We start from the raw sequence: 144,179 nt of genomic DNA on the forward strand, positions 1-144,179 counted from the left end.
GGCTGGCAATGGGGCCGGCTCCGCAAACAGCCGTTCAAGGATCACATGGGGAATAGCAGAATCCCTGTGTATCCACGTATGTAGATGAGCCGCCTGTGCAACTCTGTAATATCTTTCCATGTCCGGTGCCCCCAGTCCTCCCATCTCATAAGGGAGCATTAGAGTTTTCCACTATACTCTGGGCTGTTTACCACCCCAGGCAAGTTTAACAAGCACTTGAGTCAGGCTTTTGAAAAAGGCCTTGGAGAGAACTACTGGGATATTATTGAATAAGAACAGAAACCGCGGTAATACTACCATCTTCATGATGGCAATCCTACCCATTAATGACAAGGGTAACTTGCACCATGCGTCCACGTCGTCGACCAACTTCGTAAAAGCCACCCCGTAATTTTCTCGTATTAAAACATCCGGGTCCGTATGGAGCTGAATCCCCAGGTATCTGACCGGTTCTGTTGTCCATTGCAACGGGTACTCCATATCAAATTGTAGTGTCACTGGTGTTAATGGGAACGCGACTGATTTGGTCCAGTTTACTTTCAGTCCTGAAAGAGCTCCAAATCTTACAACGTCTCTGAGCACGGAGGAAAGGTTCGTTTCCGGGTCACGGACATATAACAGTGTGTCGTCTGCATATGTAGAGATACTGATCCGGTATGTTGGAAAGTTGATCCCCTCGTGCCTATGGTACTCCCTAATTGCGCAGGCCAATGGTTCCGCGACCAGCGCATACAGTAAGGGCAAGAGTGGGCAAACCTGCCTAGTACCTCTACTGATTTCGAAAGCGTCTGTGACACTATCGCCCAGGCGCAGTCTTGCCGTGAGTTTGTAGTATAAAGCTCCTATCATCTGCAAAAAGGGTTCCCCCAGCCCCAGTTTACGAAGTACCCTCAGCATGAAGGGCCACTCCACCGAGTCGAAGGCCTTCTCCATATCAAGGAAAATCGCTATTGCTTTGTTTTCCTGGCGTACATGTTGCATTGTCCCTAGCACCGTGGGGATATTATAAGTGAGGTTTCTGGCAGGTATGAATCCTGCTTGTTCCGGAGCAACCACTTCTGGGATGAGTAACGCCAGACGCGTGGCCAGTACTTTTGCATACAATTTAGCATCTACGTTCAGCAGTGATAGCGGTCTGTAGGAACCACACAAATTAGCAGGTTTCCCAGGTTTCAGAATCGTGATAAGAAGAGCCTCCCTCATAGATCTAGGCATACTACCCTCTGCACAGATGTCGTCAAATAGAGTAGATAGATGTGGGACTAGCTTATCTTTAAAGGCTTTGTAAAAGCCCACCGTCAACCCATCCGCTCCTGGTGCGCTACCAGAGCGCATCCCTTCTAGCGCCTTCATAATCTCATCTTGGTGTATGGGCATCATCAAGAATTCTCTTTGGGAATTGAACAATAGCGGCATTTTAATGTAGCTCAGATACTCATCTATTTCCTCCTCCACTTGAGCAGATCTGGACTTATATAGTCCAGAATAGTAGTCTCGAAACTCCTCAAGTATTTCTGGTACCCCTGTGAGTACTTCCCCCGTTGACGCCATCAGCTCATCCACCACCAGAGGCCGTCTTTCATTCCGCATTATTCTAGCCAGCAGTGAGCTGGGCCATTCCCCCTCACCATAGGTGCGCGCAGTGGCGTATTTGCCCAAGTGTTGAACTTCCCTGTCTGCCTCCTCATTATATTCAGAAATTAGTACTTTAATTTGCTCTGCAGAGTCTGTATTGGGGTTACCCTGCTGTTGTCTTTCTAGGGCTGACAATTGTGTTTCAAGATGTTTCAGTCTTTGCCTTATAGCTTTGAGCACACCTGAGTGTTTAGACATTGCTATACCACGGATGTATACTTTAAATGTGTCCCAAACTGTTTGAAAACTATCGACTGTACCCACATTAGTTTAAAAGAAAATGTCTATATGTTCTGCCAGTTCTCCTCTGAATACTTCATCCAGTAACGAGTAAGGAGGAAAGCGCCATGTAAATGGGGGGATTCTTTTTACCCGTGTTTCCAATACCAGTAGCAGGGGGAGTGGTCTGAAAGGGTGCGTGGCAGTATCATGCAGTCCCTAATACTTTTGACAGTAGCTTGAGATGCCAGCCAGTAGTCTATTCTTGTATGGATGTCATGGTAAGCAGAGTAGTGTGTATATCCGCCCTTCGTGGGTTTCCTCTGTCTCCAGACATCCACCAAGTCCAATTTAACAAGCTCCGATTTAATTTGCAAAGCTGCGGCTGCTGGCCGCCGTGTTGGCCCCGCTGACCTGTCCACATCCGGGTCAAATACTAGATTAAAATCGCCCCCCCATCAAATTCTAGAGCAAATGTAAGGTCTACAATGCATCGCCAGCTCTTCGTAAAACTCTGGGGAGTCGTAGTTGGGGCCATAAACGTTAACCAAATAAGGTCATGTCCCTTACATACACACCTTGCTATCAAGTACCGGCCTTCTGAGTCCACTTTTAGCGTTGTCAGTTGTAACTTTGACCTAGGATTGACCCATACAATCACCCCTCTGGAATGTGTAGTAAACCCTGCAGCCACACTATTTCCCCTCAGACCCCTAGCTGAGAGCATCTTGCTTGTTATTGGGAGGTGAGTCGCCTGGATAAGTGCTAAATCAATGTGGTGTCTGTGTAGGTAAGATATAACTTTCCTAAGCTTGCAGTAATCATTAAGACCTCTCACATTCCAAGTCAACGCCCTCAGAGTTTCAAGAGCTCTTTCATCATGCATACGACTGCGATCAGCCATCTGTAAAGGGAGCCAAGATGATCATCCAAAGTGATTGCCCAACCCTGGGTGCCGCTCTTCCATGTGCGTCAGTCAACTGAGCTGCAGTTTGAGAATTAGAACTGAGTAGGATTTTGTCCGGTGTAATAAACAACTTCCTTTTCCCCGAAATAGACCACCCACCCCACCCCAAACTTCCCCTCCCACAGCCGACCTCCCCCAACCTGGCCTGGCAGCGCCCTGTCTCCCCCCCCCGCCCGCTCCTCGCTGGAACCAACTTGAACAACCCCTAAACTGGCCTCCATAGGAACCGTTATAGCCAAAAGCGCTAGGGCAGAGGTCGCCAGCACAAATATACAACAGTACATCAGCCTTACATTTCTCACCTTTGCCCCAGCTCTATCATCCTCTAAGTGTCCATTAACGTGAGGTTTAAATCAATACAGAATGGAGTCTCTAAGGGCCTCGCCCTTCGCTACCCCCCCTCCTAAGGCACACATATCATTAGCAATGTTCAATTACCATATGCGTCAGTTTATATGCTAAAACCATGTCCGCATATAGTCTGTTAACTGGTCCTGTCTGCTATCGGGAACATTTATATTGAAAAGATCTCACCCATCCATAGTGCCGCTTTTCCATCGCAGGCCCCTCCGCTTCCATAGATCGGCATTTATCTACTTCCAAAGTTCACTTCAAGACGAGTCCCAGTAGCAACAACTTGGTCCATTTTCCAGCAGGTCAAACAATATGCAGCACTGAGTATCGCCCATCAAGTTATTCCTGTTCGTCCAGTAGGCTGTGCTCACCTTGCTCCTCATTTTGACCTCTGGGGCTACTTCTCTGCTCCTTGGACCACACCTTTAAAGATTTCTGAAGTTCTCTTGGGTCCGTGAAAAAGTGTGAGTGACCTTGTTTATTTATCCGCAATTTCGCTGGGTACAACATAGCATAGTCCAAACCTAGTTCCCGGAGTTGCTTCTTGTATGGGGCGAAGTGTCACCTCTCCTCCTGCACTTTCGCGGTGAAGTCAGGGTACAAAGAAACATCCATGCCTTCGAATTGTAGAGTCCCTTTGTCTCTTGCAACCCTCAGCGCCGTATCTCGATCCCTGTAGTTCAATAGCTTCGCTATGATCGGTCTCGGAGGTGCGCCCATGCGCGGTCGAGGTCCCAACGTGCGATGTGCTCTTTCCACTATAAACATCGGTGAGAATACATCTTCTCCCAATAGAGTAGTCAAGAGTTTCTCTACGAAGAGTTCCATCTTCCCAGTTTGCGTCGTCTCCGCTATCCCCGTAATGCGGATGTTCGAGCACCTCCAGCGGGCCTGCAAATCCTCAGACTTGTCTTGTATAACTTGGAGTAGCCTAGTGAACTGCTTGCGGTCTTTATCCCATTCAGACTGTGCTTCTTCCACTTCCGTGATCCGTCTCTCGGACATGTCAAGTCGCTCCGTGTGTTTGTCCACCCGCTCGGACATGCGATCCATTCGGTACGTGAGGGCGTCTATCTTCAAGCCAATAGACGCCATGCTATCTTGTAACCCTTTCTCCATGGTCACCAGCATGTCCTTTATATCCGCATACAGTGAGCCCTCTTGGCCTCTGCTTGTCGGGGATGGCTCAGATACTTGTGTTTCCGGTGGCTTAGATCGACGCTGGTTGAAAGCCAACTTGGTCTGGGTTTTGTCGTTCTTGCCCATGGTGATATGACAGCGTCCAAGTCGATCTGCCTCCCAGCACGCGCACAGCGACTGATTTTACAACAGTGCTTCAGCCACCAAGACCACTTAGTTGGCTTCCATGTCGCAACGTGGCTCCCTCGCACCCCTACTCTCCGGGGCGAGCCACCAAGGAATGTGTCTCTCACCAATCTGGCTCACCATATAACCTGATGTATCCCAATGAGCACCGTGTCGTATCTCACGCTTGTAGAGGCCTTGATCCTGTCCCTTTCTCCAGTTGCCGCCGCAGAAGTGGTGTCCAGGCCAGTTGAAAGGTGTTCCGTCGTGGTATCGTCTGGGAGTAGACTGTCGCAAATTGATACCACACGCTCAGCTCTGTGTGTTCGCAGCTTCACAGTATTCAATCCCGTGCAGCCATATGGCAAGTCCTCCCCGTGGTCTTCTCCAGCCCCTGTGTACAGCAAAATCCTCCGCATCTCAGCGCCGTTCGATGTTTCTCTCCCACTCTGGGCAGCGGCTTGCATGGTCTCCCCCTCGCCTAGCGCCGTCTCTCTTGCCACAGAGCAACCTCAAGTCCCGTCACCGCTCCGTCAGGCACGGGTCCGCAACTCTCCGGCCAGCCGCACGCAGTGTTACGTACAGCGGCTCGCAGCCTAGGCGAGTCCGCGGATCAAGGCCTGGTCTGACAGTGATCTTACGAGAGTCTCGGCTGCTCCGTACCTCGTCGATTTTCAGCGGGACGCCTGGCAGATGTTCCCTTCCGCCTTCGGAGCGTGTGCCTACACTTCAGGGGTATGCTTCCTCCGTTAATTCAGGATATTTAGCAGGATTTTGGTGATAATAGAGCGGAGCTCGGCTCCTACGCTTCCTTCATCGGGGCTGGCTAGCTCCGCACCCCCCCAAAGATCCATTTACAATAGAGCAGGCAGAATTTATTGTAATGCCACATTGTAATGGTTTGAAATATGTCTTAGTAATTGTCTGTCTGTACTCCAAATGGATAGAAACATTTCCCACAAGGAGAACAGATAGCCTTACACTTGCCAATTTGAAAATGAGGGACTTGATTCTTACATTTGCCCTCGCAACTTCTATTAAGACTGATTGTGGCACACCTTTCAAGAATGAAGAAATACAGATAATCTTCACAGCTTTTAGGATCAATCAGTGATTTCTCTGTAGTTCTGACCACAATCCTCAGGCTTAGTGGAGCATAAAAAAGACACTCTAAATAATAAACTGGTAAATGTTTGTGCTCCAAGTGGTCTGAAGTGGCTCAATACTCCTCCTCTTGCTTTGATGAAGCTGGGAAGTACTCCTGACCGGAAAACAGGTTTATCTCTAAACAAAATATTAATGGGCAGAGCAATGAGACTTGCCTATCTTCCTTCAGCTACATTAATTTCAATAACTGTTTACATTGTTCTGAGTTACTCAAAGGGCTGGCTGATATCCTGCAATCTGTCTCTCATCAGATGAATGTGGCAACAGGAGATTACAAAGATACACCCTGCCTAGACTGAGTGCTGGAGATTGGGTGGTAATTGGTAAGTGTATTTGTAGGGGTTGTCTCAACAAAAGATAGAGAGCCTTTTAATGTGATTATGACATAAAATAGTGCTGCAAAGTGCTCAGGTGTTCCCCAATAGGTCCATGCTGCTCACATGAAGAGAGTGGGAGTAGCTGAAGCAGTGGATGAAGTAAATGAGGAGAGTGCACTGTCTGCTCAAAATTTAGCTCAAAGTCAGGTCCAAGTTCGCAGAGTGAATCCAGGGGAGGGGGGGTGAAGATTTTCTGGAACTGGTGTAGATAAAGTGAAAAAACAAGTGCAAAATGTTCAGGTGAGCGAATGTTCAGATGAAGAACCTGAAACCCCTGAAGTCCACTAATTTCACCACCCATTTAATAGCCCAGTAAACATGTCTCATGCCTGCCATTGCAGCGTGTGTTTTAAACTGCCATTTCGACTTGACTAAATATACCTGTTGCCAGGCCCAAACCATCCTTTTTAATACATATAAGTCACCTCTGAACAACCCAGAAGACAAGGTGCAGTGTATTTAAAACATTGGAAATGTTCTTTCAAGTTTTGCATTTTTACTACTGCAAGGTCTGCCTCTCCCATAGGATGATATTGGAGCTACTACATTACATTTAATAAGCTTGTAACTTCCAATTGGGAGAGTTTGGTGGCTAAAGAACTGCAATTTAATTTAAAGGCTTCTTTAATGGTAACGTCCGATTTTTTGTCGCAATCATGAAAATCCCACTTTTAGAAAATTGGCTTTTTCTTGTCCCTACGATTTGGTGCCTGCAGCTTGTTCCTGGATCACATGGCTAGGTGTAGATAGCAGTTGGGCCTTATGGGCTCGATTCACAGAACTAACTTAAGACAAAATCCTAAACTTACTACCATTTTCGTATTCACAGAAGGCACTTACTCATTTTGGTATTCACAGAAGACACTTACTCATTTCGGTATTCACAGAAGTTAGGAGTCCTAACTTTAGGACTCCTAAATGCCTTCTGTGAACACCGAAAGTCTTAAAATTAGGATTTTTCTCAGTTTAGTAGTAGTAAAGTTAGGAGTCTTAACTTTAGGTGTATGCTCGCCCTCTATCAAACCAAGGGTCATATTATCAAGAAAGGACGATACATTATCGCCGCTTTTATTGGCAGTAAACTGCCGCTAAAGCGGTGATAATGGGCTTGATAATATTCCCTTGTGAATTCCCATTGAAGACCAGGTTAACACCAGAACCTGGGCTTCTATGGGAATTCACAAGGGCATATTATCAAGCCCATTATTGCCGCTTTAGCAGCAGTTCCCTGCCAATAAAAGCGGCGATAATGTATCGCCCTTTCTTGATAATATGGCCCTAAGTTTTTAGAGGGCGAGGACTGGTCAATGATGAAGCATGACACCAGGTGATGTGTGAGACCAGTCTTTCACTTTTTGTGAGATGCCTGCACTCACAAGATAACACTGTAGCACTATAGCACTTAGGTCATCACACTAGGAGTGGCTCTTTTTGTGTTAAACATTATAGTTTGGAGGCTGCCTACTCCTAGCACCCCATGCCTCTAGTTCCCTTCCCCAGGTCCTCCCTGGGGTTTTGTGGTTAAACATTCAATTAACTAATGCCTGATTAATAAAGGGAAATAATGGGGTTATATTTATTATTTAAGAATATTCAGAGGGAGGAAGTTGTTAAAGTGTTTTTATATGTGCATCTTTGGGTAGCAAATTACTTGTGCAAATTAGTGATTTTAATGATGCACATGGTCGTAACAAATGAACTAATGTAAATGCACTTAAAGCACTTTCATAAGGTTGGTTAGAAGTGTGATTAATATTGTCATATAGGCACATTTTCATGCAAGACTCCATCACAATAGAATGGATTAAGTTTCTGATGTTCTGCTCATCTTGCTCCTGTTCATTCCCGCTCCTCCGAATCAGAGATCTGATGAGAGTTTTCTCTCCTTGCAGTTTCTGCGTAGCGTCCTGTGCTCTGACCTAAAGGGCGATTGTATTAGAAAGCTTGTATTGCAAATTAAACTTTCCATTATATACCTGATGCATCCTTTTGAAGGATTTCCACTTGAAGTTCTGATTTGGCATGCAGAAGAACTAAAGGTCAGATGTCTGTGGATAATTGTTTGCGATTACCAAATAGCACATTTCTGCGATTCGGTATTTGGTAATAACAAACACCAATGTTCAAATGTGTCTTTGACACATTTTGCGATTCCCAGTGGGTTGAAAATAGACCTACCTCATTAATATTCATGAGATAGGTCTTGGTTTGCTACTCATTAAGAATCGCAAAAATCACAGGGATCGTTGCCTGCTAGTGTCAACAGACCTCCGTGTCTGTGATTGCTTTTCAATAAAGCAATGGTTTTGTTTTTTAAATGCATCCTGTTTTCCTTAAAGGAAAATGGGATGCTTTCAAAAAGAAAAATGCCTGCTCTTAAAAAAAGTTTTTACAGACATTCACAAAGGGAAAGGCGATATGTGTGACCAACAACAATGTTTGCAAATGAGTTGCCACCTTCTTGAAATAAATGGTATAATGTGAATGTTTTGCTACCACATTTCAGTCGCAAAACATCCACACATGCCACTGCAATTGGGTATTTAGAAGGGAAGCCCCAATCATGCCCCAACCTAATCTAATACTGAATCGTAAACACAATTTGCAATTCGGTAATAGTTTACTGAATCGCAAATTTGTACATAGAATACGTTTTTTTCCTTCACAAACAGCCCGAATCTGCTAATCGAGCCATTTTACGAACGAAAAAAAGCTTTGCACATCTGGCCCATATTTCTATGGGCTATTGATTGACAATTTTTCATATTATATTGTACGCCTCCAGAGTGCAGTTGCTGAGGAAGCTAGAGTAAGATTGAAGATTTTTCTTATCTTAAAAATGTGTTAGTGTTAAGAAGTTTTAATTATTACGAAGCTGCTTTATATTTTCAAATGTGACCTAACCATGATCATACCATGCTGAATCTGCAGTTTTTATAACTGTTATGCATCATTTGTGTAAAAAACCCTCTGGTTTTGAAGGTTTGGGGGACATTTTTCATTTTCCTTCTGAGACTTCTTCTAATTCGTTTGAAACTTTCTCTTTCTCGCTCAGGATATTTTCAGTACTCTTTATGAGTTTGACACTTAGAATCTGGAGGATTTTATTTGTTTAAATAGGGACTTTACTATGATTTTATGATTTTGTGTTCTATATCTTAGCCTTTCATGGCACGCTATGCATTTTCTGTTTATATTAACAATTCTGCAATACATCCTTATTCTTCATTTTGATCTAGAACTCAGTTAGTAACAAGTCCCAGTTTCTATTTTAAATTCTACTCTGCTAAATGATTGCTTTATTGATGGGGAGAGTAGTCTCTTGCCTGTCATTAATGAGAATTCTCGGTGCCAAACTGCCAAAGGCAATTTTGGGGTACATAAAATATTGAGATTCAGCGTATTATTGAGATGTAGCCCCCACACAATTTATAGCAACCATTCATTATTCATTTTGTCAATCTACAAATATGCCCTCTAACTCTGGTATTGTTCCTGTCTTCAAAAAAAGGCAATAGTTGTGACCCTAAAAGCTATCCTCCCATATCACTGAATGATTCATAAGTCTAGAATACTTATGGCTAGGATCAGTGAGTGGGCTAACATTAACAATGTCAATGTAGGTGGCCAATATAGGATTCTCATAGTGGTAGACACTGTCAAACAATGCCTAAATGTACATCAGGTAATATGTAAATTTATCAATGTTCTGGGTGGTTCTCTGCATCTTACTTGATGAACCTTACATTAGCATTTAACAAGGTCAGCAGGACAATTCTTTGGACAGTGCTTGAATCCATGAGGGTAGAAACACCTATTATTGGTTTTCTGAAGAAGCTACACGTAGAATTTGAACAAATATAAGTCCCATGTTATTGTTAGTAATTATGTCCGACTGCTTAAGCAGTAATTATATCACTAAATTCCAATAGCTCTGGTATATACAAAGTAATTGTACTCAAATGGGTCTAACAGGTATATCTGACTGTTCAGTTAAATGTGGTCACGTTTACAAATCTGGAAGTATTTCTAAACAACAGGGCTACCTTTAGAGAAGAGGCAGAATTTAAAAAATCGACTATTTCTGATCTGTTATCATCTACCGACTGCAAATTGTTATGGGATGCAGAATTGTCTCATTTATATATTAAATGTCCCTGAATCTAACCTTTTTTCCAAAGACAAAGTCAGTGTGATGCATTATTGCTTTCTGAACTGATTCTACAAATTCTTTCGACTTTTGCCTAACTGATAACCAAACTGAACAGACTTTGATGCAATTTATGTTTTTGTTATGCTTTTAGGCTTCTGAGGAATACAGGGCCATATGTATCAACATTCCGTTTTGCGATTTCTAAATAGCGATTTTTAAGGAATCGCTATTTAGAAATCGCAAAATGGTATGTATGTAGAAATCAGCTTCTTTTTAGCGATTTTCTAAAATTCCTTAATTGCGATTACCAAATTGCTAATCGCAATTAAGGGATAATTTCCCATTCATTTCTATGGGCCAGGAGGCCCATAGGAATGAAGGGGAAATTTGCTAATCACAATTTGCTAATCGCAAATTGTGAATATTTTCAAGGGTGGAGGGGTGTCCAAAGGACACCCTGTTGCACCCCTGAAATCGGCATGGGTGCACATGTGGCGCACATATATGCCCTAAGGGCATGTATGTGCGTCACATGGCACTTGTAAAAATATGCATTTTGAAAGGAATTCGCAACTTACCACCAACTAGAAGTTGGTGGTAATTTGCGATTCCTTAAGGCCAATTTGCTAATTTTTTTGGCTTCTTACATTGCATTTAAGGAATCGCAAAATTTGCGATTCCTTAAATGCAATCGCAAGATAAGGAATCGCTATTTTGCGATTCCTTATTTTTCAAGCAGATTTGCTTGATGCATCCCATTAGTCCAAATTGCATTCGCAAACGTTTGCGAATGCAATTTGGCTTGATACATTTGGGGCCATTCTGTGAATTTCGGCGTGTGCGAATGCAATTTGGACTAATGGTATACATCAAGCAAAACTGCTTAAAAAATAAGGAATTGCAAAATAGCGATTCCTTATCTTGCGATTGCATTTAAGGAATCGCAAATTTTGCGATTACTTAAATGCAATGTAAGAAGCCAAAAAAATTAGCAAATTGGCCTTAAGGAATCGCAAATTACCACCAACTTCTAGTTGGTGGTAAGTTGCGAATTCCTTTCAAAATGCATATTTTTACAATTTTCTAAGTGCCATGTGACGCACATACATGCCCTTAGGGCATGTATGTGCGCCACATGTGCACCCATGCCGATTTCAGGAGTGCAACAGGGTGTGCTTTGGACACCCCTGCACCCTTGAAAATATTCACAATTTGCGATTAGCAAATTGCGATTAGCAAATTGCGATTAGCAAATTTCCCCTTCATTCCTATGGGCCTCCTGGCCCATAGAAATGAATGGGAAATTATTCCTTAATTGCGATTAGCAATTTGCTAATCGCAATTAAGGAATTTTAAGAAATCGCTGAAAAGAAGCTGATTTCTAGATACATACCATTTTGCGATTTCTAATTAGCGATTCCTTAAAAATTGCTATTTAAAAATCGCAAAAAGGACTGTTGATACATATGGCCCATGGCCCCATATCTTCGACCATTATTTCGCAAATTGCACTTTTCTAATTGTAAAGCTTCTTTTTTTATATTTGCAAATGCTTTCCACACCTGTATCTATTTTTTTACTTAGTGTGAAAGGGGATGGTAATGGGTGTTTGCTGTGGGTGTTCCACTGCAACACCCATTGATTTTGACGCTGCTCCATATTTACAAGGGCAGCGTAAATATGTGGCAGTGCCAAAATTAGGACCATGGGAAACCTGGTCTTACCTTGGCGCAGGGAGGAGAAATGTTTAATTTCTCCTCATGTTTGCTGTTTTCATGTGTGCTTCGTTGTACAGCACCCATGGAAACTGCCAAATGCCAATGATTATTTATGTGCAGGAAGGTGTCCCTACCTCCAAATAAACAATCATTTTTAACAAATAACACTTTGCAACTTCTCTGTGTGCTGCATTAAGCAGCCCACATTGAACTTACCAAACGCCATTTAAAGATTATCTATGTGCAGGACGGGGCACATTCCTGCACATAGACAATCACTCCCCGCAATGCAGGCACCCTTGAACCATAGTGTAAGGGTGCCTGCATTTGCACTAGGCAGTTACATTTAGCACCAGCGCGGGGGGAAACGCAGAGCTGCACCATATTCTTGTAAATAGGGTGCAGACCTGCGTTTCTAAAGTGACGGAGTATGTTGTTGGCCTTCTAGGCTTAACGACGAGCTCTGCCACTTTCTTTGTAAATATGCCCCTGTTCCTTGTGTCTTCATTGTAGGCTGTATTTGTAGGGCTATTTGAAAACTGAATACATTATTACAAGAATGCTTGAACTAATCTTAATCACTGGTTATTAATCGTTACCCAAAGCAGCATTACTGAGATGTGCACTACGGGGTTCCACACACAGATAAACAAGAATTCTTAGAATTGGCAAAGTTGCAGACTCACTATGGCCAATAGTGAAGAAGCTGCCCTGTCTTCTGTGTCCCTTAGGTCAGTACATAGCATTTGACTAGACAGTTCTGATATGGGTGTCAGCTATCACTCAAACGCCCACCAAAAAATGTTTCATTAGCCAATCTTACAATCAATATCTCTTAGTCGTTAGTGTTACCTGCTTGTTGCATGCGCTTGGATCTTTGATCATCGGTATGCAGCTGTTATGCACTGTGAGTGAGCCGATACACTCATGGTCACAGGGCCTCTACACAATGTTTTCACCTCCTTCTCTCTACATCGGTTGATGAAGGTTGTAGCAGCTTAACAAAGGCACTGTGGACACAAGCTCCAGTGCTTACAGCAAGGAATCCTTTGCCTCCTAGCTTATTAGCTGAGGTGAGGTCCTCAGCTATTGTGAAGGCAGAGTCAGCCCAAGTCTCTCTTTTTCAGTGGAGGTTTTAGCAGCAGGCACTCAGATGACTCATGTGTGATGAACATGGCCCTCAGTTGGGTAAGACTATGTTGAATCTGGATACAATCCCTTGGTAACGCCGCTTCTTTGGAGCTGCTCCTCTTCCAGACTAGGCAGCTGGGTTTATTCTCCTTGGCAGACAGCTCCTGCCAGAAGGCTACCAGGTCCCATGCAGACTGACTGCCTGTCCAACAAGACATGCAGCTTTTAGATGATGCCTCCAACTTCAGGGAGACTGGATGTCATCTATACAATCCCTGGATCACAGCATCTCTTTGAAAACTTTATGGAACACATCAGCCATTGATTAGTAAAACAGCTTGAAACTGGAAGAAAATGGCAAGGTTTTGGTCCCACTTCTATACATAGTTTACAGACAGGGGATGTGGATCCACTATCTACAGATAAGGAAAGGCTTTAGGCTGATTCCTTATTATCATTTCCTACAGGGTCAAGTCAAGTCAGAGACTCTTGTGTAGAGTACAAATCATCGCTAGGTCTCATGGCGCTTGCAGAGGCTCCGGCAGCCTAGACCAGGTCCTGATTACATAATTATTGGTCAAACAGCCAGGTCTTCAGTTCTTTACGAAAACCCTGGTGGTCTGCCATAGAACGGAGGTGGGATGGTAGCTTGTTCCAAAGGTTGGGAGCAAGGAAGGAAAACGATCGACCTCCACTACATGACATACGGACACGAAAGGGCATGAGCAAAGATTTTGCATGAGATCTTAATGTTCTGCTAGGCTGATACTTTTTACGTTTTTTCACTAGATAGCCTGGACCAGTACCATATATACTTTTATGGGTGAGGCAGAAGATTTTGAAATGACCTCTCTTCCTAACTGGAAGCCAGTGAAGAGACCACAGACTTGGGGCCGAGGGAGATCTAGATGGAAGATTTAAGAACAATCTATCTGCCATATTTTGCAAAACTTGCAATTTGGAGAAGAGGTCTTCGTTTAGGGAAGCCAATAAGGCATTCCCATAATCCATACGGCTCACAATTAAACATTGGATCAGTGGCTTCCTGGCTTTGATGGGTAGCCATTTAAAAAATGTACGCAGCTTCCTCAAAAGCCCATTACAAGTGCCCAGCACAATATTAACATGATTTTTCATCGATAACTTGTTATCAATTGTTATTCCAAAGTTGGAGACTACTGCATAGTCCTTGGCCCTGCCAAACAGAATGATCTTGGTTTTACTGCCATTCAGTTGCAGTTTGTTTATGCCCATCCAGTTATGGATATGAGTCAAGCAGTTCTTAAACCAGACCATTGTGTCAGCAGGGTAGGGACCAAAAGTGATGAACAGCTGAGTGTCATCGGCATATGAGACGGCCTCAAACCCGTATGACCTGATAATCCTGGCCAAGGGAGTTACATAAAGATTAAAAAGCATCGGGCTCAGGATGGAACCCTGAGGAACTCCGATGCTTACTGGTCTGCCATAAGCTACCATGGTATCTATATGTACAGTAGTGGATCGGTCTTTTAAATAGTTTTTAAACCAGCCCAGAGCTTTCCCTCGGACTCCCATCTCCCAGAGCCGTTGTTCTAAAATGTCATGGGAGATGGTGTTGAAAGCAGCGGACAGGTCCAGAAGAACCAGCATAGCTGATTATCCTTTTTCTAGAGCTAACTGGATGTTATCCACAATCTTTACTACTGCCATTTCGGTACTGTGTGCTGCCCGAATTCCTGATTGTGAAGAATCAAGTAATCCATGACTTTCTAGATGGATGGTAAAGTGTTTGTTTACCAAGGATTTGAGCACCTTCCCGAAAAAAGGCAATAGCGAGATGGGACGTTAATTACCTGGCTCACTAGGATCTAAAGATGGCTTTTTAAAGATAGGCCTAACTTGGGCTGCTTTCCATCTTTTGGGCACCATTGCTTGATCTAGAGACATGTTAAAGATCTCTCTTAACTTTGTTATCAGCAGAGGTGCAAGTTGCATACAAAAACGGAGAGATATGGAATCTGCAGGGGAGCCAGATTTAATCTTAGTGATGGCTTCTAATACATGGTCACAAGGGTAGTCAATTCTTTGTGTAAGGTGATGACTTTATATTAGAAATTGGTGTTTAGTTAAGGGGAGTGAGAACCCACCTCATATAGTAATCACAGTCCTTGTCAGGGTGAACAACTCAAGTTACCAAATAAACCTGCGCTTAACCCTCTGGTACCTTGGCACAAAGCAGACAAGCTTAACTTAGAAGCAAATTGTAAAATATGTATGCAGTGTTCAAACAGTAATAGATTGAAAACATAACACAAGAAAAATCCCAAACCAATTTAGAAAACTAGAGAATATTTTACCAAATACAATGACACCAAAATGACAAAAATCCAAAAAGTAGAACCAGAGATTTGATTTTTTCAAAGCTTAACTACTTTTTAAAATGAGAAAAAGTACAAAGCGGCCAACCGTGGGTAGCCGGTTGTGTTAGACTAGGTCAACGTCAAAGGTTAGTCTGATCATGATAGAGCGTCGGTCAGATACAGGGACCATGTTCACCCAAATGAAAAGTTTAACTGCTGACGTAGAAACTTTTATGGAGAGAAAGTGATCATCTTCAAGTTATTGGTGGGGAAAGCTGAAAACTGTATCTGAAGCAGGTGTTGACTCTCAACGATAGTTATTTGCAGAAGAGTGAAGTCCCAGTGCAGTCATTGATGAAGGTAGGAAAAGCTCTGACCAGATAAAGTCTGAAGTCCATGCCCAGAAGGGTCCTGGCATCGATTGACGTCGGTCCTGATGAAGCCCTCCACATTTTAAAAAACTTTTATGGAAGTCAAATATCCTTCAGCGGTCAAACCAGCAAGTTGAGGCTGACCAGTGATTCGATGGCTGTGGCTTTGACGGCGATCCCTGCCTCCATTGATTCTCCAGGCAGAAAGTTGGCAATAAAATTGTATGTCCCTCTTCTTGCAGGGGACGGGAGGACTACACTCTAGCACCATCCAAGAGTCCAGGTCCTTGGGAGCACCATTTCTCCAACAGAAGCCAGCAGCAGGGTCCATAGTAGGTCCAGCTGGAAATGGTCAGATGGGCAGTTGCAGAAAGAGGGGGTTCTGGAAACCTGTTGTGTTCCATTAGCTCAAACAGGAGGTCAGCCAACTTGACCCTTGGGGTCACTTATGAGGTCTTGGGCTCAAGGCATGCAGGTCCAGTCTTCCGTAAGGGCCTTCAGACAGCAGATCAGTGCTTCTGATCCTACGCAGGTCCAGGAGTGTTCTAATGAGGCCTCTGTGATCCGCTTTTACACCCAGTACCAGCCTTTGGGCGGAGGAAAAGCCTTTGTCATATCCTAAACCAGTTCTGGTCAGTTCCTCTACTCCCACTGGGTTTGGAGCCAACCTCACAAGAGAGGCTAAAGTGAGGCAGCCCTAGGTGTCAGCTTCATCTCCCAATGACACGTTAGGTATCTTTTGAAGCTCAGAAAGGGGCTGAGCACAGCCCCCAGGCTATCCTGTCAAGCGAGGAGGCCCCCTCCCTGCACCCACAGTCATATGCCCACTGTCTGGGATCAATACACATCTCACCACAGGGGAGACATCGGGTGCCAGATGACAGCTGGACACTGATAGAAAAACCTTTTGGTTTTAGGTAGGAACATGACAATTTTCTAAAAGTGTCATTTCCAAAGTAGTAGTCAAGTCAAAAAATCTTTATTCAACCAATTTACTGGCCATAAAAGGCACAACAAATAGGTACAGAATTCACCATCAATAACATACGAGACAATAAATCAGGATGTGCATTCATTACAATTTTAAAACCTAAAATCACATCAAAGAGGCTATCTTTTTGCAATATGGCTAATTTACAAATCATAACATTTTCTGTGTTTCATAGCTGCAATAACATAACTAAGTACAGCAGGACACATATCTGGTGTAGCTACGGATTGTAAATATTCTAGACCCTCTTTGTGTGAACTAAAATGCCTAGGCAAAAGAGCTGGACAGAAAAACTAAGCTTTTAATGAATGGTACAGCGTGTAAAACAGCATATAATGTGCAGTAGATTGGGTGGAGGAAGCATCACATGGTCATTTATGAGAAAAAGTGACCCAGGAGCCAGCTGGGGGAAGGCAACTAAGTAATGAATCATATCTAGTCTCAACCTTGTCAGATAAATCTGTGCTGCAAATTACCAAACCAGATTAGATAAGGTTCAGTGCCAGGAGTGTTAAAAACGTGCACATAATTCATAATTAAACGTGAGTTAAGAGACTTTTCCATTTTGGTCTCTTCTCTTATGAGGCGAAGATCTCCTAAACTCTCCCCATAGTCTAGGTGCCTATTTCACCAGGGGAATTAAAAAGAACAATCAAACCTAGGTTATAAAAAACTTTTTTAACAAAGACCAGCCAAGGGATAGCATTCCTATTGTCAAGATTCAGACAATCCATCAGAAATTTCCTAGAAAAGCCAGCCCGAGGAGTGCTCCATAATTTTACCCACAGCAATAATGGAGCTAAACCAATAAAATCTTCAAAAACTCAAATTTCCAGTTCTGCATGTGTAATAAAACTAGAGGTGGAGTTGGATAAAGCTAGATGTCTTCATAAGAACTTATTTTTGCTATGTGTACCTTTCTAGAAGCTGTATAGCCCCCAAAAAGCACCAATGGGTAGACACTTGCTTCCAGCATTTTTGCAAACCTAAATCTCACTTCACAGACTGTTCCTATATTTTACATTCTCTGATTGATAAAGTATTCATAATACCCATTTGCATTGATCAAAAGGCCTAAATAATTGAAAGACAATACTTTTTCTATTGGGGTCCCTCCAATTTTAAAATGTTTTCACTTCGTACATTTGGGGTAACAAATCATAATAAATGATTTTTGATGATTTACCTTAATATTTAGTTAACTCATAAATTCATTAAAACTGTCTAAAAGAATTTGGAGGCCGTTTGCTCTTAGCCCTAAAAGAACTGCATCATCCGCATACAAAAGTACCAGAACTCCACAAGAACCGATTTGTGGAATGTCTTTACTGCAGGTCCCTAAAAATGTGTTGAGGGTATTAATATAAAATAAAAATGAGAAAGGGGCCAGGATACATCCTTGCCTCACTCCTCAGCTCACCCTTATAGGTTGTGTGCAATCCCCAGACTGCATACAATGCACTTTAAGGTTTTGGCCCTAATGCAAAAGCTTAATAAGTTCCGGCAAGTTGGGGTCCACTCCCACCAGTTCCATTAAATACCACAATCTCTTCCTATCAACAAAGTCAAAGGCACAGGAGAGGTCCATCAATGCCATGTGGAGGGTAACTCTCCTGGCCTTAGACTTACCTGCACCAAATTAGATATAGATTAGGAATCTGCTCTACTGTTCCTAGATCCGGGTGAAAGCCATATTGGAAAGGTGAAAAAAAGTAAGTAGTCTCTACCAATTCCTCCAATTTTTCTAAAATGACCCAAACAAGTATCTTAGTTGTACAGTTTATTGAAGAGATTGGATGGTAGCAAGCAGGCAGATTTTGAAAACCCCTTTTAAAAATTGGTATAATTATAGCCTCTCTCCAGGACTCTATTAGATTCCCCTTAACTGCTGCTGTCAGGACATTTGTCAAAAGGGGAGCCCAAAAATCAATATTGCATTTAAAAAGATCAATAGGTGCCCCATCAGGGCCTGAAGCCTTACCACTAGCTATGACCGGAATGGCTATAGTAACAGAGAGAAGACTTGAAAGATCAACCAACCAGTCCTCTTTTATCATTAAGGGAGTGTCAGGCCTAAGACATTTTCAAGGCCAATCCTCTCTTAATCCAGATTAAAAATTTGGGAGAAATGATTGATCTAGTCCTCTTCTAAAATATGACACTGAATCCCATTTGGAGAGTTTTCTGTAAAGAAGGGCTGATTAATAACTTCCCAGAATAACCAGGATTCTTACAATTTGGCCGCTTATTTAAAATCCTCTCAAGTCTTGGTTCTAATGTCATGCCTTCTCTTTTCTACGATTTGCTTACAATTTTTTCTAAATGCTCTAATATCATCAAGATTTCGTGGACTATTGTTGGTGGCTTGTTTTAAAACCCTAAAAGCTGCTGTGCAATCAGGAGTGAACCAGGAATTGGGAGGACGTTCCCTCATTGGCTTATTTATGGTCATCTCAGAGGCCACAAATTCACAAGTTAAAAATAAAAAAAACTCCAAGATCCTCACTGGAGCTATATTTGGTGGAAGACAACAGATGATGTTGTTAAAAGGCATGCTAATTAGGTTGCCAAACAACTTTTCTGGATCGATATTCCTCTACTTTATTGGCACACCTTTGTTTACCGAATGGCTGACAGGTATATTATTGATTGCAGACGTCCTTCTTGAAGGCTAAACTCAAAACATAAGGAAATAGGGTTGTGATCACTAAACGGAAGTGACACACATACTGCAAAAGACGTTGTGCAATAGCAGCAGTTAAAAGCACAAAGTCTAAAGTACTCCCCCTGCCTCTCTACGTATAAACGTTGGATGACATACATTATAAGGAGGGCAAAAGTCTGAGGCAAAATCAAACTATGGGTTAGGATTATCTAATTTAAGAATTTACCATAAAGTGAATGTTTAAAATGATTTAAAACGTCTCCCAAGAGTTTTGAGAATCCACAAATACGGCTCTCACTGTGAAGGCATTTAGTAATATTAAAATCCCCTAACAATATAATTACGCTGTCACCATTTCCCTATCTGTTCACAGACTCTAACAATAACCTCCCTAATTCAAGAACAATCTCTACTAGTTGCACGGTGAAAAAGTTGAAATAAAAATGTACTACAACCACATTAAACAGATGTTTCACTTGCATTTTCACAACTTGATAGTGCGGACTTGATGTTATTTCTTTCACTGTTAAATTCTTAATAGAGCATGAAACAAAGATGACTAAGCCCCCCTTCCCTCTCCCAGCAGATGAAGGAATAGCCTGAGAACAATATGATTTGTATTCATCGATAGTTATGGGGTCAACGGTCCAAGTTTCTTGACAGCAAACGATTTCATAGTTTTGGATATATATCAACTAATCTTCATATTTAAGTTTGTTCCGAGACCCTGCAATGTTCCAAGAAAGGAGCTGGAAACCACGCGCCCACTCAACAGCTGACTTTTCTCTATTCAATATATATGCTGGTATAGCTACAAAAAGGGAGATAATGACTATATCCTGTTTGGTTAATTCCCTTCACTTCACTATTCTGGTTTGGGTGTTAATCCTTTTCTTTGAGCCTAGATAACAGTTCAAATCGGTTGGGGTGGACAAAGTTTACCAAAGGGGCCTGATTTTGTAGGGGTCTATATATTCAGTTACGCTGACTATTAGGAGCATAACAAGGCAGAGGTGGATAGAAGAATCCTATTGGACACAACCATATGTTGGGCTAACGGAATTCAAGCGTGACAACAAAAATCGTACACACTCTGGGTCCCTCAAACTTAAGACAATACAATCACCCTTAGTTGATTTCACGGTAGTCCCAACCCCTTTTACTCTCTGAGCCATGATTATTTTTTCAGTAACAGCAGGGTTACAATCTACATTCCTTCACCAGTAAGCAGCCTCATTAATAAGACTTTGACAGGACTCCTGGATACCTTCGGCTATAAAGGGGACTCTCACTAAAACCTTTGCATATGGGTACATTCCAGTGGTAAACGCAAAATGCCAGATGCACCTAGGAACACTCGCAAACTCCTGAGGCGGAAAGCCGGGAGATAGGCTTCTCATTTTTAAAATTGTGTATATTTGTAACACTGTGTCACTTGAGCACCCTCTGATTTTAAAGTTGGACTCACCTGGCCCCACGAACGCCAAAAACTAACGAAGCGCCATTGCCGGCGTGACGATTGGCCACGCCCCCTTGGAGGCCACGCCCCCTCCCGCCCTTCAGGTATTTAAGCGCTGACTGCAAGCGCCGCCTGCCAGAACACTCGCAAACTCCTGAGGCGGAAAGCCGGGAGATAGGCTTCTCATTTTTAAAATTGTGTATATTTGTAATACTGTGTCACTTGAGCACCCTCTGATTTTAAAGTTGGACTCACCTGGCCCCACGAACGCCAAAAACTAACGAAGCGCCATTGCCGGCGTGACGATTGGCCACGCCCCCTTGGAGGCCACGCCCCCTCCCGCCCTTCAGGTATTTAAGCGCTGACTGCAAGCGCCGCCTGCCAGAACACTCGCAAACTCCTGAGGCGGAAAGCCGGGAGATAGGCTTCTCATTTTTAAAATTGTGTATATTTGTAACACTGTGTCACTTGAGCACCCTCTGATTTTAAAGTTGGACTCACCTGGCCCCACGAACGCCAAAAACTAACGAAGCGCCATTGCCGGCGTGACGATTGGCCACGCCCCCTTGGAGGCCACGCCCCCTCCCGCCCTTCAGGTATTTAAGCGCTGACTGCAAGCGCCGCCTGCCAGAACACTCGCAAACTCCTGAGGCGGAAAGCCGGGAGATAGGCTTCTCATTTTTAAAATTGTGTATATTTGTAACACTGTGTCACTTGAGCACCCTCTGATTTTAAAGTTGGACTCACCTGGCCCCACGAACGCCAAAAACTAACGAAGCGCCATTGCCGGCGTGACGATTGGCCACGCCCCCTTGGAGGCCACGCCCCCTCCCGCCCTTCAGGTATTTAAGCGCTGACTGCAAGCGCCGCCTGCCAGAACACTCGCAAACTCCTGAGGCGGAAAGCCGGGAGATAGGCTTCTCATTTTTAAAATTGTGTATATTTGTAACACTGTGTCACTTGAGCACCCTCTGATTTTAAAGTTGGACTCACCTGGCCCCACGAACGCCAAAAACTAACGAAGCGCCATTGCCGGCGTGATGATTGGCCACGCCCCCTTGGAGGCCACGCCCCCTCCCGCCCTTTTCGCCCCATAAAAATATGTGTCCACACCGTACGCGCAGCGGACGGGCGCAGCGGGCGCGCCTAAGGCAAGCCCGTCTGGGCCCGTCCGGGCCCAAACGGTCTTAGGCCCAGACACTATGCCCGACTCACATAAGCGCATAACCTATACCCAAGATACGCTTCGAGTTTGGTGCACGAATAAACATCCTGATTGTATGTACATCCTCAAGGAAGACACCCCTTTCACGAGCTGCACCCTCTGCAATCCGGCAAAGGAAACGGAACGCGGCCACGCACTTCGATTCGGCCTTCTGAACTGCAGATCCCTTGTAAAACATGCCCATGAAATAAATCTCCTCGTCCAGAATTCCAGGCTGGACGTACTGTTTTTGACAGAGACATGGATGACAGCAAATAGTGACTCTGACATGGTTAATGCAGTTCCACCAGGTTACCAAATTTGCTCTCTGAACAGACCGGTTGGCAGAGGCGGCGGGCTAGCCATACTCTATAAAGACCTTATCACTTGCAGAATTGAAAAGGGAAATGTCCAAGACTGTGAAAACTGCAACTTCACTTTCCAGATCTCGCCAACAGTCTCGCTGTCGGGACTATTAGTGTACCGACCGCCAGGCCCGCTAGGGGAATTCGCTGGCACCTTAATGGATCATGTCATACTAAAAACAATCACTGCATCCAATTTCCTACTCCTAGGGGATCTTAATCTGCATTTCCTGGACCCTGCGGATAATACCGCAGCAAACTTACTAGAAGATCTTACATCAGTCGATCTTCATCTCCTGAACTCAAAAGCCACCCATGAGAAGGGCCAGCTCTTGGACCCGATTTTCACTAATATCAGGACCTTCAAAACCCAAGACCCAACCCCCCTCCCATGGACGGACCACCTACTGGTCCCCATGTACTGGGACCTCCAAACCACCCCGGCCCTAAAACACAAAACCAGGACACTCGGGAGACGGTGGCACAAGCTGATACCAGAGGAGTGGGAAGCGAAGTTAAGAGAATCCACCGCACCTCTCTCCTCGGATCCCAACACGGCGGATAGAGAATTTAACGGCTGGCTCACCCACTCCCTAGACAGTCTTGTCCCGCCAACCAGCACCCTTAAACACATCAAAAGGATCAATCCAGCCCCATGGTACACACCTCTTCTGAACGCACTAAGGAAGGAGTGCAAAAGGACAGAACGTATCTGGAGGAAAGACAAGTCTGCGAAGGAGAAAGACGCTTATCAGCTATCCCTGAAAGCATACAAACTAGCACTTCATAACGCCAAAAGGGCCTTCTATGAGGATAAAATAAAGAACTCCTCCTGCTCAGCCAAGGAGACCTTCCTTATCCTTAAAGAGCTCCTCCATGTCCCTGACCCCCCTCAAAAACCTATGGACCCCAAAGCAGCAGAAGAAAAATGCGTCAATCTAGCTACCTTCTTTGACGAAAAAATTTAAAAAATCCTGGTCTCTCTCCCTGCTGCTAAACCTGACACCTCTGGGAACACTAAGGATCTACAACCCCCACAGAGGAATTCCCCCGCGAAACCCGATACACCCCAGCTAGCGCTACTTGGCCCGGTTTCCATAGAGGAAGTCGCAGTATCCTTTACGTCAATCAAGAGTGGCGCCCCCAGCGACCGAGTACCCATAAGATTTCTCAAAGACATCGCCCATTCCATTGTGCCCCCGCTGACCGCCCTTATTAACACCTCTTTAGCCCAAGGCGAAGTCCCTATGAGTTGGAAGGAGGCGGTCGTGAAAGGGCTTCTTAAGAAACCATCACTAGACCCAGAGAACCTCTCTAACTATAGACCTATCTCTCTCCTCCCCTGGATAGGCAAGGTCGCAGAGAAACTTGTAAATAAAAAGCTGTCTCATTTCCTGGAATCCAACCGTCTCCTCAAGAACTCTCAGACGGGTTTTCGACCAGGCCAGGGCACTGACACCGCGCTCCTCGCGGCAGTGGAGAAGACCAGAGAAATTCTCGATTCAGGAGGATCAGTGGCAGTGGTCCTCCTGGATCTGAGCGCGGCCTTCGACACTGTCAGCCACCAGGTCCTAACCCAACGCCTAGAAAACATCGGAGTGAAAGACACAGCACTGAAATGGCTCGCGTCCTTTCTTCACCAACGCTCTTTCCAAGTCTGGGAAGGTGAAAGCCGCTCCTCCTCCATCCCCCTCCGGTGTGGTGTGCCACAGGGCTCTTCATTAAGCCCCACGTTGTTTAACGTGTATATGGCCCCACTGGAGGAGTTGGTCTCCCCTTTTGGAGTCACCATCGTCAGCTATGCTGACGACACTCAGCTGGTAGTAACTCTATCTCACCCCAAGCTAGAGCCTTCCAATCTCCATGACTGCCTCTCCAATATCCATCAATGGATGAGCGACTCCGACCTGAAATTAAATGGGTCAAAAACGGAGATTCTTCTCCTAGGGCATAAAACACAGAATCTTCCATCAAACATCTGGCCTATCTGTATGGGTGAACCCCCTGCCCCTAAGATGGAAGTTAAGAGTTTGGGAGTATGGTTAGAGAAAGATCTCACCTTTAGAACGCAGGCAAGGAAAACGGCGGGCACTTGCTACGGCCTACTTAGATCATACAGAAAGGTGCTTTCCCTACTCCCTTTCCAGTCCCGGCTACTACTGATCCAAGGTCTAGTTGTGTCCAGGCTGGACTACAGCAACGCCATTTACTTAGGAGCCCCGGAAGCCACTCTCCAAATATTACAGAAAACCCAGAATGCCGCTGCCCGGCTGCTCACGAATACCCCAGCCAGAACTTCAGCCAAACCCGCACTGAAAAAACTACACTGGTTACCGATCAGGGAAAGAGTCATATTCAAGGCCCTGTGCCTGGCTCACAAAGTACTGCACAACGTAGGTCCACCAATCCTAAGCAACTGGATCACACCCTACAAACCTACCAGAGCGCTTCGATCGGACCATGAAAACCTTATTGTGGTCCCCAGGGTGAAAAAGGCCCGCACAGGAGGCCGCCGCTTCTCGGTCCACACAGCGCAACAATGGAACGCGCTCCCCTTGAAACTCAGATCAGAACCCAACCTCCTGCGCTTCAGGAAATCTCTTAAAACCCTCCTTTTCCCTTAATTCACCCTCTCTCCCGCACTTCCTTCCTTCAGGGCCACGAGGTTCAGCGCTGGGATACCCGTTGGGTGACTACGCGCTCTATAAAAACCTAAAATAAATAAAATAACTGATGCTTAGAGGCAGGCTGCTGACAAATAGATACGTTCGGAACCCCTGGTGCGGGAATATCAGGAACAACCTATGTAAAGCCTAACAGGGGTCTCGTCCCTTCAGTCTGAGACCTTTCTTTACTGATGAACCTAACAGAGCCAAAGTTAGAACCATGACCTTGGGAAGTTTGTCCAACGACAGTATGAGATAAACCTGAAGCTCAAGCTTCAGTTGCCAATTGGTAAGCTACGACATGGGTAACTATGTTCCCTTGTATCTCTTGTGGGGTGTTTGTTTGATGCTCTTTTTTGGCAATTTCCACTAGGGATAAGAGCTGTTCTTCGATCTTCCCCAAATGCGACAATATTGATTTTAGGGTATTTAACAGGAGATTCATTAATCTAGGGTAGAATTCCTCCAAGAGGAAGTGAATCCTATCTTCTCCCGGACAATTGGTTAGAGAGTTTCCCTCCTGTTCTTGGCTTTGTGTATGATTTTGAGTAGCCAAGCGTCGCTTTTTTGGAGATTGTTGCCGGCTCCGCTCCTTTACTTTTTTCTCTTTTAGTTTTTAAACTTTCAACCTTACCTTCATTTTACACTATAACTTGATGATGGCTGACAGGCCGGTTACAAACAATTATAGGAGAACGTGGAACTACTGATTGTATTGTCTACTGCCCTCTGCCCCTCTCATTGTCAATCCTGTATCCGTGTGGCGAGGTGGGGGTGAGGAGAGAGACAATCTATGTTCAGCCAGTTCTATTTCCTTACTTAAGGCGCCAACAGCCCATTGTAAGAAACCGTCAAGGTTTGTACCCCTAACCGGAGGCCCTGGATTACTCCTGCGTTTCGCCATTCCCACATGTTTTTCAGGCCAGCACCAAAGGTTAGGCAAAAATGCTGAGAATAGTATTCGTTTCGCCACCCCCCCGCCCCCATTCCCAGGAAAACTACAGTAAAAATTTAACAGTACTTTAAATTCAGAGTCCTTTTAATGTCCTTCATATGATAAAACCAAGGCATTTGGGCAAGGTCCAGCTTCAGTCACCCACAGAGAGGCGCTTTGCCCAGACGCGGTCCGGGCATGCCCATGTGCAACCCATGTTTGACACAGGCTTTGCCCAGACGCAGTCCGGGCATGCCTATGTGCGTCCCATGCTGCTGGAGTGTTGCAGTGCCTTTACAGCCTCAGGTAGGCTGTTTCTGCCTCTCCGTGCTGCTAGAATGGTGGGGTACCGAGTCCCACCCCAGCTAGCCAACAGGAAACCAGGCAGCGCAGCAAACAGGTCTCGGACGGCCCTGAGTAGATGTCCTAAATAGTAATATACAAATCTTTAATTGGATTTTAAATTAGTCTTACAATGAGTCATGAACATTTTTCCTAGAAATTCATAAACTGAATATAACACATATTAAATTAAATACTGTAAATTAGTGCTATTGCATCACTTTTGTGATGCAGCGGCATCGTAAACAATGCGCATTTACAACATGACACATCTATGGAGATGCGTCACGTTGTAAAGCCCTACATCACATTATACCTGTGTCAGGTATAATGTATGCAGGGTGGGTGTTCTGACGCAAAAAAGCCTCGTAAAAATGACATAGTGAAATCTACAAGATTTCAATGAGTCACTTTTACGATGCCACTGCATCAAAACCTTACGCCTGCTTACAGCAGGCGTAAGGAGTGAAGCAGCGTAATAGAAATAGGCAGTCCGAAGCATTGCTGGAGTAGCGTCGTGCTTGCGACACAACTCCAGCAATGCGTTGCCTTCATGTCCATCTTTGTACCACGGTGCGCCACATTGTAAACTCAATGCATCCATGGTGGAGCAAGGTTTTTTTTACGTGACACAAATTACCTGACTCATCTCTGCTAATATGCAGAGATGTGTCAGTTCTTGTAAATCTGCCCCTAAATGTAATACTTTTTAAATACCATGTGCCCTGCCCTATGGCCTTTTAAGGCCAACCATAAGGGTGTCATATGCATTAAAAAAAGGAGGTTTAGGCTTGGTAAAAGGTTTAGTCGTGAAATTATATTGACTCATTTTGTAATTGATTGGGGAAGAGTTGCCTGGTTGAATGCTTTGGAGTTTGTTTGTACTGCGTTACAAGCAGATGAAAAGCATTACTTTGCTGTATTCATGGTAAGACTTACAATAGAGATCATTAAGCCTACTCCGTCACTCAAGACTGAGCAATGCTTACATGACATGAGTACGAAGGAACTTATTTTACCAAGACTAGGTCTGACCCCTATAAAATGTCTAAATAGGTTTAGGATTGTGGGGTGAAGCCCCATTGTCATGAATCATGTCAGTTCACTTTAACCTGTGGGTAGCTAGGCAACATGCATAGGTATATGTAGTTTGAACAATATTTACATCATGTGCATTTTAGGCCAAAGAAGGGACTAGTGCCAGTTGGCAACCAGTTGTATCTCCCCCTTCTGTGTAACCCAACGGAGATTCCAAGCCCTTCCAAAGCATAGCTAACTCACCCATCAAGCCCAATGAGCTTCTGAGACATCAATCTGCCCTCTTGCATTCTTATGGCGTGCCCACCATACACTGCCGACCCACCCCAAATTCTAACACCCTCCATAACACAACTGCCATCCCAGCCTTTGCTTCATGCAATAATGGTATCGGCACCTCTCTATTTGAATATATCAAAAGCCTCATGAGAGAGTGATCCTGAGTGGGAGTGAGTATTTGTATAGAACGTCTGGGGCAGTCAGCTCCAGACAAACTGCTTGTCTGGAGCTGGCTCGCCCAGACATTCTACAGAATACTCCCACTTGGGATTATTGGGGCTTGCATGAAGCGTGCACGATATGCTATTGCTGACTAATCTACGACTAGTATTAGGAGGAACAGTTCTGCACGAATCGCAATCGTGGTGCCTTGGGAGGATACCATATCTTGGCATCAGTGCCTTTTACAGGCACAGTTAAGTTACTTTTTACGGTTTGGAGTTTTACACCTGTAATGAGGACTGACTCCAGAGGACGTTTGAATATGTTAGCCTTGATGAATTCATAGGGACACTCTCCCCAAACGACAAAACACGTGTCGGCTCAAGTTGTGAGGTAGTTTAGCATTAAAGAAAAAGCCAGAAACAAACCCACAAGTCAAGGAAAGAAGTCTTCTCTATTCGTCATACTGTATGCTGTAAATGAATTTGTTGATATTGAATGTGTGTGCCTCTTGAGGTTAATCATTTTTGCTCAATCCTCTGATTGTAATTGGGGGAGAAGGGTGTATCTCCACATCATTAGAGAGCACCGCAGGTGAAAATCCCTTTTGAATAAAACTAAATGTGATGGTTCTATGAGTCCCTTAGACCTAACAAACACCCATTCGTATGCATTAATAAATACCCTTCAAATTAAAAAAAAATCATCTTTACAGTGGAGTCGGGTCAGGAATGATTATAAAGGTTTTCAGTGCTCATGACGAGATACTATTTTGCCTACTGGTGAGTTCCCGTACACTAAAAAGTAAATTTCTATATCATTATGTAACAGTCTAGGACCCCCGCTAGGTGGCGACCTAGGACTGCTGGCTTAATTGACATTTATGAATGCTGGCCCTGAATTTGATTTCCCCATATGTAATGTTGTCAGGGTGCAGTTTGAAACCCCATAAATGAAGTGTATGGAATGTGGATTGAATCCAACACAATAGATTTTTTGGGGTGGGAGGTTGGTTGCCTCACAATGGTGTTTTTTTTTGGTGGCATCCGTTTCACCAATAATGAAATTGTTTAGGGGCTGAGCACGTTTCATAAAATATATGGTCATTAGGCAGGGCTTGGCCAGAAGGTGTGACACCATATGTTATCATGAACTAGGACCTTAACAATCAGTGGAAGTTGGACATCTGTCAGGGCACAGATCACCTATCACGATTGTGTTTGATTGGAATAGGTGTGTCCTTCTATTGCTGCATAGTCATGTGTGTTTGTCCAGGTACTGTTTTCAAAACATCGTGTGTACATTTCGTGGTGTCCAATTAGAGCATTGGCCATACTGTGCCTCCTCTCTGTCCATCACACCACTAAGAGTGCCGATTTCTGAGACTCAAGTCTGCCAGGGTGACTGAAGTATCACTAAAATCTACCTCAGCCACAAAAAATGCTGCAGTAAGAGGCCTCTTGAAAACACAACTGAAGAACAGCCCGGCTGAAGTGATTGTTCACGTTGAATCCACATCTGGAATTCAGAGTGTCTGCCCTTGTACCTGGCTTCCTAAAGGTGATTCTCTTGACTGCTTAGTTGTTAAAATCAACCTATAGAATGACGAGTTTTCAAGATGGCTGCCTAATGTGAGGCTCTATGCTACGTCAGAGATGCTGCTTCATTTTTCTGCGTTTTTTCCCCAATTTACTCAGTGAAAATGGGATTCCTGATAAGGGGAACACCTGGTGACTCACAGGATGCCACTAAACACCATTTAAAGGGCTGCAGCTTCATGTGACATCGTACTTCTTCTGATACCTTTCTCCGACCACCATTTTGGATCTTCCTGGCAGGAACTTTCTGCATATCTCTCTTGCTACTTTTTCACTACTATTCACTTTCTGGCTTTGATAGACTTACTTTCGTCACTCTCTGAGGCTTTGGGTCTGCTACACCTATATAAACAGGACATACTATATAAGTACCCACTGTTCCTTTTTCTCAGAAGAGCTTTTATCATTCTCTTTGAATCACATTTCAACTCACTTTGCCTTGGGCGTTTCCTCAGTTACATGGGCAGAAGTAAACAATTGTTGCATTCAAGTGCAAAACGCTCTCCTTGCATACCTATATTTCAAACTTCTACTTCTAATCCCCTGGTGGATTCTCTACATATTCCTGCAACAATGGCTCACTCAAACTCTTTCAAGGCAGTTTCTTCACCCATTGCTCCACCTAAACTGCAGTAGCCTTCTCCTGCAAACAGATGTCTTAAGCAGAACCGTCCTTCTCCACCGAAGACTATCCTTCATGTATACTTGGATATTATCCTGGAGGAGATAAGGGCACTTCGACCATTTGTAGAGGAAACTAATACTCGCTTACAAGATATGGACACCAAATGGTCATCACTTGACTCCAGAATTTCCATTGTAGAGCAACAAGTTGGTGAAGTGCAAGCCACTTCTACAAAAAAATCATCCTTGGAGAAAGACATCCTGCTTGTCAAGACCTTCAATTATTTATTTCTATAAATAGTCTTACCAGATCTTGCACGGGAACAGAGAAGCTCGGAAACAAGATGCTAGTTCCCTAATCCCTCTTAGCAATGACCAAAGGTCTGTTATACAGAACCTCAGAACATTACCTCAAGGGACGGGGGATTGGATAAAATAATAAACAAAGAAGAGACTGGTCCAGTTCTGGCTCCTTCTGTCTGCTTCTTGAACACGTTCTCTGTTCTTTTCACAGGAACCTGGAAATTAACATATTCATATAGCTATAACATTACAATATTCTTCTTCCTGCTTCTCTAATTTACTGGGAACTTGTATCTCACCTACCTAGGCTTAACTGGACTTGTGCCTCTCTTCTGTATAGTTGTTTTTAGCTTCTTCTCTTCCTGCTAGTTGTAACTAATATTTTAAAACAAACAATAGTTAATAACTAAACTCTTCTCTAGTTCTACCCTTGAATTTTGGTTTTAAAGTAAGTGCACTTACTTCACTAACTAAAATGTTGTTTTAATTGGATTCTGTTGATTACTTGAAAATGCGCTTTTCTAGTTGATTGTCAAACTCCCTATTTATGCTTTTCTTCTTTTATATATTACAGGTGGATCTTCAGCTTCCTAAGTGCTACTCCAGGTAAGTATGTACATATGCTTAAGGGTTTTCTATATACTAAAGAAATACTGACTATAACTCTGCTCCTATTCACTAGGACGAACTTTAACTAAGCCTTTAACAGTTCTGGAAATTAATCTTCTTAACCTCGAGTTAAGACAGTTGACTGTTTCTTGAAGGCAAAAATAGAAACGAAAACGCCACACTTAGCTCAACAAGTTCTTTGCCTCTTTGCTCAGTTGACTTGGGGCTCCTCTCCTCGTCGAGATGACTGCTCGCTCTGTCGTGTTGTATTTTTTCCCAGCTCACGAAGAATTCAGACAGGCTAAATTATCTATCTCAGGCGAGCGTTGACTTAAATAAACACTAGCGCAACCGCGCTCTGTTTATTTTCCGAGACTTCTCAGGTGACAAAAAATACACGCGCTGGAAATACGCACCGTGTATTTACCCTAAACTACGAAGAGTGTCAAGTTTTTAACCTTTGAATGGGAATTACACTTCGAAATTACTCTGACTAACTTTCCCTAGACTGACTCGGCCAACGAACTCGGTGAAGTGCGCTGTTGAAAGGGGGCACGCGCTTCACCTGAGTTCCGTTCAGCTGTGAGCCGGCAGACTAGAACGCCCACTTACACAGTGACTTGGGGCGAACCAGCGGCCAACTTGCTTCTCCATAGGCCAACCCGGGCTGACCAGGTCTTGGTTCTTCTGACATCAGGAACGGCTGGAGGTGGGGGAATAACGCTACAGGTAGCTGATGCTAGGGTCCTGACAGTACCCCCCAACAAGGCAGATTCCTCCTCTCTGGGCTTGGTGGGAAATCTCTGGTGGAATGACTTTACTAATCTAGGAGCATGGACATCCTCACTCAACTCCCAAGATCGTTCCTCTGGACCATAACCCTTCCAGTCTACCAGATAGTACAATTTACCTCTAGATCTCTTGGAATCCAAAATTTCTTTTACCTCAAACTCAGGTCCTGTCTCTAACTGGATTGGTTTTGGAGGTGCTTGAACTCTCAGTTCCGTAGAGGCCTTCTTTAATAAGGAGACATGGAAGATGGGATGAATCCGTAATTTAGTGGGTAATTTTAAACGATAGCTGACTGGGTTAATCTTTCCTTCCACTAAATATGGACCAATAAATCGAGGTTGGAATTTTCGGTTTCCTTTTAGCCTTAAGTTTTTTGTACTTAACCAAACTCGATCTCCTATTGCTAAAGATGGCCCTTCTCTTCTTTTACGGTCTGCATAATTCTTGTACTTTTCTTTAGCTGTTTTAAGGTTATCACCTGCTCTTTGTTGTATTTGACGCAAATGTGAAACTACCTCCTTAACTGCTGGAACAGATATCTCAGTTTGTCGAATGGTTGCATTCGGATGCCTGCCATAGTTTAGATAGAAAGGAGAATAACCTGTTGAACTACTTTTGGCATTATTGTGAGCGAATTCAGCAGACCACAAGTAATCTGACCAATCGCCCTCCTCTTTTAACAAAAGCAACCTTAAATATTGTTCTAATTCTTGGTTGACCCTCTCAGTTTGCCCATCTGTTTCTGGGTGATAACTAGTGGAATATCTAACCTCAGTACCTAACCCTTCCATAAAGGCCTTCCAGAAATGTGACACAAATTGTACCCCTCTGTCTGAGATTACAATCTTGGGTATTCCATGTATTTTAACAATCTGAGAACTGAAATGGGCGGCTAACTGTTTGGCTGTTCGTATCCCCTTTAATGCTGTAAAATGAGCCATTTTAGTAAATGAATCTACAACTACAAGAACAGTATCAAATCCCTGACTGTTGGGTAGGTCAGTGATGAGATCAAGGGTCACAGTGTGCCATGGATAAGGAGGTGTAGGTAAGGGCTGTAATAGACCCTTTGGGGCCTGCCGTTCCGACTTTCCCTGAGCGCAAATCTCACAGGACTTGACATACTTCTCTATATCTGAGGACATTCCGGGCCACCAATAATGTCTCTTAATCAAATCTTCGGTCTTGGTTTCTCCTTTATGTCCAGCTAGTCTGTCATCATGACATTCACGTATTACTTGCAACTGCAACTCAGAAGTTGGAACATACAGGGCATCTTGGTAATAGGGTAGCTGTTCTATGATTCTCCGATCTGAATCCTTCTGTACCCAAGCTTGCATTTCTTCCAAACTCATAACTTCAGAAATGTTTCTTTCCAAACCTATGGAGGTCGTTGCCCCAATGATCCTAGCACTTGGAATAATTGATTGATTCTCGATGAGGGTTTTCTGAGCTTCTGTGCCAATTCGTGATAAAGCATCCGCTTTCCCATTTTGAGCTCCAGGGCGATACGTGATTACAAAATCATAGTCTGCAAAGTATAAGGACCATCTCAATTGTCTAGGAGTAAGCGTTCTAGCAGTATTTAAAAACTTGAGGTTATGATGATCAGTGAACACTGTTACTTGATGTTGCGCTCCCATCAAATAGTGTCTCCATTTTTTAAAGGCATCCTTGATAGCCAATAACTCCTTTTCTGTGATGGTGTAGTTGATTTCTGCTGGGGTCAGTTTCCTGGAGCGATAAGCTACTGGATGTAGTTGTCCAGTGCTCTTGTGTCGCTGAGACAACACTCCTCCCACCGCTTGGTCTGAAGCATCCGTTTCGACATAAAAGGGTTCAGTAGGATCAGCGTGCAACAAGACTGGAGCTGTAGTGAAATCCTTCTTTAGGGACTGAAATGCTTCCTCAGACTCCTTTAACCACTCGAACTTGGTTCCTTTCTTTAATAATTTGGTGAGAGGTAGAATCTTTCTAGAGAACTCATGGATAAACCTCCGATAGAAATTGGCAAATCCTATAAAACTCTGAACTTCCTTTACACTCTTTGGAGATTCCCAAGTCGTAACTGCTTCTACTTTTCATCAGTCCATTAATATTCCCGTAGGTGAAATGACAAAACCCAAGAATTCTACCTGTGAAACATCGAAAGCGCATTTCTCCAGTTTCACAAATAGCTTATTTTCTTTTAGTTTCTTCAAGACTCCCTTCACTTGCTCGTGATGTTTCGAGACATCGGATGAGTAGATTAAAATATCATCAATGTACACAATCGCGCACTGATCGATAAAGTCTTTCAAGATGTCGTTTATGAAGTGCTGAAATGCAGCTGGTGCATTGCACAGTCCGTAGGGCATTACCTGATACTCGAAGAGGCCAAATCTAGTCCGAAAGGCAGTCTTCCACTCATCACCTTTGCGCATTCGAACTAAATGATAGGCCCCCCTTAAATCCAACTTGGTATAAACCTGGGCTCCTTTTACCTGATCTAGGAGTACCGAAATCAAGGGTAGAGGATACCGGTTTTTCTTGGTAATTTTGTTAATTGCTCTGTAGTCGATGCATGTTCTCAGATCTCCTTCCTTCTTCGGTACGAAAAATAACGGAGATGAGGCAGGAGACTGAGATGATCGGATAAAGCCGTTAGCCAGATATTTATCCAAGTACTCCTTCAAGTGACTATTCTCCTTTTCCGTCAATGCGTAGACTCGGCTACATGGTAGGTTCGACCCTGGCTCTAACTCAATTTTGCAATCGTAGCCTCGATGTGGGGGTAATTGTTCAGCTTCCACTTCATCAAACACCTCCTTGAATTCACGATATATTTCTGGTACTTCTTGGTTATCTATCACACACATGGTATGCCCTGTAGCACACAGAGATAAAGCTGGATTACCCTCTAAATCTTTCTCTTTGGCTCCGAAACAATTTTCATGACAATAATTTGAGTCCATCACAATTGTTCTTGAACTCCAATCGATCGTGAGATTATGTTCTGTAAGCCATGGCAAGCCAAGAATTAATTGAAACTGAGGAGCATCAATCAAATTGAACTGAATCTTCTCCTTATGACCATCACTGGAGATCAGTTGGATTACCTCGGTATGACTCACAATTGGTCCCGATGAGAGATTTGTTCCATCAACCGCACAAACGGGTTCGCTCTTTATTTTCTTAATAGCTTGGATACCAACTCTGGCCGCGAACCTTAAATCGCAGAAGTTACCCGTGGCTCCAGAGTCAATCATGACCGAAACTTCCGTTAATGTCGTTTTTCTGAATCTCGCTTCCATGGATAAATTCAAATGCGGAGCAGCCGATTGTAATGTGTTCGCAATTTGGTGTTCTTTTGGAGTTTCTTCTGTGATCGCATCCACCTGTTCAACTCCTCCAACCAGTGGTGCTGCTAGTTTTCCTTCGGCTTGAAGGTATTCTTCGGTTTCTTGGTACAGTTTCGAACAAAATGCCCACTTAATCCACAGTACAGACATAGATTACTGGCTCTTCTCTTGTCCTTTTCTTCCTTTGACAAAGGCCCCCTTATTGTTCCAATTTGCATAGGTTCAATTCCGGATTGAGCATCTGAATTTCTTGTGCCCTCAGACCTTGCTCTATCAAACCTGGGTGCTATTGTCCTATAATCTTTTTTCTTTTCTCCTCTTCTTTCTCCTTGACGAAAATCTATTTCCAAGACTAAGTCTATTAGAGCCGAGATTTCCGTGGGACGATTTGGAATTTGAGCCAAGGTATCTTTTAATTAGTCTCTGAGACCACGGTAAAATACTGCTGCCTTTTTACTTTCTAGCCAGTCTGTTTCCACCACCAACTTATTAAATTGAGCCAAATAGCCAATTAAATCTCGGTTCCCATGCCGTAGATCCAGCAACTCGTTATCGACCACCTGAGATATTCTGCGTCTGTCAAAAATCCGAAGAAATTCTTGTTTGAATCCCTCAAAATTTCTCAATATTGGATTGTTCCGGGTGACTAAGGGCATGGACCATGAAGCTGCATCTCCGCTTAGATAAGAGAGTATGAAAGCCACTTTAGACTGCGCGTCTGGGAATATGGAAGGGCGGCACATGAAATGTAGGGAGCATTGGGACAGAAATATCTGGGCCTTTTGTGGATCTCCATTAAATCTTTCTGGGGCTGCTAATGGAATTACAGGAGATAAGGAATGTATCACTTGTGTGGTTGTTCTATTAGTGGTTTCTAGTGTTGGATTCATTGCCTCCCTTTCTAAGCTACTTGGTTGTCTTAGTCTCTGCGCCAACTCTGCAGTTTCCTTCCTAGCACAGATTACCTCTTGTCTAAGATTTAGATTTTCTTCCCTGACTGCTCCCAATTCCTTTTGTATGGCATCTAAAATTGTTCCTAATGATTGTACATCAATTCCTTCCGCCATCTCTGCTCAGGTGCAAATGCAACTTGGGCACTTCACTCTGTCAAGACCTTCAATTATTTATTTCTATAAATAGTCTTACCAGATCTTGCACGGGAACAGAGAAGCTCGGAAACAAGATGCTAGTTCCCTAATCCCTCTTAGCAATGACCAAAGGTCTTTTATACAGAACCTCAGAACATTACCTCAAGGGACGGGGGATTGGATAAAATAATAAACAAAGAAGAGACTGGTCCAGGTCTGGCTCCTTCTGTCTGCTTCTTGAACACGTTCTCTGTTCTTTTCACAGGAACCTGGAAATTAACATATTCATATAGCTATAACATTACAATATTCTTCTTCCTGCTTCTCTAATTTACTGGGAACTTGTATCTCACCCACCTAGGCTTAACTGGACTTGTGCCTCTCTTCTGTATAGTTGTTTTTAGCTTCTTCTCTTCCTGCTAGTTGTAACTAATATTTTAAAACAAACAATAGTTAATAACTAATCTCTTCTCTAGTTCTACCCTTGAATTTTGGTTTTAAAGTAAGTGCACTTACTTCACTAACTGGAAGAATGTTGTTTTAATTGGATTCTGTTGATTACTTGAAAATGTGCTTTTCTAGTTGATTGTCAAACTCCTTATTTATGCTTTTCTTCTTTTATATATTACAGGTGGATCTTCAGCTTCCTCCGTGCTACTCCAGGTAAGTAAGTACATATGCTTAAGGGTTTTCTATATACTAAAGAAATACTGACTATAACTCTGCTCCTATTCACTAGGACGAACTTTAACTAAGCCTTTAACAGTTCTGGAAATTAATCTTCTTAACCTCGAGTTAAGACAGTTGACTGTTTCTTGAATGCAAAAATAGAAACGAAAACGCCACACTTAGCTCAACAAGTTATTTGCCTCTTTGCTCAGTTGACATGGGGCTCCTCTCCTCGTCGAGATGACTGCTCGCTCTGTTGTGTTGTATTTTTTCCCAGCTCACAAAGAATTCAGACAGGCTAAATTATCTATCTCAGGCGAGCGCTGACTTAAATAAACACTAGCGCAACCGCGCTCTGTTTATTTTCCGAGACTTCTCAGGTGACAAAAAATACACGCGCTGGAAATACGCACCGTGTATTTACCCTAAACTACGAAGAGTGTCAAGTTTTTAACCTTTGAACGGGAATTACACTTCGAAATTACTCTGACTAACTTTCCCTAGACTGACTCGGCCAACGAACTCGGTGAAGTGCGCAGTTGAAAGGGGGCACGCGCTTCACCTGAGTTCCGTTCAGCTGTGAGCCGGCAGACTAGAACGCCCACTTACACAGTGACTTGGGGCGAACCAGCGGCCAACTTGCTTCTCCATAGGCCAACCCGGGCTGACCAGGTCTTGGTTCTTCTGACATCAGGAACGGCTGGAGGTGGGGGAATAACGCTACAGGTAGCTGATGCTAGGGTCCTGACAGTACCCCCCAACAAGGCAGATTCCTCCTCTCTGGGCTTGGTGGGAAATCTCTGGTGGAATGACTTTACTAATCTAGGAGCATGGACATCCTCACTCAACTCCCAAGATCGTTCCTCTGGACCATAACCCTTCCAGTCTACCAGATAGTACAATTTACCTCTAGATCTCTTGGAATCCAAAATTTCTTTTACCTCAAACTCAGGTCCTGTCTCTAACTGGATTGGTTTTGGAGGTGCTTGAACTCTCAGTTCCGTAGAGGCCTTCTTTATTAAGGAGACATGGAGGATGGGATGAATCCGTAATTTAGTGGGTAATTTTAAACGATAGCTGACTGGGTTAATCTTTCCTTCCACTAAATATGGACCAATAAATCGAGGTTGGAATTTCGGTTTCCTTTTAGCCTTAAGTTTTTTGTACTTAACCAAACTCGATCTCCTATTGCTAAAGATGGCCCTTCTCTTCTTTTACGGTCTGCATAATTCTTGTACTTTTCTTTAGCTGTTTTAAGGTTATCACCTGCTCTTTGTTGTATTTGACGCAAATGTGAAACTACCTCCTTAACTGCTGGAACAGATATCTCAGTTTGTCGAATGGTTGCATTCGGATGCCTGCCATAGTTTAGATAGAAAGGAGAATAACCTGTTGAACTACTTTTGGCATTATTGTGAGCGAATTCAGCAGACCACAAGTAATCTGACCAATCGCCCTCCTCTTTTAACAAAAGCAACCTTAAATATTGTTCTAATTCTTGGTTGACCCTCTCAGTTTGCCCATCTGTTTCTGGGTGATAACTAGTGGAATATCTAACCTCAGTACCTAACCCTTCCATAAAGGCCTTCCAGAAATGTGACACAAATTGTACCCCTCTGTCTGAGATTACAATCTTGGGTATTCCATGTATTTTAACAATCTGAGAACTGAAATGGGCGGCTAACTGTTTGGCTGTTCGTATCCCCTTTAATGCTGTAAAATGAGCCATTTTAGTAAATGAATCTACAACTACAAGAACAGTATCAAATCCCTGACTGTTGGGTAGGTCAGTGATGAGATCAAGGGTCACAGTGTGCCATGGATAAGGAGGTGTAGGTAAGGGCTGTAATAGACCCTTTGGGGCCTGCCGTTCCGACTTTCCCTGAGCGCAAATCTCACAGGACTTGACATACTTCTCTATATCTGAGGACATTCCGGGCCACCAATAATGTCTCTTAATCAAATCTTCGGTCTTGGTTTCTCCTTTATGTCCAGCTAGTCTGTCATCATGACATTCACGTATTACTTGCAACTGCAACTCAGAAGTTGGAACATACAGGGCATCTTGGTAATAGGGTAGCTGTTCTATGATTCTCCGATCTGAATCCTTCTGTACCCAAGCTTGCATTTCTTCCAAACTCATAACTTCAGAAATGTTTCTTTCCAAACCTATGGAGGTCGTTGCCCCAATGATCCTAGCACTTGGAATAATTGATTGATTCTCGATGAGGGTTTTCTGAGCTTCTGTGCCAATTTGTGATAAAGCATCCGCTTTCCCATTTTGAGCTCCAGGGCGATACGTGATTACAAAATCATAGTCTGCAAAGTATAAGGACCATCTCAATTGTCTAGGAGTAAGCGTTCTAGCAGTATTTAAAAACTTGAGGTTATGATGATCAGTGAACACTGTTACTTGATGTTGCGCTCCCATCAAATAGTGTCTCCATTTTTTAAAGGCATCCTTGATAGCCAATAACTCCTTTTCTGTGATGGTGTAGTTGATTTCTGCTGGGGTCAGTTTCCTGGAGCGATAAGCTACTGGATGTAGTTGTCCAGTGCTCTTGTGTCGCTGAGACAACACTCCTCCCACCGCTTGGTCTGAAGCATCCGTTTCGACATAAAAGGGTTCAGTAGGATCAGCGTGCAACAAGACTGGAGCTGTAGTGAAATCCTTCTTTAGGGACTGAAATGCTTCCTCAGACTCCTTTAACCACTCGAACTTGGTTCCTTTCTTTAATAATTTGGTGAGAGGTAGAATCTTTCTAGAGAACTCATGGATAAACCTCCGATAGAAATTGGCAAATCCTATAAAACTCTGAACTTCATTTACACTCTTTGGAGATTCCCAAGTCGTAACTGCTTCTACTTTTCATCAGTCCATTAATATTCCCGTAGGTGAAATGACAAAACCCAAGAATTCTACCTGTGAAACATCGAAAGCGCATTTCTCCAGTTTCACAAATAGCTTATTTTCTTTTAGTTTCTTCAAGACTCCCTTCACTTGCTCGTGATGTTTCGAGACATCGGATGAGTAGATTAAAATATCATCAATGTACACAATCGCGCACTGATCGATAAAGTCTTTCAAGATGTCGTTTATGAAGTGCTGAAATGCAGCTGGTGCATTGCACAGTCCGTAGGGCATCACCTGGTACTCGAAGAGGCCAAATCTAGTCCGAAAGGCAGTCTTCCACTCATCACCTTTGCGCATTCGAACTAAATGATAGGCCCCCCTTAAATCCAACTTGGTATAAACCTGGGCTCCTTTTACCTGATCTAGGAGTACCGAAATCAAGGGTAGAGGATACCGGTTTTTCTTGGTAATTTTGTTAATTGCTCTGTAGTCGATGCATGTTCTCAGATCTCCTTCCTTCTTCGGTACGAAAAATAACGGAGACGAGACGGGAGACTGAGATGATCGGATAAAGCCGTTAGCCAGATATTTATCCAAGTACTCCTTCAAGTGACTATTCTCCTTTTCCGTCAATGCGTAGACTCGGCTACATGGTAGGTTCGACCCTGGCTCTAACTCAATTTTGCAATCGTAGCCTCGATGTGGGGGTAATTGTTCAGCTTCCACTTCATCAAACACCTCCTTGAATTCACGATATATTTCTGGTACTTCTTGGTTATCTATCACACACATGGTATGCCCTGTAGCACACAGAGATAAAGCTGGATTACCCTCTAAATCTTTCTCTTTGGCTCCGAAACAATTTTCATGACAATAATTTGAGTCCATCACAATTGTTCTTGAACTCCAATCGATCGTGAGATTATGTTCTGTAAGCCATGGCAAGCCAAGAATTAATTGAAACTGAGGAGCATCAATCAAATTGAACTGAATCTTCTCCTTATGACCATCACTGGAGATCAGTTGGATTACCTCGGTATGACTCACAATTGGTCCCGATGAGAGATTTGTTCCATCAACCGCACAAACGGGTTCGCTCTTTATTTTCTTAATAGCTTGGATACCAACTCTGGCCGCGAACCTTAAATCGCAGAAGTTACCCGTGGCTCCAGAGTCAATCATGACCGAAACTTCCGTTAATGTCGTTTTTCTGAATCTCGCTTCCATGGATAAATTCAAATGCGGAGCAGCCGATTGTAATGTGTTCACAATTTGGTGTTCTTTTGGAGTTTCTTCTGTGATCGCATCCACCTGTTCAACTCCTCCAACAAGTGGTGCTGCTAGTTTTCCTTCGGCTTGAAGGTATTCTTCGGTTTCTTGGTACAGTTTCGAACAAAATGCCCACTTAATCCACAGTACAGACATAGATTACTGGCTCTTCTCTTGTCCTTTTCTTCCTTTGACAAAGGCCCCCTTATTGTTCCAATTTGCATAGGTTCAATTCCGGATTGAGCATCTGAATTTCTTGTGCCCTCAGACCTTGCTCTATCAAACCTGGGTGCTATTGTCCTATAATCTTTTTTCTATTCTCCTCTTCTTTCTCCTTGACGAAAATCTATTTCCAAGACTAAGTCTATTAGAGCCGAGATTTCCGTGGGACGATTTGGAATTTGAGCCAAGGTATCTTTTAATTAGTCTCTGAGACCACGGTAAAATACTGCTGCCCTTTTACTTTCTGGCCAGTCTGTTTCCACCACCAACTTATTAAATTGAGCCAAATAGCCAATTAAATCTCGGTTCCCTTGCCGTAGATCCAGCAACTCGTTATCGACCACCTGAGATATTCTGCGTCTGTCAAAAATCCGAAGAAATTCTTGTTTGAATCCCTCAAAATTTCTCAATATTGGATCGTTCCGGGTGACTAAGGGCATGGACCATGAAGCTGCATCTCCGCTTAGATAAGAGAGTATGAAAGCCACTTTAGACTGCGCGTCTGGGAATATGGAAGGGCGGCACATGAAATGTAGGGAGCATTGGGACAGAAATATCTGGGCCTTTTGTGGATCTCCATTAAATCTTTCTGGGGCTGCTAATGGAATTACAGGAGATAAGGAATGTATCACTTGTGTGGTTGTTCTATTAGTGGTTTCTAGTGTTGGATTCATTGCCTCCCTTTCTAAGCTACTTGGTTGTCTTAGTCTCTGCGCCAACTCTGCAGTTTCCTTCCTAGCACAGATTACCTCTTGTCTAAGATTTAGATTTTCTTCCCTGACTGCTCCCAATTCCTTTTGTATGGCATCTAAAATTGTTCCTAATGATTGTACATCAATTCCTTCCGCCATCTCTGCTCAGGTGCAAATGCAACTTGGGCACTTCACTCTGTCAAGACCTTCAATTATTTATTTCTATAAATAGTCTTACCAGATCTTGCACGGGAACAGAGAAGCTCGGAAACAAGATGCTAGTTCCCTAATCCCTCTTAGCAATGACCAAAGGTCTTTTATACAGAACCTCAGAACATTACCTCAAGGGACGGGGGATTGGATAAAATAATAAACAAAGAAGAGACTGGTCCAGGTCTGGCTCCTTCTGTCTGCTTCTTGAACACGTTCTCTGTTCTTTTCACAGGAACCTGGAAATTAACATATTCATATAGCTATAACATTACAATATTCTTCTTCCTGCTTCTCTAATTTACTGGGAACTTGTATCTCACCCACCTAGGCTTAACTGGACTTGTGCCTCTCTTCTGTATAGTTGTTTTTAGCTTCTTCTCTTCCTGCTAGTTGTAACTAATATTTTAAAACAAACAATAGTTAATAACTAATCTCTTCTCTAGTTCTACCCTTGAATTTTGGTTTTAAAGTAAGTGCACGTACTTCACTAACTGGAAGAATGTTGTTTTAATTGGATTCTGTTGATTACTTGAAAATGTGCTTTTCTAGTTGATTGTCAAACTCCTTATTTATGCTTTTCTTCTTTTATATATTACAGGTGGATCTTCAGCTTCCTCCGTGCTACTCCAGGTAAGTATGTACATATGCTTAAGGGTTTTCTATATACTAAAGAAATACTGACTATAACTCTGCTCCTATTCACTAGGACGAACTTTAACTAAGCCTTTAACAGTTCTGGAAATTAATCTTCTTAACCTCGAGTTAAGACAGTTGACTGTTTCTTGAATGCAAAAATAGAAACGAAGACGCCACACTTAGCTCAACAAGTTATTTGCCTCTTTGCTCAGTTGACTTGGGGCTCCTCTCCTCGTCGAGATGACTGCTCGCTCTGTCGTGTTGTATTTTTTCCCAGCTCACGAAGAATTCAGACAGGCTAAATTATCTATCTCAGGCGAGCGCTGACTTAAATAAACACTAGCGCAACCGCGCTCTGTTTATTTTCCGAGACTTCTCAGGTGACAAAAAATACACGCGCTGGAAATCCGCGACGTGTATTTACCCTAAACTACGAAGAGTGTCAAGTTTTTAACCTTTGAACGGGAATTACACTTCGAAATTACTCTGACTAACTTTCCCTAGACTGACTCGGCCAACGAACTCGGTGAAGTGCGCAGTTGAAAGGGGGCACGCGCTTCACCTGAGTTCCGTTCAGCTGTGAGCCGGCAGACTAGAACGCCCACTTACACAGTGACTTGGGGCGAACCAGCGGCCAACTTGCTTCTCCATAGGCCAACCCGGGCTGACCAGGTCTTGGTTCTTCTGACATCAGGAACGGCTGGAGGTGGGGGAATAACGCTACAGGTAGCTGATGCTAGGGTCCTGACACTGCTCTTAAAAAAAGTCTGCCGAAGACCTTGAAAATAGGACTAGATGAAACAACCTTTGTTTATATGGTCTTTCAGAGGGCATTGAAGGAGGTGACCCAGTGTCCTTCTTCTCTTCTTTTCTTCCGAAACTTCTGAATTAACCAACATCAACAGCTCTGGATATTCAAAGAGCACATAGACTAGGCCCTCGCCTATCTTCTTCCTCAGCACCCTTGAAACCTCGTGGGGTGATGCTCTTATTTTTGCAGTTCACTAATCTTCTCCAAGTTCTGAATGCTGCAAAAATTAAAAAACAGTTATCCCGGCCGGAGCCAAATTGCTTTTATCCCAGGATGTGTCTACAGTGACTGCCAAGAGATGGAAAGAATTCCTTGAGCTTCATCCAGCCGTACCCTCTATGGACGCTCGTTATGGTTTGTTCCATCCTTTTCAAAATCTCACATCCACTTTTGAAGAACCTGCAGTCCTTCGGATATTCATTAACTCTCACTCTGTGGCTTCCATGGAAATTGCTGGCCCTCCCTCTAAGACTTTATTTCTTGTGGTCACTTTTATCTCATTCTTAACCATTACCTGTTTACTTCCTTTACAGGTTGCCATTCGTTGATGTTTTCCTACTAAATCACTTATTTTGTATCTATTACTATTATAGTTTATTGAATAGGTTTCATTCTCCCGTTTGTTTGTCTGGCTTCCTGATGTGGTGTGTTTTCCCTCCACTGGTCGTGCTGTCTTTAGTGTCAGTCACCTGTCCTTTTTTCCATTTTGTGCTCCCCGAAAGGTATGTATCGCAGTCGACAATTTGTTTTGACATGTACTGTCCTCTCTCTTCTCTGTCTTTCTCTCCCTCTCCACTTTTCTTGTTTTGCCTTTCTTTTATGTTTCTTATGGTTCTTAGCCCTTTCTTTCCGTTATTCTTGCTTTGTCTACTACTTCTCTTATACTCCTTCACTATTGTAAGCTCTATTGTTCCATACTTACGTTATCTTCTTCCATTCAGAGTTGTTTCATGGAATGTAAAAGGTTTTATTAGTCCTATAAAGATGCAGAGAATTATCTCACATTTATCCTCCTATAATCCAGTTTTGGTTTTATTACAAGAAACTCATTTGTCAGACAGTGAGACTCTTAAGCTTAAATGCAAATGGGTTGGTTCTGTTCTTATTTCTCCTACAATTACAAAGAAAAATGGTGTTATTATCTTATGCCATAAAAAGTTTAAATGCTCTGTTACTTAACAAGAAATAGACACGGATGGTAAATGGATTTTGGTCAAATTAATAAAAAATGTTTAACTGTCTTCAATATATATGGTCCGACCCAACCAGATTATAACTTCTGGCCTACTATTACAAATAAATGCATCAAACATAAAGATTAATTTTTTATCCTTGGTGGCGACGGTAACCAGGTCATGGACCCCTTTATTGACCGTAAATCCCAAGTACGTTTTATCCCTCACTAAACCCACAAACAATTTCATAGTACAACTACGCAGACACACCTCGTAGATCCCTGGAGAGTATGCAACCCAGGTCAAACAGAATTTTCCTTTTTCTCTCCGACTCATGGTTCCCTAACTCACTTAGATTACATCTTTATATCCAAACCTTTAGCTCAAGATCTCATTTCTTCTTCGATTGAATACATTTTGATCTCAGATCATGCTCTGGTGATTGCTGATTTTGACTTGCTCCGTTCGCAGCCCAAATCCTCTAGATGGAGATTTAACAATTTCATTTTACAAGATCCAGCTTTTTCCTCTTCCTTCACTTCCTTTGCGGAAGAAATATTTTCTTAAAATTTTCTTTTAATGAGGATTTTGCAGAAGCTTGTTCGTGCGAAATTGGAGATTAACAAGATTTCTACTGACAATGCTTCTTCTAATCGACTACGTACCACTGCCCGTTATTATGGGGGTCGTAACAAGGTTGGATCACTCTTATCTAAAGTCCAGGAAAGAAAGAGTCCTGATAAACTCTATCCAGTCAGCAGATGGACAACATCTTTTCAAGGATCAGGACTTTCTACATGAATTTACAACTTTTCATTAAAAACATATACTCCAGAAGCACCTCTTATTGAGTCTTATCTTAGTAGTATTCCTTCCCCTTCATCCACAGATCTGGACTTCATTACCCTAGAATCTGACATACCACTCCAGGAGATTAATAGCTCTCTAAATTCACTAAATAAAAATAAATTCCCTGGTCCGGATGGTTTTTCGGAAGAATTTTACTTGCATTTTTCAAAACTCTTACTCCCTAAACTCCTTAATCTCTTTCAACATTTCTGCAATATCGGTGAGGCGAGCAGTACTTTTCTGGGAGCCTCTATTTGCCTCATTCATAAAGAAGGTGAAGATCCTAAGTTCTGAAAAAATTACCGTCCTATATCTTTGACAAATGTAGATTATAAAATGTTTTCTAAATTATTAGCATTACGTCTTGAATCATTCTTACCCCATCTAATTGGTCCAGAACAGTGTGGTTTTGTCAAAGGCAGATTAACTTCTGATGATTATTTTTTAATGTTTTGAATGAAGCACCCACTTTATCCTACTCCCTAGCTGCTGTATCTATTAATGCAGAAAAAGTTTTTGATAGAGTTGACTGTTCGTTTTTATTTAAGGCACTTAATTGGCATGGTTTTGGACCTAAATTCATTTCCCTGGTTTCATTACTCTATTCGACTCCTATGGTCTCTATTATTGTTAATGGTCTTTTTTCAAAACATTTTTCACTTCATTGCGGTGTCCAACAAGGTTGCCCCTTATCTCCTCTTCTTTTTATTTGATCTCTCGAACCCTTTCTGACTCACATTCGTCATAACTCTTTCTATCTCTGGATTTTGATATGTAGACCATCACTTGAAACTTTCTGCATATGCAAATGATATTCTACTCTTTATATCAAACCCAGAAATTTCTATTCCCCTTTTATTACAAGAATTTTCAGATTTTTCAGCGGTATCTAGTTATAAGATCAACTCTGACCAAACGGAAATTCTTCCTATAACCACATTTTGCCTCAAGCATCACTTTGTCCCAACTGGATTTCATTGGAATAACTCTAAATTAAATACTCATGTTTATGGTTTACTAATTCCATTTTGGATTTGGTTAAAATAAACATGAAACGTTGGTATCATGGCCGCCATGCGGGAGCTCCCCACTGTAGCTCCAGGGCTGGGGATCCCGCTTTGGTGAAAATCCCTGCTCATGCCTGCCATCCACTCTTCATCTCGACAGAAAGATATAAAGAAGAGTGGCGGCACTGCAACAAACCCTGCTTCATCCGCTAAAAGGAAAGATTTTGCCCGGAATTCTCACCTGATGACTTGCTCTGCTGAGTCACCTCCCTGAAACATCCCTAGCCCCAAGAGGATTTCGGAGTCTCCCGGGGCTTGGTGATGGGGTCTCAGAGTCCCTTTACAGCCCTGGTTTGGTGAGTCTCCTTGCTGCCGAGCATAGCATGCGAGCCTGCATTGATTTTCAAGTGATCCATCACCCACCACTTCCCCCTGCCGCTGGCTGAACCCTGCTCCTGTTGAGCCCCCCGCACTCCGCAGCTGCTGAGACCGCTTTCTAAGCAGAATGCGGAATGGCTCCAGTCCTGTGGGGCAGGCTTGTGGGGCGGAACATCATGTTGGTGCCTCCTTAAGGATCTGCGCTTCAAGTCGGGGTCTGGAACCGGCCCCCACTCTGCTCTGCTTTTGCCCAGGTCTTTGCAGCTCGGTCCCGGGATTGTCGCGTTGGGGGTGGGTGCTGCCCGCCGGCCTCAGCTGATGATGTCTGGACCATGGAGGGGAGAGCCTGCAGTGGGGTAAAGCGACACACTGGTGCTCAGCCGATGTTTTGCTGGTTGACTACAAGACTACGGCAGAAAGAGCCGGAAAAGCGACACATTTGTGGGGGTCAATATCCTTTATTTGGTCTATTGCTGCGTGCGGTAACTTCTCCATCTCATTATACTGTGAGTGTGCCCATTTCCCGTTGCATAACTTCATTTAGCCCTGAACTCTAAATCAGCAGAGTCTATAAAAGTTGTTGGAAATTTAAATGCTCACTTTAAAAATGACCGCCGCACTGGAGTTCCCCCATTGAAGCTCCGTGGGTTGGCATCACTCGTTATGAAAATCCCAGATCCCAACTGGGGTTCACCTCTCCCAAAATGGTAGCCTACATGGCAGCTACATAGTGCTATTCAAATGGTACACCGTGCTTTGAAGTAACATATTCATCGGGCAACTGATCAGGGTGGTGGCAGCACCTTGCTACATCGTTTGGAAAGGCGAGCAGACTGCGAGAGATTCTCTTCTGCTCACTCGCTCTCTGTAGTATTACTGCAATAGCTTTTTTATACATTTTACAAACAATTGATTTAATAATTGTGTTGTGTGTTGATTAACTAATTGTACCGTTTTAAAATCTTTGCGCGCTGCTACCCGGTCTCCCTGTGCCCCGTTCCACCGCGTCTTGTTGGTGCCGATTGCTGTGGAGGGCCAGGTCGGGCGCCATCTTTGGTGAGTCCCAGACCCCTGCTGGACACGAGTTAGCGGTCCAGCTGGGGGAGGGGCTTGGGCCTTAAATAGAATCTGATTCCGGGGGCCTGGGCGACTGATCAGGGTGGTGGCAGCACCTTGCTACATCGTTTGGAAAGGCGAGCAGACCGCGAGAGATTCTCTTCTGCTCACTCGCTCTCCGTAGTATTACTGCAATAGCTTTTTTAAACATTTTACAAACAATTGATTTAATAATTGTGTTGTGTGTTGATTAACTAATTGTACCGTTTTAAAATCTTTGTGCGCTGCTACCCGGTCTCCCTGTGCCCCGTTCCACCGCGGCTTGTTGGTGCCGATTGCTGTGGAGGGCCAGGTCGGGCGCCATCTTTGGTGAGTCCCGGACCCCTGCTGGACTCGAGTTAGCGGTCCAGCTGGGGGAGGGGCTTGGGCCTTAAATAGAATCTGATTCCGAGGGCCTGGGCAACTGATCAGGGTGGTGGCAGCACCTTGCTACATCGTTTGGAAAGGCGAGCAGACTGCGAGAGATTCTCTTCTGCTCATTCGCTCTCCGTAGTATTACTGCAATAGCTTTTTTAAACATTTTACAAACAATTGATTTAATAATTGTGTTGTGTGTTGATTAACAAATTGCACCGTTTTAAAATCTTTGCGCGCTGCTACCCGGTCTCCCTGTGCCCCGTTCCACCGCAGCTTGTTGGTGCCGATTGCTGTGGAGGGCCAGGTCGGGCCCCATCTTTGGTGAGTCCCGGACCCCTGCTGGACTCGAGTTAGCGGTCCAGCTGGGGGAGGGGCTTGGGCCTTAAATAGAATCTGATTCCGGGGGCCTGGGCGACAGGTCAGGGTGGTGGCAGCACCTCGCTACATCGTTTGGAAAGGCGAGTAGACTGCGAGAGATTCTCTTCTGCTCACTCGCTCTCCGTAGTATTACTGCAATAGCTTTTTTAAACATTTTACAAACAATTGATTTAATAATTGTGTTGTGTGTTGATTAACTAATTGAACAGTTTTAAAATCTGTGCGTGCTGCTACCCGGTCTCCCTGTGCCCCGTTCCACCGCGGCTTGTTGGTGCCGATTGCTGTGGAGGGCCAGGTCGGGCGCCATCTTGGATGAGTCCCGGACCCCTGCTGGACTCGAGTTAGCGGTCCAGCTGGGGGAGCGGCTTGGGCCTTAAATAGCGTTGCACTTTAGAACGCGCAGCAGGAGCGCCAAAGGAGGGCCCGTCTGTGCCCGTCCGTGCTCCGGACGGGCCCAGGGCCAGCCATTCTACCCGGTATCTTCCCTGTAGGAGTGTGGCAGGTAGGGTCAGTTATTCTTGCAGTGACCTATTGAAGCTTAATTCGGCAGCTGGAGAGGGTCTCTGTACGCGGGCGGGGCGGGACTGCACTGCCGGGAAGTGTACAAACGGTGGTTTTGTTCCCCAGCCTAATCTACCCATACGATTAGGCAGTGGATCAGGCCGTACCGCGATTAAGGCAGGGTTAATTAATGCTAGATCCATGGTAAAACACGCGGGTGACATCTTCGAAACACTCGCCGACGGGCAGCTAGAGCTCCTCTTCATCACGGAGACGTGGCTTACTAACACCTGTGCTCCGATCATGGAACTCGCTGTGCCTAGAGGTTTTAAGATTGCTAGAGTTGACCGCATTACAGGCAGAGGGGGCGGGCTATCAGTAAGTTATAGGGAGAGGTGGCACTTCTCCACTGAGCAGTCCGATGAAATGACTGATGGAGAAGTACTCCATTTCTCTCTCACTATTAATCCCCACTTTACCCTGAGAGGATCACTGATTTATAGGCCTCCAGGTTATGCTAGCCGCTTTATTAATGTGTTGGAGGAGTGTATAGTGCCACGGGCACTGAGCTTTCCGAAATTTCTTCTGGTTGGTGACCTCAATATTCATATGGATGTCTCCGACTCTACTGAGGCCCGCCGCCTGGGGGAAATTTTCGATTTGGCTCAACTTAAACAGTGGGTGGATTCCCCGACCCATGATGGGGGTCACCTTCTGGACCTAGTTTGCTCTAACTTTCCCATCAAGGCACCAAGTTCAGAAAGAGTGACGTGGTCCGATCACAAGCTTATCAGGTTCTCCTGGGAGGTGGAGGACGCAGGCAGAACGGCCTACGCCCCGCCCATAAGCCACCCTCAGAAGATCAATCTGGCTGCGTTCGGCCAAGCCCTATCTAGAGCCCGCCCGACACTTTCCCCTGAGGTAGGCGAGGCGGTTAGTGGCTTTAATGGGTGGGTGAAGCAGGCGGCTGATGCCTCTACGAAACATAACACCTTGTTAAGGCTCCGCCGCACCCCTTCTCAACCCTGGTTCTCCCCCGAATTGAGGGTGCTGAAACTGGGGTGTAAAAAGTTGGAGCGAGCGTGGAGACAGGAGTATAGTTCGGAGACAAAGGCCGCCCTGCGCACAGCCCAAAAGGACTATTATACAGCTATTAAGACAGCAAAAGGCAGTTACTATGCAGGGAAAATCGCCAGAGCGGAAAATAACAGTAGAGAGATCTTCTCTATTGTAAAAAGCTTTCTATCCGCTGTTGCTGACACAGCCACAATCCCTTCCTCCACTCAATGGTGTGAGGAATTGTCTGTCTTTTTCATTAATAAAATAGCAAAGATTCAGAAAGACCTGCTCTCTGGGCTGCCAGAAGCCCGCACAGCGCCAGGTTCCCCCCTATGCTTTGTCATTGTGGCACCCAGCAGTTCACAGACTTTTCTGCGGCTGCTGAATGCGATATATTGACACTTCTTCAGTCCCTAAAATCTGGCTCGCCCTCAGACCCCTGCCCTGCTCGGGTACTTTCAGTAGTAGCCAGTATTGTATGCAGTGAGGTTACCCAGATTGTGAATCTCTCTTTATCCTCAGCAACTGTTCCTGCAGGCTGGAAGCAGGCAAAGCTTCTGCCGCTCTTAAAAAAACCAGGGCTGGTTGCTGCTGTTCCAGGGAATTACCATCCTATATCCCTTCTGCCGGCATTGGTAAAAATCTGTGAGAAAGTGGCTTTTCGCCAACTCGAGAACTTTGTTGAGACCTCCAACGCCCTGCATCCAGCTCAATCGGGATTCAGGGCGGCCTACAGCACTGAGACAGCTCTGGTTGAAATGGCGGAGGCAATCCGGGAGTGTTTGGACGGTGGCGGCAGAGCGGTACTGATTCTTCTGGACCTCTCTGCCGCGTTTGATACCGTTCCTTATGAGCTCCTCCTCGCCAGGCTGTCTGCGATCAGCATCGGTGGCTGTGCCTTGGCCTGGTTAACATCGTTCCTATCAGACAGGACGCAACAGGTCTGGATACCGCCCCATGCCTCAGAGCCCAAGCCACTTCTCACTGGGGTCCCCCAGGGCTCCACTCTTAGTCCCCTACTGTTCAATGTTTACATCGCTCCCCTGGTTTACCTGGCGGAACAGTACGGGGGTAAGATAATTGGATATGCCGATGACTCTCAATTGCTGTTTACCTGGCCGGACGATCATCTGGATACTACGGCAGTCCAGCTCTGTCTGTCCTCAGTCTTTCGCTGGTTGACTATGGCCCAGCTGAAATGCAATGAGGACAAATCTGAGGTCCTCTTCTATGGCTCTTTTCCCTCCAGTTTTAAAGATTCGCTGTGGCCTCCGAACATTTCCAGCCATAAGGTGATGGGCGGCCCCGCAAAAAGTCTTGGGATATGGTTTGGGGAGGATCTAAGATTTGAAGACCATATAAAGAAATTATCAGGGACTTGCTTTGCTACCCTGAGAGCACTGCGAAGATTCTTCCCATTGCTCCCCAGAGAAGCAAAAGAGACTGTTGCCCGGGCTCTCATTTTATCGAGACTGGATTACGCGAACGCTCTATTCAGCGGTATCCCTGCTTATTTGGTCAAACGCTTACAGGTCATCCAGAATGCCGCTGTCCGCCTCCTGTTTAATGTTCCGAGATGGAAGAGCGTTCGCTCCCACATGTGCAGCCTTCATTGGCTGCCAGTGGCACAGCGCATTCTATTCAAATACCTAGTGCTCTCCTTCAGAGCAACTCACGATCAAGGGCCATCTTACTTGAAGAAACGGTTTATCTTTTATGCCCCTTCACGTGCCCTTAGATCGTCCTCCCTGTTTAAAATGACTCTTCCTCGCTTTAAGCGGACTAGATTAGGGGGACAGTCTATAGCCGTGGTGGCTGCCAGGGCGTGGAATGCCCTTCCCCTTCACCTGCGCTCCATTCAGTGCGTGGGTCAGTTTAAGAAGAGTCTGAAAACTCATCTGTTTACCGGTGCGGCATAAGCTGGTCCTCTCGTTGTCTTTCTCTGTCTCTCTCCACCGCGCCAGGATACTCCCAAGTAATAGAGCGCGCTATAAAATGGTTTATACATACATACATACATATACAACTCATAAATGGCGGGTCTGCCAATTGTGATTTTCATCCTTCATTAATTCGCTAGTGTACCCAACAGCTAAGTATCTGGCCCCAAGGCTCGTGAAATAAGCAAAGCAAGAATAATATTGAGGTATCAGCGCCCTCTTCTGGCCATTTTCATACATCTGCCAGACAAACAATCCTAATCCAAGATAACTGTAATTAAGCCTCCTGCTTTCTCCCCGCCCATAACTTTATCAGGATACTACTCCCAGTTAAGCTACATGAAGGCATTTGTGATAGAAAGAATGTATTTTTCATTTTTATTGAACTGTTCCTCAGAATCATTATGTGAGAAGGTGGCTCTATATATACTGGACAATAAGGCAGTACAGTGTGTATAGAGTCCACAAACCCCAAAGGTTTAACAGAGGTTAAAGTCAGAACTGACCTTACTCTCTAAAGTGGTAGCTTGGCCGAGCAGTAAGGCAATACCAGAGGATAGTGTAAAGCATTTGATGTACACACTCAGTCAGCAAAAGGTTTCACACACTTAAGAACTGAACTCCAGGCCAATTGTTATTATATCCTCGGATATAGTTGTTTTATTTTTTGAACCGACAGTTATAAAAATATACTTTTCGAGATACGAGTACTCTCATGTAAATACTTTGCAGAGGAGCAATAAGTTTGTACACACAATAATTACAGGATAGCTAATAAGCAATACAGTTCTGAAACACACTCTAGCATTGAGCTCAATGGGTTTTTCATAGGAAAGTACAGTTGAATAATTTATGGATTACTTTGGTAGTTCCAGGTCTAGGTCTTAGATTCAGTCCTGGGGTCTAAACTGAAACCAGATTAGCAAAAACGATTTAGTTACTGTGTTGGATTTTCCTGCATATAAAGTTGTTTTAAAAGTTCATACTTAGAAACTTTTCAAGATGATTCTGACAATGTTATCCAATGGGAGGAAACTCAGGTTACAGATAAAGTATGAACGCGTTACTTTTGTAACCCAGGACTAGTCTCCTAGGGCCAGCACTGGGGGCTTAACTCAAAACAGGTAGGTAATTGCGTTTCAGTATTTCGTACAATTTTTTACACTTAGAAGAAATGTCATAGAAGTGCAGACAATGGGTTCCTATGGAGAAAAATACAGATTACTAGTAAACCCGCTAGGGATTACTTTGGTGGTTCAGTACTGGGCTGAAAGGTACAGTACTGGCTTCTCTCCTGATCACAGGTGAGTATTTTCAAATTCGGACTTTGGCTGATTTTATAGTAATATTTCCAGTTTTCAAAACTTCACACTTTGAACATGCTGGAGTCAAAATGGGTCAATGTTATCCAATGGCAGGTAAGTGAATTACCGACCTCCAGGTGAGTACTTGGTTGGTGAAGGTAAGGGTCTGGGCACAGACTCAGGGGTCCCCCAGGATCAGGTAGGTACAGTAAGTACACCCTCAGCGGCACAGGGGCGGCCGGGTGCAGAGGTAGTTAGGCCCAATGTTAGTCAATGAGGGGCAGGGGGCCTTCGGTTGGTGGCGGCTGGCTGGCAGGCCACGCGGCTGTGGGAGCTGGGCTCCTGGCCACTTGCTCAGGGCAAGGGGGAAGTAGATTAGGACGGAGAGGTCACAGCCAGCGGCACTCGGGCGGCTGAGTGCAGGGTGCTTTTGAGCCGTCGGGCGCTCAATGTTATCCAATGAGGATTTTGACAAAGGAACAAAGGCTGCAGGCTCGGGGACGGTGACTCTCCGGGGGCAACCAGCACTTCGAGAGGTAAGTTGAGATCTTGGAGCACAGGTAGGTACCCCAAAGGGAGGCACAGGGGGCCATGGAGCACCGGGTAGAGGGGTGTCTTTAGGGATTGGAAAAGCTTACACTCGGCTGGTCGCTGTTGGGGTGGCCCCTGGTTCTGAGTCTGCAGGCGTCAGCTGGTTCATCGAGGAGGGTCTTTGGGCACTGACCTTTGGGTCCCAGTCGCCGGGGGGACGTCCTCGTGGTCTTGGTTTGGGTTGGCCCGGCCCAGGCTCGGCTGGTGCAGAGTGGGCTGGTACGGAGCTTCCTGGTGGGCACCAGGTGGTTTGTTGCAGCAGAGCCTCTGCTGATGGGAGTCCCAATCTTCGAGAGGGTCAAGGGAGGCAGGTCCACTGGGGGTCCCAAGGTTGCTGTCCGCGGAGGTCACCGGGATTAGGCAGGAGCAGTTTCCAGAATCAACAGGCCGGTAGGGCTGTTGCCAAGTCAGTTGTTGTTGTCCTGTTGTTAGCAGCTGCCTGCCGGGTCTTCTTCTTCTTGATCTTCTTTCTTCTTGTTGGTATCGGGATCTAAGGAAGGAAGGTTCAGGGAGCTGCTAAATACTAAATTTAGGGGTGTTACAGGTAGGGCAAGGGCAAGGACCAATGGGTCCCTGTCCTGGGGAGAGTACACCCCCCTAGCCTGCTCCTCTCCTGTTGGAGGGGGGCAGGAGCCTAGCTGGGATTGGGCAGGACTCCCCATCTACAAGATGGCCGGGGTCTGGGGTCGTGCTTCACCTCGCCTCCTCCACCTGAGGGGTGGAGTTGGCACAGGTTGGCACACCCCCCTTCCTGACATAGTTTTTCCCACACAAGTGGGGGTAGGTCTGGTGGGGGGCTGGTCGCTGGGTACAGCAAATGGTTTGGAGAAGCTCTCAGAGGCGGTATGCCTTTGAAGCTTCCCCCTGTCCATCCTGGGGAAGGAGACATAGTACCTCGCCCAGTATGTGCTTTGTTTCAGACCCAGGAGAGCGGGGGGATCTCCACCCAGGGGTCCAGCAACAAGTCTGCTGTGTGACAGCCTCTGCAGCCACTCAGCCCAGATGTGGATTTTCGGTTCGGGCTTTTGGAGTGCATCTAAGATGCCATCTCGTGCATTTTACATTAAATCCCACACTGGCATCAGTGCGGGTTTAATGTGCTGAGAAGTTTGATACCAAACTTGTCAGTCTTCAGTGAAGCCATTATGGTGCTGTGGAGTTCGTAAATGACAAACTCCCAGCACCATATACTCTGAAATGGCAAAACTGCACTTACAGTGCCCAGGAATGGCCCTGGGTACTGTAGGGGCACAGGGCTCATGCACCTGGGTCCTCACCTCTGGCATAGAGCACCCAGCTAGAGGGGTGACTGAAGTATGCCAGGGCAGTGGGTTCTGTGGGCATGGCACACAGGGATGTGTGTAAAATGAGCCCTAGGGAACCAAGGACTATGCTACGCACAGCTTTCAGGCAAAAATGCCTACAAATCTTAAACACGTTTTATAAACAAACATTTATTCATATGTTTATAAAATGTGTTTAAGATTTGTAGGCATTTTTGCCTGAAAGCTGTGCGTAGCATAGTCCTTGGTTCCCTAGGGCTCCTTTTACACATTATACATAGGGGATGTGGTACCCCTTCCCAATGCTCCGCACACACATACTTTGATAACATTTACTAATTATATTCTTCACAATCAGATAAAACCAGTTTACTATAGGTGTGCAGACCCACCCACATTTCACACAGGGATGTGTGCCACGTCGACTCTTGCTTTAGTTCTGTACTTAGGCACTCAGCCTGCAAAGGCAGTGTGTGGGTGCCAGAGTACAGGGTCCCTGAGGGTGGCACAATAAGTGCTGCAGCCCTCAGAGGTCTTCTCTGGTCACCATGCCCTGGGTTCCTAGGGTACCATTTACTAGGGGCTGACAGGTGGCCAGAGATATAATACACAAAGGAGCTAAGAGGGAGAAACGGGTACTCAACTGAATTCAATAACAAAAAATCCCTGTACCCTGGACGTTGGTTAGCATTCATCTAATAGGCATGAAAATATAATTAGTTGGAAGAAATACTGTTTAAGTCCAACATCACCCCCTCTATATTTGTGGTTAGGTGTATCTTCACTAATGCCTGACCGTCCACATCAAAACATTGTTTCTGAACTGCAAATGGGAGATTCCGAGCAGAGTTTAACTCGACACAACCAATGATGTCTGCCCCACTGAGAAAGTACATCCACCCACACTTAATTAATAAACAAACAAAAAAATGTGTGGTGAAAAGAAAGGTACCTCACTGGCAAACAACCCTCGGGGAACTTGGCAGATGTTACCAATTCTTTGCCCCTTTCTCATCATCGGTCGCCATTCCTTTTTAAAGAGAAAACAGTGTCCAAAACAAAATAGTGCAAAGAGATAGGTGCTGAACAAGAAGCAATCGCTCCTTGATGTGACAAACAAAGTGATTAAAATCAACAGCCACACCAATTGTACAACTTTATTACTAAATCTGGTGTGTGCTGGTGAAGTAAAAAGGCTGGTAGCTTACTGTCGCATACCACTACCTGTAACCGACATGTTTCACTGCCTTGTGTATTTTATGGCAGATTCATCAGGGTTCACCAATCGGTCACCGCACCAGTGTTGGACATCTTTATTTTGGAAACTGTCGAGTTGAAGAAAAAAGCCCCAATTAAAAATTACTCCCGGAGATTCATCCTCGCATTCATCATATCTTTACAAGTGGTAGCAAATGAAAAAATGAAAAAATGCGTCATTACCCTCAACCAGCCGCGTCCTCTCATACCAGCTGGCCAGGGGAATCTCAGCCCTAATGTAGATTGTTGTATCAATATGAAAGTAATTAAACCTTAATCAAACACATGCTTATGTTGATTGATTATGAACGAGCTGACAAACAACGACATTATCCATTGATGTTCAATTCGCCCATCACCCAGGTGGCCAGAGATGCCAATTGGGTGTTTTGTTTCAGCATAGCTTTTCTTTGTAGGGAAGGAACACAGGCCATGGGTACCTGGTTGGCAGGGACCCAGGGCACACTCAGTCAAAGTACATCAGCAGTTCAGAAAAAAGTGGGGGCATACCAAGGCAAGAAAGATGGCACTTTCTCTCACATTATATCAATAGTAATTGTGTGCATCTTGATAGCCCTCTATTATCTGTGCTGATACTCCCTGTCCTACGTGAGATTAAAACTTAAATGTCCTGTTCCCTACGAGTTACCTTAGCGTTAGTCGCCAGCATTTTAGTTGCACGTAATTGTAATCTGTAACTGGTATTGTGTAATTATATCTATGTTTATTGCAAATGCTGCTCTCCCTGCTGCCAGACAATCTGTATTTGATGGTGTAGAGATATTAGAAACATTTAACCTAATTTGCTACGTGCTCCCAAATCGATCTACCTTATTTGGTGGCTTTTTACCTTAACCGTTTCTTTTTTAGCTGCGTGAAAATCTGTATTTTAGCTGGAAATTTTCCAAGATATATTTTACTTTATGCGCTATGTACTCTCAAAATTATCTACCTCACTGTGGTACTTTTATATTTAATATGGTTCCTTACCCGTTGCCAGACAAACTGTAATTTCCAAATTGATCTTCCTCACTGTGATGCTTTTTATTTCAAATGCTTCCTTGCCCGCTCATAGGCTAGCTGTATTGTTAACCTATTTATGCTATGTGCACCCAAAGTAATTTATCTCATTTTGATGTTTTGGTTTTTTGCCTGCTGCTAGACTATCTGTATTCTGAACATAATATGCTATGTGCACCCAAAGTTATCTACCTCTTTTTTTATATTTTTATATTTCGAACATTTATTAGCCTGCTGCTAGTATATCTGCATTTTATTTGGAATTGTGACTAGATGTTTTTAACCCATTACACTACATCTCCCAAACCGTTCTACCGCATCTTGATTTTAATTGCCTTGAATGGTTATCCGCTCTATCACCCTAATTAACTCCATACTATTCACCTCTGTCCCACGGACCGGACCCCTAACTTCCCGTGGGAAAAAGATCATTGTGATCCTGCACATCTCCCTGGTCTCCTCGCCATCTTAATCTCTCTCCACTTGCTCAGGCCTACTCTCCCACTCGCCGGTTATAGCAGGGACTCCCCAAGCTGCTCTTACTATTCTTCATTTCTCCCCCTTCCTCACTCCCCCTCATCTCCCCACGTCCTAGCCATGCCATCACCCCCACACCCCTCTCTCCTCCTGACCCTACACTCTCTAGACATGGCCCCAACTCATGGAACATCCTATAACCTTTCAAAAAATGACAAAAAAAACTTCAAGCATAAATTACTTACTCGTCACCCAGAAACCTTAATAGTCAATACCTATCTTATTCTCAGCTCTCCCATTAAATCAAATTACATTTTCTTTACCAAACGGCCCTCCAAATGGAAAAGCACTTTCCTCCGCCAACTTCAAATCTCTAAGTCCACTAACATTTCATATAGTTTCAAACTGTCTACCTCCCCATCCCCAAACTTTCCCAGTGAAATTGACATTTCCATCTTCAAAACTGGCGACATCATCATACAAGCCTCAGACCAACACCTCTCCCTCTTTAAGAAACACTTTAGCACCTTGACACACCAACTGTCACCTTCTCCAAACACCACCCAGACCAAATGACCCGACAACCTCACCCGGTCCCCTCCCCCACTAGATCTCTCCTTCCCTCCCCTAAACACCAACCCAGTACAGACTGTCTTGCCTACTCTCCCTCTCAACCATGACCAACCTTCACCTGCACTCCCAACTGCAAACCCTGGATCCCCCCACACACTAGACGTCCTCCCAAGACAAGAACGAAACCCACTGCCTCCCCCACACCCCTACAACCAAACCCCCACCTACTCTTCTAACACAGACGCTTACCAACATCGAGCAAAGTCTCTCCATTTTGACCTCTGAACTTTCTCGGTTCAGAAAGGACTACAACTCCCTCAAATCCCTTGTCCTCCCCATCTACAAGGACCTACCCTGTTCCTGTGCCTAAGGCATGCACCTACCCAATAACTGGAGAACTCCACCCTCCAGTGACTGAGCTCGTAGGCCTCTAGGCTCTTCACACTGTGAGCGACTTATCTTCTTCTGAGCTCAGGGACCTCTGTAGTGCCTACCTTCCTAATCTGTCGGATACTGACCTTCCCCCTCAACATGCCAATATTCACGTGATCACGGGTATCAACAGAATCCCATCCGTACGCCCTTCCCCCCGACCCCTTGTTCAACTCACCACCATCCAATGCAATCCTACATCAGACAGCCCAAATCCCTTCTCCTGCAAGCTAGTAAACTACCTCTCGGTGGTCCGACATGCAACTGAATTATCCGAAACTATACTCAGCGAAGACATTGACATCGCCTTACTGACAGAAACTTGGTTCAAGGACCACTCAGCAGCTTTTCTGGACCTAATCATCCCTCCCGGTTTCTCTATCCTCAGGAGTGATAGGCCAGTTAAAAAAGGTGGCGGTCTAGCCATAATATATAAAAACGTCCTTAATCTCTCGCTGCTAAAAGACTCAGACCACCAAACCTTTGAATACCTTGGTGCTAAACTCTTGATACAGGGCGCCCCCCCATCCGACTGTACAAAATCTACCACCCGCCAGGTGAACCGCCTCTCTTTGCCGAAGAACTGTCTGACTTCATCTCACTATCCTCTCTTTCAAACTCCAAAAACCTCTTTCTAGGAGATTTTAACATCCACTGGAGCAATGCAGAGGATCCCATAGTCATGCGCCTCAATAACCTCCTAGAGATTAATGATCTCAAACAACTATGTCAACATCCAACTCACATGAAAGGAGCAACTCTTGATGCCATCATTTCTGACAACGACCTCACGTCCCTTTCCAGCATCACCCCCACTGACTGGTCGGACCATCACCTCATTCTTTTTAAGATCGTAACTAATCCCGCTCCCCCAACAAAAATCTCCAAACCATTAAAATGGACCAGAAACCTTAGTCAAATTCCCCCACACGTACTTGAATCTGAACTTCAAGCCCAACTCCTGCTCACCCCTCTCTCCCACAATGCCAATGAGCTCACTGAGCATTTTAACAAGACAGTCAATGAGGTGCTGGATCACTTAGCCCCTCCCAAAGTAAAAAAACAAAGAAACATCCCATCTAAATCTTGGTTCAACTCCGATCTGAAATATGAAAGACGTTCTCTTAGACAGACTGAGAGAACATGGAGGCAACACCACTCTCCCTCCCATCTCCTCAGATCAGCAAGATCGAAATACAAGAGACACATCTTCAAGGAAAAGGCTAGTTTTTTTCGATCACAACTTAATCGTGCCAAAAATAGGCCCAGAGAACTGTTCAATATTGTTAGAAAACAAACATCATCTGCCACCCAGAGCTGATTGCCTACTCAGAGAGATGCGCAGAAATTGCCAACTTCTTCTGTGAGAAAATCACCAAATTCGAGCAATCTTTCCTCACTCTCCCTGCCTCGCCTTCCCTTCAACCTGCCAATGACATTTTCCAGCCCTCCCACCCATGTCGACCCCGCCCCTTCATCCCAGCACTCAAACACATAGTCCTGTCTCTACCTCTCCTGATTCCCCCCCCCCCATCTTACAGCTGAAAAATAATGCCTCCTGACAACATTTCCATCCTGTTACTGAACAGGAAGTCCTCAGCATCATCTCCAAACTGAAGCCTTATTCGCACTCCAAAGATCCTCTCCCCTCCAACCTCGTCCATGACCTCAAACACATCATCGCCCCTTACTGGACATCAATCATTCACTCATCCTTTGCCACGGAGCGTGTCCCTGACTCTCTCCAGCTCGGTCAAATCACTTCTATCCTCAAAAACCCATCTGCTGACCCGAATGACCCTAACAACTTTCGCGCCAATTCGAACCTCCCACTGCTATCTAAAGTACTGGAAAAATGCGCTCTCCGACAACTCGACAATCACATCTACAATTTCCACCTCCTTGACCCATTGCAACCCGGTTTAAGATAAGGATGTAGCACGGAAACAGCCATGCTCAAGATTGTCGACGACCTCCACCGGTTCCTTGACAATGGGGAGTCATGCCTTCTCATTCTCCTTGACCTCTCCGCTGCCTTCGATACAGTTAACCACACCTCTCTACTTAACTCACTCGAAACCCGTTTCTGCATCAACGGTCTAGCCCTCAAATGGTTCTCCTCCTTTCTCCAACCCAGAACACAACAAATCAAAATCAAGGACTGCCTCTCCAATCCCCGCCGGTCTCCCTAGGCGTACCCTAGGGCTCTATTCTCTCTCCCTCCCACTTCAACTTCTTTATGGAACCGCTTACCCTCATTCTGAACCAAGCAGGAATTAACTACCATCTCTACGTGGATGACACCCAACTGTACTACAAGATCAAATCCCACTCTGATATTATTCACCTTAACAATGCCCTGAGTATTACAATCACCTCAAACTTTTAGCCCTAATAAAACCGAAATCATTCTCTTCTCACCCAAAGCAAAAAGCTCCCCATCCAAGGCTGGCTCTCTGACCTCAATGCCCTGAACTGCTCGCTCTCCTTATATAACTCAGCAAAATCACTTGGCTTAAATATCAATAACAAACACATTCTTAACAACCACATTAAGAATGCGGCAAAAGAGCTCTCTGCACTCTCCGGCATCTTAGAAAACTCAATCCCTTCATTCCTTCTGACGACTTTAAATGTTCAATTCCTAATCCTCTCCAAAATAGACTATGGGAATACTATCCTCACTGGAATCCCCAAAACACACCTTGCCCCCCTCAGATCTGTGCTCAACTCTGCCGCCAGGCTAATCAAAGAATGCAAACGCTTCGACCACATCACCCCAGCCCTCAAGGCTCTAAACTGGCTACCCGTTGAGGGAAGATCTGCATTCACAACTGCCTGCATTACACACAAAGCCCTCCGCCAACAAACCCCGCTATATCTCTCCGACAAACTTGAAAAAGCGGGCTGCTCCCGGCAGAAGCTCAAATCCCGCTCTTTCTCCGGAAATGCCCCGATCATCTGGAATGCCCTCCCCAGAGACCTGCGCTGCAACCCCTCATACCACAGCTTTAAAGAAGACTTCAAATTCCACCATCTCTCCAAATACTAAGGGTCTGTAATCGCTGCATTCAACCCTTTATTCATCCCCATCATTTGTTCCCCCTGATAGTCTTTTTCTGTCCGACTCTTCTCCTCTCTCTCTCCTAGACTATCTCTCCACTCGAATGCTACCCTTCCTCTTTTTAACCCTCACCTCTAGTTCCTCCTTAACCTCCCCCAAACCCGTCACTCCCTTCTCCTCTCTTTTGCTCCCTCCCACCCTATTTCACTCCATTTTTTCTGCGCTTCCTCACCTAACAGCCCCGATTCCTCACTTTCCCCCTTTCCTAATGTGAGCTGTGCTGCATGTTTCAGACAATGGATATATGGTCAGCCCTATCCCATTTAACTGCATAAATTAAAGCCTTGTGCCGGGTAAAGGACCCTTCTTTAGTTCCCTTGTCTTTTTTTATTGTTTCTGTGCTAATCGTCGGCCGTGTCATTTTTGTTTTACTCATGGCCATAACTGTTAGCCTATTTGCTTATTTAAGAAGTGTTTCTAATGTGTAATGTCTGTATATTTTTTGACCCTGCTGAATCTACTGTACCGACTGGAAACTTAATGCTCATGTAAAGTGCACTGCTACCCCCGGGTCTTGCAGCGCTAAATAAAACTTTTCAAATAAATAAATGTTTCCAAGCAACTCTCCTCTGGGAATCTTCTATTTCTTTCTTGGTAGGGACGCCTTGTTCTATCAAGATGATGGTCACTCCTATCATGTTATATATTATATTATTTCAATGATCCCAGTTCACATTTCTTCCACGTATTTAAAAATGATTTGACTCCCTCCTTTCCAAATTTCTTTGGTACAATAAATAATCCAGAATCTCTGGATCTCAACTTAGAAAACTAAAAACTACTGGAGGTGTGAACTTTCCAAACTTTAGGTTGCGTCATTAAACATTTTGTCTTAAACAAGATACTTACTAGCTCCCTACAGGTGTCTCCTCTTTCACCCCTTTATGAGTTTGCATTGAACACTGCTTATGTTCCCCTTTCTCTATCCCAGAGATTCTCGCATTTACAGCTAAAAAAAAATCACATCTTTTCCGCTATTTAAACATACTTGCTCACTGTTACAGAAACACATTTTTGCGTTATCCTCTTTGGCATAATCATATTCTCGTCATTAACAATAGACCTTTGTCTTGGTGTTCTTGGAGAACTAAAGGTATTATCTGGGTTCAGGACATGTTTGATGGCATTTCCCCTTGTTCTTTTACCCAATTCCAAGCTACTTTTAAATGTCCCCGCTCATTTTTACATAAATTCTCGCTGCTCATAGGAGTAATTTTCGAAGTTCTTAATTCCCTTCCGCTTGAGGATTCCTTGTATACACATGACCCACTTCTTAGAATTTTGTCCGTATCCCCAAAAGCCTCCCTGATTTATGAATTCTTTAATTCTGCTGATCCGGAGCGGCCTAAAACTAAGTTCGAACTCGCATGGGAAACGGATTTAGGTTGTGAATGGAGCACAGATTTTTTATTTTTATTTTTAAAAGACCTTTATTAAAGATAATTGCAGGATCAGAAACACAGTGTAAGCCTACAACCCCTCGGGCCGGCCGCTTCAGTTATACGTTTCCTCCAGCATTGTTCGTTAGTACACAGCCTTAAGGCCGACAACCCTGGGGTCCGGCGGCGTATCATACCATTTTGACATATGTTACATTCTGTGTCTCGTTTGACAATTTTCAGGTCTATCATTTTTTCATTTTTGTATCATGAACCATAACTTGCAACTGAGGTCAAGATGAACAATCACACATATCGACAAATACTATGCCTGCGTCTACCCACTGGTTAGATCCATATGTATACCGTGATGTGGCTATGAGGTACGCCTTAGTTATGGTGTATCCCTGTTTCCCTCTCCTAGGCTACGCCTCCACCCCATCTCCCCTAGTCTCCCTCCTCTTCTTCATCTGAGCTGATACTATCATCTTCCGGTAAGGGATCACACAACTCCCCCCTGTATATATTCCATGCGGACCATACTTTGTTCCATTTACGGGGGCAGGCCCTAAGCACATATACTGGCCTCTCCGTGAACATTAGTAAGTCCATGTTTCTGCTCAATACCGATACCGTGGGCATGTCCGACGCGCCCCATTTCTGTGCAATGTCTCTTTTGGCCACCATGATAGCCAAAGTGGCCCATATGCGCCCATATCTAGACAAGTCGGTCGGGTCCCAAATATTTAACAGACATTTACGTGGTTCTGGGAGTAGGGAGACCTGAAGTGTTTGTGAAATAGTGCGCATCACTTGTCGCCAATACTCCACTATGTGTGGGCAGTCCCAAAGTGTATGGAATAGTGTACCTTCCTCCCCGCAGCCACGAAGACAAAATGGGTGCGGTGCTCTGTGTAACCTATGGAGCAGGTGTCTGGTGTAATAAATGCGGTGTAGGATTTTCAGTTGTACCAATCTAAATTTCGCCGAGATGCCCACTTCCTTCGGGGACGCCAACGCCTCATTCCACTCTGTGTCATCGATATCACCAATGTCCCCTACCCATTTCTCCCGCAGTGTCAGTGTGGGGTCCGTTAGATTATTAAGTAGTTTCTTGTATGTGAGGGAAGTTGCACCCTGCTGCATGTAATCAGTAAGTGGTCTGTCCTCTAGTGGCGAGGAATCCGGGACATCGGTGTCGGCTGGTATCGCCTGTAGTAATGCGTGCCTGATTTGTACGTATCTATAAGTTTCGCTCGGACCCAAACCATATTGTTGCTGGAGTCGGGTGAAAGGGATCACAGTGTCTTTCTCCCACAAATCCCCCACAGTGGAGATACCTATGCTATCCCACTGTGCAAACCCCTTACTGTGTCGCAAGAGTCCTAGTGCTTTTGTGTCCCAGAGAGGGGTGAGTTTAGTGATCTTCCCCTTCCATCCCAACTTCGCCTGTGCCGTGTGCCATAAAGTGGTTGTGTGTCTTGTGGGTATTATCAATTTTGGTACCTGGTGTCTATTGTAGAGCGCTGATAGCATGTAGTCTGTTCCTAGCTGCGCCCAGTCTGCCCTGTATGCTGGGTCGTCCCTCGATACGTGTATCCACTGGTTCACAATTTTGAGTTGCGCAGCCCAGTAGTACAACTGTAGGTTTGGTAAGGCAATTCCCCTCTCCTACCAGCTTCTGGTCAACTTGATATGAGCAATGCGTGCCGGGCGATTACTCCACAGCAAGTTTGAGACCAATGCTGTGACCTGCTAGAAGTAGCGCGGTGCGATCGGATAAGGTGTATTTTCCAGGGCATATAGGAATCTCGGAAGCGCCATCATTTTGTAGAGGGCCCGCGCCTGAGGAGGGTCAGTGGTAGGGCCGCCCAGTGTTTCACGTCTGCACGGAGACGTTCCAATGGAGGCTTCAGATTTTTGTCGAAGAAATCTGAAGCGTTATCGGTGATATGGATGTCGAGATACTTAAAGGAACCCGATGTTAGCGTAAGCGGGAACTCCGCTGCGAGAATGGGGTTCGGCCCCTTCAAGATATGGATCACCGATTTCGACCAGTTCAACGTATAACCCGACATCTTCCCATGTGTGTCACAGAGTGTAAGAAGCGCCGGGATTCCCCTTTCGGGATCTGTTAAATAAATTAGCATATCGTCAGCGTAGAGTGACACACGGTCCTCCCATCCCTCCTTCCAACTGATGCCTCTTAGCAATGGTGTCACCCTGATCAGCGTTGCCAGCGGCTCCAACACTAGGGCAAAGAGCAAGGGGGACAGGGGGCAGCCCTGCCAGCGGGAATGCATGCGTGATGTGGCCATTAGCGGTGACCTGAGCGACTGGGTTAGTGTACAGGAGTTGGACCCAAGCAATATATTTAGGGCCAAAGCCCATAGGGTCTAAGACTGCAAACAGGTATTCCCACTCCACCAGGTCAAATGCCATCTTGGCATCCAAGGAAAGGATTACCGCCGCCTCTGATAAGGAGGGGGCTCGGGCCATTATCCTGTGTACCCGTCTGAGATTAAGGGCTGTGCTCCGGTGGGGCATGAAGCCCGACTGATCCGGATGGATCAGCAGTTGCAGGTGGTTCATCAGTCGAATAGCCAGCAGTTTTGCTAGAATTTGCGTTTCGTGTTGAGAAGGGATGTAGGGCGATATGAGGCGCATTCCGCCGGTGGCTTGTCGGGTTTCGGTATAGCCACGATCGTCGCGGTGCGTTGGTCTAGTGGGAGTTCCGCTGTTGCCAAGCTCTCTACGTACATCTCTAGCAGGGGTTTACCAAGTGTATCGGACATGAGTTTATACCATTCTATGGGAATCTCATTAGTGCGTTCCCGGATTGGATCGCGTGGATCGCTCGCTGTATTTCTTCCACTGTCAGATCTGCCTCAAGTTCATGGACGGCCTCCGGCGGAAGCGTTGGGAGGTTTATGTGAGTTAGGGAGGCTATTGCTGCTCGTGCCGTGATCTCCCGTTCTGGAGTATATACTGCCTGAAAGTGGCCCGCTAGGGTGTGCACTACGTCTTCAGGGTATGATTGTAGCTGTCTCTCACGGGTATAGAGGTGTTGTATTCCTCTGTTGCTCCCTCCCCTTTTGTCCAGCCACGCCAGCATTTTCCCTGCCTTGTCTCCAATGTCGTAGATTCTATGAGCTGTGTTCGAGATACTGTCTATTACTTGTGACTTGAGGTGGCTCTGATATTGCTGCTGGCGCAGTTTCAGAGTGTGTGGAGAGTCCGCCGTGGGATCGGACATGTGTGCCGTGTTTGCCGCGTGAAGCGCCAATTCCAGCCCCAAGAGCTCCTGCCGATAAGCTTGTTTGTGTCCCGAGATGGACGCGATCGCTCGTCCCCGTAGGACCGCCTTGTAGGCCTCCCATAGGATCGAGGGAGAGGATACAGATGTCGTATTTTCGGCAAAGTAATATTTGGTTGCCGCCTTAAGGTCTTTCTTTATCAGGGGACCGTCAGATAATTGGGGTATATGGGATATATCCTCGCGCGTGTCTTCTCCCTAATGGAGAGGGTCAGTACCACTGGAGAGTGATCCGAAATTCCCCTGGGTAGCATTTCTATGGAGTCTATGTCGCTCATTCCATTACCTAGCAGCAGAAAGTAATCTATGCGGGACAGACTATTGTGCACCGGCGAGTGATAGGTGTATTGTGTCGCTGTGGGGTGCTCGTGGCGCCAGACATCCGCCAGACCCATTTCCTCCTTGAAGCCTGGGAAAGTAGAGGGGCCCGGCATGCGAGTCCTCACGGGAAACGTGTCCAGCGCCGGGTCAACAATGGCATTGAAGTCCCCCCCCTATGATTGTGTCCCCCGTCGGGAGACTCAGTAGGAACTCCCCTAGTGCTGGCAGCGCTATGGATTGGAGTGCCGGAGGAATATGGACGGAGACCATATTCAGGAGCCTACCCTCCCATTGCCCATGGACTGCCGCAAAACGGCCTTGGTCGTCTATTTTATGTTGCAAAATGATGAAGGAGGAGGTGTTTTTTACTAAGATACCCGTCCCCCGTGATCGCGAGGTGAATTCCGAGTGTGCCGCCATTTTATAGCCTCGTCTATCTAGTGCCCGACATGCTGTTCCCGTGAGGTGTGTCTCCTGTAGTAGCACCAGTGTAGCTCTCTAGGAGCACATATGTTTGGAGCAAAATATGGACTAGATCCTTAGAAATCTCTAGATCTGCATCCACCACTCAATCTATGTTTTTTCTATACCATAGACTATTTTTTCCATTTCTAATTTCACACACTCTAATAATAAGACCGGCTGGTCCTGTGACCACCCTTTGGCTGATCTGTGCCACCTCCTGTTTTCATGCTCCCACGTCGCTTCTTTTTGGTTACAAGTTTTGTCTTGAATCTTGATTATTTTTAATGTACATATTCCTTTATCAAACACTCTTCTCTTTACGGGAGGTCAATCAGAGTCACTTGGGTTGGTGTCGTATGAGCAAGGGTTGTTTGACCCCATGTTAGATTTAGCTTTTCAACTGATTACACTAAATTGGAAATGCTCACACAAGCTCTCAGTCAAGTCTTGGTGGAACTCTGTATGTTATTATCGAAGGTTGGATATTGCTTTTGCCTCCTATTGTAATCCACATGTAAATAGAGACCTTTTTTGGTTACCACTATCTATTTATTTAAATAAGATCTCCTTTTCTCAGGTCTCTCGTAATAGTTCTGTAAACTTCCAGCCTCCATGATTTTCTACTTCTTTGCCTTTTTTTTCTTTAGTAGCTTTTTGCATTGTATATCTGAAAATGTGTTAACTGTATTCCTTTTTTGTTCTAATGAGTATTTATTGCTATTTGATACTTAAATACAGAGTATATTTTATCTCTTCCTCTTTTCTTTCCGTCCCTCCCTTTTCCTCTGTAAACCCTAAAATGTAAACAGCTTTCTGCGATGTTATATGGCATACTTTTATTTCACATGTTGGTTATTCTCAAATATTGTTACATTTTTGCCCTGTGTTTTATGATGATTAATTTGTCAATAAAGCTTATCAAACCTTTTAAAAAATCAACCAATAGTAGCACTTGTACTTTACAACAAGTGATAAGATTTATTCATCTTTTTCGATATTTGTATGGCATTTTTTTAAAGAATATTTTGTCATGTTATTTTCTGCTATAAGTTGCACACAGGCAGAAACCATCACACTTTGAATTTATTCGCTCTCCAATCTCGTGGGGAATCGAATTGAAAATGCATGCAGGCTCCACTATACAGACTTGCTTTATTTAGAAAATATATACTGAAAAATTATTGCCAAACAGCTAGAAAATCAGTGCTTTTCCCAGAATAGCAGATGGCACACAATCATATTTTAAGCATTGTGCAATTTGCTGCTAGAAATTGTGACAACCATCATTTTACTGTTTGTGAGACCACTTTAAGTGCGTCACTTCCGACCTGGTTTGCACAGATGCCCTGCTATTTCAAACCGACATTTACACCGACGGACTAGAACAAAAAGTAATTTTTTCCAATGGTCGGTGAGCCCAAATATGTCTTTTCATTCTTGCTCGGCCCTTTGAAAAAAATACAACTAGTGCCGTTTTGCCTAGTTTCAGTGCAAATTACATCTGATTCTTGTGTGGTCTACTTTATCAAAGGGGCAGTCAAATAAATGTATTCGGAAGTGAAATCCATTAGCCATCTGCATTCATCTCATTACAGTTTACAGTTCATCATCACCTATTGTACAAAGATATTGTAAGCTTCCCATAATTGCCAAACGTCACATACTACAGAGGGAAAAGCGTTTTCTAAGTTCTGCTTATAAGTTCTATATATGAAAGAAATCCCTTTTAATGGGCTTCCTGTTGGCTGAGCATAGCCTTATAATCATGTGAGGCTTTCTGAATCGACATTTCAGAAGTGCTCTAGTGAATTAAATTAGAACATCAAAGAATGAGCAGCGTGATCTCAAAGGCATATCGTGTTAGCACTTAAAAACATTTCTTTTGTCTAAAATGTATATGAAAAAAATAGAACTAAAGCCAGTCCACGTAAATACTTTCCAAGTGGACACATATTATGTCGTTTACTCCTGAAAGTTGCTTGGTGATTTAATATTTCCAACTACGGACACCCAAGTAGATTGGAGCTTAAAATAAGCATTAAAAAAAGCATAAAAAACCAGTTAAATTATTGTGGATGCATGAAAATTAGGACAATAACAAAAAAAAAGTGATAGCACCAAGCTAAATTGCTTATATGGAAACAGGCAGAGAAGTACGCCACTTAATCTACCGGTTGAGAAGGGTACAATATTTTTATTAACAGTATGAGACAATGGACCGGATACACTAACACTAGTGTTTTTGAGTAACAAATAGCACATTTTTGCGAATCGCTATTTGGTAATTGTAAACACTAATGTACTAAAGTTTGTTTTACACTTTTTGTGATTCCCACTGGGTCACAAATAGACATACTTCATTAACATCATGAGCATTAAAGAGTTAGGTCTCAGTTTGCAAGCCATTGGGAATCACAAAAATCACAGAGATGGTAGCTTGCTGGGGTCAGCAAACCACCATATCTGTGACTGCTTTTACATAAAGAGGAAATCAGAGGAGAATGAATCACAGATACAGTTTTCTTTTGTTTGATCTGTTTATTGAGTTTTGGCATATATGAAACATGAGTCTTAGGCACAGGTATATTAGTGTATACTAAAAAGGTTCAAAATTAACGTAAGTCCAATGAAAAATCAATTTGAATAAAGTTTGCAGAAGAGTCTTTTCTTGTTTCTTTAATTCAAACAACGTAGAAAATCGACCAGCACAAAACAACCAGACAACATGTGTTTCGTCAAGAAGGATACTTCCATGACTTCTTCAGGGCCTAGGGCCCGTGATAGTTTAAAACCGGCTAGAAAGTGACGTGCGGAATACTCTGCAGCATATAAATTGTAAAAGGTCATCTGCATTCTTGGTGAACGGAGCAGTGTACTTGAAATACCGGTGATGAATTCCAACCCCGCAGGTCTGACCCGCAAGGTTGTAGTGTAGTTCCTATATTCCCAATAGGCTCTGCGCATTGGAATAATATAAACAGCAGCGTAGACGTAGGACTGAGATCGACTAGGTCTCTACTGACTATATTAGACTTAATTAGTTTTGCCAGCTAGCTCAGAGGTCACTAGAAACTTTCTCGAATAAACAAGGAGGAGTTTAACTTCCCTGGATAGACAAGAAGGGATTAGCTTCTGACAACCATAAACATGACAACTTTGCTCCCTCAGAATAAAGAGTGTGTCTCTAGAGTCGTGCGAAAACAATAGACAACTATTTTACTCAGTCAATCGTGCGTACTTAGTTTCACCAGAGTGCAGAGAAATAGAGAGACGGGCGTTTTCAATAAAAGGTGTTATTTATTGAGCAGTCTTCTTTCTCATGCAAGAGAAGTGAATTGCCACAATTGCAATACTTATCATAAAGTAAAGTGCGTACAGTAAAAGGAGTATTATGAAATAATACTGTAAAAGCATTGATATGGTTTCTTAGCCATATGATACTTTAAAATGGATAAAATATATACATACATAAATACATTGACTAACGTACTCAACAGGTGCTTCTAATCTACGCCTACCCCAGTGTACCTGACCTAAGCCTAATACGTGGGGAGGAGTAAGTAAGTAGCAGTTTAAGTTAAGTTGGTTTTTGCCAAGGAATCTGAATCAAGAATTCTCTTAAGGGTTTAGTCAGCTCAGTACCTGGGTAATAGAAAGCAGGAGGTCTGGTATCTCTCTCTCAGGACTCGATATCCCAGCAACCAGCATGGGTGGCTGGAAACACCGGAGCTGGATTTTCTCGGCTGGAGAAAAAGACAGCGTCTTCCTCAGTGCGTCAAAAGGGAGGGGCGGCGTCCGTGGGCTCTCGCATCAGCTGGGCTCTCGGGCAAGTAGGTAGCCGCTCTGCTCCAAACCACCATGTGTTTGCTTAAGGCAGCGTTGGTATATTTATACCTGAAAGGTGCCGGGTTTGACGTAAGGTTGGACATAAGACGTCACTAAGAACTAACAGTTCTTTCTGGACTCCAGGAGTTCTTGTTCAAATCAAAACAAAAGCAGGGGGATTTCCCGGGCTGCTGGAGGCTTGTTTTTTTTTAAGAACGCATTGTACTTTCTAGGGGTCTAGGGGAGTAGCCTTGCCGTATTTGAACTGCATGGGCTAATACTAAATATGGATATGATTCTTATGCCTTTATAAGGATATTGTTTGTTATAGCCATATTAGGGCATAAATAGGGAATATCGAATTAGGGTCCTAGATAGAAATACAACACCTACTCCACGATATAATGTCCATTATTACCAAAACTAAGCAATAGTAAACATATAATGCTGCATGTGTGTTTTCCAACCCACCCCAAAATACATAAATCGCATTTGAAATGGTATATGGTGAATACACGAAAATGAGTATTGGTACTGTACGCTTTTCAAGCAGTGCTATCATTCAGTTAAGGTGCATATATATATGGTAGTGTAAGACAGACGTCCAACACGCATTCTTCTCCGCATAGCATACATCGAAGCACAGGTAAGATGCAATTTTGCCAGATTGGTGTGAATGAAAGAAACCAGGTCATAGTATAAGGAAATTATAGCTAGCGAAGATAGCAATGGAACTCATTGATAACAGTACCTCCCTAAACAGAGTTGATATATCTACAATTATATAAAGAGCACCCTAATATAAATCATGTCTATATAGAAAAATTCTTCTTATGATAATATTTAATTATTTTTGTATACTTCATGAGTTGTTTAAATATAACAAACATTCAATTGTACATATAGAATTTAAGGATAAACATTTAAAAAAAGATTTAATTAAATTAAGCAGCCAACATAGGTATATACAAATCCAAATGATAGACGAAACGTTGATTCAGGCAGTGCGGCAGATGTCTACAACGCGCGTTTCGGCATACACGCCTTCATCAGGTAGCCGTCTATTGCTAAAATGTGAGGACCACTTTGATAGGGTCTCGAGCAAATATGGACTTCAATTTAAGGGACGATTTCGGATTATTGGAGATGATCTCCTGGATATAAAATATACCGATCCAATAAAGTTTTCTATCAAATATGCCATCCGTCGAAGAGGAGGCCAACCGACCGGTTTAGTGCCGACCCAGCAGAGAAATGTCTCCTGGTATTAAAAATAACAATCAGATGCGGTTTCTTGTCGGAAATGCCGTCTATAAGGGATGAGACCAACCAACCAGTAACTCAAAATCCGAGCGGAGCGGAGAATATCTCCTGAAGGGTGGATAGTTTTGATCCAAAAACGCCCCTCATTAGGATGTCGCCGGCGGGGAGTAAGCTCTGATGTGAGTGATACGAACCAGGTCATATTCAGATCTCTTAGCCAGGCTAATCCAAGGACTTTAGTTATGCATTCCCGGTAGCGTATTGCTAGGATCGTTTCTTCCATCGTTGCTGGAGTCTTGTCTGCAGCTTGGCTTGCCATATCGGAGCAGAAGGATCAAAAATAAAATTCCTGCCACGAGTCCCAAAAGTAGAGGTAGGCCGCCAAAGACAGAATGGACAAAATTCGGAAAGATGCCTAGAACTGTTTCAAAGGGTGTTAACGATCCCGAAAAAATTGTCTTAAATACATGTGCAATGCCACTGGTATCTGACATGTTTAAGATTTTGCTTAACATTTGCTGCGAAATGCACGGGGCAATTTGTTGATAATAGGGAATGTATCTCTGCTGCTGTCCTTGCAACTTGCAGATCATAAGTCTCTTTGGATACAATACTTGCATACAGCAAGTGACCATGGAACTAACGCTCACAAGATAGGCTTTTCCTGGCACCATGCCGCAACAGCTGTGGTCATTTATTAGAACGTAACTGCCGTTGGAAAGCTGTCTGAAAAATGGCTCTATCTGAGTCATAGGAGTGCCGTGCAGGTGACATGAAAGGTTATTTGAAGACCCTTCGCAGGCTCCATGTAAGTTAATACCTTGACACAGGAGTGTACCACTTAGTGATTTTTTATAATTATTACCACTAAGAAAAACCTCTTTTTTCTTTTCACTATAGCATTTGTGTGTATAAGGTAATTTCCATGTTGACTTGATGTATCCTTTACCCAACCTTTCATACAGGCCTGCTGGTATATACTCCTGGCAATATTTAAACTGGAAAGTTGTTATCGGAATTGTAATAATTCCGTGTATTATCCATTCAATGACAGGTCTTTCTGACATTGTCAATGGTAATCTCTCAAGTTTTTCAATGCTCAGAATCGTATAGTCTGCTCCTTTTTGTGCCAAACTGATTTGTTTATCAGTAAGGTTAAAGATAGAAAATAATGACGTTGTGTTGATTAAACGCCATGGCACGTAGCCTGAACGCAGAATTTGCAACGTTGAGCCTAGCTGTACAATAGAACGTAATTGGGACTGACCATGTTGTAACATCAGTAAGTCTTGCTCTATTATATCAATAGCAGATGATACAATGCTGTCCAGTGAATATATTCTGGAGGACAGAGTCGTTAACCCATTGTCCACTCCAGAAAGTGATTTTTCCAAATGAGTACGATCAATTTCTCGTATTTTATCAGCTGTTTCAATTTGTGTTACTTTCCAAGCCTCGTTGTAAGCAGCGTATATACCGGCGTATATGAAACGTTTTTGAAGCTGGTTGCGTGGTCCCAGTATGAAATCACGCAAGTCAGCACCGTCTTTAAGTAAAGTCAAGTGTTGCTTAATTTCAGCCAGTGTGGATTTCTGTAGCCACTCAAGGCATAGTTTCCCTACACTGTATGTTGTAACTGTCCCTGGATGTTGTCTCTGGGAGTATCTTGGGTCTGGCCTGGTCATTTTGAACCCCTGTGTTTTGTTCAGGAATCTATCTTGACAGTTATTTGTGTCTCTGGGCCAGATCAACCATTTTTTCCAATCAGGTTGTGTTCTGTTTTGGTATAAAATATGGGATACGTCTATCTCCACGTCTGTAGTGCTATTACTATCAGGTATCGGATTCGGAATAGACGGTTTATTTAAGTCTTTAATCTTGCCAGGCCAAGACAGGTTGTTTGTTGAATGGTGTCATTCAAGAATATTAATTGTTCTGGGATCATGCAGGCTCTAAATAATGCTTCTAAACCTTGGACCTGCCATTCTTTTGTACCCCAGATGGTTTTTGTTTCAATGTTGTTTTTCCAAAATTCAAAACCAAATGTAGTCATTTTTTCATAAAATGTTTCAGAATAAATCAATTTAGTATTTGTCAACATTGTTTTCATTCCTGTCTTATTTAACATTTTAAAATAAAACGTTTCTGCATCACTTGTGTCAAAACCTGAGAAGTATGCGAATTTCTCGTAAAATGTTTTCGAGCTGCTTTTAGGCGGAGTTGCACAATGTTCCCATTGGTTATAACTAAAAACATTTCTAGGCTGTGCAGATTTATGCAAATAGTGATGACCAAAGTGAATATAGCAGTACATTTCTTCATAATTTGATGAACCTTGTAAATAATCATGTTCTGTAAATTTTGCTGACATTACTAAATCTGACATCATATTATTAATATTTTCAAAGTCCCAATCATCAGAGAAAGTTGTGGTTTAACAAAGTCACTTAATGAAACTTTAAACTGGTGTGGATATTTCAAGAGCTCAATCGGGCCATAAATTTCATAATCCGTTGCAGTTCTGTCAATTGTTGGAATTGCGTCCGGATTTTCATTTGCTTTTTGATTTTTATTTGTTTCACTAGCATAGTCTGAGGCTACATCGTTGTAGACAGGTGTTTCTTGACGAACTGTTGCAATTTGGGTTTCAGGATGCACAATTTCCATGGCTTTGTTGCATAGTCCTTTTTTATTCACTGCAGGTTTATCAAATGTGATTAGTCTCTCAGTTTGAACTGTTGTAATTCTATCTAGGACCCTAAATTCGATAGTCCTGATTTATGCCCTTATGTGGTTATAATAAATAATATCCCTATAAAGGCATAGGAATCATATCGATATTTAGTCATAGCCCATGCTGTCCAAATTAAGCAAGGCTACTTTCCCAGGCTCCTAGAAACTACAACGAGTTCTGTAAACAAACCAAACCTCCAGCAACCTTTGAATTCCCCATTGCTTTTGTTTTGATTTTGTCCTAGAACTCCTGTGAGCACTCTAAGAACGGCCAGTTCTTAGTGACATCTTTATTGACGTCTTATGTCCAACCTTACGTCAAACCCGGCACCTTTCAGGTATAAATATACCAACGTTGCCTTAAGCAAACACACGGTGGTGGTTTTGGAGCAGAGCAGCTATCTACTTGCCCGAGAGCCCAGCTGATGCGAGAGCCCACGGACGCTGCCCCTCCCTTTTGTTGCACTGAGAGAGACGCTGTCTTTTCTCCAGCCGAGAAATCCAGCTCCGGTGTTTCCAGATACCTTCGCGGGTTACTGGGATATCGAGTCCTGAGAGAGAGATACAAGACCTCTAATACCCAGGTACGGAGCTGACTAAAACCTTAGAGAGAATTCTTGATTCTGATTCTCGGCAAAACCAACTTAACTTAAACTGCTACTTACTTACTCCTTCCCACGTATTAGGCTTAGGTCAGGTACACCGGGGTAGGCGTATTTAGAGGCACCAGTTGAGTACGTTAGTCAATGTATATAAGTATGTATATATTTTATCTATTTTAAAGTATCTTATGGCTAAGAAACCATATCAATGCTTTTACAGTATTATTTCTTAATCCTCCTTTTACTGTACGCACTTTACTTTAATATGAGTATTGCAATTGTGGCAATTCATTTCTCTTGCATGAGAAAGAAGACTGCTCAATAAATAACAACCTTTTATTGAAAACGCCCGTCTCTCTTTTCTCTGCACTCTGGTGAAACTAAGTATGCACACTTGACTGAGTGAAATAGCTGTCTATTGTTTTCACACGGCTCTAGAGATACACTCTTATTCTGAGGGAGCAAAGTTGTCATGTTATATGGTTGTCAGAAGCTAATCCCTTCTTGTCTATCCAGGGAGGTTAAACTCCTCCTCGTTTATTCGAGAAAGTTTCTAGTGACCTCTGAGCTAGCTGGCAAAACTTAAGTCTAATATAGTCAGCAGAGACCTAGTCGACCTCAGTCCTACGTCTACATTGCTGAATATATTATTCCAATGTGCAGAGCCTATTGGGAATATAGGAACTACACTACACGGCGCCCAACGTTTGGTAAGGCGATAAATCTAACGCAAGACGTTAGAGTAACTCAGTCGTGCTTTTTCACACAGAACCCTTTTCCCGTAAATACTCCAAAAGACGTCTGGAGTGGGTAAAAGGTTAAAATCCGCCGGAACTTAGTAGGAAGAGATTCCTATGTAAAGTTTTTGGTTTAGTCAACGTTGAAGGATACAGTGTTCCAAAATATTGTGCACCTAATCTTTGTTTCCTTGAAACTTGATCTGCAACAAAAACCTTTCTGTCAGTAAAAAATGTCAGAAAGTGAAGACGAAAGGGAGGCAGCTAGAATAGCAGCTCAACTCCTAGCGGATGACACAAGTCTCAGAGAAAATGACCCGAATGTTATACTCATTCCGGTCAACATAAGAAAAACTATAACTCTTAAACTTATAAAAAACAGACTGACATCACGAGGTGGTATAGTCATATTCGTGATAGAGGCCCATGAATATCGGCAGACAGAGGTATTCGATTCATGGATAAACTTTCCAGCAGCAAACGCTGTCACACACGAGTTCCACTATTACAAAATAGAGGAACCTTCCGAAGAGTACACCCCTTTCGAGGAGGTGGAAATCCCACTAAATTACCAAGAGCACCTGCTCTGGTTTAATGGCGCCCTAAAACATAACAATCACATCACAAGGCTCGGTCCACTAGGTAGACCAGGAGCAACGTGGCCGGTTCTAGCCAGCTACACACCAAATCCTGACATTGGAAAAATGTCAAGTGAAGAACTTTTAGTTAAAATAAAAGAATTAACACAGGCACATAGACAATTAGTCCAATATGTAATGCGGACTTCAACAGTCCAACCAGCTATTAGCATTCCACAGCAGACCCCTCATCAGGGGAACACAAACAAAATTACACCACAGAACAGACTAACATGTCTTGGTAAAGTACCCGCAAAACGGGAACAAATTCCATTCTGGTTAGCACAAAAAATCACTCAAATAGAGGCAGTATTTCCAGATACTACACCTACTGAGAAACACAGAATTCTGACTATCTGTCTTCCAATGGGGATCGCACCACATGTGGAGGACTGTGACACTTGGGGCACAGTCTTTGCTTCCATTTACACAAAAACACATGGTGTTCCGTCCATGGCGGTAATACCAGATGTACTAAGACAGATTCAAAATGAATACGGTCCAGAACCTGCTTTAACTCTGGGTATGAAACTACTGAAAGACTTCAAGCAGGTCTCGGCTATATTATTAGCCAACATAAAAGGAGAAGCAGCATCTGTGGCGATCCGCTAGAAATTGAAAGAAACAGATATAGCAGAACAGCCATTTGAACTTGCCAGAATCATAGAAAAATCCTATGAAGAACTAGGTAGAGATAGTTTGGGTGGGAAACCAGTAAAACCCCAACTAACGGAAAATCCTGAAAAAATAGTTATTAAAAATAATCTAAACACTCCGAAAAAGAACTGGGATGGAAATAAACAATCCACTCCCAAAGAAAAAATATTCCAGTCCAGAGGAAGGTCTCCTCGACGGAGAGAAAGATCTCCGGACCAAGGACACAAGTCTCCCCAGAGGGAGCCCTCTGAGAAAAGATACAACCTTAGAAATAGGGATAATTTGAAAAAACCTGATAGATATCAAGATATTGATACACGTCCCTCTCGAACTTTTCAGACTTCCTCGCAGAAATCGGAAAGAAGAGAACGGTCAGAACACAGGGAAGAGCACGTCAAGTCCAAAGACAAGGAACCTGCTAATCTAAATAAAAAAGTTACAATTTCCAAGAAAGAAGGTAGCCAGTATTAAAATAATTATACATGCCGAGGATTCTGAGGACACAACTGAAAAATGGAGAGTGGGCCCAGACAATGCTAGACAGCGCAGCAGAAGTGACAATAGCTCGCAAGATCTTGATGAATCTTCTGGAGATAGTGGACACAAATGAATACATTCAGGTGGAAACTGCAGATACCAGAGTTAGCAAACCTCATAAAATATACGAGATAACTTTACGTATAGAGGGAGATAAGACCAGGAAAATAGGAGGTCTCTTTTGGGATAATCTATCGAAAGGCTATGACATCCTTTTAGCTGAGAAAGACTGGCCACCAAAGTTTGTCAGGGAGTGCCCTCATGGCGAAGAAATGATTATGCCTGCCTTCCCAAATCATATTCCAATTCATAAAAAATATACATATGCAAGAAAATGGGCAGTAGCCCAAGCCCCTGCGTTATACAAGAATCATGTAGGATGGGATGAGGACTCTCCTCCTCAAAAAAACCAGTTAAAATGTCAACCCACTGCACAAAGGCAGTACCCAATTAAACAAAAAGCTAAAAAGCAAGTCAGGGAGATCTTAGATCAACTTGAATACCAGGGGGTGATTGAAACATGCACCTCTCAAATGAACAATCCTTTGTTTCCTGTCTCCAAGACAGATGATTCATATCGTCTAGTTTTGGACTACAGACACCTTAACTCATGTTGCAAGACATTTGCAGTACAAAACTCACACAGTGCAGCACTAATGAATAACATCGTGCGCAAAAAGTACAAAACGACATTAGACATCTCTAATGGATTCTTTTGTCAAAACATTGCACCTGAAAGCAGGTATTTGACCGCTTTCTCAATAATGGGGTCACAGTAAAATTTCTGTCGACTCCCACAGGGATTCAAGAATAGCCCAGGATTATTCTCAGCAAGGGTAACAGAGTTACTACAAATATATGATGATGAGGCATTATCTTATGTCGATGACATCTATCTCACAGATGATGACCTGGAGACTCACTTGAAAAGAGTAAACACCATAATACTTGGGTTTGCAGCTGAGGGTTACAAATTCAACTTTAAAAAGTCACGAATTGCCCATCTAACAGTCCTGTTTTTAGGATATGAATTATCGAGTGAAGGCAAAAGCCTAGCGGACAATTTCTTAGAGAATTGCGCTGTACACCAAGCACCAAAAACGCTGAAAAACATACAATCAATACTAGGTTTCCTGAATTTCGGAAGAACATACATTCTAAATTATGCAGAGAGGGTTAAACCTCTCTATGAATTAATAAAACCTGATTTTAAACCAATCAATTGGACTCAAAAACACACAGAAATTTTAAGATCATTGCAAGCAGACATGTTAGCTAAAACAAAATTACAAACACGCGAAAACATATGCAACCTTGTAATCCGAGTCATCCCAGGAAGATGCGGATTCACGTACCTGACTTCTAATGAGGGAGAAACGGTACCAATAGCATACAAATCACACTTGTACACACAAGCTGAAAAAACATTCAGTATTACAGAAAACATTGTAAACGCGGTTCAAACTGCTGTAGCAAAAGAAAGAGCCCAAGCACAAGGCAAAAGAATAACTGTTTTAACAGCAGAATCAGCCTTTGAGGCATTAACAAGCCCACGCAATTCGACTAACGTGGCATTAGATCCAAAATGGATCGAATGGGTAAATTCTCTTGCTGCAGAAGACGTAAAATACTACTTTGACCCGAATATGAAAAAACTAGAAAATCTAGAATATGAAGAAGAATATCCTCTGCCAATCGTCATTCTGCCTCTCGAAAAATACAAATGTGTAATCTACATGGACAGATTTGCACAACACTACGATGTAGAGAAAAAATCCTACAACGCAGCGTGCGCGATTGTTAAAGGTCGCTGGCGCTTGGGTAAATTCAGACCGTTAATTACCAAAACTGAATCACTCAGAAACTGTTCAACTCAGCGAGCTGAAATAAGATCTTTAAAGATGGTGCTTGAAAATGCTGATCGCGAATTCCCCACACTAATAGTGTGCGATTCGCATTACTGCGTCAAATCTTACAATAATGACTTGCAGAACTGGGTTAAAAACGGTTTCAAAGATGACACAGGTGCCACAATAAAGCATAAAAAGCTTTGGGAACAGGTAGTTCTTTTGCAGAAGGAACTACAAAAGACTCACATGATCCATACACTGAGTCATCAGCGTGATGGCGTTCACACTGCAGGGAATTCATTGGCTAACACAGCCACAGCGGAAGCAACTAACCCGGCTTCCGTAGCCACAAAAAAGCGTTCAGAAAAATACATAGACGGAGAAACCATGCTGGCGGTAAAAACGTCTTTACAAGGCAACTGTGCAGCATTACCTCTGAACTATCCACTCAATTATACATACGTAATATATGCAAACTCCGCTCCTTTTGCTCGAATCCCTGGAGTGGGGGATAGAGTGATTCCAAACACGAACAGGAGAGTCTTGTTAATAGCAGACGCACACATGGGTGAAGGTCTAGGGCACCGAGAGATCTTGACATCTCTGAAAGAATTACAATCAGAATACTGGTGGCCGGGGATGAGCCTGCACAACTACAAATTTGCAATGGGCTGTCAAAACTGCAACAGAGATCGCAGTGGCGAACCAGCTGGAGTAATGCCAGGACCCTTCTTTTAGAAAGCATAAGGCTATCTATACGCAGAAATCCAAAAGGAGAAATGCGTCCCATTTATGTTTAAGACCAGATTCACTTAAAATGTAGACACCAGCGCTCGGCTGACGCCAGAACTGTTATAAAAGATTTGCGAGTCCATATCGGCACATACGCAATTGGCATGCTACATTCTGACCAGGGTCCTGCTTTTAGCTCTCGAGCTTTTAAGGAGGCCATGACCAGCATGGGCATTGCGGTACTCTTGTCCCTCCCATCCTGAGGGAAATGGGATTGTGGAAAGAAAAAAACGGGACAAAAAGCAGTCTATAACGGCGAGGGTATTAGGTTCGGGTGATGGGTGGGTCCAACATTTAACAAGAGTCCAACGTAGTCTTAATAATCTGCCAAGACATTCTCTGAAAGGTTTCAGTCCGTACTAACTATTGTTCGGGACTAGAATGCATATTCAGGACTTAGATAGTCAGACTTCAGTGGTAGAAGAAAAATGCTCTGATATCAAAGATCGTTTGGCTATTTTACAGGACTTAAATGAAACAAGAAAAGGCCTGAGCAACATAAAGTTAAAACAGCAGCCAACAGCCACTGAAGATAAACCACCTGTCCCAGCAAGGCCTGCCTGGATTCCAAAGATTGGGGATCTGGTCAGAGAGAAGATCGCGGTAAAGAAGGAATTTGGGCCTTCTTACAGAAAAGCAGTACCTGTCTTAGCTATCAGCGGAACAAGATCAGTTGTACTACCGCCCCTTGCTGGTAAAAAGGAGAACCGAGTTGTATCCATCGACCCGGTAAAACCACAATCATGTGGCCAATAATAAGTAGTAGGCCCAGTGGACTCCCAAGAAGTAGCAGAGTACCAAAACTTGCTACAATACAAGAGGTTCAAACTGAGAGACTAATCACAGTTTATAAACCTGCAGTGAATAAAAAAGGACTATGCAACAATGCCATGGAACTTGTGCCTCTTGAAACCCAAATTGCAACAGTTCGTCAAGAAACACCTGTCTACAACGATGTAGCCTCAGACTATGCTAGTGAAACAAAGAAAAATCCAAAAGCAAATGAAAATTCGGAAGCAATTCCAACAATTGACAGAACTGCATCTGGCTACTTCATCAATTTCGATAACTTTTGTGAAGATCCAAGCGAACCTGAAGAAACGCCAGCAATAAAAACTTTTAAAGACAAAGTAACAGAACTCTTTCATCAACTCAAAGAAACCTATCTGATTTCTCCATGGATTGAATTTTGGATTGTGTTAGGTGTACTTTTCCTCCTGCTTTGGTTCATCATGGTTCTTTGTTTAGGAAAATTCATTGAAGGAAAATACAGTACAATGGACACAGCAAGTCAGAACATCAACTTGGTCCTAAAGCCTCACAAGTCATCTCACATCGAGAAAAGAGAACTATCATCAGTGAATGTCACAGCCAATCCAATACCCGGTGGGGTAGCATGGGACAAAACGGATTACGAAATCTATGGACCGGTTGAGCTCTTGAAATATCCACATCAGTTAAAGATTTCATTAAGTGACTTTGTAAAACCTAGTACATTCTCTGATGATTGGGACTTTGAAAGTATTAATGATATGATGTCAGATTTAGTAATGTCAGCAAAATTTACAGAACATGATTACTTACAGGGTTCATCGAATTATGAAGAAATGTATTGTTATAATCACTTTGCACATCACTACTTGCATAAATCTGCTCAGCCTAGAAATGTTTTTAATTATAATCAATGGGAACATTGTGCAACTCCACCTAAAAGCAATTCGAAAACATTTTACGAGAAATTCCCATACATCTCAGGGTTTAACACAAGTGATGCAGAAACGTTTTATTTCAAAATGTTAAATAAGACAGGAATGAAAACGATGCTGACAAATACTAAATTGATTTATTCAGAAACATTTTATGAAAAAATTATTACATTTGGTTTTGATTTCTGGAAAAATAACATTGTAACAAAAGCCATCTGGGGTACAAAAGAATGGCAGGTCCAAAGCCTAGAAGCATTATTTAGAGCCTGCATGATGCCAGAACAAATAATATTCTTGAATGATACAATTCAACAGACAACCTGTCTTGGCCTAGCCAAATTTAAAGACTTAAACAAACCGTCTATTCCAATGCCCATGCCAGATAGTAATGGCACTACTGATGTGGAGATAGGCGTATCCTATATTTTTAACCAAAACAGAACACATCCTGATTGGAAAAAATGGTTGATCTGGCCCACAGACACAAATACCTGTCAAGATAGATTCCTGAACAAAATACAGGGGTTAAAAATGACCAGGCCAGACCCTAGATACTCCCAGAGACAACATCCAGGGATAGTTACAACATACAGTGTAGGGAAACTCTGCCTCGAATGGCTGCAGAAATCCACACTGGCTGAAATTAAGCAACACTTGACTCTACTTAAAGACGGTGCTGACTTGCGTGATTTCATAATGGGACCACGCAAACAGCGTCAAAAAACGTTTCATAGCGGCCGGTATATACGCTGCATACAACGAAGCTTGGAAAGTGATGCACATTAAAACAGCAGAAAAAATACGAGAAATTGATCGTATTAATTTGGAAAAATCATTTTCTGTTGTGGACAATGGGTTAATGACTCTGTCCTCCAGAATATATTCACTGGACAGTATTGTATCATCTGCTATTGATATAATAGAGCAGGACTTACTAATATTACAACACGGTCAGTCCCAATTACGTTCTATTGTACAGCTTGGCTGGACATTGCAAAATCTGCATTCAGGCTACGTGCCCTGGCGTTTAATCAACACAACGTCATTATTCTCTATCTTTAACCTTACTGATACACAAATCAGTTTGGCACAAAAAGGAGCAGACTATACGATTCTGAGCATTGAAAAACTTGAGGGATTACCATTGACAATGTCAGAAAGACCTGTCATTGAATGGATAATACATGGAATAATCACAATTCCGATAACAACTTTCCAATTTAAATACTGCCAAGAGTATATACCAGCAGGCCAGTATGAAAGGTTGGGTAAAGGGTACACTAAGTCATCATGGAAATTACCATATACACACACATGTTACAGTGAAAAGAAACAGAATGTATTTCTTAGTGGAAAGAATTGTAACCAATCGCTAAGCGGTATATTTCTGTGTCAAGGTATTGACCTGCATGGGGCCTGTGAGGGGACTTCAAATAACCTTTCATGTCACCAGCACGGCACACCTGCAAAACAAATAGAACCATTCTTTAGACGGCTTTCTAACAGGAGTTATATTCTAATAGTGGACCACAGCTGTTTTGGCATGGTGCCAGGAAAAGCCTATCTCGTGAGCGTGAGTTCCATGGTCACTTGCTGTATGAAAGTATTGTATCCAAACAGCTCTCCAGATATGGAGGCAACAATTTGGCCTTCTTTAAATATCTCTTCTATTCGAATTGATACTTTAAGCAGAATAAAGTCTGTCCTTTTACAGACAACTGTGCCCTTAACATCATCAAAAGAAACGTATGATCTGCAAGTTGCAAGGACAACGGCAGAGATACATAGCCTTTTATCAACAAATTGCCCCATGCATTTTGTAGAAATGCTAAGCCAAATTCTAAATATGTCTGATACCAGTGGTATTCCACATATATTTAAGACAATTTTTTCGGGACTGTTAACACCCTTCGAAACAGTTCTGGGCATTTTTCCTAATTTTGTCCATTCTGTCTTTGGCGGCCTACCACTTCTGTTGGGACTCGTAGCAGGCATTTTATTTTTTATCCTTCTGCTCCGATATGGCAAGCCAAGTCGCAGACAAGACTCCAGCAACAATGGAAGAAACGATCCTAGCTATACGCTATCGGGACCGCATAACTAAAGTCCTTGGATTAGCCCGGCTAAGAGATCTGAATATGACCTGGTTTCTTTCATTCAGACCCATCTGGCAGAATTGCATCTTACCTGTGCTTCGATGTATGCTATGCGGAGAAGAATGCGTGTTGGACGTCTGTCTTACACCACCATCAGCAGTACCATTGGATACAGATACTTTGCTAAGTCCGATAACGGCTCATGTATCGTGTTGTCCCCAGCGGCTACCCATTCTGATGACGGCATTCGTTGAGACTTCACCACTACGATTAGGGGGTAGTGAAGTACGAGGTGAGAGCAGCATCATCCAGGTACGACCTTCTGTGAGCATTGCTGATCCTGACATCGATGATAGCAATCATTCTCACGACTGCACTGTTGCGGCATTTTCAAACTTGGTCGAACTTTCACCTGAAGCCGTAGACCAATTTTTTGAGAGTCTGTCTGAAATGATGTTCTCCCTTGAACAGAAAGAATAACTTTTTAAGCAAACATGCACACAGCGTTCCCTGAACTCTGAATTCGACCTTCAGCTTTGATAAACAAAAGCTACTGAAAACATTTGGAACTATTTTTTCCCCTGAAGCAAAATTATTTTTTTTCCACTTACAAAATATTTACCTTTTTCTGGCACATGTACTCTGCTTAAAGTAGAACTATTCTTAGAGAACAGAGGTTCTATTTTTAGGAACTCTAGAGACAATATTTTACCTCAGCCTCTAGCATATGTACAGAATTTGTATTATTATGTGATGGAATGGTCTCGACCTTCTCTTCTGTATTAAGAGCCATTTCATGTGTAATTTTCACAAATCATTCAGCTGATAATTATATGCAATCCTTTTTTCTGAATGATAACACTGCTTGAAAAGCGTACAGTACTAATACTCACTTTCGTGTATTACCATATACCATTTTGATATGCAAATTTATGTATTTTGGGGTGGGTTGGAAAACACATGCATCATTATATGTTTATATGTAAACTATTGCTTAGTTTTAAATAATGAGGGACATTAGATCGTGGAGTGGGTGTTGTAATTCTATCTAGGACCCTAAATTCGATAGTCCTGATTTATGCCCTTATGTGGTTATAATAAATAATATCCCTATAAAGGCATGGGAATCATATCCATATTTAGTCATAGCCCATGCTGTCCAAATTAAGCAAGGCTACTTCCCCAGGCTCCTAGAAAGTACAACGAGTTCTGTAAACAAACCAAACCTCCAGCAACCTGGGAATTCCCCATTGCTTTTCTTTTGATTTCGTCCTAGAACTCCTGTGAGCACTCTAAGAACGGCCAGTTCTTAGTGACATCTTTATTGACGTCTAATGTCCAACCTTACGTCAAACCCGGCACCTTTCAGGTATAAATATACCAACGTTGCCTTAAGCAAACACACGGTGGTGGTTTTGGAGCAGAGCAGCTATCTACTAGCCCGAGAGCCCAGCTGATGCGAGAGCCCACGGACGCTACCCCTCCCTTTTGATGCACTGAGAGAGACGCTGTCTTTTCTCCAGCCGAGAAAACCAGCTCCGGTGTTTCCAGATACCTTCGCGGGTTACTGGGATATCGAGTCCTGAGAGAGAGATACAAGACCGCCTGCTTTCTAATACCCAGGTACGGAGCTGACTAAAACCTTAGAGAGAATTCTTGATTCTGATTCTTGGCAAAACCAACTTAACTTAAACTGCTTCTTACTTACTCCTTCCCACGTATTAGGCTTAGGTCAGGTACACCGGGGTAGGCGTATTTAGAAGCACCAGTTGAGTACGTTAGTCAATGTATATAAGTATGTATATATTTTATCTATTTTAAAGTATCTTATGGCTAAGAAACCATATCAATGCTTTTACAGTATCATTTCTTAATCCTCCTTTTACTGTACGCACTTTACTTTAATATGAGTATTGCAATTGTGGCAATTCATTTCTCTTGCATGAGAAAGAAGACTGCTCAATAAATAACAACCTTTTATTGAAAACGCCCGTCTCTCTTTTCTCTGCACTCTGGTGAAACTAAGTATGCACACTTGACTGAGTGAAATAGCTGTCTATTGTTTTCACACGACTCTAGCGATACACTCTTATTCTGAGGGAGCAAAGTTGTCATGTTATATGGCTGTCAGAAGCTAATCCCTTCTTGTCTATCCAGGGAGGTTAAACTCCTCCTCATTTATTCGAGAAAGTTTCTAGTGACCACTGAGCTAGCTGGCAAAACTTAAGTCTAACATAGTCAGTAGAGACCCAGTCGACCTCAGTCCTACGTCTACACCGCTGAATATATTATTCCAATGTGCAGAGCCTATTGGGAATATAGGAACTACACTACAGAACCTCTTGGATTGTAGCAAATTTTGGTATTCTGCTATTTCTTGGGAGTCCACTGGGCCTACTACTTATTATTGGCCACATGATTGTGGTTTTACCAGGTCGATGGATACAACTCGGTTCTCCTTTTTACCAGCAAGGGGCGGTAGTGCAACTGATCTTGTTCCGCTGATAGCTAAGACAGGTACTGCTTTTCTGTAAGAAGGCCCGAATTCCTTCTTCACCGCGATCTTGTCTCTGACCAGAGCCCCAATCTTTGGAAAACAGACAGGTCTTGCTGGGACAGGTGGTTTTTCTTCAGTGGCTGTTGGCTGTTGTTTTATTTTTATGTTACTCAGGTTTCGTCTTGTTTCATTTAAGTCCTGTAAAACAGCCAAACGGTCTTTGATATCAAAGCATTTTTCTTTTACCACTGAAGTGTGACTATCAAGATCCTGAATGTGCATTTTAGTACCGAACAATAGTTCGTATGGACCGAGACCTTTTAGAGAATTTCTTGGCAGATTATTAACACTACGTTGGACACTTGTTAAATGTTGGACCCACCCATCACCCGAACCTAATACCCTCGCTGTTATAGATTGCTTTATGTCCCGTTTTTTTTCTTTCCACTACCGCATTTCCCTCAGGATGGAATGGACAAGAGTACCGCAATGCAATGCCCATGCTGGCCATGGCCTCCTTGTAAGCCCTAGAGCTAAACGCAGGACCCTGGTCAGAATGTAGCATGCCAATTGCGTATGTGCCGATAAAGACTCGCAAATCTTTTATAACGGTTCTGGCGTCAGCAGAGCGCTGGGGCCACATTTTAAGTGAATCTAGCCTTAAATATCATGGGGACGCATTTCTGCATATAGATAGCCTGATGCTCTCTAGAAAAAGGGTCCTGGCAATACTCCGGTCGGTGCACGACTGCGATCTCTGTTGCAGTTTGGACAGCCCATTGCAAATTTGTAATGTTGCCGGCTCATCCCCGGCCACCAGTATTCTGATTGTAATTCTTTCAGAGATTTTAAGATCTTTTGGTGCCTTAGACCTTCACCCATGTGTGCGACTGCTATTAATAGGACTCTCCTGTTCATGTTTGGAATTACTCTATATCTGTCCATCCATTGTTGTTTTTGCATTTGTCACCCCGAGTGGGATGGGTATGCTCAGACGTGAGTCCCATGCTCTCCACACCACTGGAGTCAAGCTATCCAGGCTGATGAAGGCTGATAGCCAGAAACCGGTCCTTGGATGCTTGATTCCGGTCCAGGAAAGACATGGCTTGGCAGTTCGGGCTGGACTGTTCCCATGAGGCACAGGGTCAAGGCTGATTTGCATATGGCCATGTCTGACCTGGGGTGGTGTGGAGTGCAAAAAAACAATGGATTTAGGCCCAGATCTCTGTACTGGGGTGAATGTATGACATTGTTCTGCATTCTGTCCATCAATTATTGTTTTTGCATTTGTCACCCCGAGTGGAATGGGTAAACTCAGATGTGAGTCCCATGCTCTCCACACCACTGGAGTCAAGCTATCCAGGCTGATGAAGGCTGATAGCCAGAAACCGGTCCTTGGATGCTTGATTCCGGTCCAGGAAAGACATGGCTTGGCAGTTCGGGCTGGACTGTTCCCATGAGGCACAGGGTCAAGGCGGATTTGCATATGGCCATGTCTGACCTGGGGTGGTGTGGAGTGCAAAAAAACGATGGATTTAGGCCCAGATCTCTGTACTGGGGTGAATGTATGACATTGTTCTGCATTCTGTCCATCAATTGTTGTTTTTGCATTTGTCACCCCGAGTGGGATGGGTATGCTCAGACGTGAGTCCCATGCTCTCCACACCACTGGAGTCAAGCTATCCAGGCTGATGAAGGCTGATAGCCAGAAACCGGTCCTTGGATGCTTGATTCCGGTCCAGGAAAGACATGGCTTGGCAGTTCGGGCTGGACTGTTCCCATGAGGCACAGGGTCAAGGCTGATTTGCATATGGCCATGTTTGACCTGGGGTGGTGTGGAGTGCAAAAAAAACGATGGATTTAAGCCTAGATCTCTGTACTGGGGTGAATGGTTGACATTGTTCTGCATTCTGTCCATCAGTTGTTGTTTTTGCATTTGGAATTACTCCCCCACTCCAGGGATTTGAGCAAAAGGAACGGAGTTTGCATCAATTATGTATGTATTACTGAGTGGATAGTTCAGAGTTAATGCTGCATAGTCGTCTTTTAATGAGGCTTTTACCGCTAGCATAGTTTCTCCGTCTATGTAATTTTTAGAACGCTTATTGTGGCTACAGAAGCCGGTTGAGCTGCTTCCGCTGTGGCTCTGAGAGCCAATGAATTCCCTGCAACGTGAACGCCATCACGCTGATGACTCAGTGTATGGATCACGTGAGTCTTTTGAAGTTCTTTCTGCAAAGGAACTACCTGTTCCCAAAGCTTTTTATGCTTTATTGTGGCACCTGTGTCATCTTTGTAATCGTTTTGAACCCAGTTCTTCAAGTCATTATTGTAAGACCTGACGCACAAATGCGAATCGCACACTATTAGTGTGGGGAAATCGCGATCGGCATTTTCAAGCACCATCTTTAAAGATCTTATTTCAGCTCGCTGAGTCGAGCAGTTTCTGAGTGATTCAGTTTTGGTAATTAATGGTCTGAATTTACCAAGGTGCCAGCGACCTTTAACAATCGCGCACGCTGCGTTGTAGGATTTTTCCTCTACATCGTAATGCTGTGCAAATCTGTCCATGTAGATTACACATGTGTATTGTTCGAGAGGCAGAATTTCGATTGGCAGAGGATATTCTTCTTCATATTCTAGATTTTCTATTTTTTTCATTTTCGGGTCAAAATAGTACTTCACGTCTTCTGCAGCAAGAGAATTTTCCCATTGTATCCATTTTGGATCTAATGCCACAGCAGTCAAATTGCGTGGGCTTGTTAATGCCTCAAGGGCTGATTCTGCTGTTAAAACAGTTATCCTTCTTCCTTGGGCTTGGGCTCTTTCTTTTGCTACAGCAGTTTGAACCGCTATTAGAATTTATTCAGTAGAACTGAATTTCTTTTCAGCTTGTGTGTACAAATGTGATTTGTAAGCTATTGGTACCGTTTCTCCCTCATTAGAGGTTAGGTACGTGAATCCGCATCTTCCTGGGATGACTCGGATTACAAGGTTGCGTATGTTGTCGCGAGTTTGCAATTTTGTCTTAGTTAACATGTCTGTTTGCAATGATCCTAAAATTTCTGTGTGTTTCTGAGTCCAATGGATTGGTTTGAAATCAGGTTTTATTAATTCATAGAGAGGTTTTACCCTCTCTGCATAATTTAGAATGTATGTTCTTCGGAAATTCAGGGAAACCTAGTATTGATTGTAAGTTCTTCAGCGTTTTAGGTGCTTGGAGTACAGCGCACTTCTCTAAGAAGTTGTCTGCTAGGCTTTAGCCTTTACTTGATAATTCATATCCTAAAAACAGGACAGTTAGATGGGCAATCCTCGACTTTTTAAAGTTGAATTTGTAACCCTCAGCTGCGAACCCAATTATTATGGTGTTCACTCTTTTCAAGTGTGTCTCCAGGTCATCATCTGTTAGATAGATGTCATCAACATAAGATAATGCTTCATCATCATATATTTGTAGTAACTCTGTTACTCTTGCTGAGAATAATCCTGGGCTATTCTTGATTCCCCGTGGGAGTCGACAGAAGTATTTTTGCGACGCCATTATTGAGAAAGCGGTCAAATACCTGCTTTCAGGTGCAATGTTTTGACAAAAGAATCCATTAGATATGTCCAATGTCGTTTTGTATTTTTTGTGCACGATGTTATTCATTAGTGCTGCACTGTGTGAGTTTAGTACTGCAAATGTTTTGCAACAGGAGTTTAGGTGTCTGTAGTCCAAAACTAGACGATATGAATTGTTTGGCTTGGAGACAGGAAACAAAGGATTGTTAATTTGTGAGGTGCATGTTTCAATCACCCCCTGGTATTCAAGTTGATCTAAGATCTCCCTGACTTGCTTTTTAGCTTCTTGTTTAACTGGGTACTGCCTTTGTGCAGTGGGTTGATTCTTTAACTGGATTTTATGGTGAGGAGAGTCCTCATCCCATCCTACATGATTTTTATATAATGCAGGAGCTTGCGCCACTGCCCATTTTCTTGCATATATGGATTTTTTAGGAGTTGAAATATGATTTGAGAAGGCAGGCATAATCATTTCTTCGCCATGAGGGCACTCCCTGACAAACTCTGGTGGCCAGTCTTTCTCAGCTAACAGGATGTCATAGCCTTTCGAAAGGTTATCCCAAAAGAGACCCCTTACTTTCCTAGTCTTGTCCCCCTCTATACGTAATGGTATTTCGTATATTTTATGAGGTTTGCTAACTCTGGTATCTGCAGTTTCCACTTGAATGTATTCCTTCGTGTCCACTGTCTCCGGGAGATTCATCAAGATCTTGCGAGCTATTGTCACTTCTGCTGCGCTTTCTAGCATTGTCTGGGCCCACTCTCCGTTTTTCAGTTGTGTCCTCAGTATCCTCGGCATGTTTAATTATTTTAATACTGGCTACCTTCTTTCTTGGAAATTTTAATTTTGTACTTTGATGAGCAGGTTCTTTGTCTTTGGACTTGACGAGCTCTTCCTTGTGTTCTGACTGTCCTCTTCTTTCTTTCTGTGAGGAAGTCTGAAAAGATCGAGAGGGACGTGTATCAATATCTTGATATCTATCAAGTTTTCTCAATTTATCCCTATCTCTAAGGTTGTATCTTTTCTCAGAGGGCTCCCTCTGGGGAGACTTGTTTCCTTGGTCCGGAGATCTATCTCTCCGTTGAGGACTGGAATCGTTTTTCTTTGGAAGTGGATTGTTTATTTCCATCCCAACTCTTTTTTGGAGTGTTTAGATTATTTTTAATAAATGTTTTTTCAGGCTTTTCAAGTAGTTTGAGTTTTACTGGTTTCCCTCCCAAACTATCTCTACCTAGTTCTTCATAGGATTTTTCTATGATGCTGGCGAGTTCAAATGGTTGGTCTGCTATATCTGTTTCTTTCAATCTCTGGTGGATCGCCACAGATGCTGCTTCTCCTTTTATGTTGGCTAATAATATAGCCGAGACCTGCTTGAAATCTTTCAGTAATTTCATACCCAGAGTTAAAGCAGGTTCTGGACCGTATTCATTTTGAATCTGTCCTAGTACGTCTGGTATAACCGCCATGGACGGAACACCATGTGTTTTTGTGTAAATCGAAGCAAAAACTGTGCCCAAAGTGTCCCAGTCCTCCACATGTGGTGCGATTCCCATTGGAAGACAGATAGTCAGAATTCTGTGTTTCTCAGTGGGCGTAGTATCATAAAATACTGCCTCTATTTGAGTGATTTTTTGTGCTAACCAGAATTGAATTTGTTCCCGTTTTGTAGGTACTTTGCCAATGGCTGATTGTATATTTTGCGGTGTGATTTTATTTGTGTTCCCCTGGTGAGGGGTGGTCTCTGGAATTTTTATTGCCGGTTGGACTGTTGAAGTACTCATGACATATTGGACCAATTGTCTGTGTATTTTAATGAACAGTTTTAGTTGAGCTAAGTGCTCTCGGTCTGACATTTTATCAATGTCTGGACGTGGTGTGTAGCTGGCTAGAACCGGCCACGTGGCTCCTGGTCTACCTAGTGGACCGAGCCTGGTGATGTGATTTTTATGTTTTAGGGCGCCTTTAAACCAGAGCAGGTGCTCTTGGTAATTTAGAGGGATTTCAACCTCCTCGAAAGGAGTGTATTCATCCGGAGGTTCCTCTATTTTGTAATAGTGGAATTCGTGTGTTACAGCGTTTGCTGCTGGAAAGTGTATCCATGAATAGAATACCTCTGCCTGCCGATATTCATGGGCCTCTACCACGAATATGACTGTACCACCTCGTGATGTCAGTCCGTTTTCTATAAGTTTAATAGTCATAGTTCTTGTTATATTTGCCGGAATGATTATTGGATTCAGTTCATTTTCATTAAACCCTGTAACATCGAAACCCGGTTGAATTGCATCTACTGCAGCTTCACCGGTTTCGTTGCTTTCGCCGTTAGTTGACATTGTTTTAATGAAAGTCTGCAGAGCAGGTTTCCAAGGAAACAAAGATTAGGTGCACAATATTTTGGAACACTGTATCCTTCAACGTTGACTAAACCAAAAACTATACGTAGGAATCTCTTCCTACTAAGTTCCGGTGGATTTTAACCTTTTACCCACTCCAGACGTCTTTTGGAGTATTTTACGGGAAAAGGGTTCTGTGTGAAAAAGCACGACTGAGTTACTCTAATGTCTTGCGTTAGATTATCGCCTTCCCAAACATTGGGCGCCATGTAGTGTAGTTCCTATATTCCCTTCACTGCGCATGTCACACCGAGGGAACGCCTACTTAAGGCGAGTCCCTGCCTCCCCACGCTTGACAAGGTAGCGTGCGGCTGCCAGGAGCGTTTTGAGCGCTCGCTGCTTAGCGCATTTTAAAACTTTATTTCTTTTTTAGGTCTGCTGGGACCCTGTGTTTTACTGCCCCCTTACCTGCACGGTAAATTGCAAACTCACCGCCGCTTGGCGGGTCCGGTGCCTGGGGTGGGTCGCCATCTTGGAGTGGGGTGGAGGAGATTGCATCCGCCAGCGCTTCACTGCGCAGGTCACACCGAGGGAACGCCTACTTAAAGCTCCTCCCCTAGCGTAGCGGGATCGCGTAGCGGGCGCGCCTTCGCGTGGCCGGAGTCGTGCCAGAGTCCTGCCCGTCTGCGCCCGTCCGCGCTAAGGTCGTGTGGGGCGCTGCGGGTAAGTGGACTTTGGCAGGCGAGGCATTTGACGTGCGCTGTGATGCTCACATACTCCAGAGAGAGTTTGTGCGCTATCGGCCAGGCCATTCATCGGTGCAGGTTTTCTCCTGTTCATCCTCTTTGTGGCCCGTTTCAGTGCCCTTGTAATGGATGGGTGCTTGACCGTCAGGGGCTTATCCTCCGGAGGAGTATGCCAGCTGCCCCCCCTGTTAAGGGCTTGCCACCTTTTTTACGGGTCCTGAATTTGAATGTCAGATCGTTATCGAAACACTATCAAGACATCTACGATCTCACTGAGGATGAAGCTCCCGATGTTTTTGCCATTACAGAGACCAGGCTGCAGGATGCGGATGCAGCTATTATTAATCTAGCTTGCCCCCCGGGTTATTCTATGTACACCTTAAATCGGTCATCGAGAGGTGGGGGTATAGCCCTAATAGTTAGGTCCTGCTTTGCCTGCATATGGAGTAGCCTTAACATCGCCGGTTGCGAAAGCGCCTCGTTTAAAATCTCGGTCAGCCCCAAGTTTACGTTCTCTGGGATGATTGTATACCGTCCAACGGGTAGTGATGTGGTGTTCAGAAACTCATTCCCCGATGCTGTTAGCACATTAGCTATGGGTTGTGCTAATTATTCCATCCTGGGTGATCTGAACCTACATTTTGATACTCCAACTAACCCGACGACACGCAGCATCCTGGCTGACTTAGAGGCTCTCCAGCTTACCCAGCAGGTATCTCAGCCCACTCATGTAGGGGGCGATATTTTGGACCCCTGTTTTACCAATCTGGCTGAGACAAAGGTTATTTCCATCTCTCCGCTTGGGTGGACAGATCACTTTTTGGTGACCATCCACTGCCCTTTACCTGTGATCCCCTCCATCCCCTCGGTCAGATGATGAAAAAGGGTTCAGGCAGATCAGGTTGTTTTACCCCTTTTCTAGGTTTGCCCGGCTTTAGCCGCTTCTCACCCAACTCACGATTTACCAAATAAAGAGGCAGGCGCTGGAGATTGGAAGGCAGGAAACAGGAGTTTATTTCCGACGGAACAGAACACGTCAAATCAGACAACAGGGTATCTTCTCGAGGTGCTCTAACAAGTTTCTCTACGGCTCCGTCTTTTATACACAGGTTTATGATGTACAAACATTCCTTATTGCAATAAAGACACTTTGAAGTACAAAAAAGGGCATGTTTGGGACCCCAGCTCCAGGCCCATTCCCATACCGACCGCTCTGATGTTGTTTTCCCCTCCCAAATGTGACATGTGATTGTAATCTGCAGCCGGACATTCCAACAGGACACGAGGGCAGGAGGGGGTGGTTAGATCTAAGGTTGGGCAGGCGATAAGATCATGTTTCGCTATGCGGGGCCGGAGGGGTACATCCACGAGACCTAGTTTTATGATGTGGGACTGGGTCGAGAGGCCAGGTGTAGCCGGGGGGGGGGTCATCAGAAGAGAGGAAGGGTGTTCCTGGGAGGGATGCGGGGGTGTCGGTCAGATCTAGGGGTGTGAAGGCCTTGATTAATCACCGTTCCTCTGATGTGAGGCGAGGTCCTACTGTAGGAAGCAATAAACTGCATCTGTTGGGCTAGGTGATGGCCTGGGATCAGGCCGGGCAACCGGGCAGGGAGGAAGAGGTTACCAAAAGGGCCCGGTCTATGAGTAGGATGAAAGAGCGAGGGGCAGGGGTCCAGAGTGGTGACAAGGTCGTATTTAGCGGTGCGTTTATGGCCCGAACAGGAGAGACCAGGGGCTGTCGGGCGCGGGGTGCTTGCGGGGCTGGAGAGAGAGAGAGAGAGCGAGAGAGAGAGAGGGAGAGAGATGGCTATCGGCAATGGGCAGAGAGGTCATGACACAAAGATGGCTACTATCTATGTTCGTGATGGAGCCTAAAAGGGAACAAGATGGCGGGGCCACTGTTTCGTGACTTTCTTTACCTTCAACAGTGGCGAGGGTGAACACAAATGAACGCCGCTTATGTACATATACATTTTGTCATTTTCCACAGTCGCCGCTTTTTACATAAGATAGATCATTTCCGTGTTTATCATAACTGACGGGGTGTACATATAGTCGTGTGTAGTCAATGAAATAGCGTTTGTCAATATTGGTAGACTTACATATAACCGTGTGTAGTTGATGCGACATACGAGGTGGAATACATATAAATTTACATTTGTCGTACTTAAAAGTGACTGATGAAACATTTTACAGGCAAAAGTGGTTGAGGGAGGAATTTAGTCCAATACAAGCAATTAGTCAAGGGGTGTAGAAAGTTCCTAAAAAGGGGGGGGGGGTCTTCGCCACAGTGTCTTTTTAGTAGCGAGTCATCACTGGTAGGTTCTGGTAGTTCGTTTTCTTCCGTTGGCGCTGTTGAGCACCGGCGGTGGAGCTATAGGTCCAGCTCGGGTCCTTTTTTACACGTCGCAGGGTGTGATCTGTCCTTTGCCGTTAGGCCGCAGTCCTGTTTCCTAGCTAATCTCTCTTAAGGGTGCCTTATGCTGGGCACCTGCATTTCTTTCTCGGAGTCAGAATCCACGTGGAAAGGATAGAAGGGGTTTTGTCGGATAATCGAGGGAGGAGAGGGCGGAGTGGGACCGGATCTTTGAGACGGACCAAGGGAGCAAAAGGGTGATGCGTAGGCAGGTCCATCAATCGGGCTCAAAGGGCGAGGGACTTCTGGCATGCGTGGGTCAACAAGCAGAGGGCTTCAAGGCAGCCCTCCATTCCTTCGTTTTCTGCGTTTGAGAGTGGTGCATCGTCCCGTGTCCCGTTGCTCTGCGGCTCCATCTTAGGTCGAGGTCACACGCGCCTCACGATCTGTGGCCAGGCTGTGCGTCACGTCCAGCCCCTCTCCTCCGGTGACTGTGTATCCTTGAATGGGTACAAAACAGGTTTAAGCGAACTGGCAAGAGAAGGCATTTATACATTTCAATTCCGTCCCAGATCTAGGTAGCTGGGGGTACGTTTCATCGGTCACGGTCAGAAGTTATCACTGTGGAGTATGTATACAGGCATGTCTACTGAGTTTGAACTAAGTCTATTTGGCGTTCATTCATGTCGCATGTGGCTTTCTGACCCTAGCCCTGGCAGTCTTTTATCATCATGAGAGAGGGGTAGAGGCTAAACACTCTTTTCTCGGGGAGCAACAGTTAAGCAGGGTCATCAGTTATACCTCGAGTTTACGGAGCTGGGGTCAAGCGGGAGGAACGGGGACGTTTTGGACATCCGTACTTGGGTGCGGAGGGTTGGGGCAATCTGGGCCTAGGAGATTGTGTTTCTAATGAGCTGAGAGCAGAAGGCCACTGACGTATAGTCCTCCTATAAAAAGGACCAGATTAGGGGGACATCAGTCGTCTTACCTGTCCTTTCCTTTATAGCCAATTCGAGTTCTATCATTTTTACAGAAAAGGAGAGGTAGTAACATGGCAAATTACAATTGTTTTAGTTTCTGGCAATTTGTCGATCACCTTTGTGTTCGAAAAACCAATTAGGCTCGTGCCGGCGGGGCACAACATTACCACACAGAGGAAGAGGGAGCAGGGGTCGTTCGCATTTTAAATGAACTATTCGGTACACGTACAACATGAAGGGAAAGGACGAGAGAGAGAGAGAAACGTGTGCAATAATAGGCCAATTTGGTGCGCACAAAACACAAAACAGTAGGGGTCATATTATATAGAAACACAGACTGAGGGACAACGTAAATCCATATACTACGTACACATGAATTCAGGCGAGGGTGGGGGGTACATGCATTTACATACAGAACTCAAGACAAAACATAGAACAGTACTTGGCCAAAGACATTTCCTCCTGCATGCTGCGCATCCTTAGTTTCCTATTTAATTCGCCTGGCTGTCTTTTGCTGTTCGTCTCTGTTGCAAATACTTATACTTTCGTCAATTGTTCGGGAACTATCCTGGTCGGGCTAGTACTTACGGTGGGATCTTTGAATCATTTTTAGCGAACGGGTATCCAGGCTGAGGCAACGGAGGGTGTTAGTTGGGGGAACAATGGGCAACTTCGAGTTTCATGGCGTAAGAATCTACTCGTAGGTGCACGTCATTCTTGGTTGCATTATTCGGGGGCCGGTTGGAGTCATATTTTTGTCATACCGCAATAACCCGCCAAGTTTCTGCTTCAGGCCACCCCTCCAGTCGCTGGGTTCAGAGAGAGAGAGAGAGACGGTTGTTTCTAAGTAAGGGAGTGTTATATCTATGTTTGCTCGTCGTGTATAGGCACCATGTTCATACCCCCTTTTCCCCCATTCCATCGGTCGTTCGATCATCCCTCAAGTCGTACAAAAACATCTCTCTTATCAAACCAACGCGTGCAACGTATATCCAGTCGAGTCATACACAACCGGTTATACACGCGTGCATTCATATCACCCAAAATCGTCATGTCCTATGGGGCAGTCCCCATGGATAATGTATCATTTGTCCTCGCGGAACCATGGCGCTTTGCTTAGGTCTTTTCCATACTTTAGTCGACGTTCCGATGTGACCTGCAGAAAGAAGGGGAAAAAGAAGGGGTGGGGGCAGCGTTTTAAGACACATTTGCGCGCATAAACCCAAAAGGCCTTTTACTTACTACGTATTTCGACCTATCTCCGCGGGGTGCAGTCCCTTCCATCTCTGCGTTTTAAGCCCAGAGGGACTGGTGGTGCGGGAGGCATAATCATTTATGGACTGCACATTGCATAGATCGCCCACGTGTGGTATTGCGGATCTTGTGTGGGGGGGGGGGTCGAAACAAAAGGGCAATCAGGGTAAAGTGGGTGAACTCGTGTTCTTCTTCGAGGAGTCGGGGTGGTCTACAGTGGTACCGGGTCTGGTTTAGGGGCATCTGAAACAATTTCCCTGAGATATGTGGCATACAAAGTAAAACAGAACACCGGGACCTTTATCGATTGCCTTATGTTGCACAAAAGTAAAAAAACACACGCAACAACTTGGATCGTTCACATTTTCAATATTTCTAGGTACTTTGCTTTTTAACCTTTCAGTAATCGACTTGCTTTATTTCGCCTATATTTTACGTAGATCGGAAACAAGGGCTATGTATTCAAAACTTACCAATCCAAAAGCTACGACTGTATTTGTTGTCACAAAATCTTTATTTAAAAAATGTTGACGTACAAATGCGGGCCTACAACCACGTGGGCCAGCCACGGAGCAGACTGGAACTGTACATGAGGGCATATTTATCTGCGGAAAACATAACTGAGTCGGTGGTTGTTTTATTTCATCAAGGTATGATAAGTGCAATAAAATCATATCGAAAATTCATTGTGGGTAAGTACCATCAGTGTCAAAAAGATTCGAACTTTCAATAATACTGTAATCAATGATGCGTCAGAACTTAATATCAAATTCATTGTTCGAATGTTCAAGCAATACTCATCCCTTCCCGCCATGTGCTTCAAAACTGCATACATATCTCACGATATCAAGTCTGAGCATCCGGAACACAACGGGGAATTGCGAGTTTCGTTTGTACCGGCGCCATTTTGGGTGGGGTCAGGCGGGTCCAAGTATAGTCAAAATGTCTCTACCAACTCGTGGTTGGACCAGAACCTCTTTTCGGCAGTCCAGAAGTTTCGTTAAGGGGCAACAGAAGGTACCGGTGACATGAACCATCAATCAAAGAAAAGGGAGGGGCAACAATCTTTCCTACCGGGTCGTACTGATGTTCCACCGGAACTGATCAAATCGGTAGTCTGCAGTATCTTGGGTCATTCAAAACTGAGGCTGGCGCCAGCATGAGGGCGCCGACGTCTCGTGGCTACGTCTTGGTCGTTCTGCAGGCGATCATGGCAGTCATTTCCCATCGGGGGTGGTTGGGGGCCCGCGGAGGTCGAGGGCCCTCCGCAACTCTCGTAGAATCTTCAAAGCTGAGGAGAACGTTTCTGAACGGAGGACTCGTTTTTCTAGCTGGCCAGCGACCAGGCCATCCTTGCATGCCAGGTTCGTTCCTGCAGAGTCGACTTCCATTTTTAGGAGTTCTGCAGCTACCGACAGTCACTGGGTCAAATGAGCAGACGGACTCCAGCCTGTTGGGTGAGGCGTCGTAGCACCGCCACAGTGGACGAGACCCTGCTGGGTGAGTGGAGCGTCTCTATACTGCAAGAGTGGACGAACCCTTTGCCGTGTGTGTGGAGCGTCCCTATACTGCAAAAGTGGACGAACCCTTTGCCGGGTGCGTGGAGCGTCCCTGCACCGCAAGAGTGGACGAACCCTTTGCCGGGTGCGTGGAGCGTTGGGGGTGCAGCTGAGGGGCCTCCACCTGGGGAGGTGGGAGAGGCTCGTCCGTGCCGTCTCTTCCTCCCAGTGCACCCCACGGCGTCTCGCTGACATTTGTTATGGCCGGACTAGGCGATGAAGAAGAGGGGGGGGTCGGAGGCATATGCAAGACATCCCCCCCCGTGGCCTGCAAGGCGCCTGGAGAAGAAGGGAATGGGAGGACCAGTACATTCCGGGTCGGCCCATGCCTTCTCCGGCCGATGACGGCCGGCCGCTCTTTGCCACGGCCCCAGGAACGGGTCCCTTGGTTCATCCTGGGGACAGGCCTTGGCGCGTGGTGTCGCCTCCGGACTCTTCGCGTAATGGTTCTCCACCCCAGGCCGCCGCCGACGGCTTTTGTAGACTTTCTGACGCCCAAAAAATCTACTAGAAAGTAGCCCAAAGTAGCCCAACATTGCTACTTTGGGGAAGGAGGGACAGGAACGGCGTCAAGCAGACGGCGAAATGCATTGTGGGTTTGTTGTTGCAGCCGTTTGCCATGTGAATAGTCGTTTAATATATTTTTGTTCAAATAAAAACGTTTTAACATGTTACTTTGCTATCGTGTTGTATATTTCTAATATTTGCCTAGGGTTTGTCGTTAATTGGGCGGGGTGGTCGGTGGAGCCGAGCTGTCTCGCAGTCATCATGGCGTTGAGTTCGGCTTTCCTCACTAGTTTCATACTTCCTGAGGGGTTGTTCCTAATGCTTCCATTTCAGTGAGGTTGAAAAGAGATCTCATCAGTGGCCTACTGATTTTACTCGATTCTTTTTGTTTTTCCTAATGATTTTCATGTTCTTTTATTTGCTAGCACGATACAGCGGCTAATCCGCATTTTCTTTATATATGTCCTTTTTATTAGGGGTGTCCTCCGGTGGAGCCAGATGGTCTACCTCTAATAAATGGTCCGGGCTGAACCAACTACTGAGCAATGGGGAGGAGATAGGCATGACGGGTTACAACGGGGACAAAAGTCAGCACTACCTATCCTTCACTACTTTGCGGAGACTAGGTAGAATATTTCTATTCTACAGTATTCGCAAATAGGGAATACCCAAAGAGAGAACCAATTCCAAACAGTCAAATTCGGACAAACAATCAATCAATCAAATGAGGAATAAAATAGGCGTGACGGGTTACAACGGGGGCAAAAGCCTGCGCTACCTACCCTTCACTATCTGCAAAGAGAGAGATCTTCCTGTTCCTCTCTGTTTGTAGGCAGAGAAGATCCTTTCCAAGAACCAATTCCGAACGATCAAGGTCCGGTCAAACAATCAATCAGTGGGGGATAAAAATAGGCACGACGGATTACAACGGGGGCAAAAGCCTGCGTTACCTATCCTTCACTATCTGCAAAGACTAAACAGAGTATGGCGGCTCTGTGCTTGTTTGCAAATAGAGAATGATCCAAAGAGAACCAATTCCAAAACAATAAATGCTTGGATAATAATCAATCAAATGGAGAGGGAAGTAGGCGCGACGGGTTACAACGGGGGCAAAAGCCTGCGCTACCCACCCTTCACTATCTGCAAAGGGAGAATACTCCTATCCTTCCCCGTTTGTAGACAGAGAATCTCTCAGGACAAAACAATCAAAATGCGTAATACTAGTATTTTCCAATGACAATCAAACAATCAATTCGCAATTTGTCGTATTTACACGACCTTACCCGGACCGTATGGACAGTTTCTCGTCTTCCGTTTCCAGCGCCCGATCGTCCTCTATTCTCCGTAATTGCTGTGGCACTCCTGATGGTTCCCAGTCAGGACCGTAGATCACTCGAGAGAGGTCTGTTCGGAACCAGTGAAGTTCGGATGATCGGCTGCCAGACAAGGGTCTATCGGGCAGGAGCTCTTCCCGATCGTTGCAGTCGTTCACTCTGTCGTTGGGACCTCTCTCACTGGATCCACGTGTCGCTGATGGGCCCCACGTTTGGGACGCCAATTGATGAAAAAGGGTTCAGGCAGATCAGGTCGTTTTACCCCTTTTCTAGGTTTGCCCGGCGTTAGCCGCTTCTCACCCAACTCACGATATACCAAATAAAGAGGCAGGCGCTGGAGATTGGAAGGCAGGAAACAGGAGTTTATTTCCGACGGAACAGAACACGTCAAATCAGACAACAGGGTATCTTCTCGAGGTGCTCTAACAAGTTTCTCTACGGCTCCGTCTTTTATACACAGGTTTATGATGTACACACATTCCTTATTGCAATAAAGACACTTTGAAGTACAAAAAAGGGCATGTTTGGGACCCCAGCTCCAGGCCCATTCCCATACCGACCGCTCTGATGTTGTTTTCCCCTCCCAAATGTGACATGTGATTGTAATCTGCAGCCGGACATTCCAACAGGACACGAGGGCAGGAGGGGGTGGTTAGATCTAAGGTTGGGCAGGCGATAAGATCATGTTTCGCTATGCGGGGCCGGAGGGGTACATCCACGAGACCAAGTTTTATGATGTGGGACTGGGTCGAGAGGCCAGGTGTAGCCGGGGGGGGGGGGGGAGGTCATCAGAAGAGAGGAAGGGTGTTCCTGGGAGGGATGCGGGGGTGTCGGTCAGATCTAGGGGTGTGAAGGCCTTGATTAATCACCGTTCCTCTGATGTGAGGCGAGGTCCTACTGTAGGAAGCAATAAACTGCATCTGTTGGGCTAGGCGATGGCCTGGGATCAGGCCGGGCAACCGGGCAAGGAGGAAGAGGTTACCAAAAGGGCCCGGTCTATGAGTAGGATGAAAGAGCGAGGGGCAGGGGTCCAGAGTGGTGACAAGGTCGTGTTTAGCGGTGCGTTTATGGCCCGAACAGGAGAGACCGGGGGCTGTCGGGGCGCGGGGTGCTTGCGGGGCTGGAGAGAGAGAGAGAGAGTGAGAGAGAGAGAGAGAGAGATGGCTATCGGCAATGGGCAGAGAGGTCATGACACAAAGATGGCTACTATCTATGTTCGTGATGGAGCCTAAAAGGGAACAAGATGGCGGGGCCACTGTTTCGTGACTTTCTTTACCTTCAACAGTGGCGAGGGTGAACACAAATGAACGCTGCTTATGTACATATACATTTTGTCATTTTCCACACAGAAGGGTATCCAGGAGACATTGGAATAAACTTAGGCTGGATGATCTCCATCGTCTCCTAGCGGTAGAGCCACTGGGCCCACTGAATGATGTGGAAGCAGTCTATGACCAGTTTTGCACTTGGATCTCCAGGGCCTTGGACTCTCTGATTCCCATTGTTTCGAGTAAAATCAGTACCAGAGAGTCGAGCCCTTGGTACGACGGTGCCTTGCGTGCCTTGAAGGGAATCTGCAGACCGATGGAGAGAGCATGGCGGAGGACTTATGAGGCTGATTTGAAAGCCGCATATGTTGCCTCCATCAGGATCTATCACCGTGCTATTTGTAAGGCCCGTGCGGCATTTTATGCTGCGGAATTTCGTAACAGCTTAAATCCGTCAAAGACTATATTCAAGGCCGTGAAAGATCTTTTGGCGAAGCGGACTTCCTCTGTGGATTCGGGGTCTACCTCCCACTGTGAGTCTCTGGCTTCTTACTTTTTGGGAAAGGTCCAGGCTATCTATCGGACATTCCCTAGCACAGGGACTGACCTGGGAGTCTTAGATGGGGCTTTAAGCCACTTTACCTTGCATTCTTTCCCTCCCCTACTCCCGGAAGGGTTTGACAAACTTGCGTCGAAGGTCAAATCTGGCTCTCCATTGGATCCAGTAAGACCTGCTCTTTTTAGAGATCAGGCCTTCTTGGGACGCTCGGTTGTGTGTTCTTTAGTCAACCTCTCACTGGAGTCAGGTGTGGTTCCAACGAAATGGAAGCAGGCGGTGGTTTCCCCAATCCTTAAGAAGCCCACCCTGGACTCCTTGAAGCCCGAAAGTTACCGTCCGATCTCTTTGCTACCCTGACCGGCGAAGATAATGGAGGCCCGTGTCAATCTGGCCCTGTCGGAACATCTTGTCCGGTCTAATGCCCTTGACCCCACACAGAATGGCTTTGTGCTGGGCACAGCACGGAAACTGCCCTTCTTGTGATGGTAGAGCATCTGCGAGCGGTGTTGGATGCTGGTCAGACGGCGGCGCTGATATTATTAGACCTCAGCGCCGCCTTTGACACGGTGCCCCACAGCATCCTGTTGCACCGGCTCGCGGAGATTGGTGTTGGCGGCCAGGCGCTGCAGTGGTTCCACTCCTTTCTCGATGGTCGTTCCTTCTGTGTGGCCACCCCTCCCTTCAAGTCCAATTTTCAGCCGCTGGCCATGGGGGTTCCGCAGGGATCCTCGCTGAGCCCCACGTTATTCAATCTATACGTGAGACCGCTGGCTGAAGTCGTTAGGCAGTGGGGCCTAACCCTGGTCTCATATGCCGACGACACTCAGCTGGCGGTTACTCTCAGCGGGGACGCGGAATATGATGCCCCCAGGTTTCAGAACGGACTGAAGGCGGTGGCTACCTGGTTGACAGGGAACTGTCTCCAGCTTAATGCCACCAAGACTGAGGTGATGATCATCGGAAAGAAAGTGGAATTATGGGGCGATCAATGGTGGCCGGCTGAGTTGGGACCTGTGCCAACTCCTGTATCGGAATTGAAAAATCTGGGAGTTTGGCTGGATGCCGGTCTTACTTTTGTGGGCCACACTAAGAAAACAGCAGCATGCTGTTTCGGACTTCTTAGGGGTTTAAGACCTGCCCTTAAGTTTTTTGATGCCCCAACCAGGCAGCTGGTAATCCAGGCTACTGTCATCTCGCGCCTGGATTATGCCAGCTCTCTCCTGGTAGGGGCTAACCTGGCAGAACTTACCCGTTTACAACGGGTACAAAATGCCGCGGCCAGAGCAATTGTAGGCCTGCCCAGACTTTGCTCTGTGTCAAACGTCCTCCGCTCCTTGCACTGGCTTCCAGTGAGGAAGCAAATTTACTTTAAAATCTTGTGTTTGGCTTTTAAAATTCTGAAAGGCATAGGCCCTCAAATCATGTCTAGCTTCCTGTCTTTTTATGTACCTACACGTACTCTTCGTTCTCAAGGTCAGGCTCTTGCTGTAGTCCCCAGATTCAGGCTCTGTCGGTCGGGCGGACGCTCTTTTAGTGTTAAAGCTGCAACCCTCTGGAATTCCCTCCCGGCTGAAATCCGCCTGTTGGAGGACCTCATGCTTTTCCGGAAAGCTATCAAGACTTTCATGTTTTAAAATGTTCTCCAGTGGTCTTAATGTTTAGTTTCTGTTATGTTGTGTCCTACCTTGTCACTGCGCCAGGACGCTCCTTCGCTGGAGCAGCTGTGCGCATAATAAAAATCAATAACATAACATAAAATAACAATAGGCTTTGCGCATTGGAATAATATAAACAGCAGTGTAGACGTAGGACTGAGGTCGACTAGGTCTCTACTGACTATATTAGACTTAATTAGTTTTGCCAGCTAGCTCAGAGGTCACTAGAAACTTTCTCGAATTAACAAGGAGGAATTTAACTTCCCTGGATAGACAAGAAGGGATTAGCTTCTGACAACCATAAACATGACAACTTTGCTCCCTCAGAATAAAGAGTGTATCTCTAGAGTCGTGTGAAAACAATAGACAACTATTTTACTCAGTCAATCGCGTGTACTTAGTTTCACCAGAGTGCAGAGAAATAGAGAGACAGGCGTTTTCAATAAAAGGTGTTATTTATTGAGCAGTCTTCTTTCTCATGCAAGAGAAGTGAATTGCCACAATTGCAATACTTATCATAAAGTAAAGTGCGTACAGTAAAAGGAGTATTATGAAATAATACTGTAAAAGCATTGATATGGTTTCTTAGCCATATGATGCTTTAAAATGGATAAAATATATACATACATAAATACATTGACTAACGTTTTCAACTGGTGCTTCTAATCTAGGCCTACCCCAGTGTACCTGACCTAAGCCTAATATGTGGGAAGGAGTAAGTAAGTAGCAGTTTAAGTTAAGTTGGTTTTTGCCAAGGAATCTGAATCAAGAATTCTCTTAAGGGTTTAGTCAGCTCCGTACCTGGGTAAGAGAAAGCAGGAGGTCTGGTATCTCTCTCTCAGGACTCGATATCCCAGCAACCCGCAAGGGCGGCTGGAAATACCGGAGCTGGATTTTCTCGGCTGGAGAAAAAGACAGCATCTTCCTCGGTGCGTCAAAAGGGAGGGGCGGCGTCCGTGGGCTCTCGCATCAGCTGGGCTCTCGGGCAAGTAGGTAGCCGCTCTGCTCCAAACCACCGTGTCTTTGCTTAAGGCAGCGTTGGTATATTTATACCTGAAAGGTGCCAGGTTTGACGTAAGGTTGGACATAAGACGTCACTAAGAACTAACAGTTCTTTCTGGACTCCAGGAGTTCTTGTTCAAATCAAAACAAACGCAGGGGGATTTCCCGGGCTGCTGGAGGCTTGGTTTGCTTAAAGAACGCGTTGTACTTTCTAGGAGTCATGGGGAGTAGCCTTGCCGTATTTGAACTGCATGGGCTATTACTAAATATGGATATGATTCTTATGCCTTTATAAGGATATTGTTTGTTATAGCCATATAAGGGCATAAATCGGGAATATCGAATTAGGGTCCTAGATAGAAATACAACAAGGTGAGTATGAGCGTAACCAGTAGTATGTAAGATCTTATCCGATAGTGTTGGGCACAAGGCAAGCCCTGGGAGGGCACAAGGTATGTGTCCTGTAGTCAACGATTTATCAGAGTGCGGAGTAAGGCCGGAAGGATACTGACCCGAGCCACAGTCTCAACTTCTCCGCTACAATCAAAATCTCTATATCTTTGACACACACCTGTGTCTTTCCCTTGGCATCCACAGATGGACGTATGCCAAACAAATCCCTTACTCCGCACTCTGATAAATCGTTGACTACAGGACACATACCCTTGTGCCCACCCATGGCTTGCCTTGTACCCAACACTATTGGACAAGATCTTACATACTACTGGTTATGTTCATACTCACCTTGCAGGTCAGACCTGCCAGGTTGGAATTATCACTGGCATCTCGAGTACACTGCTCCGTTCACCAAGAATACAGATTACCTTTTACTATTAATACGCTGCAGAGTATTCCACATGTCACTTTCTAGCCGGTTTGGAACTATCACCGGCTCCAGGCCCTGAAGAAGTCGTGGGAGTATCCTCCTTGACGAAACACGTGTTGGCTGGTTGTTTTGTGCTGGTTGATTTTCTACGTGGTTTGAATTAAAGAAACAAGAAAAGACTCTTCTGCAAAAGTTATTCAAATTGATTTTTCATTGGACTTACGTTAATTTCAAACCTTTTTTGTATACACTAATATACATGTGCCCAGGACTTGGTTTGCATCACTTGGTTGTAGGAGTTCTTCTACACACATTTAGGGGTTATAGGGAGTCTCCCCTACCTGGTTAGCACCGCATGCACTTGAGCTTTCCCTTAACAAGTACGCAAATATAGCTGAGTGCCACCACTTCCTACTCATTCAAAACCCTCCCTTTTGATTATATATGAAACATAATACAACCACATAAGAAATGTGCAGGACCAGTAAACATTTACAGAAGTCAAAATGTTTCAAGCACTGTACCAGAATGCAAACAGATGGTGGTTAACCGGTCTACGTCTATGCAATATAATGACATGTCCAATACAACAGAGATATATCATGTCAATGAAGACCTGCTGCCATTACAATAAATGATCAAATTACAGGTGCCTTTGTCACATACAAATTTGTTCCACATGCATCTTTCCCAATATCTCCTGTCGGCCCTGCCATGACATCAGGGTTGATGATCAAACTCCTTTAAGTATAACAATAGAACATTGGACAACAAATCTTAAAGAAAAGAATGAGAGAGTACGGTAGGCTAAGATAAGGGAAGGCAATTCATGCCTGCCGCAATAATGCCAGTTTGATAGTTTAAGATGTGTCAGTTTTAGTATCATACTGCTGCATGCTGGAACAGTATGGATTATTTGTGGAGTTCGATCCAGACCATCTCATTGCCAGGGCATACTATGACCCATGCACAAACTATATTAAGTAGTGTTAGGGATGTATAAGGGGTCATCCGGGGTATTGCCACTTGAAGTATTGTCAGGATTGTATTCCAGGATGTCGAAATGGGATACTTGCGCAACCCAAGCATGTCCTCTCTCAACAAAGTGACAGCCTCAGCCTTAGCTCAGTTCAGCATGGATTGTGTCCAGGCTTGAAGTGGTGGGGGATCTTCGGCTTTCCATTGACGTGTGACGAGTCTTTTGGCCATGGCTAGGTCCAGGTCCAAGAAACTAGAAGAGGCCCTGTGTTTCTTATCTCTAGGAAATATTCATGCAATGCAAGCCTCCCATGTGTTTGGCAAAGCCCTGTCTGTGCTTATGATCAGTAATTGAATCACACCATACCAGTATTCCTGCAACCTGGGGCATGACCACAACATATGTAGAAGATCGGCGTCTACCATTTTGCAGTTTAAGTGTGTCAGGGATGATCGGGGATATCGCCTGCAGGTCCCTAATATAAAGCAAAACATCATCTGTGTAAAGCGATATGGTATGTGTTTCCTCTCCTAGCTGTATACCCCAGTGTTCTGCTGACTGATTCAGCGCCATAGCCAAGGGGTCTATGGCCAGGCCAAATATTAGTGGGGAAAGGGGACACCCCTGCCTAGTCCCTCCCGATCGGTATGGGCCCGGAGAATAAAGTTTCTAAGGGGACCCATACCGCAGGTGTTCCATACAATAGCTTGCCTAGGCTCAAGAAGTATGGCCCAAACCCAAATCGCTGCAACACAGCAAACATATAAGGCCACTCTATCATGTCAAAGCCCTTCACTTTTTCCTAGACTAGGCAGCCTGCTGCCGGCCAAACCGCTGTTGCTCTGTGCATTACCCGGAAAAGCCTACATATATTTAGAGTGGTGTTTTGGGCTGGGATGGAACCATTCTGGTCCTGATGAACCAGGTCCAGGGTGGTAAGTGTCAATCGACCTGATAGAACACCTTCTAGCACCTATAGTCCCCATTTAGCAGTGCCAAAGGTCGGTAGGCACTTGTATGTGTTGGGTCTCTATCTGGTTTTGGAAGTGAGATCAACATTGCTTCTGTCAAGGAGGCTGGGAGAGAAGCGCCCTCTAAGGCTTCCGTGTATGCCCTCAATAGTTGTGGTCTGAACAAATCAGCGTACGTCTTCATGGGGAGGGACCTAACCAGACGGCCTAACCAGACGGCCACCTCACATTGCTCTCTCACTTTCTCCAGCGCAAGCGGAGCATCCAATTCTCTACGCTGTTCGGCAGTGAGAGTGGGAAAGGTAAGGACATCTAGAAAGGAGTGTATGCCTGTCTCAGGGACATCCAAAGCAGACCTATATAGCTTAGTAATGTGTGTGGTCAGTTCACCATGGACTTCATGCTGTGTGTACTTAATTCCGCCTTCCGGCGATTGGAGTGCAGTAATGGGTCCCATGGCTTGATCGTGTTTGATCAGCCAGGCTAATAAGGGCCCACATCTGTCATCTTTGGTGTGTGCCGCCACTGAATGCGCCGCAAAGTTCAAACACCGCTGGCACTCAAGGAGTTCTGTGTGTTTTTTACATGTCTCTAAAAGCTGGACAGAATCTAGAGCGCCTTCCACTGCTTGGGATTCTAATGCCAGTAGAACCCTTTCCATTACAAGTAATTCTGATTCTATTTGCCTCTTCAAACCACAACCAAGGCCCAGGCACTTCCCCCATAATGTGGTTTTCATAGCAGCCCACTCCACCATAGCGGACGAAGCAGTTCCAGTGTTGAGAGTGAAGTATTCATTGATGGCCTCCACTATTGAGTCACGAAAAAACGGGTCCTCTAACATCGCTGGTGGTAACCACCACCTAGAAATAGCAGGCGTCCTGCATTCCCATGCCAGTGGGATGTAATCTTTGTGATCAGAATTCGTACAACCCAGTAGACTGAGCCCATCATGTAGGGGGGGTGAACATAGAAACCTATTCAGTCCTACATGTAAATTGTGAGGTGCTGAGGAGAATTAATATATCCTCTCTTCAGGATTAAGATGCCCCCATATATCGCCCAGATCCCAACCACGCACCAAATTGCTCAGTACAGTAGAATTGGATGTGTAATTCATGCATCTCAGGGGGAAAAGGATCTATCCAAGCTAGTGTCCAGAACGCTATTAAAATCCCCTTCAATAAGCTACGGAATGTCGCACAATTTCGTTAATACTAGGGAAAGTGAGCTAAGAAATTGACCCTGGTCCATATTAGGGGCATACACATTACCCAGCAGGACATAACGCCCATCCAGTCAGACTTTCAAGAAGACATATCTGAAATCCTTATCGGCAAGGACCTCCTCTGTCGCAAAGGGTGTGCCCGGGCGCATCGAAATTAGGGCCCCACGTGCAAACAATGAATAGTCAGTGGCATACACCTTACCCCTCCATTTTCTTGGCAGGCTGACTGTTTTGACCATGTTTAAGTGTGTCTCTTGTAATAGGGCAATTTGTACGTTATGTAGCTTAAGGTAAGAAAAGACTGCATATCTGCGAGATGGTGTGCGGAGCCCCCGCACATTCCAAGTAAGTGTGGTCAGTCATAACAATTCTTTAATCGAGTGTCAAATGTAACCGGACGCATGTGTGCAGTCATGCGTGTGAATTAGCAAATTGCAATATCGTCGCACAGTCCTCCCAAAGAAAACTGCTACAACAAAAATAAAGGTGAATCAGCCAACCCTGCATCAGAAAAACATTACTAGAGCGGTCCCCAAAAAACTAGAGGTACTGCTCAAACCCTGACGCTGAGAAAACTGTCAGTGTAACTAACTGGTTCCCTTTATAAAGGAGAAATATGAGGGGTTGTAAGGCCGTACAGGACAAGCCACTTTAAGATCCCCAGATGGCTCTTGTCATAGCATCTAATAGTGTATTTCGCTAGAGTGCCCCTCAAACACTATGTGTCGGCCTCCGTGTCTCTCCAATTATGCCCCCCCCAGTATAGTGAGCAATGCAAGAGTAAAAGTGCCAAATGTCATTGGGATACTAATCTTCAGACAGTTCCTGATGCCATCATCATGACCTCAACTGCTATACAATACCATCAGAAGTTTGCGACGTAACATCAGGCAACTGCAGCGATATTACATCACATAGTCCGGCTGCTAATGAGCTTTCATCTTCCGAGGATGAATCACAGATACTGTTATTACCAGGGTCTAGGGTTCTGGTATGTCAAAGGCCCTCATTCAAATGCGACAAGAGGTGCAGTATATCTTGGTTCTCTGCCCTGTCGTCTATGTGAGCAGCCTCATCATAGCGTCTTTTATCACTCCAACACTGGGTTCTCCAAGTGATCTCCTTTTTTCACCCGGAGTTGGACCGTCTGGTTTTAAGACAGTTGAAATCAAATCAAATCAAATCAAATTTAGCTTTATTCGATTTATCTGCAGAAATCATAAAAGCATAGAAGTACATTTTATACAACAAATTTTAAAAGGTTTTCCCCATCAAGCAATTTATAAAGAAACTATAAAACAGTTTTCCATATGTAAAAAGTCAATGATGAGGATATGGCCGGAAGCCTCATGTTAAAGCGTCTAATAAAATTTAAACATGTAGGGCTTACATCATAGAATTTCTGTATTTCATTACTGACGTTAAAAAACGAGAAACAACAAAGATGACATACACCTCATCTAGCAAGAGTAACTTCAAATAAGCATTTTTACATGTTCTTATGCCCCAACGTTTAAGCAGAGGTAAGAGGAACAATTTCCTTGGGGCAGAATACAGGTTACAGAAAAACATAATATGAATATTACTTTGTAAAGAATGATCATCGCATGGGCAAATTAGATTCAGCAAAATCCAATCATTTTGTTTTGGAAGAGTGACCATACGGAAGAAAGTGCCTAAACGCAGCCTGGTAAGAAGCATACGGGGATAAGGTGCAATTTCAGTCTTAAGATACAATTGTAGGCCTTCAATAGGGGTAATTTTTTGGTAACTCAAGGTGGTATTTTTGAGTTTCTCAGTGTCCCATCTAACGCTTTCCAGGTGTGCGATTAAAAGTTTTTTGAGAGCTGGCCTAGACAAATGTTCTATGGACTCTGGGTCATCATAATATTCAGGATGACCAATTTTAGAGAACATCAGCCGGACGTGTCGTAGCCATTTAATTTTGGATGCAGCATCCAGGTTCATACAATCCGTGATGAGTTCTCTATTAAATTGGCATTCCATAGTGGTCCAGATTTTGTGCCAAAGCAAACACGGTGATAGCTTTATAGTGTCGCTAAGGTATTTGAGGCCAGTCTCAATGTGAGTAATAAAAGTTGAAGTAGATTTACTTACGCCTAGTAAATAGCGAATAAAAAGATTCTCACAAATTTGGAGTGAGGACACATTTTCGAAGCCCCATAGGCCTGCACCATAAGTGACTGTCGCTACACACTTAGCTTGGTAGATCTGTAGCATCTCGGCAGTTGGTTTGCCCCCAATTTTAGCTGCAAAAGTTCTCAGGGCCCCAATAGCACGGGTAAAGGCAAGCTTCCTAGCAGACACTGCATGTTTCCAAGCTCCTTTCCTCTCAAAAACAACACCCAAATAACAGAAAGTGTCTGTACTCTCAATTCTTTGCTCGTCAAGATATATCGAGCATTGTGGCTTTTTGCTTTTTTGGGTGCATGGCATAGAGAAAGTTTTAGAGATGTTCACTTTCAGATTTCTTTTCCCCATGTAGGATGAAAATTCACTTACGGCTCTCTGCAACCCTACCTTAGTCCTAGACATAATTGCCGCGTCATCGGCGTATAATAGGATGGGTACAGGCCTACCATTGACGGCTGGGTAGTCAATTGGCAGATTTATTAGATGGTCTACAATGGAGTTAATATAAAAGCTAAATAGAAGGGGCGCAAGTATACAGCCTTGCCTAACCCCTCTATTTATGGCAAATTTCTGAGTACATAGCCCCTGAGTCCCGAACCTCACTCTGGCACCGGCATCTCTATACAGTTCTTTTATAAATGCGACGATGGTGGAATCCACCCCAATAAGTTCCAATGTTGACCAGAGCTGCAGATGATCCACACAATCAAATGCTGAGCTAAGGTCAACAAATGTAACAAACAGGTCCCCTTTTTTGGCCTCAGTATATTTGGACATCAATAAGGACAGGTTTAAACATTGTTCCTGGGTACCCAATCCCTTTCGGAAGCCATATTGGAGTTCCGAGATGACCTTTTTTTCTGTCTCCCAATGCTGAATTCTCTTAAGTACGATCCTTCCTGCAATTTTCATGAGGCCGTCTAGCAACGATATGGGACGGTAGCAAGCAGGATCGTCCCTATTTCCCTTTTTAAAGATGGGCACTACAATTGCGTCTGACCAGGTGTTAATTAAGCCGCATTTATTTCCCATATTTAAAACATTAGTTAACATGGGAGCCCAGAATTCTAAATTTGTTTTGTAAAGATCCACTGGTGTATGGTCGGGCCAGGTGCTTTCCCTGAGGGGCTTTCCCTGATTGCGTTTTCAACTTCTAAGGTAGTGAAGACCAGATCAATTGGATATGGGGATACTGGGGGGTCACTTGACTGATATTCCTGAGTTAATTTATTCAAGGAAGAGGTTACCTTTTGTTTGTTCTGGGTGTCCCCCTGGCTATTGGTGTAAAGTTTGCCATAGTGTTCTACCCAGAGCTCTGCCGTGATTGCTACATCTATGCAATTGTCAGTATCTTTTGTATTGTATACTGATCTTATAACTTTCCAGAAGAGGTTAGTGTCCTTATTCCTGGCAGCTTCCCCCAAAGCTTCCCAGGCCTCCCTTTTCATGGTTGCTTTCCGATGATTGATTTCCCTCTTATACTCTCGTCTGGCCTGGGAAATGTGAACCCTGTTTTTCGGAATGGTGTTTAAGGCTTTCTTCAAATTCTTTAGGGTAGCTGTACACCTAGAGTCAAACCACCCGCATGCGTGTTTCCCGTTCTTTTTGTGGCTCTTGGTTAAAGTATTTTTTATGTGCAGCTGGATATTAGCGAATGCTGCCATAATCACCTTGGGCTCAATATCTTCGTCTAAACAGACAGATATGTCTGCAAAGCAGGATGTTATGAGGTTGTGAAAGAAGATTGTAGGGTTCAATTTCTCCCACTTGATCACATAGCCATTTATCTTCGTTAAGGTGACCTCTAGTGGATAAAGTGGACCGCCAGATTCCTTTGCTTTCTCCTCTAAGAGCCTAACCCCAAAGGTAATAGGGTAATGATCGCTCATTGGGTCATCCCCTATCTCCCAAAAAGTTATAAAATTGGGTTTAGTGGGGGATATCAGTGCAAAATCGATTGTAGTTTCAGAACCTCTTCCATTATATGTTGGGGCAAAGGGAACTGGGGGGGAGCATGCCTGATTAATGAAGGTAAGATCAAAAGAGAATATAATACTGTTAAGGAGAGACCCCAGATTGGTGTGTGAGAAGTGAAAAAGGGCCATCCTCCTCATGATCTGTAAGGCCGCACAAACCTAACTCAGAAAATGGGCAGATGGCACAATTAAAGTCTCCCACCCAAAGAACTGTATGGTCTCCCGTGTTTTGATCTCTCACTTTATGGATGTGATTTGACATTTTATTCAAAATCAATTCCATTTCACTTACTGGCATGTTGTTATAAAAATTCACCAGTATGACCTTTTGTGTAGTGCCCCATTTAAATGAAAGGATTTGGAAATATTGGTCAGAGTGGAAGTTATATACCTTTATATCCCCTACATTCGAAGTGTATATGCACAAACCCCCTTTATTGCGACCCTGTGTAGAGGGCGCAGCGGGTGAATGGAATGTTCGATACCCCATAATGTGCCTTTCCTCTGCCAGCCAAGTTTCTTGCAGGCAAAGTATGCCATGCTTCTTCACGGTCTCCAACCAGGGTGTGTGCATGATCTTATTGCCCAGACCTGCTACATTCCAGGATAACAGTGAGTGCTTTAATTCGCTAACTTCCCGATGTGTGTGGCCCATGTTCCCCGTTGCATCTACTGGGACTTGGGAATGTACCCTATCTAAATGTGGTGTGGCCTGCACTAAGAGTGAGAGTGGGAGCTGGACAGGGCAGGGTTGTTCCACCACCAAATGGATTGGATTGTTAACATTGAGTGATGATTTATCACTACTACTGGCATTCATTGAGTGATTTTGGTCACTCGACCGGGGTGGGAGATCTGCGATTCCCAGTCAATCCACCTGATCTAGGCATTCAAACCTATTCATAGTGGGTGCTCCTTCCCACCAGTTGTTAGTGGGTTGCCATCCCTGCCCATACCCCTTCCCTCTGTGGTTGTGAGCAATAGTCCAGGCCCCAGGACACTCTACTACCTGTTTTGGAGGGTAAAAAAAGGTAAGGGGTTTAGTAACAATGGCTTGTTTAGTCGCATATGGATCCCATGTGGTGATGAGATGGGCTGTATGGGGGTCCGCAAATGACACCACGATGCAATCTCCTGGTATCGATTTGTAAGTGCGACCCACCCATGGGACTCTCCTGGCCATTAGGACCCTACCCCTGTTGTTGTGAGGGAGCTGCCTGTTGACATTTAGCCAGTAGATCACTTTGTTCTTTAAGGACCACTGGGTTTCCACAGTGTTAGGGTCAAGCGGAGGTACCCCAGCCAAGATAACAACATAGGGCCCGGCCTCAGGGGGGAGGTCAATATAGCCTCCGCGAAAATTCTGGTGATTTTGGTGTGAGTTAGGTCTACGCTCTAAAAGGGGAGTGATAGGATTGCTCGCCTTCTGGTCAGCTCTAGAAAAAGATTTGGGCTGCACCTGTTTTTTAGAAGGTTCTTTCTCTGATTTTGGTGGATTGGATGATGGAGAATCAGCGACATTTGCAATTGGCCGGGGTTTAGGAATTGGAATAGGTTTGGATAATGGGGGGGGTAAAGGTGAGGGCAAGATTAAAGGAGCACGGGGTGCCTCCCTAGAGACTGGAGCCGTTTGGATGGCAGTATTAGAGGCTGGTACAGGTTGGATGCCATCATTACTAACCTGGGGGTCACCCTCATTAATTTGGGGATATGTTACTTCTAACTGTTTCAGGCTAAGCGTAGCCAGGGATACTAAGGTTTTATCCATTTCAAGAAGGTGGTTCTCAATACGTGACAGTCTGAGTTCAAAAGGTGTCAATAGTTGTTTTAAAGTAACCCAGACTGTTTTGAGAAAGTCTTCATCATCACCCGCTTTATCAATGTCCCTCCCTAGCTCGTTTTGCCCTTCCCTTGTTAAATTATCGCCACGAACGCCAGGATTCTCTACAACAGGGGCAGTAATAGGGTTAAAATAAGTAAGGTTGGTATCACCCCCTGTTAGCTGAGTAGCTGGAGGTGATGTTTGTTTAGGCTCCCCTGTTCTAGGCAGAGTTCTTCTGTGATTGAAAAACTGCTGCCTTGCAATTTTTGCTTTCTTGCGAGCATAAGCAAGTTTTGCATAGTTTTTCTTTTTCAGACCTTGGCGATGCAGGTTTTTACTTTTTGTTACAGAAAAGGAAGGGGCAGGAATGTCCGGCCAAATGGTAGGGTTTCCCTGTTCAATAAGCAATTGGCCCTCACTAGGTTTGGAGGTCATGGGTGAGAAAATGAAGGAAGAGTCTAATGGTAATGGAGAGGAGGAAGGGGTGGAGTGATGAACATCGGCGAGAATCAACAAGGGGGGGGCATGACGGATGTTGGGGGGATACAGCAGACGCAATGTTTCCCAGGGAAGATTTTTTAGAATTAGCAAATGTTTGGGAGAGTCTGCGCGCAGCGTCTAACTCGATTTAAACCCTCTTCTGCATCTTTGTGATTTCGGCATCTATGGCCAAGTTTGTTTTTACTAGAAAATCGTCCAAGGTACCATTTGGCTTAGTTAAACCCAGTGCAGTCTTACTGCGACTCCCCCGAGTGCACATAATGTGTGACAGTTATAATTTCTGTAAAGAACTCACTAGTCTCAAAGTCCAGGCACGATGACAGTGGCAAGAACCAAGGGAGGAGGGCCAGGCCAGTCCTCTTAGTCCTCGAACGGCCTCAAACGGTCCCGCCCTTGTCCCGGGCTTCTCCCGGCGCCCTCCCGCGCGCTCCCGCGCAGCGGGGATGTTACTTCACTTTTATGCCTGTGAGATTGGTGGATAAGGGGGTGGAGCCGGCAGGGAGAGCAGCCCAGGTGGTGACGGGCGTGCGGGGGCTCCTGGTCCTTGGAGTCCCCCGCTGCAAGCTCGCAGCCCTGCCGGTCAGTGGAAACGCCCAGCCCCTTGCTGGAATGCAATCTGTGACGGCCGCTGCTAGCCGCGCAGCGGGACCCGCGAAGCGGGTCCGGCCAGAAGTAGTGTTAGCGGCAGGCAGCAGGCAGCAAGGTCGCCAAAGGTCCAGAGGTGAGGTTTGTCCGTATTCAGCCCAGAGGAATCCGCCCGCAGAGTGTTTGCTGCCGATTAAGAAGGTAGATGGGGGCGGAGCCGGCAGGGAGAGCAGCCCAGGTGGTGACAGGCGTGCGGGGGCTCCTGGTCCTTGGAGTCCCCCGCTGCAAGCTCGCAGCCCTGCCGGTCAGTGGAAACGCCCAGCCCCTTGCTGGAATGCAATCTGTGACGGCCGCTGCTAGCCGCGCAGCGGGACCCGCGAAGCGGGTCCGGCCAGAAGTAGTGTTAGCGGCAGGCAGCAGGCAGCAAGGTCGCCAAAGGTCCAGAGGTGAGGTTTGTCCGTATTCAGCCCAGAGGAATCCGCCCGCAGAGTGTTTGCTGCCGATTAAGAAGGTAGATGGGGGCGGAGCCGGCAGGGAGAGCAGCCCAGGTGGTGACGGGCGTGCGGGGGCTCCTGGTCCTTGGAGTCCCCCGCTGCAAGCTCGCAGCCCTGCCGGTCAGTGGAAACGCCCAGCCCCTTGCTGGAATGCAATCTGTGACGGCCGCTGCTAGCCGCGCAGCGGGACCCGCAAAGCGGGTCCGGCCAGAAGTAGTGTTAGCGGCAGGCAGCAGGCAGCAAGGTCGCCAAAGGTCCAGAGGTGAGGTTTGTCCGTATTCAGCCCAGAGGACAGTTGAAATAAAAAGTGTGAAAATGTTCTAGCGAAGTGTGAGTTAAAAATACCTTCTGTCCTCAGTTTGAAACTTGAAATACTGAGGATGGGGGTAAGTTTAAAAATGGGGTGCTGCTGTGGTGGATGTGCTGCTGTTCCACCATACCTGTGATAAATTGTGAAAGGTTGACATGTTTCAGCCCTAGGTAGCCCGCACAGATCTGCGGGCCTTGTTCAGGACCCGATCGAGGATGGCTATAGTCAGGAATCGCCTATAATTGTGAATGGGCAATGACACAGGGATGTCATCAGGCTACCATGACTCTGACTGCTTTTTAAATAGAGTTCTTTTTTAATGCAATCTGTTTTCCTTAAAGGAAAACCAGATGTATTTAAAAAGAAAATAACAAGAAAAATTATATTTTTTAAGAGTAGGTCGTGGTCCATGGAACCACTGCCTGCTCTTAAAATACGTTTTTGCTGCCAATCACAAAGGGGAATGGGTCAGTTTGTGACTGGCTTCCCACCTACTTTAAGTAGGCCGTAATCTGTGATTGTTTTGCGAGCGCATTCAGGTCACAAAACAATCATACATACCCCTGCGACTTGCTATTAGGAAGGGACTCCCATTCCTAATAAAAACTGGCACACCCCATTTTGCGAGTCGATAACAGGTTACTGACTCGCAAAATAGGGTTGATACATGCTACAGGCCATTTTAGCAATCATAAAATGGCCCTATACATTGTTTGCGACCACTGAAACAGTCTTCCATGTGAACCCAAATCTCAATTTGTGTTTGGTACACATGTAAAAGCACTTTTACAGTCGGAAAGGGCATGATTTGCCATTGCCAACTGCAAAAATACGTTGTACATGTGGCCCTAAGTGTACCCGCATATTTTTCAAAAAATCAAAAATAGTATAACTTTATGCTGTTTATATCTTTGTACACTAATGTATATGCAAAGACACAAAAATACAGAAAGCAGCCCATCATGTACGATTTAGAGAAAGGAGGAAGACTTTGCTCACAGGATCTACTGACAATCAAACAGTAGCTAACAACACAAACTTTGTAAGCAAATAGAAGAACTTTTTGCTGCTAAACCGATTCACCTAGTAGTACACTATGTTACATAGTGATGGTCACTGGCACACTAAGTGGCACAATTATGGTGAAGGGAGTCCTTTGAAGGTGACTTAGGTACTTAAAGAAAAGTTTTTTGATCCAGTGTTTTTCAGTGGCTTCCCAAGATTGTAAAAGTAGGTTTTGGGCCATTTGAAGGTGATATGAATATTTAATATTGAATTCATACTCCAGATGGAGAGAAACAAAAGAAATCACAATTTTAATAAAAATTAACAGTGTTTTCAGACACAGCAGCTATGGTTCAGCAACAAAGCGTGCATACAACATAAATACATAATAAATGGCACAACAAGCACAACAGAAGATGTCCTTAAAATAGCAAATCTAGAGATGGGAGTAATATCTGATTACCTACCTATGATAACCATTCCACATCAGGTCATCTTCTGTGTCCTCTTCGTTACTCAGTGAGGTGTCCTGGAGCCCTAAATGAGTAGTTCATTAATCCGAAAATGACCAGATTTGAATGGAGAATCAAAATCCCATGGGGCGAGAGTGGGGGATGTAATCAATATGAAGTCTACCATGGCCTGAGGAGTAATTGATTTTTTCTGAAACATAAATAGGCCATTATAATAAATATTGTTCCTTTCAAGTCATGCATCTAACCAAAACCATCATACAAACAGATGTACCATACAAAAATAGACAAACACAAGTAATATAATCAGGATGAACAAGGCCCAAGCATTCTATTGCTCCTCTCCACATTCAATCTGCACTGGAGGACTACGTTAGATGGAGCCACCTAAGTAACTATTGTGCAGATTTTAACAATGGATACCAGCTGTGTGTTTGTCCCTAAGAAGCTTTTTCCTGAAAGATTACCATGGCATAGGCAGCTCAGATTAACAGTGCGGACCCATCAGTTGAAGAAAGATGATGGCACAAAATTTATGAAAAGAGAATTCCATTGGAAAAATGCTGCCATCTGATGAAAATAGATGCTAATAGCTGTCTGCATCTATGCTATGAAGAGAAAACTCCTCAAATGAGGAAGGCTCGAAAATAAGATGAAAGAACGGTTTGCTAACGCAGGTTGAAAGCTGAGGTTCTTTAGAACATGAATTGAGAGGCAACAAAAACCGAAATGTAATAGACAACTATTTTCAGGACACAGAGATCTGTAGAACTCTCATTGCTGAACAACGCATAAATTAGGATACTCTCCATTCTATGATATTTTGTAACCGTGCTTACTCTGAAACAGGACTGAAGTCCCTCCGAGTTCGAGGTTTGGTACAGTGAAATAGCAATACACTGAAGAGAACGCTGTGAAATATTGTGACAATGTAGCTCAGAGAAGGAAAAGACAACTTTTATTGCATGACTGTGCCCTGAGGAAGTCAATGTTTAGGCGAAACGTGTTGGCTGCGCATGTTGAAAATTAATGGCATAAAGAAATAAAAAACTACAAGCAGTGACTGACTTGTCTTGTTTACTCTAGTCCTGTGTCTAAATTGTTGTCTATTACATTTTGGGTTTTGTTGCCTCTCAATTTATGTTCTTTACTGTCTAATGTATGGACAACTAGTAGCTGGTCATTTTGAGGTGGGCAACTTGGCTCAATAATTGGTGTTTACTTCAGGTGTTGTGGCTAGAGGCACCCTGGCTGCCAATATTTGTTTCAAATTGAAACCCGAGGTTACCTGAGGTCCAACCTAAGGACCAACCAGTCCATGGAAATCCTTAAATAGGTGGCAGCCCAAAGCAGGATCTGAGATCACTGAGGAAACAACACTGCAGAATAGAAATGCTGTGGTGGACATATTCCTTTTGAGTCTAATCTTAAACTGTTGAACACCTTAAGCTAATATCCTATGGTTGTCCTAACATTAAATCCATAATCACACGAGAACCAAAAACGTAATTTGAGAATAAGGATGGTGGATCTCTGGAGAACAGGTGAACTTAGAACTACTATAATCCATTCCTCTACTGTTGGCAGTCGCTAGACCTGTGGAAACTATGGCACTCTTGACAAATTAAGTTCTATCAACAGAGACCCTACGGTTTTATTGGTAGGAACATTTTGCAGTCTAGAGGAATTGGTGGAAATGAAAATAAGAGCTCTAGAAGCTAATGGCACATATGTCCCCCATATCAAAAAACAAAGAAGGGAGTGAAGAAATATATCAGTCATGGACTGATTCTCCTCTGTAAAGCTATGAAAAAAATAAAGAGTCCACTCAGAATTTACAAAATAAAGTGCTAACCTTCCGTAAAGTGACCAAGTCCAAGTGAACCGTTTGGTTATTAGCATGGGAAAGCAATAAAGTTTTTTTAAATGACCCTCACCCACCAAAAGGTCCCTTGGTGGCATGCTTCATCATCGGGTTCTTCCCGCTGCGGGACAGGGTGCGCTACTACCGACGAATACGTGGGAGCACTTTGGAGTGAAGTAAACTATATGTATTAGTGTGAGAGTGGAAGGGTCAGGAATAACTGAGTTTAAAAAATACCTGGCTTTATGGAAAAACTAAACTTTAAAGCTCCCTACAGCTGATATTGATAAAAAATGGGGGAAAAAGGAGGGAAAAATCTTTAATACCTTCAAGTAGGTATCGAACGAATGTCTCGCACAGAAGTATATTAATCTGAAACACCTAATAGGCTAACAGCACTAGGCATTAGTTGGAGTGGTAACAGGGATCATTGTATTTGGTACTGAAGAAGAAGCTTAGGGGTAGGCTTTGAAACATGTCGCCCAGCGAGGGAGCTGCTCATTAAAGCCTGTTTTTCCTCCTTTTTTTCCCCGTTTTTTATCAATACCAGCTATAGGGAGCATTCAAGTTATTCCATAAAGCCAGGTATTTTTTTAAATCACTAATTCCTGAGCCTTCCACCCTCACACCAATACACATAATTTACTTCACTTCAAAGTGCCCCCACGTATTCGTCGGTTGTAGTGCGCCCTATCCTGCAGCGGGGTTGGAAGAACCCAATGATGAAGCATGCCACCAAGGTACCTTTGGGTGGGTGAGGGTTATTTTTAAAAAACTTTATTGCTGTCCCATGCTCGTAACCAAACACTTCACTTGGGTTTAATCAATTTTTGGAAGGTTAGCACTTTATTTTGTAAATTCTGATTGGACTCTTTTTGTTTTTTCACATATGTCCCCCAGGCAGAGGATTGACACAGGAAGCCCAGACTTTAACCAAATTATTGAGAATGTTTTGCTAGAGGAGGACAACAGAAGTCCAGTTACAAGGCAAAACTGTTGTTGAGTTAATCAGTCATACAGTGAACTGCTCTTGGGGGTGAGCTTCAGAATAAGTGATGCTATTTTCTTCTGTCCAGTCTACTGATTATGTAATTAAGCTATGCCCTGATAATAGTATTTTCTGTTTTCATTAAAACATCTGATCTCCTAAGGCAAACCTGAAATTCTAATAGTGTCTGCTTATTGCTAAAGTGGCATGGATGATGTTTCCTCTATTGCTTTTCTCCCAATCATTGACTTTGGGGTTTGTTTCACTAATATGGTGAGAATAAAGGGTTGGTTACAAGGAAATGACAAAGGGTACACACTGCTCCCTGCCTCACTGTGCATAGCCAATATCTGTGTACAGGGGTTCTGTGGTAAAATATACTGGGTACAGGCATGGGCTAATGAAATTTGTATGTGGACAGGCCCAGAGCTTAATTTGTAAATGAATAAGTGGCAGGGCCCCATGTTTTGTTCAGAATCCCTCAGCCGGCACTACTGAATGTTAGTGGGCTGAATACTAAGCCTGCGCTGTCTTGATTCCACCTAATGCCCCATTTAATCCACCAAGAGACACACCCTGCCCTTTATTTCATTCTTGCAGTTTCCAGCTTTCTTCCTTTGTCAATGTTCTGTTTTTTCCCTTTCTCCTTATTTCCCCTTGTATGTTCTTTCCTCTCTTGCTCTGGGTCAAAGCCTGATGAGGAAAACTAAGTGCCGGTCCCCAGAATTGAGTGCCGCTGAGCCCTACCTGAAACAACCAGCTCAAATTCTGCACTGTGTACAGTGAGTTCTGGCTGAAAGGTTTGGACTATGCTAGGCCCTGTGCTCACAATTCCTTCCCCAAGTGCCCAATGGATGTAGCCATTGCTTATTATCAGTAAACACTGGGGACACAGCATGGCTTTCAACCAGACTCAATGCTCGGGACCTTCACCCTAAAAGGTACTGGACATGACATTCAGTCAATTCAAGCATGCTCTGGGTGCAGTATCTGTATTTCCACCATGCCTTGTGTTCAGAACACCTTCTTGTGAACCCTCTGGGTAGGAGTATTGGCTATACCTTGCACTCAGCACCACCACCGGAGGACCATAGGAAATAGCCTTGATTGAGCTAAACTGTGCATGCGATGGTAACAATAACTGATTATAGGCTAGCCCATTGCTCATCAACCTTTCCACGAGAGCCCATTGCACTCACTAGGAAGAGGACATTCTGGTTGCAGAGCCTGTCCAAGGGGTTCCCAGTACAGCCCTAGGGAGATGAAGCTATACCCAGAAAGAAATCATTGGCAACAATATTGAGTTCCTATGATGCGCTTAAAATCACTGTGAATAGTAGCAGTATGTTAGAGGTTACTGGACAACTACCAAAATGGCTACACTTACTAGACCGGCTCCATTTTGACTTAAACACAATTACTTCAAAATGATGGAAACGCCTGAATTTCGCTTCATGGTATGAAAACCTAAACAAATCAACTTCACTCAACTGTTGCCTAAAGCCCCACCATGCACTCAGATCCCAATGGGATGTGTGCAACTGGTTCCTAGGTCAAAAGATTTGGGCATGGTGAACAGGATGTAGTAATGGCATGACATGTGTTGTGGGTTATTGGGCCAGATTGAGAGGTGTTGTGCTTTTTCATATGAAAGATTTCATAGAAAGGCCTATTGCATACATTTTAAAAGCAGTATGTGATTGAGTCTGGGAAAGGACTAGACACTGGATTCTAGCATCATGGGGTCTGGATATTAGGACTGGGCGCAATTTTAATTATGGCTGCATAATCTGGCGAATTTCATGTTACACAAAATAATGGCATTTCGAAAAAATGTAATGCGGAAGCATGGGAACGACACGATCGCCCACAGTGCACACTTGTGTCGTTTGCAGCATTTGTGTTTTTTCGCACTATATTTTTTAGTGCGAAATGGATCCCTCTGTCCAACATGGACATGAGGATGCATTTTATTCTAAAATAGAGCAATAAATGCCAGTTTTGCATTTGACAACACTTTTCATAATTGTTGCAGCATTTTGCATAACTACCCAAAATCAAATTATGCAACTTTCACACACTCCTACTGGATATAAGCATGGACAGTGGTGTACACCGGGCTGTGGGGAAAGGATGACTGGTCATAGGGCATAACCAAAGCAGGAAATCTCTAAAGTTGGTCAGACACTAAGCTATATAGCCCTTCCTCAAACGTGCAGTGAGTAACCTTTGGTTATCTAAAGGCACAGAACAGGGGCTTCAAAAATGTCCTGTGCTCACAACCATTACACAAACAGGCTGTTGGGCAATGCCTTCGGTAACAGCCCTGCCAAGTACCACGCAACAGTCATTAGACTAACGCATTTCAGTGTGGTGCTCAGCATCACCACACTGAAATGCAGTGTCACGCTTTATAGCACCTTATTGCCTCCACCAGTGCTTACTCAGTCAGAGCAGACAAAGACAAGCGGGACAGGAAGCGTCACTCAATCACGAGCAAGCAGCTACTCCGGCAGAGTGTCAGAGTGCACTTCTGTACCAGGGCCGGCCTTAGGCATGTGCAAGCTATGCACCTGCACAGGGCCTCCAAACCCCAGGGGCCACCACGCCAATATATATCCTATATATAATAATACTCTGAGGATAGATACATATTTGCGTGGCGGCCCCAGTGGCAGGGATTTGGCGGCCTTCCACTTCGAAACACCCTGACCCCCCCCTCTTCACTGGCCTCCGCGCCTTTTCCGGGGCCTCCTACCTACGCTCCCTGCCCAGGGCCGCCATGAGCCTAGAGCCGGCCCTGTCTGTACATACTCTACAAAGTAAGTTTTCATGAGTGCCGGGTTAGGAGTGTGGGTCGTGCCGGCCTGCGCTGGCTGCAGCATTCATTAGCTGCTGCTGAGACTCAGCCCGGCCCGGCCGCAGCGGCGTCTCATGACTGCCGCAAACAGTTTAGTACGTGTCTTTTTGCCGAAACTGTCTCTCATGAGCGCCCACCTCGGAGTAATATTGGTGCGTGCTGTGACATGGGGGAGCAGGCCTAGACTGCGCAGCAGATATTAGAGACACACACGACAAGTTGCTATCTCTTCAGGCAGAAGTCACGTGAGACCATGGCTCATTTAATTTTGCCCTCGGTCCGAGCCCAGTCACGAGGGATGTGTGGGTGATACACTGTAACGGAGAGGCCTGGTGGCTCTCTACACGTTCCCCATGGAGCGCCACCGCATTCTTCATTATCATTGGCTCGGGGACTGCACAGTGATCGCAAAAACAGGATAATGAGAGATGGTCATTAATATATAAAACAAGACCTGCTTGCCACTCTGGTCCATGCTGCAAAACTCATTGTGGAGTAATTATTAATTTACAACATGAGCCTGTAGCCCACTGCTCACCAGGCTGGTGCTGCAGCGGGCTGGGTCAGTTCATTCAAACTGTCAGTGTAATTACATTAATTAGGAGCTGAGAGATCCGCGCAGCCACCACAGACTGCTCGCTCGGATCCCATGTGGAAAGAGGCTGCCTGGACACACTCTGATTGCCAGAGTTCAGGAGGAGCCTTGGACAAGGTCCGGTTGGTGCAGGCTGAGGCAGGAAGTTTCAGTTTTCTGCCATACCCCGCCCCCAGGAATAAATTGTTCCTGGTGCCCAGGAACACGAGCTACAGAGGCTGTATTTCAATTAACTGTTTGATTTTGTGTGTGTAAGATTTTCTAATGCAAAAACTGCCAGCTGTCCATTGCTCCCACAAAAGACACACAATTGATGGAGGGAATGCAGAACAAATCAAAACATTCACCCCCAGTAAAGAGATCTGGATTAAATCCATCATTCTTTTGCTCACCATGCCACCCCAATTAAGACCTGGCCATATGCAAATCAGTCTTGACCCTGTGCCTCATGGGAACAGTCCAGCCCGAACTGCCATGCCAAGTCCTCCTTGGACCGGAAACAAGCATCCTAGGACCGGTTTTGGGGTTTCATCCCTCTTCAGCCAGGATAGCTTGATTCCAGTGGCACAGTGTGAGCCCAGGACCCATGTCTGGGCATACCTGGCGCACTTGGGGCAAGAAAGCAAAAGACACACATTTGATAGACAGAATGCAGAACAAATCAAAATATTCACTCCCAGTCAAGAGATCTGGGTTAAATCCATCATTCGTTTGCTCGCCATGCCACCCAGTTTAGACTTGGCCAAATGCAAATCAGTCTTGACCCTGTGCCTCATGGGAACAGTCCAGCCCAAACTGCCAAGCCAGGTCCTCCCTGGACCGGAAGCAAGCATCCTAGGACCGGTTTTGGGGTTTCACCCCTCTACAGCAGGCAGTTTGAGCCAAAGTGACAAAAGTGCATTCCTGTTCTTCCTCAGCTCGACGTCACCAACAGCCTCATCACTTGTAATAACGCTCTTCAATTGTGCACACAATAATAAAAGCGCCGAATCTTCCGTCCAGTCAGCTAGAATGAGACATTAGATGCAGCCTCTGACTCTCCTTCCTCTCAGGCATTCTCTTGACCTGAAACCAGCTGTTGCAGCCTATGCCAGTCCTGCCAGTCTGGCCTAAGACCATGCAACTCAAGACGAAGCAAGGCATTGAAGCGCTAACCTGGCAATACACTTCCAAAACACTTGTCAATAGTGGCAGCAGTCGGGGGATAAAGGCAAGATAATTCTTGTAAACAATGGAGTGCTGCAGCAAGATCAGCGTTTTGTCTAGTGACAATTTTCACAAAAGACCATGCATATGTCCAAAACTGTATTTTATGAGGATTAGCTGTGAGTTACTGCTCTTTACTAGGTTAGTGCCCTTTCATTTCTGGAGCTTTGCAGCAGTTTTAAGATCTTGAAGTTTCTCGTTGTTCAGTTGGGCATAATTTCTGATATGTATGTCTCCTTCCTCCTCATTGCTTGAATTTGCTTGTGAGAAAGTATGCATCACTTATAGTCATTGAATGTCACGTTTATGAAAATGTCACACATAAACATTCTGACACCTTAGCAGCTATGCGATAAAAGCAGGCATGCTCTCTCTGTTTGTCAGTCACTATTGCAAGGCCTTGTTCAGCTCCCCGAGAGTCAACCAGGCCCTCCGTTCTAAAGGCCCAGCAAACTCTGGGTGCAGGGCCTAACATTCAGCCATGTCCTGCGCTCAGTGCTCCACCCCAAAAATCTCCTTTCAGCTCTATTGTATCTTTGCTCAGGCACTCCTATTGTGACCCACCCCCATCCACACTACACTCACCCTTTGGCTGTGCTCACCAGGTGCTGGGCGCCTGGTATTTGGTCAGGCCCTTTAATCTGTGTACCTGCCCTCCGTATGCTACTGTGAATAATCATTGCCTTGGGTCTTACAACAATGCCACATGAAAAATGTGTAAAAAGAGTAATTATGTGTGGCTTCAGTGATGTCTTTGTTGATGATGAGAAGTCATTTGTGATGTTTGAACTACCATTGTGACCATCAGTGCTTTTCAACGAGATACAGCTGTTTAGGTCAGCTTACCAAGGGAATTTCAGTACTTTTTATATTTTGAATCCTATTCATAATGCCATTCTGCTTTTATGCTATAGTAGAATTTGCATGTTTTTATAAAACAATATTTTAACTTAACTATTTTTCCAGTGCATTTATTTGGTTTAAGTGTCCTATAGTTTCTCCCTCTGATAAGAATATCAATAGTGCATGGTTTATGACCACTCCGAACAGCAACTCCTACTGCCCCTACAGCTTTCATTGGCCAGTCTTTGGCCACATTCAGTTTACGCTGTGGGCATGGCATTCTCTCCATCATATGCTTCGACTGTGCTTCTAGTACCTGCTGCAAATGTCATTTGGCATGCTCAGATTGCTTTTACTGCATAGTCTAGCCTTTACTTACATTTGTGCACAGTCCTCAAGGCCTGCTGCACGCTACTTACAGGTGTGCACAGCAGACTTTGGGGAAAGAGAGGGGTCTTTAGTAACAGCCAGCACCTAGTTCAACTGCCACAGAGCCCACGGTGCAGGGGGATTAGGAGTCATTGTCCACACTGGTGGTCTTTGAGGTTGTCCTGATCTCAGTCGCCAGGCTAGCTGCATATGGTGAAAACCTTGACCAAACGTCAGTTGGTGGAGAGGGTATTCTCCAACTATGTCTTTGTTAGAATTAGGGATCTCTAGTTGTCAGTGGCTCACACCCTGTACAAGTAGGAACCCTTCTTTCTAGTCAGGATGAGTAAAGTACACACCTACGTTTGCCTGTGCTCACACTCTGGTAGCTTGGCACAGAGCAGTCAGGCTAAACTACAGAGGTAAAGTGTAAATTGTGCAAGCATCTTGGAAACCTCTTTCTTGGTGCTGGCTTTGACCGTATCAGTCAGCCTGTAAATCATGTGCTTTATAGGTGGACTATCCCCAGTTTCCACATCCTGGGTACACCGATGGGTGACTGCTGGGGTCAAGGAGACCAGTGCAGCAAACTCTCCCAACAATAAATATCGACAGTCCCTCTGCTGCTCTGGGGTCAGTGTTGGGGAGAGGTTCCCACCCTCCACAGACCCACTGTGCTCCTGGGCAGGCAGGAGATCAGGAAGAGACTCACTTTCCTCTTCTATTTCATCATCTGTCACCAATAACATGCTCACTTCAGACTTCTCAAAGTGAGGTTCATATGCAGGTCCCTCAAAGGGTTCATGGGAGTCTGCAAGTTCACCAGATGATTGATAGCACTCTTGCGCTCCACCATGCTCAGTCCACTTGTCCTGTAGAGATCAAGGCTCTACTGGGGCCATGACCCATACTTTCTGTCCAAGCTGAAACTTTACCAAAGTGGAATTCTGGCCAAACCAATGTTTCATGTCCGCCTGGCTTGCTTCCAAGTTCACCTTAGCAAGTTCTCTGAAGCTAAAAGTCAGTTTTCACAAAAGGCAGTTATGAGTTGTAGAGTTAGGATTCCTAACCTTACTACTCCTAAATGCCTTTTGTGAATACTGAAAGTCGTAAAGTTAGGATTTTGTCTCAGATTACTTTTGTGAATCAGGCCCCAAGTTCCAACAGGCAACTTGGACAAGAAGTGCACAGCTTTCAGACAATATGTCGACAGTTTACCAATATTACACAAGATCATTTTTCATAGTACATCATACTTATTTTATCCTGTGATTAATATATTTTTTCATATATATATTCTTTTTATCAATCCATTATATTCAAATTCCAATGAGCAAGCTTTGTACATAAAAATCAAATTAATAAAATAAATCCACACATTTTACAAATAACAGTCAAAATCTCTGCCCAATGTATTTTGGGACACAAGTTCCTTCGTCAGGGGCTGTTAGACCTGGCATCTTTGGCGTGGTTTGCCCCTATCTTTTTGCCTCTACCTCCTGTATTTTTGATGCTGTGCTGGATTTCGTTTTTGCTGGTTTAGATGCTTTGGACACTCTGCCACTGCTGATCAGTGCCAGAGTGTAAGTGCTCCCTATGTAAATTTTTATTCTGATTGGATATACATGTTTGGCATATTTGTATCACCATGAAGTCCCTAGTAAAGTGCACTGGGTGTGCCAGGGCTGGTGATGACAGATGCTACTAGTGGGCCTGCAGCACTGATTGTGCCACCCACATGAGTAGCCCTAAAATGGTGTCTCAGGCCTGCCACTGCAGTGCCTGCGTGCAGTTTAGAAACTGTCATGTCCTCCTGGTCAGTGTCCCCATTGACCAGGCCTAACCCTTCCCTTTTCATGCACATTAGTCACCCCTATGGAAGGCCCAAGGTACCCCCCTGGGCAGGGTGCAGTGTATGTGAAAGGTAGAGCATGTACTGGTGCAGGTAACATGCTCTGGTAGTGAATGGCAGCCATTTTCGTTTTTCACTATAGTAAGGCTATCTTGCTCCATAGATTAACATGGGGGATGCTGGCTACAGTGGCTTCCAGTATTTCTTCCCATAGGAACAAGATAGGACATAAGTATCTAGTATCCCTGAACTCAGAATGTAATAACACATCTTTTAGGAAAGGTTGTTTTTAAATCCTGTATTTGAGAACCGCACTTTTAGAAAGTTGCTGTTCTCTTGTCTGACCCTTCTGTGTGCCTTGGCCTGTTTGTGTATTGACTGTCTGGTTTGAGAGTGACAGGGGTGGGGATTCCCCAGGAGGCTGGCTGAGTGAGCCCTAGGCCGAGTGACTGCATTTGCAACTGGAGTGGTGGGAGGAGTTAGCACCTGGGCCTGAATAGGGCTGTGCCTGCCTTCCACAATGCTGGCTCCACCTCCTGCTAGGCGACTGAGGACCCTGCCCCTCACTCTGAAAGGAAAGAAGAAGCCAGAAAAACAAAGTACTCAGGCAACCCCCAGAACTGGTTCAGACCGGGCTCAGGGCCCACTTGCACAAAGAGAACAAGACTTTTAGGGGTATAAGTACAGGACCCCTGACAACAGAAAATTAGATCATCCTGGAATCAAGAAGGAACCTGTGCCAAGGAGAAAGCTGAAACTGAAGGAGGAAGACTGTCCCGCTGTTGCTCTGCTGGACTGACCTGCTGTTGCTTTGCTGCCAAGGAGAGGGGAAGGACTTTGCTGTGGTGCTGTGTCCCCTGTCTTGAAGGAATCTCCAAGGGCCTGAGAAGAGCCGGCTCCCTGTTCTGAAGTCCCAGGAACAAAAGGACTTCACCCCCAGCTTCCCTGAACTCTGCTGAGAGAGTTATGTCTTTCCTAGAGTGCTTGATCCAGTTGTGGGGCCTCTGGAAGTTGTACCTGTGCTGGGAAGCTTGAAACTAAGCTTGAGAGACTTTTGCAATTGAAAAGTGTCGCATCGCTCGCATGCGGAGCGCATCCCCGACAGTGCGAGAATTTCCCACCGCTACGAAGTTCGAGATCGCCGCAGCGCCTGACGCCGCTGCCAGAGCCGTCGCATCCTTCGTTTGCGGGACGCACCAGACCGGTGCGGGAAAGTCGAACATCGCTGCGAGTGTCGTCGCAAAGCCTGTCGTCGCTGGGTGAGATTGCCGCACCGCTTGCTTGCGGACCGCATCACGTCGCTGCGAGCATCGTCGCAGAGCCATCGCATCGAGGAGCTGCGGGAGAAAGGATCACCGCTGGATCGCGCATCGTCGCCTGGGAGATCGTCGCAGCCCCTACGAGATCGTCGCAACGTGCCTGTGCGAGAACAAACTCCCTACGGAACCTACGCACCGGAATCCAAACAAGTGGCCTTCCTCCCCATACAGACCGGATTCGTCGCAACACGCCCGCTGCTGCAGCGGGATTGTCGCATCGCCTCCCCAGGGTCTCAGGAGCAACACATCGCTTGGTTTCCACCGCACCAGCTTCTGCTTTTGGAACTTTGTTGCAACTAAAAGGTACTGTGAGTAAACGTGACCCCACTGTGAACTTTTCACACATCTGTGGTTTATTTTACCGCAACCTGAAGAACTTTATCGCAAACCTTAAGAACTCTTTTGAAACCATATTCTTGAACTGTGTATGTTGGATTTTTGTCATTTTGGTCTTGTTTAGTTAGGATTAAATAGCTTTATTTTTCTAAACTGTTGTGGAGTCAGTTTGTGGTGTTTTCACTGTGTTATTGTGAGTGTTGGTACAAATACTTTACGCATTGCCTCTGGTTAGCCGAGACTGCACGTGCCAGGCTACCTAGAGGGTGAGCAGGGGTTATCTCAGAGGGTTATCTCCTTGCCCTGACTAGAAGCAAGGGTCCCTATTTGGACAGGGGTACCTACCTCTGCCAACTAGAGACCCCCAGTTCTAACATTGGTGGTCAGGCGGTGGGATTTGAACTTGTATTTGTACTAGACCCACAGTGATTGGTGTACATCACTAGTGAGTGCAGACTACGCCACCGCATACTACTGGTTTTTGATTTTTTCTATTTTTGAGTAACTCTTCTAAAGCATCATGTCTTTGAATGGGAAGGCACCCAGTAAGGAAGCAGAATTAGAGTTTTGCATTGAGGATCTGTATTCATACAAAGTTGCACAGCTTCAGCAATTCTGCAACAAATTTGAGTGCCCCATAAAGAGCGCCTACAGAAAGGATGAGCTGCAAAGAATCTTGAAGGCCCATTGGGAGGCACAAGAGGGAAATGATGATACAAATGCAGAGAATAGTTTTCAAGTCACAGATCTGCCAGTGGGCAGAGTAGGCTCAGGAGCTGGCAGCAACCATTCCAGCAGGGGCCTCAGCCCAGAAGAGTTACAAGAAAATCAGAGAGTAAGAGAATATGAGTTGGAAGTTCTGAAAATGAAAATGAAAATGAAGCAATTTGAAATGGATTAGGAGAGAGAAAAGGCGGCGGAGGAGAGCAAAAGTGCCCGCGCCTTGGAGGAAAATAAATTGCTTTTGGCTCATGAGCTGAGCATGAGAGAATTGGATCTTAAAGCCAAGGAGGTGGATGCCAGTTCAAATGGTGGCAGCGTGCAGCCAGTGCATGGGGGTAAAGTATATATTCCCAAGGACCTAGTGCAGAATTACCATAGGAGTGAGGATATTTATGCCTGGTTCACTTCGTATGAGATTGCATTGAGGATGAATGGTGTGCCTGAACAGCATTGGGGGGCGGGCTTGTGGAAACATTTTGAGGCTTCTGGGAGGAGTGCTCTAGAGCCCTTAGAGATGGCAGGTGCCATGACCTATCCCAATATGAAGGAGGCCTTATGCCTCAGGTATGGCCTTACTCCAGAGCAGTATAGACTGCAGTTTAGACACTCTAAGAAGAGAAAGTCTGAGACTTGGATGGAGTGTGTGAATTTGTACTCACATGCACTGGAAGGTTGGATGAAGGGCAGTAAAGTAACTGATTTTAAGGGGTTGATGCATTTAATCAGTTGGGATCACTTGAGTAGTCTTTGTGTTCCAGAGCTGCGCCAGCATCTTTTAGACAGCAAGCTGACAGACCCCATTGAGCTTGCTAAGGAGGCGGACCGCTGGACCAGTACCAGGGTCCACAGAGGAATTGTGGGTACCACAGCCAAAGGTGGGCAGGGTCCCCAGCAGAAGAGTGGAGGGGACAAGGGTAACCAAAAGGAGTTCTTACAAGGCCCCAAAATAGTCCCCAGGGAAAGGAATCCCAACCCCCTAAACCTAAACAGCCATGGCCCTCTAAGGGCAGGCGGGACAATAGAGACAGAAGGGATCACCCAGGTCCCCCTACCTGCTATCACTGCAATGAGGTAGGCCACATAGCTCCGCAATGTCCCAAAAAGAAAACAGCGCCCACTGGTGCTCCAGCCCCAGAGTTAGCAAGTGTAGCTTTGGGCGGGGATTTGATTTCTAGTGGGGAGGTGGGCTTAGCAGTTATGTCCCTTGTCTCTCTAGGAGACCAAGAGATGGTCCAGGAAACCTTACTGCCCTCTAATAGTAAGAATTATGGGCAGAAGGTGACCATCAATGGGAGGGAGGTTGAGGCTCTGAGAGACACAGGAGCCAGCGTGACATCCGTGAGGTGTCAGTGGGTGTCTGAAGAGCAAATCATCCCTGATGTACTCCACCCTGTAGTGGCAGCTGACAGCTCAGTGTGCCTCTGCAAGCTGGCGTGTGTTCCCTTTGAATGGGGGGGAGTCTCTGGTCTTTTGGAAGTAGTTGTCAGTGATGCCTTGCCTGTAGACTGTTTGTTAGGTAACGACCTGGAGAGTTCTCCATGGAAGGATGTAGAACACAGAACTCAATTGGAGATGTTGGGTCTGCCTGTGTGGATCTGCGTGACCACGCGTGCTATGGCAGCCAGTAAGGGTAACTCAGCAGAACTGGAGCCTGAAACAGTGGCCCAGAGACCTGCCAGGAGAGGAAGAGACAGAGGGCATGGGAAACCAGCCCCAGCTGTTCCCACGGTCCAGGAGGAAGCAGAACATGTGGCGGATTCCCTGGAACCTACAGGGGAACAGGTGGCCGAACTGGGGGACCTGCCTGAGCTGACCCATTGGCAGCAGGAAGGTGGTCCCTCCAGGGAGGAATTCTGCCAAGCGCAGAAAGAATGCCCTTCCCTCATTGGTCTGCGGCAACAGGCTGTAGATCAGGCAGCAGGTGGAGCAGCCAGAGATCACTTTATCTACAGGGAAGATGACCTACTATATAGCGAGCCTAAGCTTGCTGAGCCCGGTGCAGCCCGTGTGCTGGTGGTACCCGAGCGCTTCAGAAACTTCCTAATGGGTCTGGCTCATGACGTGCCTCTTGCAGGACATCTGGGGCAAGACAAGACCCTGAACCGGCTTGTCACCCACTTCCACTGGCCCCAGATGAGAAAGCACGTTGGTTCCTTTCGCAGATCTTGACAAACCTGTCAAGCCAGTGGCAAGAATGAATGAATGAATGAAATTATTTATAGAGCGCACGATGGCCAAACGGCTTCCTGGCGCTGAGAAATCTAGGGAACAGAACAAGCAAGGCTAGGAAGGATATTAACAGGGGTAGGCCAAAGCGAACAAGAATGTTTTAAGTGCTTTGCGGAAGTGTGAAAAGATGGGAATAGAACGCATAGAAAGAGGGAGGGAATTCCAAAACCGGGGTGCAAGAACAGAAAATCTGGAACCACCAGTGCGAGTTTTGCGGAAGCGGGGGACTGTGAGGAGGGCAGAAGAGGATGAACGGAGAATACGGACAGGGGTGTAGGAGGAAATGAGGGAGTTGATGAACGCCGGCGCCGAGCGATCAAGAGCCCGATAAACAAAGCACCCTAATTTAAACAAGGATCTCTGCGGGATAGGTAACCAGTGAAGGGATTTGAGGACAGGAGTAATGTGAGAAGTTTTGGGCAAGTGAAAGATGAGTCGGGCAGCCTGATTTTGGATTGCTTGAAGGCGGCGGGTTTCGTAGGCAGGAATGCCCACGAACAAGCTATTACCATAATCAAGGCGGGAAGTGATGAGAGCAGAAATTATAATTTTAAGAGATTCAAGGGAAAAGAAACGAGAAATTTTTCGGATCAACCGAAGGGAAAGAGAACAGGAAGATACGACAGCGCTGACCTGGCCATGCATGGACAGGTCCTGGCTGACCTTGATGCCCAAGGTTTTTACAGAGGTGACCGGGGTGGGAGGGGGTCCGAGGGAGGGGGGCCAGAAAGCAGAGGACCAAGGGCTGGATGAGCCGTCAGTCAGAACAAGCTCGGTCTTATCTGGATTGAGCTTGAGGTGATTGGCGCCCATCCACCCAGAGATAAAAACCATGGTGGAGCGGAAAAAGGATAGGGAGTGAGAAGGAGAAGAAAGGTCAAAGACAAGCTGAAGGTCATCCGCGTAGTTGAACACCGAGACCCCCAGCTGAAGAAGAGAAGAGATAAGTGGGTGAATATAAAGATTGAAAAGAAGAGGAGAGAGAGAGGAACCTTGGGGAACCCCACAGGGCACCGGGAGGGGAGGGGCAGAAAAGCCGGGGAGGTGAACAGCTTGTGAACGTCCTGTTAGAAAGGACGTGATCCAGGAAAGAGCAGTACCTCTAATGCCCGCTGCGCTGACACGGTCTAAGAGAATGTTATGATCGACCGTGTCAAACGCAGCGGACAGGTCGAGGAGAACCAAGGCTTGGGGAGAATTAATGTCGGCCTTGGCTTTCACCTCGTCGAGAACGGCGAGCACCACGGATTCGGTCGAATGACCCGAGCGAAAGCCTGCTTGGTGAGAAGCAAGCTGTTGGTTCTGCTCAACATAAGTAGAAAGACAGGAAGTAACATAAGATTCCAGAATTTTAGCAAGGTAGGGAAGGAGAGAAATGGGCCTGAAGTTAGAAGGGAGGGAAGAGTCAAGACCAGGTTTTTTAAGAATGGGGGAAACAATAGCAGATTTAAATGAGGAAGGGACCGATCCAGTAGAGAGGGAAGCATTAAGGAGGGAAAGAGGGGCAGCAGGGCAAGAAGAAAAGAGAGTTTTAAGAATGCGAGCAGGGGCACAATCAATGGGGGAGCCGGACTTGATTTTTGTGAGTAGGACTAAGAAGGAGTCCAGAGAAAGGGGAGGGAAGGAGGAGAAAGAAGAATTAGACATAGGAGGGCCAGGGTAAAGAGGGGTAAAAGGAGTGACAGAAATGTTAGATTTGATTTTAACGATCTTCTCGATGAAGAAGTCGTTTAGAGAGGTGCAGAGGGCCTGAGAAGGAATGAAGTTTGGGCAAGCACGATCAGAAGTAGCCAAGTTATTAACCAAGGAGAAAATCTCTTTAGATTTATTAACCGAAAGGGTTACTTGTTCGAAAAAGTACTTGGACTTAGTCACAAGAATAGCTTTCTTGTACTCTTTAAGAAGAGATTTATATTTTTCCTTGAGGTCGGGGCGGTAGCTACGGTGCCAAAGGCGCTCAGAGTGTCTGAGCTCTAATTTAAGGGCCTTGAGCTCAGGGTTGAACCAACGATGGGCCTCGTGTGGGCGAATGGACTTAACTAGCTTGAGAGGGGCTACCAAGTCGCAGGCAGACGAGAGCCAGTTGCCAACTGCAACGGCCTGTGAATCAAGGGAAGTGCCATTGAGGTCAGGGGAAGAAGAAGCAAGAGAATGAGAGACGGAGGACAGATCGGCACGATTCCAACTGCGTGCATAAACATTTTTGGGGCGGAGGTGTTTGTGAGGGGAACCAGTATTAATAGTGAAAGAAATGAGAGAATGATCGGACCAGGTACAAGGGAGGATGCTGGGGGGAGAAACTATATCCGAGGATGACCAAACTTGGTCCAGGGTGTGTCGGAGATTGTGGGTAGGAGTCATTACATGAGACTTGAAATTAAGACAAGAGAGGGTGGCCGTGAAGTCCTTGGACGCTAGGTCCTCCCTGGGGTCGCCTGGCCAGTAGTTAAAGTCACCTAGCAGGAGCACAGAGGAGTTGTTAACTACGAGGGTAGCAAGAAGCTCCTGCAGGGAGGCCACAAACGTAGGCATGCTCAGGGGGGGGCGATAGACAAGGACGACAGTGAGAGGTGCGGAAAGATTGGTGGAGCGGGCGACCAGAAGGTCCACCCCAGCTATAGGAGATTGAGGAAGGAGCTGGAATTGAAAGGTGGATCGGGCAATCAAGGCGACACCCCCCCCGGTCTTGCCGTCGGGGCGGTCAGCCCGGAGGGCATAATAAGAGTCGGGGAGGATGGATAGAATGTCAGGGAGAGAGGCCTCAGTGAACCAAGTTTCCGTCAAGAGCAGAATATCAGGGGAGTCAGTAGTGAGAAGGTTGAACAATTCCAGATGATGCTTGCCTGCCGAGCGGGTATTAAGGAGGTAGGCAGAGGCAGTGTGAGAGGGTAATGGGGTTGAAGTGGGGGGAGGTCTGATGTCCAGAGAGGGCAAGGGGGGCGCAGGGCGTGGAGGGGTGACACGGTCTACGTGAGAGGCGTAGATACCTAGGGTGACAAGGTGCTGCCTAAGAGAAAGAGGAAGGGGTACAACAGAAGTACAGGAAAGGAGTTGTCCAGATGTATATACCAGAGAGGGAGCAGGGGGTATGGCCCCTGGGCCCGTCCGGCCGCGGACGGGCGCAGACGGGCTTAACTCTGGCGCAACTCCGGCGTGTTTACGGCGCGCCCGCTGCGCTCGTCCGCTGCGCTGACGCATGGAGGCCGTATAAGTAGGCTGTGACGAGGGAGGTGGGAGGAGTCAGCAGGGCGGGAAGGGAGGGGTATTTTAAAAAAGAATAGCGTCTAGCGCTCGTATTCAGCGCGACGGCGAAGCTGTGGGTCTGCTGTTACTCAGCAGAGAAGATGAAGGTATTTAAAAAGTGTTCCCAGCGCGCAGCGTGCGAGCCCTCTGCCACCGGGCTGCTTGTCTGTGCTGGGGAAAAGTGGGCAGAGCCTAAATAGGCTGTGACGAGGGAGGTGGGAGGAGTCAGCAGGGCGGGAAGGGAGGGGTATTTTAAAAAAGAATAGCGTCTAGCGCTCGTATTCAGCGCGACGGCGAAGCTGTGGGTCTGCTGTTACTCAGCAGAGAAGATGAAGGTATTTAAAAAGTGTTCCCAGCGCGCAGCGTGCGAGCCCTCTGCCACCGGGCTGCTTGTCTGTGCTGGGGAAAAGTGGGCGGAGCCTAAATAGGCTGTGACGAGGGAGGTGGGAGGAGTCAGCAGGGTGGGAAGGGAGGGGTATTTTAAAAAAGAATAGCGTCTAGCGCTCGTATTCAGCGCGACGGCGAAGCTGTGGGTCTGCTGTTACTCAGCAGAGAAGATGAAGGTATTTAAAAAGTGTTCCCAGCGCGCAGCGTGCAAGCCCTCTGCCACCGGGCTGCTTGTCTGTGCTGGGGGAAAGTGGGCGGAGCCTAAATAGGCTGTGACGAGGGAGGTGGGAGGAGTCAGCAGGGCGGGAAGGGAGGAATGAATGAATGAAGTTGAAGGCACCCCTCCAACCCTTTCGAGTGGTGAGCACCCCTTTCGAGCGGGTGGGCATAGACATAGTAGGGCCCCTGGACCCCAAGACAGCCCTAGACAACAGGTTCATCCTGGTCTTGGTGGACCATGCCACCCGGTACCCGGAAGCAGTCCCTATCAGGACAATCACAGCACCCGTGGTGGGCCGTGCATTGATGGGGATCTTTTCCCGTGTAGGGTTCCCCAGAGAGGTGATCTCCGACCGGGGTACCAACTTCATCTCTAAGTACATGAAGTCTGTGGGAGGAGTGTGGGGTAACTTATAAATTCACCACTCCTTACCACCCTCAAGGACATGGGTTGGTTGAAAGGTTCAACCGGACCCTAAAAGGTATGATTATGGGCCTAGCGAAGCCCATGAGACGGAAGTGGGACGTCTTGTTACCATGCCTGTTGTTTGCCTACAGGAAGGTGCCTCAGAAGTTCTTAGGATTCAGTCACTTTGAACTCCTGTATGGCCACCCTGTTAGAGGACCTCTCGCAGTGGTGAAGGAGGGTTGGGAAAAGTCCCGTGGGAAAACCCCCCAGGATGTGTTCAGCTATGTGCTGGCCATCCGCAACCAGACACAATGCTTCAGGAAGCTCGCTCAGGCGAACCTGGAAGCAAGCCAGGAAGAAATGAAAAGATGGTACGACCAGAATACCACTCTGGTCGAATTTCAACCTGGGCAAAAAGTGTGGGTGATGGCGCCAGTGGAGCCTTGGGCGCTCCAAGACAAGTGGACTGGGCCATATGAGGTGGTGGAAAGGAAAAGTGAGGTAACCTACCTGGTTAACCTGAGAACTCCCAGGCAGCCCCTGAGAGTCTTGCATGTGAACCGCCTCAAACCCCACTTTGAGAGGTCTGAAGTGACAATGCTCATGGCTACAGATGCAGGAATGGAAGAGGATAGTGATCCTCTCCCTGACCTCCTGGCAGTTAAGGAGCAAGATGGGTCAGTGGATGATGTAGTCCTCTCGCCCACCCTGACCCCAGAGCAGCAGAGTGACTGTCGCCAAGTGTTGGGTCAGTTCTCCTCCCTGTTCTCCCTGACCCTAGGAGTCACCAACTGGTGCATCCATGATGTGGACACTGGAGACAGTCTGCCTGTGAAACAGAAATTTTACTGGGTAGCTGACAAGGTCAGGGCCAGCATCAAGGAAGAAGTTTCCAAGATGTTGGCGCTAGGGGTGATTGAGCCCTCCAGCAGCCCCTGGGCTAGCCCAGTGGTCTTGGTACCGAAAGCTGCTGCACTAGGTGCCACTCCAGAACTCAGGTTCTGCGTGGACTACCGTGGGCTCAATGCGGTCATGAAGACTGACGCACACCCCATCCCCAGAGCTGATGAGCTCGTGGATCGGTTGGGAGCTGCCCAGTACCTCAGTACATTTGATTTGACTTCTGGGTACTGGCAGATTGCCTTAACTGATGGGGCCAAAGAGAGGTCAGCATTTTCAACGCCAGAGGGGCACTTCCAGTTCCGAGTCATGCCCGTTGGGTTGAAGAATGCCCCTGCCACGTTCCAGAGACTGGTTAACCAGGTACTGTCCGGGCTGGAGGAATTCAGCGCCGCATACCTGGATGACATTGCTGTGTTCAGCTCCACGTGGGAGGAACACTTGTAACACCTCTGTGAAGTGTTGAAGGCTCTGCAAAGGGCAGCCCTCACTATCAAGGACAGCAAGTGCCAGATAGGGCAGGGATCTGTGGTGTATTTGGGACACCAGGTGGGGAGCGGCCAGGTGGCGCCCCTACAGGCAAAGATTGATACCATTCTGGCTTGGGAGCCCCCCAAGACTCAGACAGAGGTGAGAGCCTTTTTAGGACTCACCGGGTATTACAGACGGTTTGTCAAGGGGTATAGCACCATCGTTGTTGCTCCCTTGACAGAACTCACTTCCAAAAGAGTGGACTGGACTGAAGCCTGCCAAACTGCTTTTGATGCCCTGAAGACTGCCATGTGCACAGCACCGGTGCTCAAGGCACCTGACTTTTCCAATGAGTTCATCGTACAGACAGACGCTTCAGAGCATGGTGTGGGAGCAGTACTCTCACAAGTCACTGAGGATAGTGGAGACCAGCCAGTAGCTTTCATTAGTAGGAGGCTACTCCCCAGGGAACAGAAGTGGAGTGCGATTGAAAGGGAAGCTTTTGCTGTGGTCTGGGCTCTGAAGCAGCTGAGGCCCTACCTGTTTGGGACTCACTTCCGTGTTCAGACCGACCACAGGCCCCTCAGGTGGTTAATACAAATGAGGGGTGAGAACCCAAAACTGTTGAGGTGGTCCATCTCCCCACAGGGAATGGACTTTACGGTGGAACACCGCCCTGGTACAGAACACGCCAACGCTGATGGTCTGTCCAGATTTTTCCGCCTTAGTGAAGAGAACTCCCAAGAGGGTGGGTAGTTCTCCCCACTTTCAGCTGGAGGTGACACGTGATAGACCTGGCATCTCTGGCGTGGTTTCCCCCTATCTTTTTGCCTCTACCTCCTGTATTTTTGATGCTGCGCTGGATTTCGTTTTTGCTGGTTTAGATGCTTTGGACACTCTGCCACTGCTGATCAATGCCAGAGTGTAAGTGCTCCCTATGTAAATTGTTATTCTGATTGGATATACATGTTTGGCATATTTGTATCACCATGAAGTCCCTAGTAAAGTGCACTGGGTGTGCCAGGGTTGGTGATGATAGATGCTACTAGTGGGCCTGCAGCACTGATTGTGCCACCCACATGAGTAGCCCTAAAATGGTGTCTCAGGCCTGCCACTGCAATGCCTGCGTGCAGTTTAGAAACTGCCATGTCCTCCAGGTCAGTCTACCCACTGACCAGGCCTAACCCTTCCCTTTTCATGCACATTTGTCACCCCTATGGAAGGCCCAAGGTACCCCCCTGGGCAGGGTGCAGTGTATGTGAAAGGTAGAGCATGTACTGGTGCAGGTAATATGCTCTGGTAGTGAATGGCAGCCATTTTCGTTTTTCACTATTGTAAGGCTATCTTGCTCCATAGATTAACATGGGGGATGCTGGCTACAGTGGCTTCCAGTATTTCTTCCCATAGGAACAAGATAGGACATAAGTATCTAGTATCCCTGAACTCAGAATTTAATAACACATCTTTTAGGAAAGGTTGTTTATAAATCCTGTGTTTGAGAACCGCACTTTTAGAAAGTTGCTGTTCTCTTGTCTGACCCTTCTGTGTGCCTTGGCCTGTTTGTGTATTGACTGTCTAGTTTGAGAGTGACAGGGGCTGGGGATTCCCCAGGAGGCTGGCTGAGTCAATGCTAGGCTGAATGTGCATTTGCAACTGGAGTGGTGGGAGGAGTTAGCAACTGGGCCTGAATAGGGCTGTGCCTGCCTTCGACAATGCTGGCTCCACCTCCTGCTGGGCAGCTGAGGACCCTGCCCCTCACTCTGAAAGGAAAGAAGAAGTCAGCAAAACAAAGTACTCAGGCAACGCCCAGAACTGGTTCAGACCGGGCTCAGGGCCCACTTGCACAAAGAGAACACAAACTTTTAGGGGTATAAGTAAAGGACCCCTGACAACAGAAAATTAGATCATCCTGGAATCAAGAAGGAACCTGTGCCAAGGAGAAAGCTGAAACTGAAGGAGGAAGACTGTCCCGCTGTTGCTCTGATGGACTGACCTGCTGTTGCTTTGCTGCCAAGGAGAGGGAAAGGACTTTGATGTGCTGCTGTGTCCCCTGTCTTGAAGGAATCTCCAAGGGCCTGAGAAGAGCTGGCTCCCTGTTCTGAAGTCCCAGGAACAAAAGGACTTCACCCCCAGCTTCCCTGAACTCTGCTGAGAGAGTTCTGTCCTTCTTAGAGTGCTTGATCCAGTTGTGGGGCCTCTGGAAGTTGTACCTGTGCTGGGAAGCTTGAAACTAAGCTTGAGAGACTTTTGCAATTGAAAAGTGTTGCATCGCTCGCTTGCGGAGCGCATCCCCGACAGTGCGAGAAGTTTCCCGCCGCTACGAAGGTCGAGATCATCGCAGCGCCTGACGCTGCAGCCAGAGCCGTCGCATCCTTTGTTTGCGGGATGCACCAGACCGGTGCGGGAAAGTCGAACATCGCTGCGAGTGTCGTCGCAGAGCCTGTCGTCGCTGGGTGAGATCGCCGCACCGCTTGCTTGCAGACCGCATCACGTCGCTGTGAGCATCGTCGCAGAGCCATCGCATCGAGGAGCTGCGAGAGAAATGATCACCGCTGGATCGCGCATCGTCGCCCCGGAGATCGTCGCAGCCCCTACGAGATTGTCACATCGTGCCTTTGCGAGAACAAACTTCCTACGCACCGGAATCCATACAAATGGCCTTCCTCCCCATACAGATCGGATTTGTCGCAACACGCCCGCTGCTGCAGCGGGGTTGTCGCATCGCCTCCCCAGGGTCTCAGGAGCAACGCATCGCTTGTTTTCCACCGCACCAGCTTCTGCTTTTGGAACTTTGTTGCAACTAAAAGGTACTGTGAGTAAACGTGACGCAACTGTGAACTTTTCACGCATCTGTGGTTTATTTTACCGCAACCTGAAGAACTTTATCGCAAACCTTAAGAACTCTTTTGAAACCATATTCTTGAACTGTGTATGTTGGATTTTTGTCGTTTTGGTCTTGTTTAGTTTGGATTAAATAGCTTTATTTTTCTAAACTGTTGTGGAGTCAGTTTGTGGTGTTTTCACTGTGTTACTGTGAGTGTTGGTACAAATACTGTACGCATTGCCTCTGGTTAGCCTAGACTGCTCGTGTCAAGCTACCTAGAGGGTGAGCAGGGGTTATCTC

Source organism: Lissotriton helveticus, chromosome 4_1, assembly GCF_964261635.1.
Source record: "Lissotriton helveticus chromosome 4_1, aLisHel1.1, whole genome shotgun sequence".
NCBI classification, from domain to species: Eukaryota; Metazoa; Chordata; class Amphibia; order Caudata; family Salamandridae; genus Lissotriton; species Lissotriton helveticus.